This window comes from Clarias gariepinus, chromosome 5, assembly GCF_024256425.1.
Source record: "Clarias gariepinus isolate MV-2021 ecotype Netherlands chromosome 5, CGAR_prim_01v2, whole genome shotgun sequence".
NCBI lineage: Eukaryota > Metazoa > Chordata > Actinopteri > Siluriformes > Clariidae > Clarias > Clarias gariepinus.
Window position 1 is genome coordinate 21,259,513 of NC_071104.1, and position 144,179 is coordinate 21,403,691.

The 144,179-nt window shown below is 37.1% G+C and overlaps 8 protein-coding genes across 18 annotated transcripts; 7 read left to right on the forward strand and 1 right to left on the reverse strand.

The window, feature by feature from the left end:
- Positions 1–5,773: 5,773 nt before the first annotated feature.
- On the reverse strand, positions 5,774–23,035 carry tfdp1a (transcription factor Dp-1, a). Of its 6 annotated transcripts, none has more exons than XM_053497080.1 (12): positions 22,910–23,035; positions 20,749–20,833; positions 20,570–20,636; positions 20,340–20,443; positions 19,248–19,369; positions 18,872–19,037; positions 18,197–18,343; positions 17,015–17,083; positions 16,770–16,921; positions 16,445–16,611; positions 7,178–7,256; positions 5,774–7,032 (listed from the first exon to the last, which is right to left on the reverse strand). In XM_053497080.1, the coding sequence occupies exons 2-12, from the start codon at positions 20,758–20,760 to the stop codon at positions 6,894–6,896; spliced, it is 1,224 nt and encodes a 407-aa protein (XP_053353055.1). In that variant the 5' UTR covers positions 20,761–20,833; positions 22,910–23,035; the 3' UTR covers positions 5,774–6,893. The 6 variants fall into 6 exon arrangements, with proteins under 6 accessions (XP_053353055.1, XP_053353054.1, XP_053353056.1 ...); XM_053497079.1 differs by having other exon boundaries at positions 22,832–23,024; XM_053497081.1 differs by having other exon boundaries at positions 22,828–23,024.
- A 3,696-nt stretch (positions 23,036–26,731) lies between these two features.
- Positions 26,732–30,251, forward strand: dcun1d2a (DCN1, defective in cullin neddylation 1, domain containing 2a). 3 transcript variants are annotated; one of them, XM_053495785.1, is made up of 7 exons: positions 26,732–26,803; positions 27,721–27,937; positions 28,080–28,248; positions 28,536–28,666; positions 28,759–28,841; positions 28,946–29,042; positions 29,340–30,251. In XM_053495785.1, the coding sequence occupies exons 1-7, from the start codon at positions 26,762–26,764 to the stop codon at positions 29,417–29,419; spliced, it is 819 nt and encodes a 272-aa protein (XP_053351760.1). In that variant the 5' UTR covers positions 26,732–26,761; the 3' UTR covers positions 29,420–30,251. The 3 variants fall into 3 exon arrangements, with proteins under 3 accessions (XP_053351760.1, XP_053351759.1, XP_053351761.1); XM_053495786.1 differs by lacking the exon at positions 26,732–26,803 and adding an exon at positions 26,822–26,946; XM_053495784.1 differs by lacking the exon at positions 26,732–26,803 and having other exon boundaries at positions 26,814–27,937.
- A 3,534-nt stretch (positions 30,252–33,785) lies between these two features.
- Positions 33,786–42,321, forward strand: cdc16 (cell division cycle 16 homolog (S. cerevisiae)). Its single transcript, XM_053495789.1, has 18 exons — positions 33,786–33,981; positions 34,384–34,438; positions 34,579–34,676; positions 34,841–34,879; positions 35,448–35,588; positions 36,698–36,857; positions 36,986–37,080; positions 37,203–37,336; positions 38,161–38,240; positions 38,328–38,377; positions 38,468–38,541; positions 39,849–39,974; positions 40,094–40,246; positions 40,346–40,409; positions 40,617–40,678; positions 41,440–41,575; positions 41,678–41,768; positions 41,867–42,321. Exons 1-18 carry the CDS (start codon positions 33,934–33,936, stop codon positions 42,094–42,096), a joined length of 1,836 nt encoding a protein of 611 aa, XP_053351764.1. The 5' UTR covers positions 33,786–33,933; the 3' UTR covers positions 42,097–42,321.
- Positions 42,322–46,592: 4,271 nt separating this feature from the next.
- On the forward strand, positions 46,593–54,339 carry upf3a (UPF3A regulator of nonsense mediated mRNA decay). 3 transcript variants are annotated; one of them, XM_053496760.1, is made up of 11 exons: positions 46,593–46,893; positions 50,282–50,388; positions 50,474–50,580; positions 50,830–50,928; positions 51,023–51,133; positions 51,282–51,337; positions 51,435–51,593; positions 51,715–51,848; positions 51,981–52,272; positions 52,773–52,850; positions 53,257–54,339. In XM_053496760.1, the coding sequence occupies exons 1-11, from the start codon at positions 46,753–46,755 to the stop codon at positions 53,419–53,421; spliced, it is 1,449 nt and encodes a 482-aa protein (XP_053352735.1). In that variant the 5' UTR covers positions 46,593–46,752; the 3' UTR covers positions 53,422–54,339. The 3 variants fall into 3 exon arrangements, with proteins under 3 accessions (XP_053352735.1, XP_053352736.1, XP_053352737.1); XM_053496761.1 differs by having other exon boundaries at positions 51,984–52,272; XM_053496762.1 differs by lacking the exon at positions 52,773–52,850 and having other exon boundaries at positions 46,595–46,893.
- Positions 54,340–57,948: 3,609 nt separating this feature from the next.
- p2ry8 (P2Y receptor family member 8) lies at positions 57,949–61,882 on the forward strand. The gene is made up of 2 exons (XM_053496813.1): positions 57,949–57,993; positions 60,147–61,882. The coding sequence occupies exon 2, from the start codon at positions 60,169–60,171 to the stop codon at positions 61,231–61,233; it is 1,065 nt and encodes a 354-aa protein (XP_053352788.1). The 5' UTR covers positions 57,949–57,993; positions 60,147–60,168; the 3' UTR covers positions 61,234–61,882.
- Positions 61,883–66,869: 4,987 nt separating this feature from the next.
- asmtl (acetylserotonin O-methyltransferase-like) lies at positions 66,870–72,989 on the forward strand. 2 transcript variants are annotated; one of them, XM_053496763.1, is made up of 14 exons: positions 66,870–66,937; positions 67,526–67,633; positions 67,715–67,846; positions 67,964–68,011; positions 68,092–68,156; positions 68,256–68,320; positions 68,398–68,506; positions 68,871–69,180; positions 69,888–70,059; positions 70,191–70,372; positions 70,487–70,619; positions 70,767–70,907; positions 71,052–71,174; positions 72,620–72,989. In XM_053496763.1, the coding sequence occupies exons 2-14, from the start codon at positions 67,541–67,543 to the stop codon at positions 72,832–72,834; spliced, it is 1,788 nt and encodes a 595-aa protein (XP_053352738.1). In that variant the 5' UTR covers positions 66,870–66,937; positions 67,526–67,540; the 3' UTR covers positions 72,835–72,989. The 2 variants fall into 2 exon arrangements, with proteins under 2 accessions (XP_053352738.1, XP_053352739.1); XM_053496764.1 differs by lacking the exon at positions 66,870–66,937 and adding an exon at positions 66,951–67,024.
- Positions 72,990–73,603: 614 nt separating this feature from the next.
- On the forward strand, positions 73,604–78,670 carry slc25a6 (solute carrier family 25 member 6). Its single transcript, XM_053496765.1, has 4 exons — positions 73,604–73,843; positions 76,802–77,288; positions 77,389–77,529; positions 77,683–78,670. Exons 1-4 carry the CDS (start codon positions 73,733–73,735, stop codon positions 77,838–77,840), a joined length of 897 nt encoding a protein of 298 aa, XP_053352740.1. The 5' UTR covers positions 73,604–73,732; the 3' UTR covers positions 77,841–78,670.
- Positions 78,671–86,312: 7,642 nt separating this feature from the next.
- crlf2 (cytokine receptor like factor 2) lies at positions 86,313–88,432 on the forward strand. The gene is made up of 6 exons (XM_053497292.1): positions 86,313–86,424; positions 87,090–87,223; positions 87,356–87,503; positions 87,666–87,774; positions 87,867–87,945; positions 88,032–88,432. Exons 1-6 carry the CDS (start codon positions 86,343–86,345, stop codon positions 88,302–88,304), a joined length of 825 nt encoding a protein of 274 aa, XP_053353267.1. The 5' UTR covers positions 86,313–86,342; the 3' UTR covers positions 88,305–88,432.
- Positions 88,433–144,179: the final 55,747 nt, after the last annotated feature.

A 144,179-nucleotide genomic window follows, 5' to 3' on the forward strand; every position in this document is an offset into this window, starting at 1 on the left:
TACTGGTCTGCAGGCATTCATTACCACACACAGCAAGCTGCGATGCATCTTTCAGACATATTTTTATTTATTTATTTTTTAATCATAGTCAATATTAACCTTTTTAGCAATTTCAGTAGCTCTACTGTGGGGTTAGACAAAGTGGGTTAGCCTTTACTCCCCTTGACAGCAATGAACCTTGAGTGACCCAACCCTGCATCCATTTCACTGGTCGTCCTTTCTTGCTTGGACCACTGGTGGTATTTACTAACCACTGCATTTCTGGAAAAACCCCATAAGATATGCTGTTTTGGATTACATTGCCATCACAACTTGGCCTTAGCCCAAATTGCTTAGATCCTTATGCGTTGTCTGCTTTTCTTGCTTCCAAAACATCAATTATGAGAACTGTTTACTTGCTACTTAACAGGTGCCATTCTAACAAAATAAATTTTACTCAATTAATCTCTGTGGTTTTAATATAATGGATGATCAGTGTACATTTATTACAATATTACATATTATGTAAATAAACAGACTGGTATAGGGCCATGGTTGTTCAGTGGTAGGTTTCTTGCCTGCCATGCGGAAAGCCTGAGTTTGATTCCCAGCCATTACCCAAACCCCAGCCAGTGGATGCTGTGCTGGACCCAAGCCCGGATATAATTGGAGGGTTGCGTCAGCGTAAAACCTGTGCCAAGTTGTGTGCAGATCAGATGGTTCGTTGTGGCGACCACTTGACAGGAGAAACCAAAAAACTGACAACATACAAATAAACAACAGTACCTGTGTCTAAATATCACTTGCAAGTGTTTGCTCTTCAGACTCTCCCTGTCCTTGTTTCATGTAATGCAAGTTTAACCCATGCTCTATAGGTTTCCACGTCAAAAGATAAATCTTGGATCTTTCCTGACAGTATGTCAAAACCTAGTTTCTCCATAGCAGCTGGCAATGCCTGTAGCATGCCATTGTCCCTCGCCTGTGATTATTGTGACACCCAAGGCTCGTGAAGTTATTACAGTGACCATTACTTTAACTGCTTTAACAGTACCCATATTAAACAGTGTCCCACACGGACTTAAATTAGAAATCACCCAATGTGGATTACATTATTATTATTATATTATTACATAATTATTATATATTATTTTGTGGAATTGTGGAAACTTTTTTACACCCAAAATCATCTCTTGATTAACGCATGATTTAGAAACCATTTTAAAGCTCACAGTGCCACCCTCAGGCAACAACTGCCAGGCAAATTCTAGCCTAAATGAAGGTTGAGAATGTTGAGAAGGCCGCAGCACAAGGCTGGGACATATGATAAAACACCTAGCTAAATATCATATCCCTAAACAAAAATTTACTGGCGCATAACCTTTTTTCTCTGTATTCGAAAATGATCAAAACAGATAAATAGAAACTCTACAAGACTTTAATCCTAAAGCGATGAAAACTGTTTCCCTGTATTCTTCCTTTGTGCCTTCTTAAGTTGTAGAATCTCCACTTCGTGATGGTTCTATAGTTTTATCATTCTGTATAATTGTATATATAATTCTTTTTCCTTTTTTTATTATTATTTAAGTGATCGTATTGATTTTTATGTGTATAATTTAAAAATATATATATGATAAAACAACAAACATAAGACACCTTCATGGGAAAGTGTCTGGATGGACATAGCAGGACAAAATGTAGGCCACCAATCCATCTTAGGCATGTCTGATAACAGGCAATGCTTCTTGATCATTATACCCTCTGAACATGCTATAATTTCATATTACTATAAAGACATAGACACCCAACATTTATCATAAAAATGATGCAAATTTCTTTTTTAATATTTTAAGACCACTATGTTTCGTTCTATTCTGACTGGAATAAACAATCATTAAACATGCTTAGAAGGTTACAAAAAATTTGAGCTTTCCAGAAGCCAGGTTGTTGGTCAGTCTGAAGGTGGAACCAGGAATAGCCAGGAGTCTTCAAATACTCCTTTCCACTATTAACAGAATCATAAATAACTTAAAAGATAGTTATTTCATTTTCTTCAACTTTAATATATAAAGATAAAAGAATGGTCAAAACTCACTCTTTTAATATCATCTTTACTTTTTTTCCATTTCTCAGAAAAATTTCTGTATGTTTATCTATAACTGTACGTTATTATATAAGAGACATTATGAGCGAGATTTTGTGTCAGATTACCTCACAGCAGCCATAACTTTTTGGAAGAAATAGGAGGTAAGGGTGGGGTGGGGGTTGGGTGCTCTGGTGAGAATTAAACTTTTTGGCCTACATGTTGCACATTACCCTGAACACACCAACCCCATACCTTGTTGGGGGTATGCTTTTCTTTAGCAGGGACAGGGAAGCTGGTCAGAGTTGATGGGAAGATAGATGGAGCCAAATACAGAGCAAAGAAAACCTTTAAAGAGTTTGCAAAAGACTTAGGACTGCGGTGGAGGTTCACCTTCCAGCAGGACAGCAACCCTAAACATACAACTTGAGCTACAATTGAATGGTTAAGATCACAGCATTTTCATCTGTTACAATCAGTCAAAGTCCAGACCTTAATTCAATTAAGAATCTGTGAAAAGACTTGAAAATTGTTGTCCAGATCCTCTTCTTTCAATATGAGTAAGCTTGAGCCATTTTTCAAAGAAGAATGGGCAAACATTTCACTCTCTAACTGTACAAAGCTAGTAGAGAGATACTCCAAAAGCTTGCAGCCGTCATTGAGGCAAATGGTGGTTCTGCAAAGTCTTGACTCGATATTTTATATGTAAAAACAAAACATACTTGACTTGATATTTTATATGTAAAAACAAAAAAAAAAATAGAAAAACATTTGGCATTTTCTGTAATTTTGTGTTGGTCTAATACATAAAATCCCAATAAAATACATTTACGTTTGTGTGTGTGTAACGTGACAAAAGGGTATAAAACTCAAAAGGTGTAAATGACATCTTGTCACACTCATGCTATTCTCTTCGGATTCATGAGATAGTCAGCTAGAATGGTTTTCAATTTACATGTTTCCATAACTGGGAATTTCAAAGTTATGAAATAACAGATGGAATCATGTAATTAAGTAACATCGAGGACATTTGTGATTTTAAGACATGAAGGCAGCTTATTTGGAAGAGTTCTTGCAAGAACTGTATCAAGTGCAAATCCTTTGCAAAACCCATTGAGCACCATTATGAAAACTGGTTTACATTTACATTTACATTTAGGCATTTGGCAGACGCTCTTATCCAGAGCGACTTACAAAAAGTGCTTTAATGTTTACAACATTGGATACATACTTACACTGGGTTAACTAGGTTAATAACTAAGTACCATTAGTCCAACACAACTGAGGTTTTTTTTTTTTTTTTTTTTTTTTCCCCCGGGGGGAGGGGGGTTAGTCCAAGTACTGGAGAAACAGATGCGTCTTGAGTCGTCGTTTAAAGATAGTCAAAGTCTCTGATGTACGGACATCTAGAGGAAGTTCATTCCACCATCTAGGTGCCAGAACAGAAAAGAGCCTGGATGAATGCCGCCCTCGATCCCTGAGAGATGGTGGGATGAGGCGAGCAGTGCTGGAGGATCGGAGGCAACGTGGTGCAGTGCGTGGTGTAATTAGCGCAGAGAGGTAAGTGGGTGCTGGGCCATTTTTGGCTTTGTAGGCAAGCATCAGTGTTTTGAATTTGATGCGGGCAGCTACAGGAAGCCAGTGCAGGGAGCGGAGGAGTGGGGTGGTGTGGGAGAACTTGGGAAGGTTAAAAACGAGTCGTGCTGCTGCATTCTGGATCAGTTGCAGAGGACGAATCGTGGACAGAGGCAGGCCTGCCAGGAGTGAGTTGCAGTAGTCCAGTCTTGAAATAACAAGGGACTGAACAAGCACCTGAGTAGCCTGTGAAGAAAGAAATGGGCGAATTCTTCTGATATTGTAAAGAAGAAATCGACAAGAGCGAGTAAGGTTAGCGATGTGTGGGGAAAATGACAGATGATTGTCCACGGTTACCCCAAGATTGCGGGCGGTGGTTGAGGGAGTGATTTGGTTGTTGTCCATGGATATCACAAGGTCTTGACCTGGAGATGAGTCACAAGGGATAAACAACAGTTCGGTTTTACTGAGATTGAGCTTCAGCTGATGAGCAGCCATCCAAAATGAGATGTCTGCCAGACATGCTGAGATCCGGGTGGAAACCTGAGTGTCAGAGGGAGGAAAGGAGAGGACAAGTTGGGTGTCGTCTGCATAACAGTGGTATGAGAATCCATGCGATGATATGACCTTACCAAGAGACCGGGTATAGAGGGAGAACAGAAGAGGACCAAGTACTGAGCCCTGCGGGACACCAGTAGAGAGTCTACGTGGGGCAGATGTAGATCCCCTCCATGTTACCTCATATGACCTATCTTTAAGGTAAGAAGCAAACCATTGCCACGCTGTTCCACAAATTCCAAGGCTTGTAAGAATAGATAATAGAATCTTGTGGTTCACGGTGTCAAATGCAGCTGACAGGTCCAGGAGGATGAGGACAGATGAAAGTTTAGCAGATCTAGCAGCATGGAGCTTCTCAGTGACTGACAGAAGGGCAGTCTCTGTGGAATGTGCCACTTTGAATCCACTTTGCCACTTTGGCAACTCATGCCACTTTGGTTCTCATGAAGACCATCCCAGGAAAGCAAGACCAAAATTTACTGCTGCAGGGGAGTTCATTTAGAGTTACCAGCCTCAAAATCACCAATTAGAAGATTAGAGCCGTTATGAAAGCTTTACAAAGAATAAGTAACAGACACTGGGCTTTTATTTTCTAAAGCAAGGGTGTCCACCTCTACACAAAAGTCCAAAATTATATTTTATTTTGTAACTTAACTTCCAGTCTAAATGTTTCATTGTATTGCAAATTTTTATCTTTATTTATTGGTATTTTCTAGTGCAATATTTTAATTGTAGTGAAATCTTTTCATTTAAGGTCACAGTTGTATAAGAAATTCACTGCATACTATGAATACTACATATGGTTGTGTATTTGATAAATTTGAATTATTCTCATCTTGTCACTATACGTTTTTTTTAATGTCTTTAAAAAATTTAATTACACTTGTCTCAATACTCTTGGCCAGACTGTGTGTTTATTTATTTATAATGACCTGGGCCTTCTTAAAAAATGTTCCAAGATCTGCTTTAAATCAACCCTCTGTCTACACCTAGGGAAGTCGATCCCCTTAAAGCTGCTAAAGAAAGAATTAATAATTTATTATACAACAGTTAGTTCTGAGCAAGTAACTAAATTTGATGAGGCTAGTGGTGATAATAGAGGGTAACAACACAGAGATCTTTAACTATATGCATCACTCTGCGTCCCAGGTGTTCTACAGGCATCAATTACATTAACTTTCAGTCATCAGCATGAGTGAAAGTAGAACCCACATTCAAAGCCAATTACGGATGCATTTTAGCAAAGCTGAATCCCAAATCCATCTCTAACCCCTAATAAAGGCCACTACTTGGTGTGTGGGACAAGCACTAGCTCTGGATTTAACTCTGTTTGGGATTTAACCCCAGAACCCAAAAGTTAATGGAGCTGACATAAAAGCGGAATAGGTGGAAATGTCTACAGAAGCTTATGAGAGTTACCACCAGTTACAGTCCAACGGCTCCATGTTTTATTCTTCTTACCTTTTTTACATAGTACAGACTAGAATTTGCATGCCTGCATATGTTGCTAGCTACATTACAAGCATTTCTTTAAATAGGTATCAGGACCAATAGACACATAGAAAAATATATATAAAAGGTTTATTGTAATTAGTAATATTACATTGTCACCAATAAACACCTTGAGTTCAATGTTTTTAAAACATTGATTTAAAGTTTTATTTTTCAAACTTATATTAGATTACAGAAAAGTTATTTTTGTGGAGTCAGTACAATTGTACTTTTTTTTTTCAGGGGAGTCCAAAAAATATATATATATATGCCATACAGGGATACTAATCATACATACTCCGTAGTGTTACTGACCAGGAAAGAAAATGAGAAACTAATCTTTAAGGTTCGATTTCCTATAAATTTCAGTGGATAATAAAGTTTCTCTAAATCCTGATGAGTGTCAGTTGTAAAACACAAAAAGAAACAACAGGGGAGGTTCACCTCCAAAGCTCAAACAACAACAAAAATGGCTGTTCAACAGAGCTCCCTACAACAGCTGCCCACAGAATAACAGGAAGCCACACACACACACACACACACACACACACACACACACAGGGAAGAGACCTACAAAAAAAGCCATGAATTCCTCCAATCTTACAAAAAAAGTGTCCGTACATCCAAAGACTTGCCCCGACGGGGTGAAATGGTGGCTGGCTGTGCTGATTCTTAGCGCCTACAGTCTAAGAGGTGGCAGCCATCCGACTCTTCAGAATAATCCAATAAGCCAGAACAAAAAAAAAAAAAAAAAAAAAAAAAAGTTGTTCAAAAGCAGATAATCTACCCATGTTATACAGCGGTCACACTACACATTCTCCAACAGCAGGTTGGGGTCTGACTGAGAGGCTTTTTTTATTTTTCATTTTTAAGTCATGCTAAATCCAGCAGATACTGGATGGCATAGTGCTACAACTTCAAAGTCCAAAAAAAAAGAATAAAGCCTTTTTTTTGTTCTGAAAACTAGAGCGATCAGGACCAGATATCTGCACTAGCACAATGTTGAGATTTAACAGCCTACAGCCATACAGCAGAAAGGGCTGGATGATATCAAAACACCTCTTTAAAGCCCATGCTTCTCAATGCCCTTCGAGATAAAAAGAGAGAGGGAAAATTGAAGGTGTGCTAGTAACAGACAGGGAGAGGGACCTTGTGTGTGTACATTGAACCCCATGAATATAGCTGTTGAATGAAGTGTGGCCTGAGAACGTTAGTCATCTTCATCATTTTCATCATAGTCATCGTCGTCATCGTCGTCGTCCATGTAAGAAACTGGGGTCTCGACCCGAGAACCACTATAGTGCGAGTCATTAGAGCTGGAGGCCATTGTTGCATCTGCTCCACTTTCACTAAGGACAGAAAGGCAGCAGATAAAAACATTACCACCAAGTTCTAACTGCACAAGTCCGACAATCCATGAACAAAAATACTTGTCAATTCTACTGGCTGGCACTGTGTGTGTATCAATTTGATGAAGCAGAACATCTGACTCACCTGCTGATATGATAGCGACCTCCATTGGTAGATGAAGTCCCCGTCATGTAGACGTTACTTATTGGACCTTGTGCCATTTCTGCATAACAAAAGAAAGTTGTGGCATACTGTGAATAGTTTAACAAAATTTTTTTTTTTTTTTTTACAACCTACACTACTTCATTAAAAAGTTACTTGCACAGCAGGGCCAGATTTAATAACTTTTCCCCCAAATATCAATGTAACCAAATGAAAACAAATGTGAACAAGTCTCCACAACTATTCTGTCCTTTCACATCTGAAAAGTCAGATAATAAAAAAAATTGTCTAACATTTAAGTTCAAAACACATGAAACATGACCTGGTTTTTTTTATATAAAGATCATCAGGAAAATAATCTTTTGTTTTATATCTACAGTTATACAACTTCAACCATTATTTTATTCAAAAGTTCAAAGTAAGTGCCACAATCCACGAGTATATACTGTACGTATCCGGGGCTTTGACAAATGTTTAAAACACTCAGAAACTAGAATGTGTGGAATTCTGTTTACCAAGCAACAGATGACTTTACTTTTAAGCACAGTTGTTCTCTGATAGCTTGTTGTACACATTAGCATGTTTTGTTCCATAGACTCTTTAAATTCCTTAAACAAGGCAATAATCTCTTGACAAATCATTCAAACAATTGTTTCAGTTAAAAAAATTTTTTTTAAACATAATTTCTATTTCTCTTTTAAGCATGGCATGGTCCTCATCAGCAACTTGACAGCGGAAGGTTAGAGCAAATGGCACACAGCCAGACAGTTAGAATGTTGCTGCCACCATGAGGTAAAGTGAAGAGTTACATGTTGAACGCATGGTCAGCAGTACTGAGGAGAGAGTAACAGTCTGCCAAAACCCACACTCAAAACCAGTCACAAAAAGACTTTGATTGCATCAATTACGGCTCTGCAGCCAATCATGGCATCTGTGAGTTTACGCAAGCGGAAGAAGCAGATAGCGGATGCGCCCCCTGTAGGGTGCTTTAGCGAGTAGTTCGAAAAGATGTGGTTGGCTGGCGTCACATGGTTCGGAGTAAACGCGTGGTAATAGTAGCCTTAACGTGTGAGCCGTCTATTGACGGGGAGGAATTGCATACGACTAAAATTGTGGAGAAAATCCGGAAAGAAAAAAAAAAAACTACTTTTACGCTTGTTAATTACACAAATTGTCGGTTGCTAACTGTTAGTCAACAGCTCTGACAGCGGTGGTTAGTTCCAACAGACATAAAAGAAAATGTTGGTGATGCAAAATAACTGGTTAAGTTAATAATAAATGCTGTTGGTGGAATTGTTGTATAAAGCAACTTCACACTCGAGGTTGTGCAGTTGTGATGAATATCAGCATTGCTATGATGCCTTTAGGACTGCATTCTTACACCCAAGACCTCATCACAGCCATGCTAATTTTTAAGCACAACAGCATGACCTTGAGTGTAATATTGCTTAATTAAATAAAGATTTGTAAGAAGCCAAAAAAATATTAAGAAATAGTTAACCATGAAAAAACGTTTGATGTATATAAACCTAGGCAGATCGCTTTTATTATGCAGCAATATTTCCAGCAGTAGCCACTTTTTTGATGCAAAAGTTCTTTGTTTTGTGGCTATAATAAATGTACATGTTAATAAGTAATAAAGTACACTACATGTTATAAACAAGTGCACCTGCTCATTTACACAAATATCCAATCAGCCAGTCATGTGGCAGCAGCATGATGCGTCATGCAGATCTTTCAAGACAAAACTTAAGTTAAAAGTTCATAATAAATTGCTGGAATGAGCAAGAATGTAATCTCCATAACTTTGGCCGTGACATGGCTCTTTGTACCAGATGGGCTTCTTTGAGTATTTCAGAAATGGTTGATCTCCAGGGATTGTAATTACCATCAATCTCTACAGTTTACACAGAGACACAGATGTCAAAGAAGATTATCCAGCATGGATAAAATAACAGGAAAACTACAGCTCAGAAAAACATCTAAGAATGCTTAAACTATCAAACCTTAAGACAGATTGGCTACAATCATGGAACAACATTTACAGTGTCACTACGGTCACACAAGAACATGAATCTGCAGATATAGAGCTACTGTAGTCACGTGAAACAAATGATTTACATGCCTGCTATTTTGTCTGACAATCATGCCTGCCACAGGTAATAGCTTTATATATATTATGCTCCACGCCCTCATCCAGTAGGGGGCAGCAATGCACCTACCAAAAAGTGAGTGTTTGCAGATGAAACTGTCTTTCCTTCAAAAAGGTGATTTATAATTAAAATTTATTCAACTTCTGCAAGTGCACCTACAGTAAAAAAAAAAAAAAAAAAAAGTAAATTGATTCTCAATTGAAAATTGGCACATCAAAAACAACAAACAAAACATCCATCAAATTGCATAATCAAATAAATCACAGCTTTACAAAATACCAGATCACAGTGCTCGTTTAGAAACTCAAGTACAGTAGATCCTTGGATTGCAAGTAACTTGGTCTGTTAACGTTTTGCAAGAGGAGCAAATTTTCTTTTCAATTTAAATGATCACAGTCTTGAGATACAAGTTGTACGCATGCTTTGTCCGCAGAGCGTCACATGATCACAACTGAGTCAATGATTATTCTTTCACGAGTGCTGCGCTCTGTAAGAAAGCAGAGAGTCCGCTAGTACGTGCAAGCGTCATTAGAGAGGTTCCATGACGCGCAAACAAACTAACAATCACCGACTCCATACAGAGAGAGAGAGAGTAAAAATAAAACACATTAACCTGCACTTTAGCTTTAAAAAGAATCGCAACAGGGCAGTGTTTCTATTAGAAAGAGAGAGAGGTTTTGAGGTTTTAAACTCACTTTATTGTTACATAATTAAAAGAGACTTATTCTGCCAGATATATACAAATTTACATATAAACACAATTAAACATATGTACATTTTTTTTAATAAGTAAAAGAAACCTGTGACCCTCCACCCCACCAACACCTTCAATTTAATTTTTCCTTTCATTTTAAGTTCAGTCATGCGGTCTTATAGTTTTTGGTTTGTTTAGCTTTTGTCCATTTTTTCTTCCTCCTGAGTGTCGGTGAGTTTTTGAGATTCTTTTTCTTCTGCTTTTGCCTTTATCAATAACATTCTTTCTAAGTGTTTCTTTTTTAAGTCCGGTATTTGTAGCTGTTTTAGTCCCTTTAGATGTCTGTGGCTGTGACTGGGTTTGAATCTGCTGTGCTGCATCCTGCTTCTTCACTCAGGGTCTGACTGCGGGTTATGCGTTTTCTGGTGTGTTTTGTATTGAACACTTTTCTTTTCCTCCTGGTTTTTATTGCAGTGCGTTTTTTTTTAGGTGTCGGTGGTGGAGTGTTGGTTTGTAGTTGCTGTATTTCCTCTGTACTGGTTTTAGGGGAGGAGTCTGTGTTGGGGCGGGGTCACTATCTGCGGTGGATACTACTGTACTCACAGTGTTTACAGTAGTATCGCTGCTCATATTGTCTGCTCCCGGCGCGGTGTGTCTCTCTGTGGTGGTGGTGGTGTGTTCAGAGCTGACCTGTTCGAGTTACAGCTGCGGTGTGTCGCTGCGGCCCACTGTGGACCTTGCCTCTCCGGTGTTCTCTGGCTGACTGTCCTCGTGCGCTGCCGCTGTATCCCGGGCGTGTCGCTGTGCAAGCTCCCCGGCTGCACGGCTCCGTGTGAAAAGCTCAGCCTCTTGTGTCCCACGTCCCCGCACTTGAAGCACCTTAGCGGCTCCGTGTTGGCGAAGACGGTGTAGCCGCTGTCCCCCTCTTTACATTTAAAGTTCACATCCAGGGTCTGATCTTTGTTGTTTAAGATCATTAGCACCTGCTTGCGGAAGGACAGGACGTGCCGCATGTTGAAGCTCTTACACCCGAAACGGGCCAGCTCCTTCATTATAGCCTCGTCCTTTATGAACGGAGGCACGTTGGATATGACCACCCGCGCCACGGGGGCAGACAGAGGGGTGATTTTAGCAGCGGCTTCTCTCACACATATTCCGCTCCGTGCCAGTGTGCTCGCGAGGTCAACCCTGGGAGGCAGAGTAGATGTTATCACACCCGACCTGCTCCCCCACCACTAGCAAAATGTCCTCTATCGGCACGCCGTCCTCCGGGATGCACCTGACGCCATGCCGGAGAGACAAATTCTCCACACCGGCCTTAGAGGTCATGGTGCCTGTTCACTCTCTCTCCCACTTTAAACTGTATACTTTTTAAGTGTAACACATTCACTCTTAAAAGAAAAGAAAAAAATAAATAAATAAATAAACAGTCTTTCGGAAAAAAATGCTGGGCAGGACGCCAAACAGCCTTCTGCACGCTCGCTCACACCCAGCGTATGCGCAGAGAGAGAGTATATGTGTGAGAAAAAGTTGTCCTACACAGTACCCCTCTACCTCCTCTTGCCTTCACTCACACTCTAATGGAAACACTGCTTCATCGCGATTATTTTTAAAGCTAAAGTGCAGGTTAATTTGTTTTATTTTTACTTTACAGCAGTGATTCCGTTAAGTGTGCATGCACTCGGCTGTCATTAGAGAGGTTCCTTGTTAAAGAAGTTTCCCGATAGAGCAGTGTTCATGTCAGTGAGTGTTTGACAGAGAAAACCGTCCCACACAGTGCCCCCTCCCTCCTCTCAAATAAGAGAAGAGGGAGGGCTACTGTCCAAGACGAGATGAGGAAGGGAGAGAGAGTCATTCCTCCTCCCATCTTACTTTAGCTTTACACACATACATAGTGCATGCGCAAAAAACACTGCTCTGTCACGATTTATTTTTACATTTTGTATAAATTATTTTTATATGTATATTTTTGGGACGTGGAACAAATAATCAGAGAGTTTTTTATTCTATTATTCTATTATTTCTTATAGGGAAATTCAATATACATGAGTGCTTTGATATACAAGCATACTTTCAGGACAAATTATGCTCCAATCCAAGGTTTGACTGTAATTGGATATTCCCATAAACTCATACTATTATACAAGAGTTAATTCCGACCAATAAAATCTGAGTTCAGTCAATCCCAATAAAAAATTAGTAAAATAAATACTGCATTCATTGGGGCGTCAGAAATGATTGGAAAAAAAAATTTCCTTAATTAGAAAAATCTTGAGAACTTCGAAAAGCTTTAATATTACAAATCCAAAACATTGTTGCAGTAATGTTACTGTACATTTTATTTTTGTAAATTAAAAAAAAGCACAAATCAGGAAATGAGAGACCACCGCGACGTTCAGCAAATGTTTTACAGCAGTTGCGTGTAAAGGGGGAAACGCGTCAAATCTATTGAAACATTTGAGGGCACATGGAATAAACTTAAAAGCAGAGGGATGCACCGTGTTTGACGGCTGGCGCTATCTGCATGAATGACCCACAAATGCAATGCAATGTGGATGCAAATCCTGCATTCATGCTCAAAAATGGTGAAACGATTTGTAAAATACTATTGTAACATGGATTCTGTTTATAATGATGGCTTTCCAGGTAGTACTACAACAGTGACCCCATTTACCATTGCAAAGAAGGCTAATTTGACCAAGGAGAATTTTTTTACTTTTTTGTTCAATAAAAATGTATTCTTCTAAGTCATCCATCATCATTTTGTGGCTTTTGTAAAGTATCGGTTCAGGTACTGTTTTGGCACCGGTACTGTTTTAAAAGTATCGATTTGGCACCGGTATCAAAACAAACCCCAACCCTAATGTTAGTAGACAGTATCTTCAAGAAATTCATAAAAACCTGTCAAATCAAAACACGTCAAGGGCAGGGCCAAAAATACGTGTGATCTCTGAGTCCTCAAACATCACCGTATTAAAAACTGTCATGCTTCTGTAGTGGATATTATGATGTGGGCTCAGGGACACTGGTAAACCTTTGTCCAATAACACCATTTGTCACTGCATTTACAGATGCATCTTTGAGCTTAAGAAAGCTATAAATCAACACTGTCTAGAGGTATCAAAGATCTCACTGGACTATCATGTTTGAGATATGATCAGCATCAGGTCCAAAAGATAGCATTAGTCATGGTATGGGTGTGTCCAGAGCCCATGGGCTGGGTAAAATGCATCTCACATTTAATACATGGCATTTCTGCACATTTAATGCAGACAAGTATGTTGTTTTTAGAGCAACATATGCTGCCAACCAAACACTATCTTTTTCAGAGACATCTCTGAATTTTTCAGCAGGACAATGCTAAACCTCATCCTACTCAGATTACACATGCAAGGCTGTTAAAGACCGAGTGCAGGTGCTAGACTGGACTGCCTGCTCCAAATGAGAATGTAAGGTGCATTATGAAGTGCAAAATATGACAACAAAGAGCCTGTACAATTGCACTGCGCTGAAGACCTGCATAACAGAAGAATGGGGGGGAACCCGCTTGTGTCTATAGTGTCCAAATCCTTAAAACAAAAAGATGTTATACAGTGACAATTGTCAACTGTTTGACTTGACAGCTGTCATACCTGCTTATTTAGCTGATTAGCATGGATGACAGTATGATTGTAAAGAATAGGGGAAGGAAAAAAGACCTAATTTAAGATGTGTAGAAACAGCAATTTAACAATAAATAGCAGAACAAACCTAACTGAACCTTAACACTAATGAAAACATCAATATAATGAAAGACCTGCCCCAATTTATCCCCTGCATGTACTCAAAATTTACCATCATGATGCATTGTGCATTACGTTTGCTAAATTTTAGTTTGGTGCTAATTAACAGTGTTGAACTTATTTCAGGTTGTGCTACAGTAGCTGAGATAAAATGGTCACCACAATTGCCAGTGATCAACAGGGGCTCATCTTTTACAAGGATTAGCCTCGTCTCCCTGCTGGATGGGTGATAACCACAAATCTCTCATTTCACCCATACAGAGCCAAACTGATAACACAGCCTTCCAGGTCTGACCACATATGACATCCAAGAGCTCAATAGTGGTTACAGGTTTAACAAACCTGACAGTTAAAGAATGTAAATTAATTTCTTTTATGACCGTTCATACACTTTTTGATCAACAAATCTATCACTTTTTCATGACGCAGATGTCGCTGCTCTCTTGAAAATCTGATCACATCACACCAGTCCTCAGGTCCTTACACTGGCTTCCTGTAACATTTAGGATAGATTTTAAAGTACTTTTACTTGTTTATAAATCACTTAATGGCCTAGGACCTAAATACATTACAGATATGCTCACTGAATATAACCCTAACAGACCACTCAGATCGTTAGGTTCGAGTCAGTTATAAATACCAAGGGTTCACACAAAACAAGGGGAATCCGCCTTTAGCCATTATGCTGCCCGCAGTTGGAACCAGCTTCCAGAAGAGATCAAATGTGCTAAAACATTAGTCACATTTAAATCTAGACTCAAAACTCATCTGTTCAGCTGTGCATTTATTCAATGAGCACTGTGCTACGTCCGAACTGACTGTACTATCTTATGTTTATCTAATTTCTTAAACTGTTTTATATTTATTTGAAATTATGTTTTTATTAGTTTTACTTAGTCTTTTATTTTTATTTTAATAAAATTTTAATTAGTTTAAAGTTTTGTTGCAAACTGCATTTATTTTTATTTTAAATGAAATTTAAAAGTTTGTTAAAATATCTTATTGCTATTATCTTTTATTTCATTTCATTTTTATTTTCTTCTTCTATGTAAAGCACTTTGAATTACCATTGTGTATGAAATGTGCTATACAAATAAACTTGCCTTGCCTTGTTCAGACATATGAAGCATTAAAGTCACATGGTTTACTTGTCATCTCGTCCAATATTGATTAGCATGAAAACCTCTTAAATCAGACTAGATTATCTATTATCTGCAAAATTATTTATTAACATCTTACTTTGAACCACAAAAACTTAAAAATTCTACAGTAAAATACATGGATCTTTATTGTGAACATAGTCACTGTGAAATAACACACAGGGGTCTGACTTCCTAGCAATTTGTAATGTCTTTAATTGCATCAATATAGGTCATTTAATTATACTGACAGATCCAGTGCATTTGAAATCAATTAGTTAAAAATTTATTTAATCTTTATTGTAAGCATACAGGAGGTGACTTAACTGATACAGGTAGCTTTGAGATATTGAATCATTTTTATTGTAGCAGTAAGATACAGTTTGTACATTCAAATTTTAGAGACTTCCTTTATGAAACAATTTGTACTTGATTAATAAATAAGTGTTAGTAAAATTATTCTTATTTAGATTAATGTTTTTAGATTTTCCCATTTTTATGTAAATTACTTTAAAACCCTTTAGTTCTTATACTCAGATACTGTGAATTATTGTATGCTGGTTTTGTTACTGATTTTATTAAGACTATCATTTTATATAAATTCTTTGCTTGTCGCTCCCTGTTGGCTGTGCTTTTACTTTTTAGCATCTAAGCAAAGTTTTTACTAAGTGTACACAGAAAGCAAGAAAGTCCCTAGGTACTGGAGCTGTTCTGACTGCAAAAGAGGACTCAGTAATATACTGTTTTCAACAGTGTGGTCAGGAAGCCAATGAGCCAGTGTAGTTGTTTAAATTATGTGACAAGCAATTAACATATTTCAAATAACAGAGTGCCAAGAAACAAAGTGCTGTATAAATGATTGTATGAAAAGCAACTCACATTTAGGGCATCTACACAACTGAGCAGTTAAGGGTTGAGCGCCTTGTTAAAGAGCTCAGCACCTTCATGGCACTGGGATTTGACCTCACAACCTTTTGACAATGAGCTACCACTCCTCAATTTAAATCTCTATGGTACGCACACATGCATGCACACACCCCCCCAAAGCTGGCCTGGGGAAACCTAAAACAAATGAATTAGGGATGCACCGAAATTTCGGGCGCCGAAAATAAAAGCCGAAATTGTCGCCACGCCTCTCCCATCCTCCCGTCTCGTTCGCGCTGTCATTACGCATCAAACACGGAGTATGTCGGCGGTTTGGAATCACTTGGAAGTTTTGTTATTGTTAAACAGCCTTATTACTGTTATTTATTATCAATAAAAGTTTGATTGCTTAATTAATTTGAAGTTTTTTTAATACAAACAAAAATAAAATATTTTAAACAAGTTTTTTAATGAAGCCATTTTCGGTTTCGGTATCGGTTTTCGGCCAAGTGCATCCAAAAATTTCGGTTTCGTTTTCGGCCCAGAATTTTCATTTCGGTGCATCCCTAAAATTAATATCTCATCAAGCTCAGCACAAAAAGTAATGGGCCACTGACCTGTAACATAAGGCTCCAGTGCTTTAGGCACTAGGCTCCTGGCGACCTTGAGGTCTTCAGCAGAGCATTTGCCAACCTCCAGGCCACATGCCATGCCCATACGTTTTAATACCTCAATGTCATCGTGGATCTCAAACATGCTGTCAAAGTTGAAGAGGTACTCAAACCTGAATGGCAGCGCAGAAATGACATGTAAGAAAAGTAGGAATAAAGAAACACATGAAGATGAACAAATCATTTAAACCAACACTAAGCATGTCTTACTAATGGATTTTTTTATTGCATAAGGATTTAACTGAGGTGGAAATAAAACATTCATGTTTACTTGTCATTGGAGATGCTGCAGTCAATGACGGTTTTCTTGCTGGTGTTAATGATGATAAAGGGAAGGTGAATGACAGAATTTTCTGGGGGTGGTCTGTTTGTTTGCTGTTCTGTTTGACGGTTCCGCTGCACAAGGTTCTTAAAAGCTATTTGCTACACACATTAGGAAAGTACAGTGCATTGGTTTGAAGAATAATCACAATTACAGTATCTAAACAGATGATGGTTCCATACTGTGCTAGTTACCTGTAAAATTAGTTCTTGGAGTTGTGACTGTTTTTGCTTGATTCTTTCCAAACGTCTTTGCCTCTCCACCTGAAAGAGAAAAGGCAACACATAATGTTGGACTCAAATGTGTTTTAACAGATATATTCAGTAGCTCATGTATTTGTTGGTGGACAATCTTTGCTCTAATACATTGCTATAATAATGCAATAACGCAAAACCTCCAGAAAGAAGTCCTCAGGTTCGATATTAAGGATGTTCTGTGTGTCTGCATTTACAGATTAATATTCATCCACGGGCAATCAGACTTGATTATCTGTGTGGAATCACTTATTTTTCTAGTCTTTCTATTGCTTCTTAGTGTGTTCATGCAGTACCCTGATCTGTTCCGTTTAACATGTGTACAGATGAAATAAAAAACTGTCACACTTTATGAGCATTAAATTATTCATCACTTCTGTCTATTTTGCCAGGTTTATATGTGGTTGCTTCTTCTACTTTTCATATTACCGGAAAGGATTTCCATGAGACTGTGGTACATAGCATTGGGAATGTCTGTTTGGCAAAAAGATTGCTAAGATAGGGAGTGCAGACATTTCCCCAGGTATGGAGACCTGCGATGCAACTGACCCTCCAAAAGATGTTCAGTAAAAAATTAAGGTCAGCGCCCTGTGAAGGTCACTCAGGTTCTTCCACTGCAAGCTTGGCAAACTGTATTTTCACCCACCCCGTTTTGTGCTGTAAGATTTTTGTGCTTTAATCATACAAAGACATCCAATGGGAGAAGCTCAGTGGTTAAGGCATTGGACTATGGCTCAGAAGGTCCCACAACCACCAGGTTGTCGCTGTTGGGCCCTTGAGCAAGGCTCTTAACCCTCAACTGCTAAAATGTATAATGAGATAAAATGCAATTCACTATGAATATGGGCGTATGCCAAATGCTAAAATTTAAATGTAAATCTAACACAATCCAATGTCCTTAAAATTTAGTTTAAAGAACTACATATGGGTGTGGTGATCAGGTGTCCACAAACGTTTGGCCATGTAGTGCATTTTGTGAAAGCATAGATAAAAAGCAATTTAAGCAATTATTACACCTTTCACTGGTTATACTTGTAGGGTAAAACTGATCAGTCCATCCTGACTTTAAGCACTGGTCAGCTGCAGACTGAAGACAACAGCCCACAGAACAAAATTACCCACCTCCAGATTCTGGCACTCCTGGGCTGAGTTGGTGGGAAGCCCAATCCACTTGATCTCCTTCTTCTCCTTCGAGATTATGTTCATAGCCATCAACACATTAAGGGCGTCATATACACGTCGCCGAATATTCTTCTGATCATACACTTGCTAAGAAGGAAGAGAATACATGATTAGGAATAAACAAAAATTCCACAAATTATAATTATTATTTTCTCTAATAATTATGTGCCATATTAAAAGTGAGACAATTTATTAATTCAGTGTCTAATCATATACCATCTGACAAAATATCTGTAAGAGAGTTGGAATGGAATCTTTACAGTTTGGGATTAACTAGACTTTAGATGCCAGTACTTACATTGTGGCAGAGACGCACGCTAAAAAGAAACACTTCAGTTTTCTGAACAACAAATAATATTGTAGGAAATGTCAATAAAAAAATTTGGTGTACTGTGAAGGTAGCTGAGGAACCAGAGCAAGTCCCAAGAACACAGGATGTGCAGCAGGAATAAGTCCTGGATCTGACACCATTCATTTGCAATGCAAAAATACAGACACTTGTGTGTACATAGAGGCAATATAAAATAATTAACAGTCTGTTTTTGAAAGGTGAGAGAAAAACAGAAGACTAGTTAAGATAGGCTGGTCTAAATGAAATTACATTTAAAAACTCACCGCATCATTTGGGGAGATATGATTGTCACCAGAGCTGAATTCGGCCACCAGCTCATCTGCAACTTCATTATATGTGGTAACACCCTTTTTCTGTACTTTTTCACAAACCTTCATAGAAAAATGTCTCAGACCTTTCCCATTCTTTTCCCCTTTCTTACTTCTTTTCCTGTGGACACAGTATTAACAATCCTTAACTAACATTTGACATTAAAATGACAGAAAGGTACACCAGCACTGCCATATGCATTACGGTAATCTGCTTATATTACAGTTAACTTTGCATATTTTATGGTATAATTCAAAAGACACAATATAACAAATGAATGTTAATGTTAATTTAACAAATGCAAATAAGACAGCATCAATACCAACTCACCCTGAGGACCATGGGGAAGCATCTGGAGGTTGGCTCTGGGTGATGAACTGAGAGCTGGGTGTGTGAGGACTGTTCATTAAAAGCACGTTGGATCCGCTTGGCCTTTGAGGTGTCCCAATGACCTGGACATCATACAGAACAAGGTCAAATGTTCAAAATGGCTGCCTGACAAAAGGATGCCATCATAAACAGACAGCTTGTTCCTTGAGAAAAAGGTTCTCATATGTACCAATCATATATAGAGTATCGCTACCAGGGTCAGTACAGCTCTGAATCAGAACAATGATGCAGGTTCCGCTTTACCATCAACAAGTATGTGATGTTTATTGACTTAAAATCTTGCAGGTGAACAAAAAGTTTGCAGTCATCACATCTTTTAGGTTTTACATAATGTGTAAACAAAACTTGCAAGGATTCACTTCTGTGTCCAATCCCTATTAGTCGATACTTATTACTTTCATATTGGCATCACTTTGTAAGTGGGAGTGGGATACCAGTGGTGCTGACACCACTGGAATCCCACTTGGAACTGCCAGATTCATCATAATACTGTGCTTCTGGTGTTGAAGATGGCCCGTATGTTAAGTTAAGTTTTTCTGGACGTGTGGATCTAGAAGTTCAGAGTTAAGATGTGATAACTAAAAATACTTTCACTTGATATTAATGAAGATGGCTTTGAACTGCGCTGGTACAAACTATTTTTCTTTGCTGGCTTATGACTGCAATCGTCGGAATAGTTTTAGGATTTAACCTGCCACGATCAGTTTTGTACCCAAGTCTCCATTAGTGAACAGTTGGGAACCTAAACAAAAATGACTCAATGACTTCTGTTATACAACTGCACTTTTCACCTTATGGAACAAAGTTCCCTTTTAATTCTGGTTCTACTCTCTCCCTCATGTTGTCTCAGGGAGTTTTTCCTTGAAACTGTCACCTTTGGCTTGCTCATAGGGACATGATAAAACGTAAAACAAAAAACTATAATAATAATTATACTATAGCTGTAATAATAATATTGCCCCAAAACCAAAAACCTATGATAGATACAGTGTGGGTTTATGTAATGTTGCATTTGATCATTGTCCTACTTACCATCTGAGGAGCAATGTTGACATTTGATGGGCCAAGTGTTTTTGGCAAAAGTTGTTTTCCTACTGCAACTGACTGTGGATGAACAGTCACCAAAGACAAGACTCCTGAAAGAAATGTGCAAAATCCATTTTACCACTCTTTCTTAGCATGAAAGAAAACACTACAAACATCGCACAAACTATGTAGATACATATAAACTTTCTAGCGATAGAGTCTGCCATGTGCCTTACCTTTGGCTGGACTCAGATTCTGGTCAATGAAAACCTTCAACTCCCCATTGGCCTCAATCAGACCAGCCTGTTGGGAGAGGGGGGAAGTAACTGGCTGATGAGATCCATGGTTAGACTGTAGTTTCCAAGCAATGACAGAAGTCTTATACATGCACCCAATATTAAAATGAAACACTTACATCTTTGGCCATGATCCTCGAGGAAGAGGAGCAAAGGCTGGGTCTAACCAGAGAATCAGAGCTGAATGATCACACCAGTGTACACCTGCAAAAGAGACCATGCTTGAAACCAACACAAATATAGCTTGATTAAATTAGCAAAGTCTAGCATTTCTCTAGCATTGTGGTATTATACGGGTTCGGTTGAGTGCATGCACCAGGAAATCTAAACTGGCCTTGTAACTTTTAGCTGGTCTCAAAAGGCAGGGACTGCATTACACTAGGCCGCGGTTTGCTTTCAGGAATTTAGTCACAACTTATACACAAACACGGCTGAGCTCTCTTTATATAAAAAAGACGACCTGTAATATGTGTGACTTGAAGTAAACATTTTTCTCCACCGATTTAACCCAAGTACTGGGGCATGCTCGAGCGATTTTAAACACATCTGCGTGTGCACAGTTAGCGAAACGTTACTTAAACCAATCGATATTACAAAGTTTTTCTTGTTCGTGATTACTTGTTTTTCACACAGGTGAAGTGCCTCGCTGTAACCTTGTTTGTTTGTGGGACTTTTCGAAGTTTGTCAACACATTGATGAGATGTAAGATGCGAGCTAACAGCGGTATTATGCATCCTTGTTCCAACCTGCTCCAGAGGGGGGGAAACCGTCAACAACCACCACCATGGTCAGACAGGCGGTACAATGTGGAGCATGCTAACAGAGTTAGCCGGCCAGCTAGCTAGCTGCTCTGGAAACACGTTGTTTTGCAGCGAATGCTTCATTTAAATGCACAGAAAACGCGCTCGCTGTCGGTCACCCGCTCCAAAGCAGAAGCCGTCAGACCGAAGCCAAGCTCAGGGCACAGCCTGGTGATCAGAAAGTAAACTAGACAAAGTTTGCAAGTGAACTTAACGCCTTAACACTGTTCTGAGCACCCTACCTTCTTGGGTCCTGGGGTTTTGTTGGCATAGCTCACTAGCTAGCTTAGCTTTAAGAATAGAGGAAGAGGAGGTCTGAAAGCCCCTCTCAAAACAGGAAACAATAATCCAATAACTGCTCGGTTAAAAGTTGGCATTTATACCCAAACCTTGCTATAGCAATCAATCGGGTAAAAGTTTTTAGCCTACACCGATTAACAGTTCACCCCTGAGTCTGAGCTCTTTATTTCTCCAGCAGCTAGCCATCAACAAAATGGATGCGAACAAGACAGCAAGACAGCAGCTGCTTATCGCCAGTCAGCATTAATGACCACAGATTAGACTCAAATTGAGGGGAAAAGACACTATTCCGAACCAGTGTATTCTATTCTTTTCGTTTCTATTTACAGAGAAAGTAACGTATTGTTTGTAATGTCTTAAATCTGTTCCTGTTAGCGAGCGTTTCTTACCTCGGAGCTCACAAAACTGCGAATATGTAAACTAAACTGAAGAATAACAATATTTCTTCAACCGAGCAGCAGGTCATATTTACACCGGGTGTCTGTGTTAGGAAAGCAGAGGAGCAAAGAAATGTCTCAGCCCGGTGCTTTTGCTAGGTCAGCCATTTTTACATGCTAAGCCAAGTGGTGTTCCTCGACTGTTCATGTGTCTCAGGCCTGATGATGATCAACCTCTGATTCTCCCAATGTATATTAATTCATACTAATATTTCAGTTAAACATCCGTTTAACTAGCCGGTTGATCTGTAAACAACATAAACCTTGAAGATACCTAGTCAGATATTAACATTTGTATTGTTGATTAGCCAACGTGATAGAAGAATTAGCTGGAAATCCATCAGATCTGGTGATCTAACAAGATCAGGAAGAACAGTGAGTCTCGGTCCTGTTTCAACTTTAACGTTTTAATCTGTAAAATAAATAACATACAACAAAAGGGTGCATGTTACTACCTCGATCTTTTTGTTGCTCGCATGTGCACACACACACACTGTATGGAAGTGAAGACAGCTAGTCGGCGACGCAAACGCCTGAGGTTAGTCTATGTCTGAATCTGGCGACAGCTAACTAGCCAACAGTGAGCTAACTGGAAACTGCAGTTAGCCGTGTAGCTTCAGTGCTAATGCTGATGAGAGGTAACACCCGTGTCCAAGTGAACCTACATGCCGCTTGTGCTTCAGTTCCAGAAGTAAAGATTCATCAAACTGTGCTAATGCTAATCCCAGTGTGAAGCAGCTTACAGTTGAGTGCATTCACGCTTTGTCCTCTGTGATGAACCAGCAGCGCTGAATGAACCAAAGCGTAACTGGTGTACAAACTACTCCCTCTCCGGTCCGAGCGAAAACTGAGCTTGGCGGTGTCCACCGCACACCGCAGCTGATTGGACAACAGCACCCGTGACGCTACGGAATCGTTTCCCCCCCGAGGCCACGCCCACAGCGCGCCATGATTGGTTAATAATGTACATTTCCGCTGATAGGACTCTCTTATTGGGCAACTGTGTCAAGTTCCGCCCATGTGGCCAGCGCTTTTGGGATTATTGTCGTGACAGCACAAAAGCTAAGGTCTAAGAAGTTAAAATTTAACGTTCACTTATAAACCTGAGTTAATTAATTTATTGGGAAAACATGATAGTATATACAGTAGATATCACATGTATACATAATGTTTAGGATATTAGAATATTTAATTAAATAAATTAGAGAAAAGAGAATTACAGTATTGTCATTCTAGCACCAATACTTTTCCAACCAGTTTCCTTTTTGGGGAGATAAAGCTGCTTTAAAGCAATGCTCCAGTGGTTAGCATTTTTTATTATATTTTCCTTTTTTATTCATATTTATTTATTATTGATAAGCTTTTATTTTTATGGTCACAGGCAGTCATATTATAAGCGTTTCACTGCATATCGTACTGTGTACGACTGTGTATGTGACAAAATTTGAAAAAGCACTGTGTCTCGCAGCTCCAGGGTCCAAGTTCGATTCCCACCTCTGGATCTGTGTGCATGGAGTTTGCTGCAGTGGATTGACACTAGGGTGTACCCTGCCTCGTGCCCTACGTGTCCTGGAATAGGCTCCAGGTCCCCTGCAGCCCTACTGTATATACAGGATAGAGAGATACAGACAATAAGTGGGTGGTACAAAATCACTCACTAGTAGGCCAAAAATAAAAAAAAGGTACAGTAAAAATAGAGCCAAAACTATTTATACACACTTTAGGAAAAAAGTATAAATATTTTAATACTTAATTTATTGTTAGTTATATATTGATACATATAATAATATTAATATTATATTAATGTAATATACAATGCCTTGCAAAAGTATTCACCCCCTTCTCTTTTTTTATGTTTTGTTGCCTCACAACCTGGAAATAAAATGAATTGTGTAAAGGTTTGCATGATTTAATTTGCAATCAAAAGGTGGCTCTACAAAGTACTTACCCCCCCCCCCCCCCACCCACAAAAAAAAAAAAAAGGAAGTACTTTGTAGAGCCACCTTTCGCAGCAATTACAGCTGCAAGTCGCTTTGGATAAGTCTCTATTAGCTTGCCACATCTTGCCACTGGGATTTTTGGCCATTCAAGACAAAATTGCTTCAGGTCCTTCATGTTGGATGGTTTCCCACTTGTATCCCTGTATTTAACACCATCCATCTTTCCATTGACTTGGATCAGTTTCCCCGTCCCTGCTGCTGAAAAACCATCCTCACAACACGATGCTGCCACCACCATGTTTTTGGGGTGATGGGATGTGTTGGGTTTGCTCCAGACGTAGCATTTTCCTTGGTGGCTGAAACGTTTAATTTTAGTCTCACCTGACCAAAGCACCTTCCTCCATACATTTAGGGAGTCACTCACATGTCTTTTGGCAAACTCAAAATGTCTCTTCTTATTTTTACCAAGTAATGGCTTTTTTATGGTTACTTTTCCATAAAACTTAACTCTATGTGCAGCTCTTTTAGAGTTACCTATGGTCCTCTATGATTAATGACCTCCTTGCCCAGTCTGAGAGTTTTTCTCCCTCTCTTTGGCAGGTTTGTTGTGATACCATATTTTTTCCATTTAAAGATGATGGATTTTAAGGTGCTCCAGAATATCATCAAACATCTGGATACTTTTTATAACCCAACCCTGACTTGTACTTCTCAACAACTTTTTCTCTGCCTTGCTTGGCACACTCTTTGGTCTACCTAATGTGGTGCCTCTTGCTTAGTGGTGGTGCCTCTGGAGGCTTTTCAAGGTGTATTTATACTGACAGATCATGTAACACATGTGAACTTAATTTCACTAATTACGTGACTTCTAAAGGTAATTGGTTGCACTAGAACTTTTGAGAGGCTTTATAGCAAAAGGGGTGAATACACACCTGCCATTTTTCAGATTTAATTTTTTTTTTCTCATTTTATTTCACCAACTTAGACTATTTTGTGCAGATACATTACATTAATTTACAGGTTATGATGTAACAAAACATGAAAAATGCCAAGGGGGTGAATACTTTTGCAAGGCACTGTACATCATATTTTATTTTTACTGAAGTGTGTATATATTTTTTTTTACTGACTCACTTGACAACAAGATACAAAACAATTTATAGACACTGCACTAGTAGATCCACTTAATACTCCACAATAAATACTATGCAACCGTTTAGCCTCTACATACATTGCAGTATAAAACAAACTTAGAGAACATAAACAACACAAGGACCAAAGAGGAACAGTTATGATTAAAATCTTTTCATCATAAATAGCAGCTTTAAAAACTGACTTTCCTCATATTGTGTTCACAAAACACATCGTGTAATATAATCATTTGCCATATCTGCTACATGATGTATAATGCTTTTTGGGTGGCTTGTAAAAATGGACTAACAGGGCAGTCATGATACATACAGTGTGATACATGCCATCTGTGAAACCAAGATAACAATTTTAAACTAATCACCACTTGGCCATGTATCCTCGCATAAACTTGTACAAAGTTCACTGTCATCATGTTAGTTTTCTGCAGTGTCATGGCACAGCCTAATTTCTATTAAAAAATTTTTTTATCTACACTGAATTGATAATAATTACACATTAATAATTTCTGATATCCAATATCCAAATCAATGTGTGTGTGTGTGTGTGTGTGTATATATATATATATATATATATATATATATATATATATATATAAATTTGTATATTGTAAGAGAAAGAAGGAAGAAATAGAGCAAGAGCAACTAGTTAAGGCATTGGCTACAAAGACACTAAAATCATTAATAGGTAAACAAACATTTTAAGACAAATTTACAGTACATATGAGGAGAGTTTAAGTCCAACTGGGACTTTTGAGTGTGTAAAAAATACCTCTTATCTCTTTACATAATCCCCTGATACACTAATACACTTATCCCAGTGTTGTAGTACTAGTACTTGGATAACATCAGTGTAGATAGTTTTTTCAGTACACCTGAAGATCGAACTGCCTGCTTCATGTCTGAAACACTGGCCTCCCAGGAACTCTGTTAATAGCCCAAACATTGTTGAAATCACTTAAAGCAAGGTCAGGACTATACGCAGGTGGTGTGATGTGGGTAATTGTGTGTACAGTTGATGTCATCTATAAATGTCAAGTGATATTACATCTTATATATTCAATTGATCCAAGCAGATTTTTTCCTTTATTGAACCTGTAGTAAAATCACCCTTGGTCTGAAATCAGCGGTGGTCAACTTACCACATCATGTTGTGACTTCAGTCGTAAGGTAAGGACAGGTAAGAGCTTATCTTCCACTCATTTCTCAACATGGGAGGCATGCATGTTTTTAAACAGAAGAGCAGCCACGCGATAAAACCTAAATATCCTCACATTTTGTAGTACTGCAAACATTGTTATTATTAGTATTGTTCAACAACATATAGTACTTCTTATTTCTTAGATCTAAATGATGATCCAGCAATACTGTATGGCTATTTCAAATTTAAATGCCGAATATGGGTATTCGCTTCGAAAAACTACAATTCCCAGAAAGTCGAAGTTTTAGTGCGCATGCGCGGTGCTCTTCTGGCGCATTCCCCCTTGATGTTCACGCGCAGCCGTATATGGGGACTAACAATTTGGTCAAACAGCGGGTGATAAAAATGGTAGGTGATCTGGAAATGACAAAACGCTGATATTTGCAGGAGCTGTGCGCGGAAACAGAGGGATGTCGGAGGCGTGTAGTAGTAGCGCCACTCAGACGTCAGCCTCCTCCAGACATTAGTGCAGATCTGTTGTGAGCAGGAAGGTCAGTTGTTGATCCTGGAGTCCGCTGGCGCCCTGGACGTACCTTTCCCTTTTTGGCGTGTAGTGTACACTAGCTAACTACACTCGTTTTTCGAGGTTGCTCAGCGACAGACAGACAGGCTGTTGTGTTTCGGTAGGCTTAAACCAATCCTTGCGCGTTTTGTAATGAAGGGGAGGAAAGTGAGCGCTGTGAATGTGTTTCCGCAGGCTAAAACAGAGCAGTTTGATCCAGGACACTGAATACTATAACTGTAAACTGATATACAGCATATAACTCTGTTTTACTTTATTGCTGCATGTCTACACCAAAGGTTGACGTTTTTTTTTTTATCCCTGTCTGTCATGTATTGTAAAAAAAAAAAAAAAAAAAATCACAACTAAAAGCTGTGAAACATCCAGACTAATATCTGATACACGTCTGCAGAATATGGTTTGTTTTTTGCTGCTGGGAGCTGTTGGGGTCTGTCAGCTCATATTACCACCACATGCTCCTTCAGCATGTGGCCTGTCACACTTCACTCCATGCCTCCTGATAGAAAACTAACAAATGTCTACGCTTGCTTAATGTCTGTTTGTTTTGTCTGTTTTGGTAATAACCTCCAAAAATAGTCTTCCTCTTTCTGTCTTTCATACATCTTCTAACTGTCCTGTGTCTTTGACTTTCTTGATGTGGGTGGTTTTGTTTCTTGCCTGTCTCTGTTTGTACACACTGTTGACTGTGCTGCTCCGTGTGTCGACGTGTGTGACTGAGAGCTTCTCCTCTGTGCCTGTTCAGCATAAGCTGAAATCTTCACAGAAGGACAAAGTGCGACAGTTTATGTCCTTCACGCAAGCAGGCGAGAAGACAGCTGTGTACTGTCTTACTCAGAATGACTGGAAACTAGAGGTGGCCACTGACAACTATTTCCAAAACCCGGATCTGTACTTCAAGGAATCCATGAAAACCTCAGTAGACCGAAAGAAGCTGGAGCAGCTCTATAACAGATATAAAGGCAAGTGCACCAGCTCTTCTTGCATATCCTGTGAGTTGGGTCCGGTATGTTAACCTCTCCCAAGTATGTGGCAATTGCTTATCATGGTGTTGCTTAACACAGATTTAATTTAAGCCTAAATGTAAGATATTCTTCCTCTTAGATCCCCAGGATGAGAACAAGATTGGGATTGATGGAATTCAACAGTTTTGTGATGACCTTAACCTTGACCCGGCCAGCATAAGCGTTCTTGTAGTAGCATGGAAGTTCAGAGCAGCAACCCAATGCGAGTTCAGCAAAAAGGAGTTCCTTGATGGCATGACTGAACTTGGGTGTGTTTCAGTGTAATCAAATGGTTTTCTGACCCTTCGAACACCATCACCTGCATAATTATTGTTTTATCCCTTTAGACTGATCTTTCACTCTAAAACAGATTCAATGACTAGTGCTTCAGGGTGATGGTAGTTTGTGTTATAAAAATTATTATTTGAATCTACACAAAATTACTCATTTGTCTTTGTAAAAATGTCATATAAGTAATTTACAGTTATGATTTTTGGAGGTGCTGCTTTTTAAGTTGTGTTTGAGACAAACATGGCTTCTTTCTATTTATCTGTAGATGTGACAGTCCAGAAAAACTCCGTAGTCTGCTTCCTCGATTGGAACAGGAACTGAAAGACAGTGGAAAGTTCAAGGACTTCTACCAGTTTACGTTTAATTTTGCAAAGAATCCTGGGCAGAAAGGTTTAGGTAATTTTAGAAATGAGAATAAATAATGCAACTACTATTTAAACAAATTACTGACATAAGTACATTTATTAATTGCTTGCTTTTTATTTTAGATTTGGAGATGGCAGTCGCTTACTGGAATCTAGTTCTGATAGGCCGTTTCAAGTTTCTTGACCTTTGGAATAAATTTTTATTGGTAAGTTTCCTTAGCTTTTTTTTTTTTTTGCCTAGCAAAGTAAAATGCAAAGTATCATTTCAAGCAATTGACATAAATAACCTGAGTTTTCCCCCTCTAAACAGGAACACCATAAGCGATCAATCCCCCGGGATACCTGGAACTTGCTTCTAGATTTTGGCAACATGATTGCGGATGATATGTCAAACTATGATGAGGAAGGTGAGCATGTTTAACCCACGAGATTTCAGTCCATCTTTAACATGTCTAAAGCAGAACTAGCATTAGCTAGCCCATAAATATCATGCACTCCCAGGCACTGAGCAAGCTAAAACTATATATATTAAAACAACATTATTACAACATTATGTTTCATGTAAAGATGATCAAGGAAATAAAACAAGGATAGTAGGCATCCCAGTCTCGGTTTAGGTTTTTTACCTTAATTTTAAGAAAGCTGAGGGAAATTTTTTGAACATTGTGAACTTGTTACATGGTTAAGTTATCTCTTTATTTTAGGTGCATGGCCGGTCCTAATAGATGACTTTGTGGAATTTGCTCGGCCGATCGTGACTGGATCAAAGCGCAAAAGTGTATAGATGTATTGATGGTGGCATTTTGACGCCATGGGTTTGTGTTGCCTCACTGACTTCAGTTTATTTTTTAAAAGACTTGTATGAAACACATACAAAAAGGAAAACATGGAGAAACACTTGAAACCGGTGAGATTGTTGAAGAGAAAAGGGGATATAAGGGACTCAAACCTTCAAGCAATACAAAGAAGAAGAAAAAAGCAGGTGAAAGTGGGATACTCAAAATTTCTTTCAGAGCTGTCACATGCACAATGTCAGCTGCTGCTGCTGGCAAAGTAATCCTATCCAGAGACCCTGAGGGATTCTGGAGGATCTCTGCAAATCCTGTACCTCATTCCCATTGCAGACAATTACACACTTGCACACCTCCCACATTTACATCCATAAATCATAGAAAACTAGAGGAGTATGAGACAAAATGTGGTTCAAGAGCCCTTTTTCCAAGCATGCGTACCTCCAGTAGGACTCGACAAGATGAATTAATCAGATGCACTTTTAAAACCAGAGCCCCATGGACAGAGCAACATGCAGCTCATGCCACCAGCACACTTGTTGCCGTTGTAAAATACTGTAGTGGTATGTACAGAAATAAATATTATAAATAAACAATATTTTATAAAGTATAAAAGAACCATTTATTAATATGTGGAGAACAAATTGTGTAAATGAATTAATGACATATTCAATGCATCAATCACATAAGGTTTCATTTTTCGACCACATATTACACTCTGCTGTCTTGCAGAATCTGTTGTGACAAGAATGCCATTCAGTGTTTCTCAGTTTTGTTTACCAGATGCCAGAATTATGTTATAAAATAAATTATTGCCTCAATGTATATCTGGATTTCTCTTTTAAGTACTTAAGTTTTTTTTTTATTTACTTTTTAACAAGAAAAAGCCTTAATTTATTCCCCATGTGTAATTTTAAATAGAAAACAAGACAATAATAAGAATTAGCTGTTAGTAATAAATATGTCATTATTTGTTTAAATGTCATGTAGACAATTTACCTGTTTTTAGGTTTCCTAGTATTGAAGATCAAGTATATATTGCTGTTTTTGTGTGACCACCACAGCAGGTAGTGTTACCACCTTATAGCTCCAGGGTCCAGAGCTTGAATTAATTCAATTCAATTTTATTTATATAGCACTTTTAACAATGGTCATTGTCCCAAAGCAGCTTCACAAAAAAAATTGATAGAATTACTGTCTATCGTGTGCTAGTAGGTGGATTGGCTACATCAAATTACACTTGTGTGTGCCCTGAGTTGGACAAATACTGCATCCAGAGTATATTCCTACCTCCATGCGTTCATGGAGCCACCACAATTCTGATCATGTAATTGAAGGAAAAAAGGAATTATTTTGCATTATATTGTCTTTAGAAACATACCAATGTTAAACTAGCGTCAGATTTACTGTGTGAGATACTTCTCTTAAATGAAAGTGTCTGAAATACAGAAAGATAGGGTCATAGAACTTGCACTATATGACCAAAGGTATGCGTCAAACCAATATATTGATTATAAAACCCTCATTTCAGATTTATTCCAACCTTTGTGGTAATAATACTCTCTAACCTTTTAGGAACGATTTACTTTAAAATGAAAGTAATTAAAAATAAATTACTCTTTAATAAATAATGTAAATAAATTAATAAAAATTGCATAAATACTAATCATTTAATAAATAAATTACTTAAAAATGTTAGTGTGTGGCTGGGAGATTTGATTTGAATTCGGCCCCAAGATCATTAGTGAGATCTAGTACTGATATGAGAAAGCCTGGCATGCAGTCAGGGTTCCAGTATATCCAAAGGGTGCCCAATTGGGATGAAATCAGGGCTCTAAAGGACAATTAAGTTCTTTTAAATTAAGTCACATGTGGCAAACCACGTGTTTGTTTCCCACCCATGCACAGGGACATTGTCATGCTGGAACATTTGTGAAATTGTAATGCTACATTATAAAATTACGTACTTCAAATTTGATTGCAACATTTTAAGGAAAGCTCATCTATGGGTGTGACTGTCAGGTTTTCACTTACATTTAGCTATAAACTGTACATTTTTAGAATACAAATATTTCTCTTTGAAACAAATCATAACATAACTTTTACCACTAGATGGCACCAATACAGCTGTCTCAGTAAACATTTAATCCATATTGTGGTTCATAGATACACTAAATAAAGTAAAATTTCATCAACATTGTTTCGGGCTAGGTTATTAGTGTGCTAAAAATGGTTTTAAATACACTCATAACATCACTTAATGAATAAATACACAGAGTAAAAGCATTATAAGCATTTCACTGCATATCATACTGTGTATGACTGTGTATGTGACAAAAAAGAACTGAATTTAAAAATAAAACATCTTTCAGAAGATGCACTTCTTCTTTTGTCCCAATCATTAAATTGAACTGTGGATGTTAAAGCTAAAAAAATAATCCATTCATTATCTTTAAAAATGAAAGAGACTATCAATAAAAAAAATCAATCAAAGGCGAAAAAACATTCCATTGTCCAGTTTTCTCACTGAACAATGGTGTGACCTACCATTGCAACATTTTTCAAAGTTGAAGAAAATGAAAACATAGCCTTTAACTCAGTAATAGAAGGCTGTGGGGTTTTAATATATACAAATGTTATAAGTGTATATGATTAGTTGATTAGTTGTTTAGGAAGGACATTCGACATGACACCTGTGAAAAATAACTTTTTAAATATCTGAGGTGGTGAACACGAGCAAGGGAAAAATCCAAGGTACTAAAAAAACTAATAATAATCCTCCTGTACGAGGATTTATTATTATGAGTGAAAGAACTTTTCAAAACCCCAAGTCTTTACCACCATGTCCGGTCCTTATTGTTACAAATTCCTAAAATGTCTCTGACTTAGCTGTCAAAAAAGGAGGAGGCTATTATAAATATTATTTCAGACATTCGTCCTGGCTGTGATCACATGTTATTAGTTCCATAGAAATCTTACAAAAATTTAATTTAACTTGTTCTTGAAAAATCAGGATAGAAACTAACCAACAAGGAATCTGATAATTTCGCTGTTAGAGAAGCAACTTTGGAGAGTTTTCCATTTTACTGAACTGATCACACTTGTACTATTTTAAATATCGAGAATTTTTTAAGGAAAATGCTCACACATCACTTGTCTGTTGTATATAGGCACGTGAGAGGGAGCACGAGTCAGGGTACACCCAGGGTAACAATCATTCGCGGAGCACACAAACATGCTTATTCACATACTGTACTATGGGCAATTTGGGAACCAATTAAATCTGCATGTTTTTGTACTGGGAGAAAACCAGAGTACCCAGAGGAAACTCACCAAACATGGGGAAAACATGCAAACTCCTTGTACACACTCCTTGACCCAGGGCAGGAATCGAATCCAGACGTGGGACGTGAAAGGTCACAGTGCTAACCACCATGCTGTCCCTGAGGAAAACAGTCAGAAAAAAAAATAATAATGTAATGTTGATTTGGTAAAGTTTTTTTTTTATTAAGAAAAGTTAAACACTTATGTAAGGAGTCTCCAATCTCAGCACTTTCTGGCAGTCTGTGGTAAAACAAAACAGATTAGTTTAAAGATGAGTTTGAGTTTAAGCTCCAGGTCTCGGCCACAAGAGGGGACTCAGAGACTCTATTTCATTCAGATTCAGATTTCATTATGAGCTTGTCCAGTTTATTACATTCTTCATAGTGAGGGATTGAACAATACAATGGTGCATTAAATATAAGGTGGAATCCGTCCATTCATTTGCACTTAGACGGATACTATGTGTTGTTTAATAAATGTGCCTGTTATTAACTGTTATTTTATATTTCTAACTCAGTAATGAGAGTTTTTCTGAATACAATTAAATTATTTAAAAACTAAAACTAACCATAAAGTAGTCATGAAGAAACCCTAGTTCCAGCGATGCTATCAAACTAACTTACATCAGACTAAATATTATCCTTTGTTGCCACAATTAAACTCGGGAAACTTATAAACTTATTCATTCGGCTTCTTGAAGCATATTTGTAATAATCACTGCATTTTAAGAAGAGCTTGTTATATGATGAGGAATAGTGGCATATGGGAATTATTGCACATTTTCTTGATAATTTCCTGAATCACACTTATTTCTATCTGAAATATAACTAAAAGTCCCGATTAACGAATAAATTTTTGTCAGTAAAATTACATGACATTTTATCATTATAACTGTAACACGACAGAGTCTTAATGATTTATGAACTGCCCCAAATAGTTTTTATTTTTAATTTATTTTGCTGCTTTAGTCGTATGTATATTCACAGCTAGGACCTTTTCTTGAAGCGTCGATGTTCCCGGGGAATTTGTCGGTGTTACACCAAGTTTATGCTAACCGCGGGTTTTAGTCTTTATTTGGATAGCTACATTCGGCTAACTTCTGACAGAGTGGTACATTTTCATTCACAACAACGTCAATATATATAATGTCACCTTGTTGTGTTTGAGAATCCTGATAATCGCTATGAATCTAGACAGACTCCGGAAGCGTGTGCGGCACTACATCGATCAGGTAAAAGAAACTTGTACAGCCGGATGTGTCCTCTTTTAGCAGCTAGACAGCTAAGCCGTTAGCCAGTGACTGATCTGTGTAGGCAGCGTGTTTAATAAATGAAAACTTTAGGAGGATGCTGTGAGTGTTTACAACACACAAACAAATGCATTCAGACAAGATTTATCATGGGCTCTTTGAAAACGATAACAAATATTTGAAGATAGATAGCATTTTGTCGCTAACGTTAGTTAGAGTGCAAAGGCGTTGCTCAAACTTGAATTACGAGCTTTTGCAGTAAATCGATAGCAGTTTAATTAAAAAATAAAACAATAACTACATATTGATATTTTAAGATGACTAAACATCCTTTCCCTAATAATCATTCCCCTAATATATATAATATATATATATTTTTTGCAGCAACAATATCAAAGTGCTCTCTTTTGGGCTGACAAAGTGGCATCTTTATCACATGGTGAGTGTCCTGAGTGTCAGCATTGTGTTAGACTACAATAACCAGTCTGCTTTACTAACGTATAGCTAAGACAAATTACAGATGAGTTCAGCTAGTGGGATCTCATTTTCTAATTTTAATTTCATCTTAATTTCTATCAGAGGATCCTCAAGACATATACTGGCTAGCACAGTGCCTTTATCTTACATCCCAGTATCACAGAGCCTCTCATGCCCTAAGGTCTCGCAAGCTTGACAAGGTAAGTGCTTGTACTTATTTGTGGGTTGCTGGCTGCCACCAGCCAGTTGAATCAGTTTGTGAAAATGACAACCCTCTTAGATGGAATGTTGCGTAAACCAGAAACTGTTATTGCCAACGCTTTTCTATGTCCATCAAGTCTGAAATTTGAGTTTTGTTTCTTAGCTATATGGAGCCTGTCAGTATCTTGCTGCAAGGTGCCATGTAAGTATAACAAGAAATTTAGACTGAACATATGCTAAATGGTAAAAAGTTTGTAGTTTCCTTACCTATCTGCCCAAAATTGGAAGAACACAATTATAAGTTATATGCTGTGGCATTACGATTTCCATTCACTGGAAGTAGAAGGGCAATGCCATTGTGCATGATTAAGTCATGATTTCCCAATGTGGCGCAGCAGAACATGAGTGATCAGCAAAAAGCCCTGACCTCATCCCCACTCAACACCTTTGGGATGAATTTGGACAACCGTTGTGCTCCAGGCATCCTATCTTAACATCAGTGGCCTCGGTCATCTTAACATCAGACCTCGGTCATGCTCTTATGGCTGGATGGACAAAAATCCCACAACCCTACAACATCTAGTATAAAGCCATCCCAGAATACTGCAAGTTATTATAACAAAAAGAGGGACTAAATCTAAAATGTGGGTGTGATGGTCAAGTATCTACAAACCTTTAGCCAAATAGAATGAATAGTGTTCAATTTCAGTTATTAGATAATACATACTTTCTGAAACAAGTGTCAAGATTTTGACTCTTTTTCTTTACAGTATGCTGCCAAAGAGTACCAGCAGGCCCTTGACATACTGGACACAGAAGAACCAACAAGTAAAAAGTTACTGGATAAAGGTCTAAAGGAGGAGAGTGGCACAAGAGAAAACGCCAAAGAATGGGAAATGTCACCATCTTCTGTAAGCACCTTTTTTCTTCTTATAAATATTTAAAGCTGCAATGTGTAATATGTAAAGACTAAATCACTGTAGGCTGCTGTTGTAGGAAAATCCTTAGTGTTGGAGTTTTAGGCTTCTTTTGCCACATCAGTAGGTTAAAAATTCCCATTATTATTTATTAAAGAGCATGCATTACTGTACAAAAAAAGTCATAGGCACCATATTATCTTAAGCAAAATTAGTTTTATATGTATGTGCATGTACAGTATATTATGTCTGCATTATCATTTCCAAAACAAATAATTATTTTCTAACATAAATATATCTAAAAAAAAACGTTAGACAAATATTTTTATGCCCGAACACATAAACAAAACAAACCTAATGTAGGTTTCTGGGTTTTGCATGAAAATAGAAAGGAGCATGTTTGACAAACTCTGGCATATTCTCCAGCACACTAAGTAAAGCCTCCAAGTTGTTTTACTTATCAAACTGCACAAATCAGTATCTAGTATTTAGAGTTTTCACACCAAATATGTGCATGTTCATTTTATTTAGTACTCATTAGTGCTTTTTTTTTTTTTTAGAAGGTTCTTTATTGTAGAAATGTTTTTAAAAGCATCTTTGCTTATGGCATTTTGTTTATATGTGCCCAAAACTTTTGCAAAGAACTGTATGTAAAACAGTTGTTAGTAACTTTGTCTTATATTCTTCTGTAATGTTTAAGTTATGTTTGGAAATAGCGAATGGTTTTGCAGACATGTATAACGAACTTTGTACTAAAGATAATATGGAGTCTGAGTTTTGCATAGTACTGTACTTTTGAAACATTTTTAGTTATGGTTGTGAAACTACTATTTTCTTTTTTTTTTTTTTTTAATTTTCAAAGAAAAAAATATTAGCATGTTACCAGTGATCCTCTATCCTGAAAAAAGTAAAAAAAAAAAAAAAAATTGTTTAACAGACAAATAAAAATTCTTTATTAGGTTTGAAAATGAGTGCTTGCTTTTTATTGCTCACAGTGCCCTGTTTCCATTGTAGTGAAATTGGTTACACCGGAGCTAAAATTATTAATATTTGAAGACCTTAGTGCCTCAGTGGTTCTGACTCCCTATGGTTTTCTCTCTTAGATCAGCAGTTCTATCTGCCTCCTACGGGGAAAGATCTATGATGCTATGGACAACAGACCTCTCGCCACATCCAGCTACAAAGAGGCCTTGAAATTAGATGTCTACTGCTTTGAAGCCTTTGACCTTTTAACTTCCCATCACATGCTAACTGCTCAAGAGGGTGAGACAGGCACTTGCTAATCACCAATTATATTCAAGCTGACTGTAGTGTACTGATTTTCTTGAATTTATTTAATAGAAACAGTTCAAAGGTGTGAAATCATTTTTCTTTTTGTACTCTCACTGCAGAAAGGGATTTCTTGGATTCTCTCCCTTTTAGCCAACAGTGTACTGAGGAGGAAGAGGAGCTACTACACTTCCTTTATGAAAATAAGTTAAAGAAGGTAAAGACTTTTTTTTTATATTGATTAATTAGTTTTTTATATTTACTATTTAATGTTATTTCATCACTATAAGCAAAACCATTCCAGTTACTGATTAATATACTTCTCTGCATCACTCTAAGTATAACAAGCCTAGTGAAATAGTGGTACCCGACATAGTGAATGGACTTCAGGACAATTTGGATGTAGTCGTCTCTCTCGCAGAGCGACATTATTACAACTGTGACTTTAAGATGTGCTACACACTCACGTCTATGTAAGTAATCTTTGTTTATAAGCCATTACTCTCTTCTATAAAGGGTTGTTTATGTCATATCATCTTCTATCTTAACTAGTGGAGATTTTTTGGTATTTAAAGTGTTTAGTGAAAGCAAACCAAAAAAAAAAAAAACAGTTTGAACTCCTGTTTTAAAAAGGCAAATTTAATCACTGCTGTGCAACAAATCACTTGTCTAAACAGGTCACCTGTCCTCAAGAAAATTAGACTGGATAGCATATGGAGAAGTTCAGTGCTGGCAATACCTAAAAGGATGTTTCCCCTCGTTTGCATCTAATAAGTATTATGACTCAGGAAATCTGGCAGTGTTATGGACTACATCGTAATATTTAAAAGTTGACATTGACATTTGTGATGCCCCAACACAACATAGCCTGAATTAGATATTTTCTGATCTGATTCACTTACAAATTCTGTGTAGTGAGCATGTTAATTTGACTGGCACAATATAAGAGTTGGGCACAGAGTATGTAAATATCTGCAAAGTAAAAGCAATGATCATGTTCATCTTTCATGAAGTTCATGAAAAATACAACTAAACAAAAAAATGTTTTTGCTTATTTTCCTACCTGCTTCATTAGATCGATTTAAAACCTAGTACAAATCACGCACACAAAACTATAAATATAGTAAAAAGAGATGCTATCTTTATTTTTGCTGACATGGCCTTCCTCCTCAATCAAAACCGCACAAGATCTGATAAGATAAATGTGAAGTTAAAAGTGATTTATGTACCCTGCTTTATTAATCATGAGCACTTAGTGTTAACTGTGTTTTTTATTATTATTTTATTTTTTTGCCAGGGTAATGGTCAAAGACCCATTTCATGCTAATTGTTTACCAGTGCATATTGGAACTCTAGTGGAGCTGAGCAAAGCAAACGGTAGGACGGTAGTAAATCACCTCATTTTACATTTCTGTATAAAAAAATCTTTTATAGTTTAACTTTGATTTTCTTTAATATTTGCAGAATTGTTTTACCTTTCTCATAAACTCGTGGATTTATACCCCAATAACCCAGTGAGTGCACTATGGACATCACTCATGCACACAGTACACTGTTGATTTGTTTTCTATTTCCTAATATTCTGCGTTCCAAATGTTATGTAGGTTTCATGGTTTGCTGTTGGATGTTACTATCTGATGGTTGGGCACAAAAATGAACATGCACGGCGGTACCTTAGGTAAGACCAGTGGTTCTCAAACATTTTCTGTCATCCCCACTTAAGGGGGTGGGCGAATTTTCAAGCCCCACACACTCAACAAAATGATAACGAAAACAGCCAAAAGTTCAAAACAGATTAAATACACGTGCAATTGTTATAAGTGTCTTCCTACTCTGTTGGGTCTCGTGCTGTCTGCTGCCAGCGGTTTAAGACACAAAATACACACGGGTCTCTCTTCTGCCCCCACCATCCCCACCATGAATCCAAGCACAACATAAGCTTCATCATGTTTTCCTTTTGGCTGGATTTTTGGTTGATTAGGCTGATAGTGCTGAATTAGCTCTAAAATGCCCTAGTCCCCCCAAGGGCACGGTTTGCACCCCCCCCCCCCCCCCCACATAATCTCTTTCAAATACTATATTAAAACATAACTTCGTAGGTTTATGGTTTACAAATTACAAATTATAACAAATGAATTTTATTATTAAATAAGCAATATAAAAAAATGTATAGGAAAACAAATATATATAAATTAGGCTATATATTTTTTTCATATACAACATGTGTATTTTTATATTGCTTATTTTATGATAAAAATTGTTTCCTGTAATTTTAACACAAACAATATTTATTTATTGCAATTTGTGAAAAAATAATTTGTTATTTGTACATTGACAAACCCCTACAAAATAAATCTTTTTTTTGGGGATTTGTATTAATCGTCTCGACGGCTGTCACGTGCCTAGAGTTAATTATAATAGTAATAATATATTTAATAATAATAAACCTTTGAATGTATGTCCTAATATAATATTTGATAGAGATTACGTGTGTATGTGTTGGGGGGTGGGTTTGGGCAATCCGTGGCAGGGGGGCATTTTAGCGCATAACACTGGTTTGTGTCCGTGGTAAAGTTAGTTTTATATTCGCATCTCCGAATTCAATAGCTGCGTAAATAAACCCGCAAATAAGATACTCACATATATTGCCTCTCTAGATCGTCTTTAAGCCACATCCGCCTTAAATATATACTATTAAGCACTTTAAGAAGAACTACAGGCTTATCGCAGGCTTATTGAATAGTCTCACATGAGTTCTTAGTAGCTATCTTTGTTTTCAAAATATCTTCACTAGGTTATGAGTTTTCTTATTTGAGTCAGTTAATGAATTGCTTACACCGGATGCATTTACGAAGTGTTTTAATGCAAGTCATAACTGCATCTAAATGCAGGCATTGATGTATATCTAGATAGTGTGATAATGAAAAGAGCTAATAGTAATGAAAGAGCACTTTTAGTCATTTTAATGTTTTATTTGGCTTGTAGTAAGGCCACCACACTGGAGCGCACATATGGGCCAGCATGGATAGCATATGGCCATTCGTTTGCAGTGGAAAGTGAGCATGATCAGGCCATGGCAGCTTACTTCACAGCAGCCCAGCTAATGAAAGGGTAGGTGCACCTGCAATTACAGAGATGTGTTTCAGGTTTTTACAATACAAATACAATTCCCATTTTATGATAATTTGCAAATAAAACATGGATATATATATTGTCTGTTCCTCTACAAGGTGTCACTTACCAATGTTATATATTGGCCTGGAGTACGGCCTCACCAACAACCCGAAGTTAGCAGAGCGCTTTTTTAGCCAGGCTCTCAGCATCGCTCCAGAGGATCCTTTTGTCATTCATGAGGTCGCCGTGGTGGCCTTCCAAAATGGAGAGTAAGTGGGCTTTGTTGAAGCCACATGAAGGTTATTTATTTGCATGTTTATTTCTGTTATAAGGCTGTGATTACTGATGTACCAGTTGTATTTTTTCAGTTGGAAGACAGCAGAAAAGATGTTTCTGGATGCATTGGATAAGATCAAGGCTATTGGCAATGAGGTATATACCCAGCTTTCATATGTTTAAATGGTTTCTTTGTGGCTCAGTGTCAGCGGTTGTGGCTCAGGGGTTAAGACTGCTATCTCGCTTTAGATAAAACTGTCATAGCTATAGCTTTATTTTTTAAATAAATTTCTATGAGCATTGTAATATGGTGTAAAATGTTCAACTCTGTAATTAAGAAAACATTTTTCCCCTTTCCTTTAGGTCACAGTGGATAAATGGGAGCCATTATTAAACAATCTGGGTCATGTGTGTCGAAAGTTAAAGTAAGTTCAGTGCCAGTTTTTTTTTTCTTTTACTCTAAAATGTCAATTAAAATATTTACTGAAAAAAAAAAAAATTTTCCTCTTTGTCCACATAATGCATAATTACTTCATTACTGCGAATTCATCTGTGTTTACAAACCCTTAGAGTGGCACTGCTTTTATTTTGCAAAAGAACTCAATAGGCAGCATTATGTCCAAGCACCACACACTGAGATACTCTTAATAGGAAATTACCTAAAAAGGACAGGCTTCTGAAATTATGGCGTGCTAGTGTTTAATGAAGTGCTTTCTGGAGCATGGGGCACACTAAAAGACTCTTCTGCTGTTTATTCTCTGTGTTTTTCTGGTCCTCCTCCTGTCTCTATGCATAAATAGAATATTGTACTAGATAAATGGTCTTAATTATCATTACTGTGCACAATGAATAATTAATTTCCACTTGCTGTTCATATTTGGAACCCATGCTCTTTACAATTTCTCCAAGTGTTTAATTTGGGTAAGGTTTTCAGAGGCTTTTTTGCAGGTAGACGGTGATCAGTGTTGAGAAAACAGCAAAGGAAAAACTGCAGTTAATTATTGTTCTCTTATTAAATGCATACATTTGCCACAAAGATAAATGACCACTTGTAAAATAATGTGTCTACGCATCATTGCTATTTGTTCTACTCAATGTATAAATACGTATTTTGGTAATGTATAATAATAATAATAATATGAAAAAACAAGTATTATATCGTATTTTATTACCTTTATGTTCCCAGGAAGTATGAGCAAGCTCTGGAATACCATCGGCAGGCTCTAGTCCTTGTCCCCCAGCATGCATCTACTTACTCAGCTATCGGCTACGTGCACAGCCTCATGGGCGACTTTGAAAGTGCCATTGACTATTTTCACACTGTAGGTGATCCATTTGCCCTTTTACTTGCAACTGTTCTTATCATTAAATGCTCAAGTTTAATATTTTTAGTGAGCACAAGTGCCATTATTATTTGTTTGCAGGCACTTGGTCTAAAAAGGGATGACACGTTTTCTGTCACAATGCTTGGCCACTGCATTGAGATGTATATTGGCGACTCCGATGCATATATAGGCAAGTTAATCTCTCTCTGTATGAGACAACACCTGTTGCTTATGTTATGTACTGGTGTGCTCTGAACTTTTTTTTTTTTTTTCCCCCCTCTGGCACAGGAACAGATATCAAAGACAAAGTAAAGATGATCCCCAGCACAACAGCCTTAAAGAAGATACTCAGCACTTCAGCCGAAGAGAGTGAGAATCAGTCTCAGCCTCTGGAGGAGACCAGCGTCATGTCCCTGGAGACGCCGCCAGCCGAAGCCTTCCAGCGATTCCTCTTAGAATGTGACTTGCGCGAGAATGACATTATGCTAGAGACATCCATGTCTGACACAAGCACGTGATGACTAAAGAACCTGAGGGCTGATGGGTTCTAGCAAGAAATAAGTATTTGCAAATGACCGAGCTGCTCTGAGGAAGACCTCACACGAACCGTCAAAATCTATGGTGACTTTGTATTTTGCACCCTTGTGGATTTTTACTACTAATAAATATGCTGAGCTGAATGCAAAAGGGTTTCAAAGGGGTTAAAAACACTTCTGATAATAAACCCTATGTCAATATTTTTATACATTGTCACTGGTGTTTGTTCATCCTTTATTAAGCCATTATGTCATAAAACCTATTAATGTAAAGATTGGCTGTTGCAGATAAAAATTATTTTCTGCTGGAATTCTGCTACACTGTGGCAGGCTTCCTCCCCACTTTCCAAAAACATGCAGGTAGTCAGAATGAATGCAATAAATTGTTTATTACGTGTGTGCGTCAAGGTGCCCCTTTATGCACTGGTGATTTTTTCAGTGCCCAGAGTTACCAGGGTAGGTTACAGATCCAGTGTGATCCTGAACAGGATCAAGGTGTTTAATAAAGATTTTATTAATTAGTTGTTTAACAAAAGCAGAATTTGGTGTTCAGCCTAAATTTGAGTCATCTGATGTCAGATTTGGACTTTTCAACTATTTTAATAAATAATAGACATTATATGGTGTCTCATAAAGAGATTTTGATTTATATATTGGGTAGTTTTTTGACCTCTTTTCCTGCGCCACTCAGTCCTCATTAAAGACTTAGCCTTCAGTAAAGACGCCCCCTCTCTGAAATCCCCCGTCATGATTTTGTGAGCAGCAGCTGCTTTAGTCTGTAGCCTGATGTCCCTGCTGAGAGGTGATCTGTAAGAGTACCAGAGATGGGCTGCACGCCTTCTAAAGCAAACATCACATACACTCATGAGTATGTGTGTGGGGATCTGGACACCTGCTCCACGTTCTTACCGAGCGCTAAAAGCTCGGTGTCCACGCCGGACAGACCCTCTACCCGACTGCACGTGCACACCGTAGCAAACTGCAGGGAAACCTTCCTTACTGGTAAGGATGAGGAAACATAGACACTACTTCTGGGAGGATAATTTTTTCTGTTAAATTGTTTAGAATATCGTAAATTCTTCTCTTTTATGACTATATGAGTTTGCTTGTTAGTTTACAGTGTATTGCACTGTTATCTGGAACATGTTTAACATTAAAACAAGATTGAGTACAAAACTTTGTACCCTGCACCGTATCTGGGTAGAAATAAAAAAGCAGATTTTTCTAAAAAAAAATATCGGAAGGGCTGGAAATAAAATGTGGTTTATTTTGTAATAAGGTCAATGACGTGACGTTTTTTTTCTGTCCGGGTTAATTTTATTTTGCAGAAAAAACTAAAAAATACATAAAAAATTCTCATCTACTTGTTATACCTTCTTTACCTACTAAACCACTCTAACTTCTCCAAATTTTTAAGTTTTTAAGTTTTTCATCATTTTTCTGCTATCCGAAGTGCCAAAACACCATATGGGGCGACCGTCCGGCCTTGACTTTAGTTAGGACAACTGGTTTAAAAACACTTTAAATCAACTTAAATATATCCCTTTTCCTAGTTGGCATAATTTTAAACATGTTTTACATCCATTGACAAAACTATAAAGCATTTGCTCATATATTTTTATCATGATATACAAACAAATGTTGTCCGAATTATGTTGATTCTATCCATTTCATCCGGGGCGACCATCAACAAACCACAATTTTGGGACCTTTATTTTAAAAAAACATCTCAAGGATGGGATACTGCATCAGCCAGACACAAGTGAAGACCCCCTGGAAACAACTGTATAGTTAATCAGTCTCTCTCATATAGTAAGAAAAAGCTGTTTTTTAACAGCTGTGATGTCATAGTCACTTTTGGTCATCATGTGGGGCGATCACCCCAAAACTGTGAATTATTATTTTTTTCCACAAATCTATATTTTGATGATAAATTTGATAGTGCTTTGTCACTAGAAGAAGCTTGTTTGGTTTCTGAGGCTAACCGTTAGCCTGTTATACCTGAGTAAACTTGAAAACATCATATGGGGCGACCACTACTAAATGTTTTAAATGATAGATATATGTCCTATATTTGTAGTTTTCATATTCTATACATCAATTATATACATAGAGTTAATTGTTTAAGTATAATTATTTGTATATTTTATCTTTTATTTTCTAAATTCAGCCATTTTCCATTCCTTTTATAGGGATAAACATTAATTTTAACTGGATAATGAAGGAGACTCTGATATTATAGAATAAACTTGTGAAATAATGGTTTTCATAAAATGAAAGGGCACTAAAGTTTATCTTTCTTCATCAGTTTATCTATTTACTGATATGCGTTCAACTAGTCTTAATGATACATAAAAATGTGAATTCTGAGATATATTACGGTCGCCCCAGATGACTTTTTTAAGGCTATGTTTTATTAACTTAAGTGTAAAAACACTAAAATGACAATTTTTTTACTTTTCTTTATAAAGGCATGTGTATACTACATTCCAAATGTTTAGAAAATGGCCAAACATATCCATATTTTTGGTATTTTAAAATTGGCCTATTAAAAAGTCTTATCCGTCAATGACCCAATAATGTGTCAGTTCAAAAACACACAAAATCACCAAGATTTTGACCACAAAGGTAACAAACGGCTTTAGCTGAATGCAGTGTTGGAGAGCTGGAAGTGTTAAAACACAAATGGTAATGACAAGTTCAAGTAGGCTTTATTGTCATTAAAACCATATACAGTTAGTACACAGTGAAACGAAACAACGTTCCTCCAGGACCAAGGTGCTACATGCAACATAAATTTACAACATAAATTAACAGAGACACTAAACTAGCTAACCAAGAGGCCTAGTTAGCTGGCTAGCAGAGACAGGACAGAGAGACCTACCATAAATTACAACATAAATTAACAAAAACTAACTAGCTAAGTATAACTATTTTTACAGACAACATAAAGTGCATGTGCAAATGTGCAAACAAGAGCAACAATAACAAAGTGACAGTGCGCAACCACGACATAACAGAACATAAAATGTGGTGTTGAGGTAGTGGGTAAAACGTAAACATTCTTTAAAAACAGCAGCAAGAATTTAGGAATTAGTGCAAAAATTAGTACAGTAATGATCATTGTGCAAAAGATAAACAATGAAGCATTTACAGGTTGGTGTGTACGATTTACAGGTTGGTGTGTACGATACAATATATCAGGGTCCCAGAAAGTCTTCATACATACGAGAAATGTTTCCCCTAAAAACTTTTTCAAAACATCCTCTACGTGATTGTCAGTAAGTCATCTCATTCACGATCAACTTAAGCAGTTATATGTATAACGCCACGTGTATATTTGGTTAAGGTGTGTGTATGTATACAGCACCACCCAGAAGTTTGGATTTATTTTCTATATTTTAGGACAATACTGATTTTTTTAAACTATTAAATATCACTCATGGCATTAGGGATTTCAATAACAACAACAACAACAACAACATTCAGTTGTTATTTTAAGACCTGAAGGTCAGCTGTTTTGGAAAAGTTCTATCAAGAACATTATTGTCTAGTGCATTTACAAAACCCATCAAGCACCATGATGAAACTGGCTCTCATGAAGATCACCGCAGGAAAGCGAGACAAAAACTTATCTCTGCTGCAGAGGAGAAATTAATTTAGAATTACCACCAATTAACAGCACCTCACATTAAAGCCGTTATGAAGGCTTTACAGAGCACAAGTATCAGACACGTCTCAATATCAATAGTTCAAAGGAGATTATTGTATATTTTGAATGCCTTTAGCATTGTTTAAAAAAACCCAGGAATGAGCATGGAATTAGAAGACGTGTCTAAATTCTTGAGCGTGTATATAATATTATATCAATATTAAACGTATATCAATAAATTTAATATTACAATGTAAAATTTTACAATGTAAAAAGTAAAAATTTACTTTTCCTGAAGTGTATATACATTTTTGGGCTGACTCTGTACACACACAATTTCACCTATTTTGTTACCTAGAATAAAGGAACTGTGAAAACACCACGGACACATTAAATGTCTTGTTTTGTGAAACACACGTTTCGCCTTCACTTATTCCATGCCACATTTGCATTAATTGCTATTGGTGTTAATTGCTATCAGACTAGCGCAGTAGCATGTTGTTTGTATGTAGCCTGAATTTTTTCCTAAAACAGTCCGGGTTTTTATTCCAGTGCCTACTCGGGACTGTTACAGCCGCCTGGCGACTCAGCAGCCTGAGAGCCCGGACGCGTGGAGCACGATGAGTACCGCCAGTCCTTCCGCACCGAGGGCCAGCCACTCCAGCGACTCCGAAAAGTAGCGAGACATCTGCCGGAAAGCTGTACAAACCGTCGCGCTTTAGGCAACCTAATTACCGACATTGGTAGTGTTGTCGTGGTGACGCTTTGATCTACTGAGCTGCTTAGTTAAAATCCACAGGCTTTTCCTGCTTGGATTAAACTTCTACCTGCATCCGGATATTTAAAGTACCACCTACCAATTACTCTGAAAAATATAAAGAAATATGATCGCGCCAACAGCTTAATTGCCCAAATCTCGCGGTGTTTGGACACTGAATTCTCGCGAGCATCTCCGGACTCCGAAAGTGAAGAGGAGAAATGGAGAGATGAGGGCTGAGAAGGAGCCGACAACGGGAAGCAGAGAGAGAGGCGTCGTCGAGATACAGCTGAGAGACGCTCACAGGGAGCAGGACAGCGCCGCGGCCAATTTAAAGCACAAAGAGGAGAAAAAGGAAATCTTCACCAAGGTAGGTCAGCACACGACGCTCGAGCTGCGGGTGTTAGTAACTCCTCTCCGTCTGTTTCGTGACGAAGGATTCAGCACCACAGACAGCGCACCAGGAGCGACGCAGGACCTGTGTTCCTCAAGCCAAACACACACACACACACACACACACACACACACACACACTATTCGAAGTAAAGATCGTTACCACGATAAATGTAACAGTTTGTCCAGAATTAATAATTGTATGCTACGAATTGTTCAAATTTGAAAAAAATAACTAACCTTTAGGCTATGAGATTGATTGCATAGAGATGTGTCGACTTATGTGAACGACTGTGAAGGTTGTACTGTAAACGCGTCGTGTAACGTACTTTGTACTATTACACATACAGCGCGCAGGAGAATTATGAATGCTGTAAAAAATTTGTGGTAAAGTCACAGCTACACCGCGAGATTTGGGCAATTAAGCTGTTATGACCCTGGTTATTTGCCAGACTTCAAACCCAAAGCTGTTATACAAGAACAACACCAAAGGCCCCAGTGTCTATTAACCCATTAAACACTTCTCATACATTCACCATCCATGTTAGAAACAACACCTGTAAATTTTTGTAGTTATGCAATTAGTCAATCATATGGCAACGCATAAATCATGCAGATACCTTTCAAGAGCTTCAGTTACTGTTCACATCACAACATCAGAATGAAGACAAAATTGGACGTTAACATTTTGATGACGTAAACTGAAGATGTGTAAACTACCAGTCGAAAGTTTGGACACATCCTCTAATTCCATGGTCTTTCCTTTTTTTTTCTTTACCTTTCTACATTGTGAAACAATGCTAAAGCCATCCAAAATATGCAATAATTATAACAGTTGCTATTGAGGTGTGCCTGCTACTTATGCTCTGTATAGCCTTCATAACTGCTCTAACATAAGGTTCTGTTAATTGGTGATTTTTGAGGCTGATAACTTTAAATGAACTTCTCCTCTGCGTCAGAAATAAGTTTTGGTCTTGATTTCCTGGGATGGTCTTCATGAGGGCCAGTTTCATCAGGGCTTGATGGGTTACTGTTCTTGTGGGAACTGTTTCAGAACAGATGAACTTCATGTCTTAAAATAACAACTGACTGGTGTTAATTATTTACTTAATGTCTTAATGGCATATGTGTTATGTAACATTTTTGAAAAAATTCAGGATTGTCCTAGTAAAAAATAAATCCAAACCTTTGTTCAAACTTTTGACTGGTACTGTACTTTAATTTTTTCACTACTTTATGCATTTCTGATCACCACTATTCTCGCAAATCCATACAGATCTCAGTATAAATTCTTTGAACCAGTGACCTCATATTACTCTTGCTTGAAATTTAAGTAAAAGAAAAAAAATACTTGAAGCCAAAATATTATTTTATATAATTTATTGTAATTACATTTTGCATCCAGGCATGTTATACCAGAAACTCCACACTAATAGACAGCAAATATCTCAATAGTTAGAGATAGGCAATAGTTAAAAGAGTGAGAGAGGGAGACAGACAGACAAAGGCGAGAATGATCATTGATTAACCTGTATGATCTCAGTACCAGTACCAGTTTAGTTGTTGAACAATGTATTACATGTTTAAAAAAAAGGCTGCATGGCGTCCGAATGCCCTCAACAATAGTGGCATCCTGAGAGAGAAAAAGAGAGGGAGGGAGAGAGAGAGAGAGAGAGAGAGAAAGATGAACTAGATTAACAGTAACAGTAGCATCTAGAAAATTTAAGCAGATTTGTGTAGATTTTAAACTCAAATCCACATAAAGACTTTTATGTGTAAAGGACTCTTCAGTGGATGGGCTAAATATCAAGAATTTAGTTTCAGTTTTCAGTTTTTTTTTAACAACCTGGAAACCTCTCGCCATCTGTTTGAGAGCATATTATGTTGAAATAACCCTCCTATGGACAGTAAAGATGTCCATCCTTCCCATCTGCAGGAACTTTGACAGTGCTCAGTGTCTTTGAGTAGGAACTCTTTAAATCCTCTGGCTTTGGGCATACATTTCCCCCTGTTGTCTTTTGGTCCTGAATGGATCTGAGCATGGACAGCATATCAAAGTACAGACTGTCTTGGAGATCTCTAAATGGTCCAAATATATTCTTCAAGGCATGATGCTTGGCCCAGCAGTGTGTTTCTTCAGTTTAGGCGATGTGCCAGCATCTCTTGTCTTGGTTTCCGATCTCCCATAAGTTCACTATCTGATATGACTCATTGATGAACAAGTCACAGTAATCCTTTCTCAGTCACTATTTTAGTGGCATCAGACAGCATGAGATTGAGGGACTTCCCAGAACACCATATGTACACGTTATTGGGGGACTGTGATGCCCGCAGTGCAAAGAAGCCTCTCTTGTGTCCAGTTTCAATTGCTTGAGACCTCTATTAGCAACTTGACAAAGAATTGGCCAATGAGCATGACCAGACCACTGCGACAAGCCATTTTTTGACAATGTCAGTCATGTATATTACACGGTATGTCTAGGTGGTTAAAAAGCATTTCATCAATATGGTTATCAGTTTTGAGTCGTTTAAAATTCCTGTATCATGCTTTTTTACAAACTTCCTTTCTCACATGCAAATGTCTTACGTGCAAAACAACTCTAGTGTCATTTGCTTTTCTGAAAGGTAAGCATACAAAAGAAAACAAACTATGACATTCTTTGAAATATGTCAGCCATACTTGCATCATCTCTATGGGTAAGCTCATTCTTCCCCTCAGATCTTACCACAGACTGAGGCTGTGCCCATGAAAGCCTTAGATTAAAGTTCTTGGTTGACAGGAGTTGAAACCAACATGGTCTTATGCTCTTGTGTTCACCTACCTCAAGTATGCTCATGCTGAGATGCTTTTCTGCTCACCACAATTGTAAATGGTGTTTACTGTATGTGAGTAACCCCTTCCTGGGGGATCAAAATGGTTATTTCCCACTAATCACTCCTATCGTCTTATTCTCATACCTGCCCATCTGGTATCATCATCTCAGCCACAATCAAAGTGTGTGTTCTGATGTTTAGTATGAATATTACCTGGAGCTGTTGACTATGATATTTTGCATCATGCTGCTGCCACATACTGTACTTAAGCTCTTTAGATAATGTCGGTCATGAATATGCAGGTGCAAGATGTTCTTAATGAAGTCAATTGTGAGTAAATATTTAGTTATACATCTTAAAAAATAATGTTATTTAAAAACTAGTTAAAAAGGGATTGAGGTAAAAATGTTGAATGTAAATTTATAAGACAGCAATTGTAAGAGTTTATAGAGTGTAACAATGAAACGTTTACTACAAGTTTGGCAAACATAAATTTGTACCCTAGAACAAAAACATATTTTATGTCTAGATGTCATGGCTTCCTTTTCTAGGTTGTGATTCGACGTCTTCCACCGAGCCTATCAAAAGAACAGCTTGAGGAGCATCTCAGTCCACTACCTTCTTATGACTATTTTGAGTTTTTTCCTGCAGATCAAAGGTATTATTATTTTGGGAATTTATGTTGAAAATGATCCATGGAAAATTAAAATATATATTTTTAACAAAATGGTTTTATTCTGCAGCCTATATCCACATCTTTTCTCCAGAGCATACATCAACTTTAAAAACCCAGAGGATATTGTTCTATTCAGAGATCGTTTCGATGGTTATGTTTTTATTGATAATAAAGGTAAGACTTTGCATACATCTGTGCAGAAACATCATAGGAAACAAAAATTAATAAAGATCATTTAAATGTTTGGTAAAGGTTATTTAGTCATCCCTTATTAACTGCTTATCTGAGATCAGGTCACGGTAGAAGCAGGGTCCAGTAGAGATGTCCAAATGTCCCTCTTCCAACAACATTATCTAGCACCTCCTGTTACTAAAATGATCAAATCAGTAACATCTTGTAATAATAATGTACCTTTTTATTTAGGTCAAGAGTATCCAGCAATTGTAGAATTTGCACCATTTCAGAAGGTTTCCAAGAAGAAGCTCAAGAAAAAAGATGCCAAGGCCGGAAGCATTGAAGAAGGTATTTGTGATGGTTAAAAATACTTTCATTGATTTTTTAAAATGTTTTTTATTTATTTGATATGCAGAGATCCATAGGTTTGTTTTTCTGCTAGATCCAGAATACAGAAGATTTCTGGAGAACTACTCATGTGATGAGGAGAAGTCAATGGCCAATCCAGAAACACTGTTGGGAGAAATTGAGGCTAAAACAAGAGAGCTAATAGGTACATATGTATGTCTGTCTTGACACAATGCATAGCTAACCTGACATGGCTTCCCTTGTACATTTTACATGTGCTACAGCGCTAAGGAAAAGTTCAGTGGTCAGCTTTATTGCAAAATGATTTATTTTTGCATTTTACTTGATTTCAGCTAAACGGACAACACCACTTCTGGAATATATTAAGAACAAGAAGTTGGAAAAGCAGGTTGGGAAATAACTGTTCTGAGTTTCTCTGTAATACTTGAATGTTAAGGACACTTTTATACTTTTGTTTTTTTAAATATATTGAATTTTTAATACAGAGAATTCGGGAGGAAAAAAGGGAGGAGAGGAGACGCCGGGAACTAGAAAAGAAACGCCAAAGGGAAGAGGAGAAAAGGAAACGGCGAGAAGAGGAGAGGCGAAAACGCAAAGAAGCAGAGAAGCAGAAGAAGCTGTCTGAAAAGGATATCAAAATTAAGGTCTCACCACTTCCTCTTTCAGTTTCCTTATTTAGATGTTTTTTACCAGCAAGGCCCATTTGCCAGCAGGGCTCATGGAAAATTTTTCATTGTAGCTTTAATAATCCTGATGTTTCTGTAGCTTTTAAAGAAATGTGACAGGGATGATGAGGTGGAATCAGACAGACTAAAAGACAAAGGAGACAGTGGAGAAACTGAGAGGAACAAGTGGGACAAATCCTCAGGTCACACTAAGGCAAAGGAACCTAAAGACAGGTACAAACACTTTTATTCTGTATATTTTTAATAAATGTATAAATGCGGTGCCCCTTTAAGCTTTCAGACATACACACCATCTTAAGACATGAAGTGATCATGTTTGTGCTTTTGTGGCTTTTTTTCTTACAGTAGAGTTCAGCTAGAAAGTGATAAGGAGCAGCGGGATGGCCACAGTCGCCGACAGAGAGATAAAGATCAGAGGTGCAGAGAAGAGGAGCGCAAGCGGCAACGGCATCATTATGAGTTTGACAAATTCATGCGGCGCAAGGAGGAGACCAAATGGGGGAAAGGCTACTGTCATGACCGGGCAAAGAAAGATGGCCATCACCATGGCTACTCCTACTGCCCAGAGATGGGGGATAAGTCAAGCAAGGAGGACCGGGATGAAATGGGGAGCAGAAAGGAACGTATACGTAATAAGGTGGGCAAAACTGATCAAACATAAGTAACTCAACCACAGTCTATGTACTGCAAACAACAAGTTCTAGTGCTTTAAGTGTGTTATTAATATACCCAGAATTTAGATAAAATGTAAGAAACTTCATTAGGTTCATCATACATTAGGTGTATAGGTTCAACTATACATAAAAAAAATATACATAATATCACTAAAGGACAACACAAGCATATTTCATGGCATTGTGAGCATAAACTAATAATACTCATCAGTCTGTTTGCCCACTACTCAGCTATGTAGTACCACTGTAGACCACTAACACAGGTTTCCTTTTCATCACAGTCATTGTCTTGAAGTTTCAATGTGTCAATGAGTTTGCAATACAAATCCTCCTTCCGCCTGGGGTTTGTATTGCAGCCTAGGCTTGTGTTATGAATGCTGATGTGCTGTCGAGGCAGTTAGCTGTTAATTTAGCTGTTGGCAATTTTGGGATGATGATTGACGGAAGGCAACATGTCTCTCAGTCTGTATTAGTGCATCAGGAGAAAAGGACCTCCCAGTCTGAGGGGCCAGACCAGATAGGAGGGGCTCTGCCAGCCAAGGTACAGATAGCCTTTGAGCCTTTCTACCCAAGGGGAGGGGATACCACACTGATATACGCTGGGAGGCCCCACATCTTACCATGCTAGGCCTCGTTGTTGAAAGCAAATGCCACAACATATTAGTTTTTGGAAACTGTCTATAGTCATTTGCAAGTCCCAAACTGTCCATTTCTATTTCAATACATTCAATTCATAAAATATATATCTCAAAACATTGTAGAGCATTTGCTGTCAAAACATTTCGTGTGCTATTCTCAAGTTTAAATACATTGGTAGGACACTAATTAGAGTTAGAGAGTTTTTCTATTCTGGTAAAATGAGGGCTTTGTAAAGGGCTTACTGCAGTCGTAGAGAAAAAAATGCGAGTCCCTTGTTATTGTCTTCTGTGTCTCAATCTTGGGAACAGGACCGACCTGCCATGCAGCTGTACCAGCCAGGAGCCCGTAACCGTAAGCATGTGGGGTCTGGGAACAAAGGCTTTGACTTCAGCCGGCTCTCTCCAGAGCCAATCAGTGAACCCTGCTATGAGCTGACCATAGGAACAGGCTCTGAGAAAAGTGGAGATGAGTGACAGAAAAAGTGTTCTTCAAGGCAAAGGGCATAGTAGTATGGCCAGAAAATAAACCTCTCTGATCATGTTTCCTATGTGTATTTCCATGTGCATAATTCATTGATTATGTTAATGTTAATAGATTCTACTATGTGTTTAAGTTGTTAAAGAATACTGCCTCATTGGATTAACATTTTTCTACATTTTTAAAAAAAGCACTTATGACATGTTGTTTGTTAACCCTTGTTGTTTGTTGTTCTATGATAAAATCCCTCATCATTTACAGAGGACAGATTTATATGCCTTTTGTAGGAATCATATAGATTGCATTACATGAAAGAGTTTATGAATATGGTAGTACAGAAAGTGTACAGATTTTACTGTAAACATAAAGTATAATCATAAACAAATGTTGTGAATTGCATATTTTTAGTATATGATATGTATGTTTCTGTTGTGCAACTGCAGAAAAGGTTCATAAAAGGAACTTAAAAACTGTATGTGTGCATATGCACATTACTTATTTTAGCGTGGATGTAAAAAGCACTTACTTATTTAAGTAATTCAGCATGTACCTCTTTATTTTAGATAATAATACAAAAATGCCTGATCTTTTATATATTAAACTGACATTTAGTATTTTTGTACTCTTGTAGTACTCCTAAATTAAGTCTAACTCCTAATGTAAGCTAAGAAGTACATATTTTCGCTTTGAATATGAGTAATGGAGAATGACTAACTAGAATTTTGCTTAGATTTACGGCAAATGTCATCAAAATATCAATTGTGCTTTTTATACTGTTGTATAATTGATGGCAGTTGTGATTTACATGCCTTGGTGACATGTATTTTTTTTTTGCTCTCATTCGAAAGACCAAGAAAACTAAGCCTTTTCACATGAAAAATTACATTACAATGCATTTTGATGGATTTATTAATATTAATAAAATGCACATTGTAGACAAAAAAACAGTGTGTTTATTTGTTTAAAAAATATTTAAGAATCTCATGTAAGATAAACAAGTGTCAGCTGTCACTTCTTCTCATAAATATTTTAGTTTTGATGAAACAAAGTAATTTAATCTGGTTCATTCTGAGGCTGACTAATTGATACTTGGCAGCTGTATATACTAAAGTGGAGCTTTACAGAGCCAACATGGTAAAATCATGCAACAATTTTTCAATAGCAAAATAACTAAAAAACTATCGATGATGTATATTAAGAACTAATTTCAGTTTGAGTATCAGGACTGGCAAAAAAATTTACACAGTAAAGAAGCATACGCAATGAACAATTTCCAAATTTATTTAGTGTTTTCTATTATGATGTTACAGTATAATAATTTTTTTTTTACTTATCCTTAATTCTAAATATTCTATTTGCGGATTATTTTGCTTTCTACAAATAGAGCAAGCCAATAGAATAAGACTATTTTAAGTGTGGACTTGATCATGCTTAAAACCATTTTTGTAAAAAAGTTTAATAATCTATTTATTTGGTTTATTATTTCATCCTGTACCAGGTCGTTGCGTATATAGGTCGGAGCCTATTCCAGGAAATTTTGGGGCCCACAGGCAATTTAGAAACACTGATTAACCTAACCTGCATGTCTTTGAACTGTAAGGAAACTTGAGTACCTGGCTGAAACCGACCAAACACAGGGAGAACAGGCAAACTCCATCTACACACACCCGAGGCAGGAATCGAACCCCTGACCCTGGTAGTGCGGGGCCACAGTGGTAACCACAATGCAACCATACTACCTATTTGGTTTACTGTGATCTTAAAATAGAAAAAACTAGATAAATGCAACTACTTTTAAGATATTTTCACTTGCTTAGATGCAATACTTTTGCAATATGTATAGCCATGGTGATCTTAGTGAACATTTCTAGTCTAAAAGGGAGTGTGTGATAAAGCTAAAATGAATGACACCAGTTGGATCAGGATACTGATTACATGACTATTTGAAGCTAAAAAAAAATAGGTTGAAGACCTAATTTAAATCTGTAAATTTCTTTACAGAAAAATCTGTAGGAGACAAACTTGTGAAAGTGAAGTCAACTCAGAATTTACTCAGATAACAAATAGATTAATGCAAAAGATAAAGACCATTTAATAATAAAAAAAATGACAATAAAGGTCTTCATCATTAAGAACAGGTTATGATTTAGTAGTCATACCCAACCTTGGCCTTCCCTTGTTGTGTTTCTCACCCTTTGTGATGCACAGTGTGAATCTGTTATAATCAGTAGTGGTGCAAGTTACATCCTGTCTACGAGTAAGTCTAGTCGCGCACTTTTACAAGTTCTGAGTCAATTCTCAACTAATTGCACACAGTGAAACACAGTTATAGCAGGTCATGAATGAAAAACGTTAACTGTTTTACCACACATGCACAGGATGTAAGGATGAAAAATGAGTCTTGGGTAATGCCTTTAGAGTCACCATCATACATAAAATATAAACAGTTTTCTTAATACACAGAATTGATTCATGCTTCTTAGTGATGTCCTTAGTGCCAACAAACCTCCAATGAATGATTAGTAAATCTTCTATCTATTAAATTCTTAGTAGTTTAATAGCACAATGTTGCAGCTATTTCTGTTAAATTTCCATAAGAGGAAACAAATTCAGCGTTGAATCTCATGTAAGATAAACAAGTGTCAGCTGTCACTTCTTCTCATAAATATTTTAGTTTTGATGAAACAAAGTAATTTAATCTGGTTCATTCTGAGGCTGACTAATTGATACTTGGCAGCTGTATATACTAAAGTGGAGCTTTACAGAGCCAACATGGTAAAATCATGCAACAATTTTTCAATAGCAAAATAACTAAAACTATCGATGATGTATATTTTAGAACAAACAATCCCTTACCATATGTCTGCATATACCATTAGGTAGAAAAGGAAGGAAAATGAACGTTTTTAATTTTTAGTGTTCACCTCTCACACACTCCTTCACCCACAAATGTTCAATCTTACAAATATCACGTGTATGGGTACTTTCAGGATTATGCATGTCACATTTTACCTACTATTGAGATGTCTGCTGCTCCACTGCCACTATAGCTATAGTTATAGTTTTTTTTTTAAAAGATATATCTACAATATCTCTACAGTATGTGACATTGCGTAGAATAAGACTTCGGACATGACACATTTCCACCAGACAGATTAAAGGCATTTGATGTTCTGAATGTGCAACAAATATATACATTATGTTTATTGTACATAGTGTTAATAGTGCGTTGAGTATGAAATGACTAATCCGCCTGTCTAGTTAATTTTAATTTAACAACTAAAATATAATTAAAAATTATTCAGAATGTAGCCCAACTTGAACTTCAGACTTACTGATAACATATTTGTGTGGTTTGAAACACAGCAATATGATCAAAACCTATTATGTGTTAAACTAAAAAACATCAAATATTGTGCAAAAGTCTTAGGCACATGCAAATAAGTGCCGTAGAGTAAAGATGTCTTTAAAAAGGTTTTTACATTAATAAATTTAATACTTAACAGCTAGTTTTGATTTTATATCAGGTACAATTTATGCATTTTTTAAAATGAAATTAGCTGCTTAATGTTTGGCTGAACTTCCTGCAGAACCAGCCACAGCCTTCTCAGTTTGTCACACCTGTTTTTTTTTTTATTCATGCATGCAAAACCCAGAATGTTTTTCTCTCAAAAAATTGGTCTTTTACATAATTTGCTGCTTTCTTTTCTGGCCTGCAGATTTTCCTGTAAGGTTATTAATATTATTATTATTATTATTTTGCTAGAATAATAATGTTTGAAATAAGAAATGTCTTTTTGGGCTGTCCTTAATAACAAAGTCATAAAATAAACATGTATAACAAGGTTTGTCCAAAAATTAAGAACACAGAGTGCCTATGACTGGTGATACACTGGTGATACCACACACCGTATTAAAAATAAGAAGCTTTGTAACAAACTAAAACAAGCGATAAGTTAATATGAATTTTGGAATAGAAATACATGAAATAAAACAGAACTTGAGAACAGAAATAGTTATAAGTACTTGTGTTTTTGTGCAGTTTTAAAGCCATCTGTTGATAGTGTAAAGTGTGCATGTTATGGTTAATGTGGCATGTCTTCCTTTGCCACATCCTCACTCACCTTTGTACATTTTGAAAGAAACTTTACTTCAACATCTATTTGATAAAGTGCTGCAAAAAAATTCACTAGGTTTACTTTTCATTGTGACTTCACATCAAAAGGCACAGAGGTTTCACCCAAGAGAAAAACACAAAATAAATAAATAAATAAAATCTTCTTTTTGAAGTTCCAGCCATGCTGCACCATACATTGCACATTTTATAAAGTTTCAGCTTCAAACAAAATGAACTGACTGATTATATTGTACTAGTGAGCTAAACAATGTTAGTATACTTAATCCATGCATAAATTCTAGCCATAACTGTGAATGTGAGAAGTCTGAAATGACGCACTTCCCCTGTCTGCTACAGACAGATCTAAGAACAAGTTGTTTCCTGAATGTAACAGTCATATAGCACACTAACGGCTTGTAATACACGTGGATGTCTACATGTGCTCAGTCGGGTAAGTGGACTGAAAGTTACTTTTAGCCATAACCACAGCCACTTGACAAAACTGATCTTCATACTTGGATTAATGGATTAGTGAAAAAAAAAAACGTTTAAAAAACAGTTCAATGTGGTAATAAGGATTAATTATGAATTAAGTGAAAGCTGGTGTGATTTGATGTAGAAACTGTGCTTGAAAACAGGAATGGTAGTATGTTGTCTAAATCGCTAGCTTTGTTTTGTTTTGTGGTTCCACATACACTACTTGAAAGAAATGTAATCTAGGACATACTGACATCAGGTAAATCAAAAGAGCAAGTCGTTTCAGTCTTACCTCAGAACCACTGTACAACACAAAAAAGCAGATTTAGATTAAAGAAGATTTAGATGAAAGCAGTTTTCTTTTTATAAAATGAGATATCTAGCACAAATATTTAGAAATATACTTACTAAACTTTGTTGATTTGTTTTAAAACACATGAAATGAAGTTTTCTTTGTAAACATTAAATGACATATTTTTACTTGCTTACTTGCAAAAACAAATAATCTTTGGAGTATAATGCTACTTTAATGGAACAGAATATATTCAGTATGGCCCAAAAGTCTGAGAAGACTAGGGGAACTACTTTTGTTCAACAATCTTTTCAAAATCAGCAAAAATGTTTTCATTACAACCAGCACGGTGGTGCAGTGGTTAGCACTGTGGCCTCGCAGCTCCAGGGTTGAGGGTTCGAGTCCTGCCTCAGGTCTCTGTGCCTGGAGTTTGTATGTTCTTCTCCGTGGGTTTTCTCTAGGTACTCCAGTTTCCTTACATTGCAAAGTAAGCTAATTGAGGTTTCCAAATTGCCTGTAGAGTGTATGAGTTTTTATTACAAAAGTATCAGTAATATAATAAAAGAAAATTGGGATAATGTATTTACAAAATTTTAATGCTTGTAGTATTTGCTATGTTCTCGTTTTTGCTTTAAAAATACTGTGCACTCCAGCTGGCATGGACATAAAAAGTCTGTGCCAAACCTTATGATCCATGTTAGATAATATCCATCAGTGTGTCATGCGAACACATGCTTTATTATAAGAGATAAAACTTATGAATAATCTGACCTTTTGTAAAAAAAAAAAAAAAAAAAGAGTTAACATGATCGAGGTCACAAATTTGTTTAAATATAAACAGTGACCTAGAAATTGTAAAACAGCTTGAATATTGAATAGACAAAATGTCTGAGGATTTTAGACCCCAAGGTACAGGATGTTATCTCATTGTATGCGCTGTATTTAGCCTCATCCTGCTAAAAAGGATCACCTGTGTTTAGAAATAACTACCACAAAAACCAGTGCATGTATTTGTCAGAAGCATCAAATATAAAGTAGTTTACAGGAGTATATAATTGGTTAATTTATTAAAAATACTTGTGAAGTAGTGTCTAAAAACAATCAGCAAGGCAATGTCAGACACAGAAGTCTACAGCTGATAAATAAATTAATGCACACTTAATTTATATAATTTACATATGGTCATGTACTGCTAAATGACAGATGGATTTATACAAATCTATAAGATCATAAATCACAGTAAGATGCTATATTTTGAGAGACATGACAACCAGCGAATATGAAATCACCGTTTTCTGGGGGAAAAAAATCAGTGCAAAAATCAGTGCAGCACAAGCAGATGCAAGAACATTTTTTCATCCTATAAAAGCGGAGAACAGTGGTATTATAATCAGATGTTAATGCACATGCTTACAAAAAATTAAGCTTCAAGATAAACTGAGATTTCCCAAATGCATGATCGAGTTTCATTGTGAGATTAAGCTTAACCTCATATCGTGAGAATTTCAACCAACAGTTATGCACATCCTGTATTTATTCGTGTCTGCACTCTTACATCAAGATGCGTTTGCTGGATGTGTGAACTTAATGTGTGAAAGAAACTGTGAAAACAACACTGATTTATTTTAATGATAAAAAAGCATACACGATTAAGACAATAAATCAAATACTAAAATTAGAAGTGATTTGCATATCATTTAGTTAGCTGGTAAACTGATTTAATATTGGCATTGCTTAGTATGCATAAACATACTGTATACGTTAATGCGGATGTTGTTCACAAGTAGGTTGTAGTAGGTGAGATGTCACATCACTCTTTCTGTCTTTCTGTGCAGGGGAGAAAAATAACCTGAAAAAATGTCTCAGCATGCCAACGCCAGTGTTCTAGACAATACAACCTTGACTATACTTAAAACGAAATGGATGAATGACCTTATGACTGCCGTCTATGCCATTGTGACCGTGGTAAACCTCTGTGGAAATGGCATTTCCATGTGGCTGTTGTTGTTCCGCACCCATCCTAAAACCCCTTCCATCATCTTTATGATCAATCTAACCATCACTGACTTGGTACTGGGCTTAGCACTGCCTTTCCAGATCATTTACCAATTGCAAGGCAATAACTGGACCCTGGGGTCCACCATGTGCAATGTACTAACAGTCACCTTCTTCGTTAACATGTATTGTTCCATTTTGACAATGACAGCTATAAGTGTCGACCGCTACATGGGTATTGTGAGGCCTATGCACTACAGACAGGCAAATGCAAAGATAAGGAATGCCATTTTTGCATGCATCATTATGTGGGCCATAGTTCTGGCAGTTCTTAGCCCATTGGAGAAGACGGATTTAACTTTTGCTGTGAAACAGCTCAACATCACCACCTGCTTTGACGTGCTAAAGAAGGAGATGCTACCATCACTCGCACACTGGGCAGCCTTCCTGTTCGCCATGTTTGTTGTTCTGTTCCTCTGTCCCTTCATCATAACGGTGTACTGCTACATCAGGATCATCCTTGCTCTCATCAAAAATTCCAAAAGCATCCAGAAAGGGCGTGCAGTGCGCTTAGCTTTTATTGTCTTGTTTGTGTTTATTTTCTTTTTTGCGCCCAACAACATATTACTCCTGGCCCACACAATCTCAAAGCTTTACTATGGCCAATCTCTCTACATGTACTATAAGCTGTCCCTGTCATTTAGCTGCATCAACAGCTGCTTGGATCCATTTATCTACTATTTAGCCTCGAAGGATTTCCGTCGAAGGATGAGACACATGTTGAAGCTGCGAAACCTCAGCACCATGGATACAGAAATGAGTGAAGGCCGCAGAGAAAGCATTCTATCGGCTCGTACTGGCTCTATTGGTAAAGCAGATGCTAAATATACAGAAGGACGCATTAGCCAGGCTGATTCAAGCTTATAGTTGAAATATGTCATGTATGTATTTGTAACCATTTTTACTTCTCATGTTCAGTTTTCACTTTCTTTAAGTATGAAGAGGAACCAGAATGCTCATGTGATATTTCTCTTGAAATCCCACATTTGTACAGTATCCTCCCTTCCTGATTGTAGATTATTGTTTTTTAATCATGCTTTTACATCTGTTATTTAAACAGTGTGTTTTATGTGTTTTTGTAGCATTTGCATATTGTTTGACTCATTTCCTGCAGTTTCTTTGTCTGTACAAGGTGACCGTAACTGAAATAAGTATACTGCAACTAATTAGCTGTTTTGTCCCTACATTTTAAGTAATTTGTTCTGCACAATGCCATAAATATTATTTGATTGATATGCACTTTTGAGGTTCTCTGGGATTTATATTGTAGCTTTTACTGAAGCATAGTAGCCAAATATTTTGCTAGCTTTAGTTAATTTTCATTCAAAGCTCATTATTTTATGTTAAATGTATTAAATGTGTTTTTGGATAACATCCAAATGATGATTACTCTTTACTTCATGTGATGCAGTACCATGTAAACTGCAGTCTTCACAATGAAAGTTGCTCATTTAAATAAAGCCTTTTCTTTTCAAAAATGTTTCATAAAAGCCTACACATTTTAAAAGGTTTGCCTCTGAACTGTCATTATTCAAGGGGGGGGTGGGGGGGGTCTCATTACCCTGTTTTGCCTTAGGATACTGCAGCTTGTTTGTAATTCCCCCATATAGCTGGGGTATGTCATATGATCACAATTGTCAGTTCTGGATATTTATTATATAAATATCTTCTAAGCCTTGTCATGTTTTTTTACATCTTTTTTTTCACCTTTGATTAAGCTGTAAAAAGGCGTATGTTATGCAATGCATCCTGTGCAAGCCGCAAGGTGGGGCCACACCCATGAGCACTAGCATGAAACAGGAGCATGAAAAACACATCCTGGTAGGTTGGGCAACCAAATAATAGGCTTGTTGCCAGGGACTAACACAAATTGGTAGACATATGAAATTATTGCAAATATATACTGAGTATTTAAAAAAGCATGATCAGTCTTGTAAGCAGTGAAGTTTCTAATCTTAATAAAAAGTGGCAAATGATATGTGGTGGTGGTGGTGATGGTGCAGAAAATTATATTCTATTATATTCTATATAAGGAATTTGCACAATGGTTTTGGTGGCATGCTACCCTGCTACTTGCTTATGCAATTCTTTAGTTTGAAGCTGGTTTAAGTGTATTTGAAATCACTATGAAGAAGCTATTTAGGCTGTTACCTTTGTTTCCTAATTTTTTTGTCTTGTGACATTTTAACAGTTATAGCTTTCACCATTTAAACAGTTTGATTAAGTTAAAATTTTAAACTTTAATCAGAATGTCAAAAATGGTCTCAATAAAAGACTTTCAGGCTGTGCCTAAAAGTTTCCATACATATGGAAAAACATTCTGGGCTATCACCCATGGCTCCTTTATCTCACCAAATTATTTATGGCTTAAGAGAGATGTCGTTACAACGCCCACATTTCAAGGATAAGTCGCTGCTCTTTGGTAGTGTGGATACGTGACAATATAACAGTCTAAAAATATTTTCATTTGGGTGATTTCAGGTAAAGTGGGAAACGTTCAAACAGAACAAAATACCTGTTCTCATGTTCTTAGTCTGCTTACAGCAGCATTTTGAATAATGTTATTTAAAGCCAATTCGAGTACTCTATATTGTAAATTTTAAAAACTGTCTTATCTTTCATTCAAAATGTCACACTTTAAAGTATATCAGACCTTAGCATCTATTAAACAATAGTTAGTTTCGATCAAGCAATCTGATTGGACAAGAGTCATTCTACAAGTAGTGACAGTGGTTCATACCAACACTGGGATGTTTAACTTATTGTATCACTCCACATCTCAGGTGTTATACAATAGTTAATTACACTAACTGTCATTGCAGCATAGGTAAAACCACAACCTCATCACAGCCAACAACCATCACAACAACACTCTCTCTCGTGTGATATTGCTTGTTTTTGTAAAGTTAAGTTTGTGTAAAGTAAATAAAAAATGTCTTAAATTATATTTCCTTACATGCAAGCATAGTGGTGCAGTGGTTAACACTATGGCCCAGCACCCCCGTGTTAGAGGATTCCAGCCCTGCTTTTGGTTCCGTGTCTGTGGAGTTCGCATATTCTCCCTTTGCTTGGTGGGTTTTCTTTGGGGTACTCTGGTTTCCACCCACAGCCCAAAGAGATATATTATGCTAACTGACATTTCCCAATTGTCTGTATTGTGCCCTGTATTCTTGTGATTAAATATAAAAAACAAATATATATTTAAAAAAAATAATAATGAAAATCAATTTAACAGTTTTATTTTGGTAATAAACTCCCCTGTGCTGTTGGTAACTGTGCTGTTGGTCTTTTACTGTTTTTTTCACCAAGTACTTTACAGTGCGTGTTAAGTGGTAAATGTGTACTGAAATTGCACTTTTACCATCATGTCTAAAAGGAAGTCAGACTGAGTTGGCTTCCCTTTCTTTAAACAAAAAAAATCGAAAGATAAACCAATCAGAATATAGTATCTTCAATAAATGAACTAAACTAGGTGTAGAACACAAAACAGCTCTAAAAATAATGTAACTAAAAAACATTACATTAATTAAAAACTTAAATTAAATTATAACAATAAAAAGAGCTTCATAGACACAGAAAAAAAGAAGGGATTCAGACTTTCAGTAAGGAACATGATGCCCACACAGAGTGGCTAACATACTGCTACCCTTAAACTGTTGTTTTAATGGCTGTGACTCTCTTATTTCTCATTGTGCCTTGCTCGCCTGGCTCCGGTGCATATGTTAATTTACTGTTGTGTTTATTTTATTGCGACTAAATTTTTTTTTGTCAACAGGGGTTTATAGTTGATGTGTTTACTTTGTGTAGGCTGATGATTATTCCGAAAATTTTTTTTAAATGTTTCCTGATTAAGTTTTTAATGAATGCTTATTTTATTTATAATATTTATTATTTTATTATTTATATTTAAACTTCCTGCACATTAAGCATATTGTTATACATTTGGGGAAGAATCGTGTGTATAGGTGTGCTTGCATGTGTCGGTGAATGCAAACACATGCACACACACATTTTTCCATTTTTGTTCAGATTGTAATAAAAAAGGCATTAATTACAAAACTCAATCAGGAAGTGTTTAGTTTTAAATACTCTTTATCCACATGCAAAGATGTGTAGCAGAAAGTTTCAGATAACAGACATCTGCATAATGCTGTTTTGTGTAAAATCAGAGGCCTTTGGACGTTCTTCTAATTAAATTTAATAGGCTGTTAAAGTGGCAAAGTATGATGCACAACATACACAGTGATACATTACTAAAAAGGGCATAGAGGTCATCTCAGATGGCTTCCTCAAAAATGTTCCCCATGCCACGCTACAGATTGTTAGAGGTTTCAGCCTAATTGAAATTTGTCACGACACTGAATTTACATTATGCGTTTGCTGAACAAGTTTATTTCAAAATAGACTACACCAACTCCAGACACTCCCATGCCAGTAAATGCAGAATAATTAAAAACTATTGTTTCATGACATGAGGTGTGTCTGCAGTAAGTGGATGTTGATTTTTACATGGCAAATGCTCTGGAAGCTTAAATGTCCCACTTTCTTTGAACTCTAGAATGCTATAAACCCTATAAATAATAGGAAACCTAACACCAGATTCAGATAACTGTAGTAAGTTAGTCATAGCAGCCTAGGACATTAATTTTTATCTGTGTAAGTTCAAATAATTTAAAAGTTACCAGAACTTTGGGGAACTTTTTTGAGAACCAGTAATTGTTAGCTAGGTTCAATTTTATTACTTAATCAAATACAGTTATAGCCTTGACTGTATGCGACAGCATGCACGACTACAACAACAGCTGTAACCAGAGGCATTTTCTCTCGGAGGCCAAGGTAAGCCAGGTTTCCCCCTTTTTTCATAAAAAAAAAAAACAGTTTACCAGTTTTGTTCGAAAGAAATTCCCCAGTGCTTTTGCTAACAGACATCTCTTCCCTGTTTTTCACTGAGTATTTTACAGTAAGTGAAACAGCGCCCCTAAATGTCTAAATGTTATGTGGTAAATGTGTGGTGAAATGCACTTAGACGTAGACTAAGAACGCTTTCACATAGGTACGACTGATTTGTACAATACCCAGGTCCGATGTGAAGCCAGCTTAAGTTCAAGGTCAATCAGATAAGGCTGTGAGAAAAATGATGTCCACACTGTACACTGTGTGGCTGGTTAGTAGTGCAACAACTAGCCACATGGTGTGATGTTTTGATGGCCATGACTCATTATATTACTTATTGTACCTTAGCTGTGTGTGTTAGTTCATTATAGTGGTCGTTTTATTGTGGTTGTTTATACACCAAAAACAAGTGTGGAAAATATTTGTGCAGTTTATACAACAGGGTTTATGCATAAGCACAACCCTGGGGGGCTCCAGTACTGAGAGTGAGGGAGGATGAGACACGTCTGCCCATCTTCACTGCCTATGGTCTGCCAGACAGGAAATTAGAGATCCACTGACACAGAGACGAGCTGAGTCCCAGGTGCTCCAGCTTGGTGGTGAGTGTGGAGGGAATTATGGGAATTATGACACTGATAGCTTGGTCTATGGACATTTTATATCTATGTATTATACTGTATTATACTGTCAGGGTGATGCATAAGTGTATTTTTTTATAGGATTCTGTGACACCTGAACCACCCTCTGGTTTGACATCTAACAAGTGCAATGGTAGCACAGAGGGCTAAGCCACTGAATTACTGATCAGAAGGTTGGCAGTTTGAGCCCCAGCTTCACCAGGTTGCCATTGTTGGGCCCTTGAGCAAGGCCCTTTACCCTATCTGCTCTAGGGGTGCTGTGTCATGTCTGACCCCAGTCATGCTGGGATATGCTAAGAAAGGATTTCACTGTAATGTATATGTGACAATTAAAGGCTTAACTTAACCATATAAATGTTTGAAATTTTGGTAAATTTTAATGCATTGTTCCCTTCTTCAGCTTTGTTTGAACTTTGTCGAAGACATGCTTTTTCAGTCTCCGTTGGTATATTAACCTTACTTTTAAAACAGCATCTGCTGTACAATGACATGCATCCAGTTTTATTTTTATTTAGTTTTTTTTTTATGAACTTCATTCTTTGCAGAAAGGTTACTACAACACAGTCCAGGTGATGGCTGACCAACAAGCCAGATTTCAGTCTGTGTCCTAATTGCAGACCTGGCAGCATAATCTTCTGACATTTTATTCACTGGTTCATCGACTTGACAAATGACAAAGCAGAAAGAATTTACTGGCAAGTAGCAAATAGCCATGCAGGTTTTTATTACCTGGTAACATAAATGTAAATCGTGGTTTAATAACTAAGTATGTTACGGTAGCATCCTTTAAATATTTTGCAACTATTCTAAAATTATACTGATTTTTTTCTTCATGTAAAGAAACAACTTAAGCAGGTGCCCCCACTAACATGTAAACCCCCTATTTTTCTGACTTACCCTACGGTTTTTGTCTCCCCCTAGTGGTGGATCACCGCGTTAGCGTTATCCTGCTAATGCGCATGCCCAGTCACGCTCCACCCTCGTCGTTCCGGTTGAACTTGGTGGTTGACGTGAAAACGTATAGAGCTGAACTGTTGCAGGTAAATACCGAAAACACAAAAGACTGTTTCTTGCTTTCGATACTGTGTAAAAGAGTAACGCGAGCGGTTACCCACTTGTATCTATTTGTAAGTTAAATAGATCCATTAGGTATTAGACTGCGCGTGGTAAAGCACGCAAGTAGTCAGTAACGTGGGGAAAACTAGATGTAACGCTGATATTAAATGAGATGTTTTATATTTGTTTGCATCAGCATAGATTACCTCAGTTAGCACTACGATCTTCTCTCAGATTATAGCCTTGGTGAGTAAGGGACATGAACCTGCTCACCTGGACATCGATCGCAAATGCTTGCATGTAAAAGAGTGAACTGTGGACTTAAACAGCAGTTTTAATCCCTAATAATTTCATCTGTTACTTTTTTATGACAGACTACTAATAGCAAATACTGCCTTTATTCCACCTGATTTTTCAAACTTGATGAATTTAGATCTCTTTGAATTTAGATATAACAAATGATATGAGAACAGAGTTGTAGATCTAGTATTGTGGTGTTTTCTTTATTCAGGATGACGGAAACTGTATGAATATAAAATGCTTTATCTCTCAATGATGGATTCTCATCTTAGACATCTTAAGACAAAATGGTGTTGAGACCAGTCATATCCAAGCTGCACGGCAAACTAGTTGTTCTGGCCAGTGGATCTCCAAGGCGACAAGAGATTTTGACCAACATAGTAAGTTTAAAATGGTTTCATGTTAAAAAAACAAAAACATAATAATCATCATGAACTAGTGTTCATTCTAATTGTATGCAGGGTTTACAGTTTGAAGTGGTGCCCTCTTGGTTTAAAGAGACTTTGGACAAGGCCTTGTTTAAAATGCCCCATGAATACGCAGTGGAGACGGCAAAGCAAAAGGCCATGGAAGTAGCTCGGAGAATGCCACATGTGAGTCTGTTGTTTTCTGTTTCTTAAATTAACACCCCAATTATTGTGTATCAGTTTAGAGTTGTCAGTTGTTTAGCTGTTTATATTTGTGTCTACCCTTACATGTCCTGGGCATAGAAACACCTGAAAAAACCAGATGTAGTAATTGGGGCAGACACTGTTGTGGTAAGAGTGCTGTCTGTTAAATGAAATTGTATTAATGACTGTATAAACATCCTAGTAATTGTCTTTGTTCTTGTTTCCAGACAGTGGATGGTTTAATTCTGGAAAAGCCTATGGATAAGCAAGATGCCTACTGCATGCTGTCTAGGTGCTTTTTTCAACCTAGATATCTAAATGTATTTTACCATTGTATTACGTGCTCTATAGAATAAATGCCTGTACTTTATATTCCACATATGCATTGCAGATTGAGTGGAAAAGAGCACAGTGTATTTACAGGAGTGGTCATAGTCCTCTGTCATGAAAGAGAGGGTAAGTTACCTGAAATTTAAATGTTTACCTGCATGGTATTTGACAAGGTTTCAGCTTGTAGATTGTTTGTGTATCAGGAGGGGACATAGAACACAAAGTGGTGGACTTTTATGAGGAGACGAAGGTGAAGTTTGCAGAGCTGTCTGAGGAAATGCTTTGGGAATACATCAACAGTGGAGAGCCCATGTGAGTTACACTTTCAGCTGCTGTACTTGCTATTAATCAGTACAGTGTACAACACTTAAGTTTCACTCTATGTCCTTTAGTACATTTCAATACTTACGTTTGCTTTAACTTCTTAAATAGTAGAAAAATGTGCAATATTTTTTTAAATAATTTGGTTACAGGATTTTGTACTGTAGGTAAGTGTTTTAATGGGTGTGGATGTCATGTAATTACCTAATTTACTGGATCAGATTTAATCTTTACCTGCTAATGGTATAATGTTTAAATACAATCATATGAATAGTAAAGAATGTGTTTTCTGTCCAAAACCTTTTTTTAGGTGTTAAAAAAACTGTTCTGCATTCCTGTCCTTTGTCTTTTATAGGGACAAGGCAGGCGGTTATGGGATACAGGCATTGGGTGGCATGCTAGTGGAATATGTGCAAGGAGATTTTCTTAATGTGGTGGGCTTCCCAGTAAATCACTTCTGCAAACAGCTGGGAAAGATTTACAACAGTTCACCTGAGAGCCCTGCTCGTAAGATACTGCACAGTAAGAATGTAGCGTGTGCTGACCCGGGCACCGCTCCCAACTTTGGCAACTTTAACTCAGTGGGACATGAGTGTACCAAGAGCAACACTGAGGGCTTCCCCCACAGCATAGTAGAACTACTTGATGGATTTAAAGCTTCAAAGGTGCAGTGTAATGATTGTTTATTATTAATCGTGTAGCCCAAAGGTGTAAATGAAATGTATTTGATGTTGATGTTTCAAATGTGATATAATGTTTCTGTAGTGACTAATTGCGCTGTATATATATATATATTTCTTTAATCCATATCTATTTTTAAATGAGAAACTGCATAAGAAAAAACAGCTAGTTTCTAGTTTATCGGACAACACTATCCAAAATGTTTTAAAACATTGCACTATAGACAGATTTAGGGGTGGAATTTAATCTGAAAAAAGGACTTGTCTATAAATCTGTTGAGCTCACAATATTGTTTTCTTTCATAAGAGTAAAAATGTTTAAATATATTAAATAAAATTATATTTTGAATTTAGCAAGTCTACCTTATATATTGACCTGGACATTTTAGCAGGTTGCCATCCACCTTTCCATTCTTTCTCAAGTTGGGTCTTGGCAAAACCTAGCAGTGTTCCTCCATTATCAAGCATTTGATCTATGACATTTATATTCTTCTCTGAAGATGCTGCCCTTCTAATGTCTTTTAGCTGTTTTTCCACATCTTCTTTTTGCAGATACTCATATATAACCATGCTGATGACTTTTGAGTGTCTAGATGAAGTGAATGTTTTTTTTTTGTTTTTTTTTGGTCTCAAAATGGTTATGGTTTTGCAGACAATAACTGGATTCAAATTTCTCATTTTATTTCTGTCAGACTTTGTTTACAGCAACAAAACTGGGTGTGTTTGATGTTCTGAAAGACTCTGGTCTTACAGTGGATGAAATAGCTAATCGAATCCATGCCTCGTTGCTTGGCACTGAAAGGTTACTGGATGCTGCTGTATCTCTAGGGCTACTACATAAGCTCAAATGTGAAGAGAAGTGTGGTGAGTTTTTTTTTTCTGGCATATGCATAAGCTTGCAGCTAGTCATTATAAATTAATCACATGCAAAGCCAAGTAAAGGTGCTGTAATTTTTGTCTTGAGCTGAATATATTCTGTACATTGTCTTTCACAGTTTATAGGAACACAGAGCAGGCCAGGCAGTTCCTGGTATCAGACAGCCCCCTGTCTCTTCATGCTTACATCCTGCACTACAATGATGTGATCTGGCCGCAATTCACACAACTAGAGAGTGCTGTTAGAGAAGGCACAACTCAGCATGAGAGGGCTCCCGGGAAGAATTCTGAAAATTTTCAAGTAAATTATGCTATTGATTGTTAATAATTTATTATTATAAAACAGTAAAGATTTCAGAACAAAGCAAAAAAAGCAAACAAAATATAATTTTTTTTGTTGTTGCTGTTGTTAAAGGGTGTCTATTCAAAAAAAGGTGAACTGATGATGCACTTTATGAATGCCATGCATAGCATTGCTAATGTGACGGGAAGAGATGTGGCCACAGCATTCAATCTGTCTCACTTCAGAACAGCCTGCGATGTTGGAGGTAGATGTGTTGCATATTTATTTTATTTACTTTTGGAATATAAAGATTTTTAAAAATGTGCAGGACATTCTTGCTGTTAAAATGTTAAAGTTGCTATAAGGATGTGGTTCAGGTTGTCATTGTATTGCTGGTATTTTTTTTTTACAGGCTGTACTGGTGCCATGGCATACGAGTTCACCAAAGCTCATCCTGAACTGTCTGTAATTGTTTTTGACTTGCCAGCAGTTATTGAAATGAGAAGTCATTTCCAATCAAAAGAAAAGGATAGCAGAGTGTCTTTTGTTGCGGGTCAGTACTAATGTTTGCATTCTTCCAAGTATGTTACTTCAATAAGATTTAGTGTGTAATTTTTTTTTTATAAAACATTGAGTAGGCCTATATTAAGATAAATATTAAAAATAGTAATGCAGCTTACTTTTTTTGTCGGAATAGGCGATTTTCTTAAAGATGACCTACCTAAAGCAGACCTCTATATCCTTGCACGAATTCTCCATGATTTGTCTGATGAGAAATTACATAAGCTGTTGAATAAATTGGGCAAAACATGCATGCCAGGTAAGAACATTCTGTCTGCACACCTGACCATTATTATCCACTTATGTAAAATTAGCATTAATTCACATTCATTGCACCAAGTATTAACATATAGTTGGTTTAGTAGGTGAATTAACTTTTTTGGCATCAATCTACACACAATAACCTTTATAAACAAAGCAAAAATGTGGGATGAGGGTCGAATGATTCATAGATCACTGCGCGACATTTCTCTAACACTGGTCAGGTACTGAACTAAAATTGAGATCCAAAACTTGGATCTTGGAACGTTGGCCAAAAAAAAGTCCCCTAGGAAGCCTGGAGAACTATTTCTCAAACAATACAAGACATTTTGTCACTAGGGATGCTCAAGTCTTTTGCACAGTACTGTATATGAGCAAGTAAAAAACCACATTTTTGAAGCTTTAAATGTTTCCAGAAACATGGATCAGTTCATCTATCCATCAAGGATCTTTGTTAGCGTGATATCATAGAGTGATTAAATGATAGTAGTATCTATTTGGAACTATTAGTAATTTGATCCAAACAGGGACAAGGTCTTTTAAGGTCAGATGTTTTAAAAAAAGATCTTCAGCTTTAAGTCTATTTAAATGATATTCTTAAAAATTAGATTAGATTTGCTTACAACATTGAAACAGGGTTCCATTTTCTGTAGAATTATGGCAGTATGAAGGAGTATGGAACCATCAGTACTTTTCTTAAAGCTAGCTGTCTGGACAAACTCATTAACCAAGCTAGAAGGGTGGTGGTGAGTAAGGTGACCAAGAACCCAAAGACCACTCTATTAGACCTTCAGAACTCCACCACAAATAAAGGACTTTAAAGATAAATAAATTAAACTCATTGGGTTGAACTTAGTTACAACCAAAGTTACGTGCATGATTATATACTGAAGCATACAGCCAAGATAAAGAAGGCGTGGTGTTGGCACAAGTCTTTGAATGTTGCCCAGCCAATGGCGCAGGTTTTGCCCTCATAGAACTTCTGTGGAGATACCTTGAGATGGCAGTTCTCAGACACTGCCCAGTTGCTACAGAAGGTGCTTTATAAAAGGAACTAGATCCTGAGTAAGGGATAGATTTTTTTCATTTTTAATATATTTGCAATAATTTCTAAAAACTCGTTTTTCACTTTGTCATTTGGATTATTGTGTGTAGATTGACAGCAACAAAGTAAATTTAATTAATTAAAATCCTAAATACTTTCAGAAACATTTTTATATGCAACAGGTGCCATTCAAAGTAGGCAATCGATTAGGTTTTTTTTCTGACTGCCCTTAAATCAACATTTGAAATCCTTCACACTCAGATCATTGGTTCCAACTGTGTGAGATTTATTTACATCAGCTGATAACCCCTTAGGAAAGGTTTGCAGCATTCCAAAGTTACAGTAGTACTGGTCATTCATTAAAGAGAAGGTACCGTTTGTGTGTTACTGTGGTGCAGGCTGTGGGTTGCTGCTCTCTGAGATTCTACTGGATGAGGAGAGGACCAGGCCTAGTCGGGCACTGCTGCAGGCACTCAGCATGACTGAAGGCAGGCAGAGGAGTGCCATCGAGTACTGTAACCTAATGAAGAAGCATGGCTTCAGTCTCCTACATACCCGATACACAGACAACCTACTGGACGTCATGCTTTTTGTAAAAGATGGTCAAACTTAGCTAGTTTGCTCCTCTGGGTTGCTTGAGAAGCTTAAAATGTAAAAAAAAAAAAAAAAAAAATTATTCTATATAGTGACATTTAACTGTCTAGCAATTGTATTAATTGTTAGTGAAATGTTTCAAATCTGTTTTATGTACATCTGTAAATAATTATTAGTCATTTCTAAAAGATATAAGATGTATTTCATCACAATCAATAATTTAATAAAAATGGCTTGTTCAAAAGTGTCTTTTCAGTCTAGAATTTACAGTCTGACCATCCTTTAAGACCTGACCATAACAGTCCATCCTGAATGAAGCAGTGTGCTGGCATGGCTACAGTCAGGTTCTCAACATGCTCAATCATCTGTGTAACCTACTGAAAATCCAGCTTAGTCTGACAGGCTACCAGAGCACAGGTTAAAACTGTCAAGCTGGGGGAAGGGGAGAATCTAAACTTAAATTCTGAATTACCACTAATAATGCAAAGACAAACAGATCTCACATATACCTGGTTAAATTCAGTTAATAATAATAAAGATGGAAAGTTAGTTTGTTTGACCATCACAGCCTGTGTTTTGGCAGTTGGAAGCTGGTCAGTTTCGAGTGGATGTTACAGAAAGAAAAATGAATTATCTTTTAGTTAGCAAATGGGGTGAAGTGGCATATTTGTAGTTTTTACAGGGTTGGGGTCATATTTATTTATCTTGACTATCAAACGAAAGAATGTAAATGCAAGCACAGCTGCCAATGTGGATTCCAAGTCTCGGCCTTCGTCCGCCAAGTTCTCGCGATAAGTGATGCTGCACCTGCGCGGACGGACCGAGTCTGCGCACAACGACCTCTGCAGCTGAGCAGCTCATCACCTTTCGCTGGCTTGTCAAAGCGTGCGTCTTAACTGATTTTAATAGAAGGCGCCATGGCTGACGCAGCTATATCATTTGCAAAAGATTTTCTAGCCGGCGGGGTTGCGGCTGCCATTTCTAAAACAGCCGTCGCGCCAATTGAGAGAGTGAAACTGCTTCTGCAGGTGAGAAGAACATTTTGTTCCCACATCTTATGGACAGAGCACTTTATAGGGTCTCGTTAGAGCTGTGGATATTCAAGAAATAACAGTTATTTAGTAATGCATGTTGATTGCAGCTTTAAACAGCTGCAGTAGTACATGAATTGGACTTGAGTAGTCCCTGCATCCCGGAGTTACTTTATCCTTGGGAGGCCATGTTGGAGTCCTCTGCACCGCGGTGAAGTTGGTTTGGAGGCGACGTTGGATATTCGAACTCCTACCTCCAGATACCAATTTGTAGCGGAGATTCGCTAACAAAGTCCGGCGAAAGCACCTCGTCTACTGCGCGAGTCAGGGACTGTCTGCAGATCACTGTCCGACTGAAATATAGATAATATTATAAACGTTCATATTAAAAAAATAAAATTAATGTTGTTCATTGTGATTTATAATGCCTTTGCATATCACTTTGCATATTTATTAATCTTTTTTTATTAGAAAATCCTATGATTTTATTTCAATAACTTCCAGGTCATGTTTCCTATTGGCTCAAAATCTGTTCTAAAATGTGTAGTCACCTGTCCTGCAGAGGGCACAATCTTTTTTATTAAATATTATCACTTTGCATATTTATTAATAATTAATACAGTGGAACCTTGGATTTTGAGTATAATTCGTTCCGGAAGTGGGCTCGTATTCCAAAAACACTCGTAAACCAAATTGAATTTTCCCATAAGAAATAATGGAAACTCATATTATTCATTCCACAGCCCAAAAAATTAATACATTAAAATAATTAACACAAACATTAAGTAAAAATTGAACAAATTAACCTGCACTTTACCTTTAAAAAAAGTTTAAATAAATCCTGACAGGTTTTTGTGTATGTTGTGTTTGAATCTAAAGTAAGCTCCCCTCTCCCCCTTCTTGTCTTACAGTTACCCTTCCTCCACTCTACACACAAGTGCGCACACAATGATGAGTGACACACTAACTGAATCACTGCTGTAAAGTAAAAATAAAACATTAACTTGCACTTTACCTTTGAAAAGAATCATGACAAAACAGTGTTTCTGTGTAGAGCAGAGAGAAAGAGTGTGTGTGTGTCTGTGAAGGCAAAAGTAGAAGCGGTCTGTGTGTGTGTTTGTGTGTGTGGGTGGGACAATGTCCAATGATGCGCGCACACAAAAAAAGCAGGCTGAGCCTTGAGCAGAGAGAGAAAATGGATCTTTAACCTCTAATGAGACTTGCTTTTCCTTTAGACGCGTGCTGTACACACACGCATACAGACACAAAATAAAATGTTTTATATTCACACGTGGTCACAGTGTTATCGTAAACAGTACAAGCATGCACGGCTGTTTATTATACAAATAGGAGACACGCACTAAGACCCAGCAAGGGGAGAGGATTACCCACAATTCCTGGAGCACAAGAGAGAGAAAAAACGTTGACTCAGTTGTGATCACGTGATGCTCGGCATTAAAACAAGAAGCGCATGCATGATACATGATACTTGGTACTCGTAAACCAAGACGTGCTCGTTTTCCAAGTCAAAATTAATTAAAAATCTTTGCTCGTCTTGCAGGACGCTCGCAAACCATGTTACTCACAATCCGAGGTTTCGGATTTAAGGTTATTCTATCAATAAATATTGAAATATGTTAATAAACAAAAGTAGGAATACGTTTAGCAATTTTTCAGGGTATATTATATTTATGTATTTATTTATATATTTACTTATTTATTCATACATTAATTTAATTATTTATTTATTATTATGTCATGTTTAGTCCTCCATACAGTAGTAGGTAACTGTCTTAATTTTTAATAGTGTTACAATTTCTATCATCATCATGCATTGGCACACGTTACATTCCTGCTTCCTCCCTTTTCATCTTTGAAGCTACAAAATATGGATAATTTCATCAGAAGTCCTCCTGCTCCTACTCACTCTGTTCATTCTAAGCGTCCCTGTAACACACCTGCTCTTTTTGCTCTTCCGCTTTCTGGCATTGGCTAAGGTTAGCCATCTCTTCTCCTCCAGGTTTTATCTGTTGCTGCATGGTGTTGGGTACTGTCAATATTAAAGCTACTGTAGCCCCTGCAGCAAATGTATGGTATTTTAGCACATTTGGTAGCATTAACCTTTAGATTTTATGCCTCTCTGCAGTGACTTGTGCTTAGATGCGCTCATCCATCAGGCCTAAAATAAATTATGACAACTCCAAGGTATGTTTACTGCGTGTTAGCCTACTAGGAAAATGTCCGTTATGCCGGATTACGAGTCCAACTTTGGTTGGGAACAGCAGTGATCCGTCATTGGTCTTAAGGAACATTGATCATAGATTGGTTGGTGGGAACAACAGTGATCGATGACTGGTCATTGTTTCACACATGTGCAACCAAATCAGGCATCACACACATGTTATGTTGACTAAAACTACTCTCTTAACTTGCATAAACATCAGTTTTAATTTGAGCTGGAGAATTATATTAAGAATTGTTTTTCAATAAAATGTCCCCGGATCTAGCTCAATAAGTTTTGACACAAAATAACGAAATAAATAGTTAATAAATGATACGTGGACAGTCAAAAATTGACTGTTTGAATAATAAATGAAACTACATAAGTTCACTTTGCATTATTGTGAAGTTGACTGTTTCGCATATCATCAGGAATCAATAAACAAATTGTGGCCCTTTGGTTCAAAAACCGTGCACAATCTCTCTCTCTTTCTCTCTCTCTCTGTAAACTGGTACTGTCAGATTAATATTGCTTTTTAGAACTGAATAGAAAAAAAATACTTTTTTATATTTCTACAATTGTCTATCATCACTACTTGAAGCCATACATTTATGAGCTAAACATATACAAGTATGTAAGTATGTATGTGGGCTTGTGCTGTGTAATTTAATAATAAACTGCAAAATGGTTGGCAAAATTCTTCAGATTGTCAACTTAATTGTTTCACCATGCAGGTGCAACATGCCAGCAAACAAATCAGTGCTGACAAACAGTACAAAGGGATTATCGACTGTGTTGTGAGGATTCCCAAAGAGCAAGGCTTTGCCTCCTTCTGGCGTGGTAATTTAGCCAATGTCATCCGATACTTCCCCACTCAAGCCCTCAACTTTGCCTTTAAGGACAAATATAAGCAGATCTTCTTGGGTGGTGTTGACAAGCACACTCAATTCTGGCGCTATTTTGCTGGAAACCTGGCATCTGGTGGTGCAGCAGGAGCCACATCCCTTTGTTTCGTCTATCCCCTTGACTTCGCCCGTACCCGTTTGGCAGCTGATGTGGGAAAAGCCTCCTCCTCTAGAGAATTCAATGGCCTAGGTGATTGCCTAACCAAGATCTTCAAGTCTGATGGATTGCGAGGCCTGTATCAGGGCTTTAATGTGTCTGTGCAGGGCATCATCATCTACAGGGCAGCTTACTTTGGGATCTATGACACAGCTAAAGGTAAAGTGTCCCCACTGTTAGCATGATGGAAGTAATGTAACTTTGAATGCATGCTTACATACTCATTCACATGTTTGTTCTTGTGTGTGCCCGTCGACAGGCATGCTTCCTGATCCCAAGAACACCCACATTGTGGTTAGCTGGATGATTGCACAGAGTGTCACAGCAGTGGCTGGTGTGATTTCTTACCCGTTTGACACTGTGAGGCGTCGCATGATGATGCAATCTGGACGCAAAGGAGGTACAACTCTCAAACAAAACTTTTTACACACACATGCAGTAAAAAAAAATTAAGAACAACAGTCTATAACACTGTAACTTGAGTAAGATCTTTTCACTGCTTCCCAGAATGAGAGCGTTTATATGAGTAAGCCTTTGTGTTTTGTTCTGACAGCTGACATTATGTACACCGGGACACTTGACTGCTGGAGGAAGATCGCACGCGACGAAGGCTCTAATGCATTCTATAAAGGAGCTTGGTCTAATGTTCTCCGAGGCATGGGAGGTGCTTTTGTGCTTGTGCTATATGATGAATTTAAAAAATTTGTTTGATCATATCAGGCAAGTAGTAAGAATACAAAAATCTATCATATAACCGATCTAATTGCTAAAGCTATTCATGCTTTCCTCAAACATTGTTCTCTCTGCAGCGTGTAGCTAGGTATCTATGTAAAAGGCCAGGATATATCCTTTATATAATTTTATCTGTGTAGCATTTATTTAAACACTATGCAAAATAGTGTCTATAAACATCTAAAACAGTCGAGAATTGTTTTCTTGTGTATGAACACTTGTCACATAGTGTGCAGCAACGATTTATCTTCATTAGATTAAATAATGAGATAGCAACGTACTACTTAAAGTCTCTAATAACAAGAACAGAAAGACTGATAACGGATCAACCACAGCAAGTTAAAATTTTAGCCGTGAAAATTCTATTCTTCTCCCCCCAAAGTTGAATAAGCATGGACTTGGCTGATTCAGAGATGTATTCAAAATGATGTTTAAACATTCCTCCTTGTGAACTGGGGAATATTCATCGCAGTGAAAGGCTCCAACAGTGTTACCACACAGCCAGAGGAATGGTCTTCGCCCGGGCGATATGACAAAGTTTTTTCGTGGAACACCGCTTAAAGTATTTTCCTTCTGAAGCAATGAGGAAGGTTGTATTTTCATGGTAATTTTCTTGTCAGTGTGTCAAGTTATGTAAGTCTTATTTCGATTAATTAGACCCCATTATCAGAATGTGAACAATAAGGTGAAAAGGACAGTTTGTGTTTCCATGGAACAATGAAATGAGACATCGCTGAGACATTTCCAGAGAATTTATTCTTGACCAGACAGCAGGAATGCTTGTAAACACAATAAAAGTGAATACCTCAGATGCTTTGATGTGTTTTTTTTTTTTACTATTATTCCAAAGTGTCCTTTTTACTTTAGTACAAATATTTAGTAATATATATATATATATATATATATATATATATATATATATATATATATATATATATATATAATGTTACTTTTTAAACAAGAATTTGTATTTTCTATTTTCTAATCACATACTTGCATTCTGGTGATATCATTATGTGAACACCGTACACTGTGAAATTGATGACATTGCATTTTTTTCTAAAAAATAACATTGTGATTTATATCATACTGTCAATTGATCCCCTATTCTCAGCATTATAAATTAATTTAAATAAGAACCTTTGGCTAATAAATAAAACAGAACCATAATGGTCCCCTTGAACCAAAGCTTTTCAAAGGGTCTGTAATCAGACTGGTCAGAAATCACAGCTGGCCACACTCAGTCTGTAATGTTTCCCAATTGTTTATCAACAGAGATTTTGCAAGTCTATGTAATGAAAACCACACTAGTCATGCAACGTATGTAGAGATCAAAGGCCAAGGTCAATTACTGAAATGACTGCAAAACTGAGCAATCTTCTGTAACACGAGCTGCCTTGTCTGACTCCCATCATACTGTACATGTCAGATAAATATTAAGTCATTTTCTTCCAGCGCGGGTCTAACAATGACTTGGGATTGCCAAGCTGCAAGTAATTATAGTACTAGTGTTAAGAGCTTTGATATTAAAATGACTGGTTTAAAACCATTAACTGTTCTCAGATAGCAGCAAATTTTAGAACTGCTTCCATATGTTGCTGGTATGGAAAACTCTGCATGTCATGTGTCATAACCCTATCTGCCTTTACTACTTCAGTCAGCATTTTTTGCATCAGCAACTTGTGAAAACAGATTGCTTCAGCATTATATCTCATAGTTATTATCCACCACTATATATAAATCTAGATTTGCTTAAGATTTTTTTGTCCATTTGTTTACATTTATGCTAGACCCGTAGCAAATAAAAAAAGGATACAGGGGACGGTCTTGCAGTAACACATAATTTCCGCATGATGGCACTGTTGAAAAGGAAATGAACACATCAACGCACCATATTATAGAAACGTAGCCTACTGATAAACATCATAAAAGTTCACAAGCAAGTACAGTATTCAGACCTAAACATTTATAAAGCCGTAAATTCACAATGAGCCTTTCTGGTTTGCATTTGAGTGAAGTGTCCCCATCAATTTCTTAGACACAAGTGTCTCAAACATTAACAGCAGCAACTTATTGATAAATTAACCTTTAGTACCTTTAGTGCTACAAAGGTAGCCATAAACACATGCGCACCTGTGGCGGTGATGGACAAAAAAAAAAAAAAAAAAAACATAGTCGCTGGATTAAATGGATCATTCAAACAAATCCCAGATTAAAACCTGGTCAACATAAATTTATAAAATTTACATAAAATATCATTTCAAATTGTGACAAAATAATAATAAAAAAAAACACACTTTGGCCAAGAATAAGAATTCAAATCTATCATGGATACACACTAGACAGTTGAACACTAAAAAAAGACCAGTTAATTTTTTTCTAATTTTCAACTGTCCAGTTTGGGCGAGTCTGTTCCAATGATAGCCTCAGATGCTTGCTCTTTGCTGACAGGAGTGGAACCCAATGTGCTCTTCTGCCATTGTAGCCTCTCCACCTTAAGGTTTGATGCACGCTGAGATGCTTTTTTTCTCACCATCTTTGTGAAGAGTTTTTTTTTAGTTACTGTAGACTTCCTGGCAGCTTCCTGGCAACTTCCTGGCAATGGAAACCGGCATTTTCACCCACAGAACAGTCTTACATTTAAATCTATATTATTATTTTGTGTAAATTCCAAATAATATTTTGTAAAAATATTATCATCAGTTTCTGAAATGTTTAGGCCAGCTTATCTGGCACCAACAACCATTTCATGGTCAAAGTTACATAAATCCATTTTTTTCTGCATTCTGATGTTTGATATAAAGATTATCCAAGCTCTTAATCTGTATTTGCATGAATTTTTTTTTTGCATTGCTATGCAATGCACTGCCATGAGATTGGCTGATTAGGTAACTATGCATGTACAAGTGTAAATATGTTTTTAATAAAGTGGATAATGAGTTTATTTTTATTAAATGATTATTTTGATATATATATATATATATATATATATATATATATATATATATATATTTTTTTTTTTTCCCCTTTTTTTAAACAGTACGACAGTACAGTAATCTGGAAACATCTTGACAGTTGCTGAATTGCTTCTCTGTAAGCAGGCCTACTTGGAAGTGAATTTCTTATCAACTAACTATCAGTCACTCCTCAACAGACAAGTAAAAAAAAGTTGCATACCCCTTAAGTGTCAGTTCCGCTATTCTTTTCGTTCCTCTCTTTACCTCACTGGTCAGTTAAAAGCCTAGTGAAGAATTTTATGTGCAATCTACCCCAAAGAAACAAAACCAGGCCACATGCTTTTTATCACAACAGAACCAGCTAGACCTGCATGATGTACCTAAGTGATCAAAATCTTTGATAAAGATGGCCTCAAAAATTCCATGTGAGTGAGAGGAAATAGTGGCTGGTGTGGTTTTGTTTGACAAACATGTTTTTGTTAAATAAAAAAATATATATACAATCTTCACACACATGCAAACTTTATACAGATTGTAGCGATTACCTCAATGAGCAATTAGTCAACTGTGAACTGGTCAAAAATCAGTTTGTGTCACTCTCATCATAATACAATACTACAAATTGTAAATGTAAAAAATTTTAAATTCTAACCAACTATTAGTTTACGCTTCATGACATAAAGTAATTTTAATCTTTGATAACGTGTGTTGATCTTTTAACAAGGTCCCATTTTATAAGAGATTTGAAGCTCCGTAACAGTACATAACATAACAGAAATTTAAATTACATTACTCTGTTAAGCTTGACTTCGGAGTAAATGTAAAATTACAAATTTTACTTATTTTTTATAAATAATCAATAATCATTCATTGTCTGCTTGTTTGAGGTTTATGACTTTATTAAACTATTTGTTTAACTCTTTCAGTGATGGCTGGTACAATTGAGCTAGCAGGACTAAGCCCTCCCTGTTGTTCAAAGATAAAAGAATATCTAATACAAGTTTATAACATTTAATATAAATTAATATAATTATTTATTGTATTGGCTACCATATCAGCCTGCTTGCTGTTACAAATGCACAGTGATATGAAAGTGATAGGCATCACGATAAAGCAGTTTTGCTTCAAATTATTCTTATTACACCATTGATCAGACTTTGTATTACAATGCATTGCTCATCCTTAATAATGTTATTGTTAAGCAATTAATAAATATTAAATTTAAGCCCTAATCTAACAACCTACCATCACAGCAAGTTCATTTCAAATTCAGTGCATGGCAAATGTCACAGAACTCCTCACATCAAATGCAATGCACTGACCATCTCCTCCTGATGGTAGACTTTACCTTCTTCTTCATGCCAATTTTCACTCCTCTCTCTGTCTCTCTTTGCCAAATATATCAATAAATTGCCCAACATCAGAAGGCACTGAAGAGCAACTAAAAAATTATATGCATCTCCTGCTGCTCCCATGGCAGCCATGTTGACTTTTCTGCAGAATTTCTTTGATCCTGCGATGCTTTGATTCACTTTTCACTCGCCCTTTTAGCTAAACATATCATTGGAATTTTACTCTTTGTCCTGACAGGCCTTGTCTTTCACCGACACAAACACCCCTTCCCAGAGGAGGATCGTATAGCATAGCTGGGTTGGAATTGAGCATTTCTTTAAGGGTTCTCCTGGTTCTTTGAGCTTGCCTTTCTTTATCACTTTCTCTCTTCCCCTTTTTCGGAGTGGACAAGGTATTTCAGCTATAAAAAAATAACTGCATTTTAAGGTTATAACATGTTGATTGGACAAAATGAAAGCCAAATTTTTGCACACTATTTGAAAATAGCTCTAGGATAAATGTTTATGATGGTAGTAATTCTTATTGTATTATTATTTTATAATGCCTGTAAAGTCATTGATTATCTGTAATTGGTATGTTAGGGAACTATTCATTGTTTATTTTAAGACTTAAGACACAAACCTGTTCATTAAGCTTTAGTTACTTTTAAGTTATAGATTTAGGATTTCACAATCAGTCATTCAGTACACTGTAAACGAATTTAGTTTACGCATAGTTATAGATCAGTCGCTTAATTAGCAAATGATTAGGTTGAAAAATGCTGTGGCTTAGGAACTTAGACTGTGGGCTATTGATTGGAAGGGTAAATTCTGAATCTCAGCACCACCAACCTTCTACTATAGGGCTCTTGAGCCTCTTCCTCGTCAACCACTCTATATTAATCACACAGAATAAAAACATCTATCAAGTGAATAAATAAATCTTCAAAAATGAACATAAAAGTAAATTTTATGAGAACACCTACTTATTGGCTTGTGATTAATGTTAATGATGAGCAGTTAGAAAAGTAGTAATGAGAATAAACTAACCTACAACACTTAACAATGACTCTGTTAAATAAGACTGTTTCAATGAAATTTAAGCTGAGTTATATACATTTTGGAATGTAAAAAAGAATGCGTTACATATGATTGACATCGCACAGTATTAGACCAATTTTAACTATTTCAGTGTCCACTGACTGATAGTGACTGATCGGTAAAATATTTGCCCTGGATGGTTCAAAAACATAATTAAGTTTCTATGGATCTTCAAACAGTGGGGAACTTAACACTTTTTAGCAGTAAATTTGTTTACAAAAGCTTGTGTACACGATTGTCATTTCTTTGTGAACACGGTTTTATTTCCCACTAATTATGATCTCTTGTTAACACATTTGGTGTAATGCATGTTATTACATTTTTTTGAGTATAACTATAAATTAGTTGTACAATAGTAAATGAATAGTAGCATTCAGTGAATTTATTTAGCATTGACTTAATTTAAATAAAATTTTATATTGCCATCTTTTGATTTTTTTTTGGACAATTTTCATAGGCTGACACATTTCATAACCCGTCTTCCTACTAACCACACAGTTAATGACTGGTTTTGGTGAATGACATCGTGATCTAGTGTCATAGCCAATTAATTCCATGTATTGTAATGACTCACACGGCCACAAAACACCCCAGCTATATTTCTCAGTATTATATACAGAAAAAAATCACTAAAGTAACTTTTATGTGTGAAGCCATGTAACCACACAACACAGGAAACACATTTAACAATGTAGCAGTTAACTGAACCTTTCTACTTCTTAAACCCATGTGCTAGTTTGCAATATCAGTGATCAGCAAAAATGTTAATGAAAGTTTCAGAAATTGAAAACCTCAGACCTTGCAGTAGAACATGGAGAGAGGTGCACAATAATGGCTTCCAGCTCTAGATCTGGAACTGCTTAGTTGTAGTTGACGAGCCTCGATTAACAGGATGTACCATCGCACAGACATGCTACACCACTAAAGAAAAATCAGCCTTTCTATTTTTAGGGGAGAGGAGAATGTTTCCAATGTTCTTAGTAACTTTCTTCTAGTGAATCAAAAAACCACAGAGACAGGATTCTTTCTCTTTTTTCCCCTATTACCATTTTAGATGCTAAAACTGATAAGGAGTTTTGTAACTTTTATACTCTGAGTTTCTGATATTAGCACTTTCAGAATTAACACTCATAACAGAAATAATAATAAAAAACATTACTCATTCTCAGTGTCTGTATCTCTGCTGATGATCTCACTTCTCAGATGTGAATTTCTGTGTAACATTTTTCCAGTATTCATATGTGAAACCTGGATGGTTTTCCTTGGATGTCCACATCACCCTCTTGTGGTGAACAGCTACTATATTTTACCCTAATATCCTGAAAACACAAATAAAACCGACAGCAGATTGTGGTGTAAAAAAGCAAATAAAACACTAATTATTGTTCTTGGAAATTAAGACTGAAGCAATCAAGATGAGCAATCAGAGATACAGTGTAGGCAAAGGTCAACTTAATACATTAGTGCGAGGGTAATTCCCCATATAATCAATGTAGCAACTACAAATAACCATTTTATTTTAGCAGTTATTTATGTGTGATGTACCTACCTACCTGTCTACCTTCCTAACTAACTAACTAACTAACTAACAAATTTTATATATATATATATATATATATATATATATATATATATATATTTTTTTTTTTTTATTCATATATGTCAATGAACAAAAAATCAACCAAAAATGTACAGTATACACACTTCAGGAAAAGAAAAACTTGATGTATATGTGATATTATTATTAATATAATATAATATAATATAATATAATATAATATAATATAATATAATATAATATAATATAATATAATATAATATAATACACACACACACACATCAATCAACTATAACATGACAGGATCATGGCCACCCAAGGCTCACCCATGCTAGTGGGGAACAAAGACCAGAAAGGCACCAGCATATCCAGTGAGCCTCACAGACTGCCGCGGCACTGGGTCCAACAGAAGAAGAGCGCAAGACTGCCAAACTTGCCTCCAAACTAGACCTCACTATGATCGAGCACCCTGGGTCCCGCCATGGAATACCATCCTGAGGTGTGCCAGACACAACCGCACATCCCAGAGGCTCTGCCGATTTACGAATACTGGCGCACCAGTAAAACCCAAAACATAGGTGGTCTAAATATTAATGGTTTTAATGTGATGGCGGTATTGTAGCCAAAGGTACTTGTTATTGTCCTATCTTATTAGTATGCATGAGATTCATAACCTTGAGAAGTACAGTACAAACATTTACAATCATTCTACATTTTACACTGTTTATTAATTGGTCAGTAGCAGTAGGAAATTTTTATTATCTTGTTGGCATTGGAAATACTGCTATAAATGACTGTACAGTATATTTGGATCACTAGCATGTAATCTTTAAGTAGGTAGATATAAGTATGCACTTTTTTCATTTTTTATGAATTTACTATGAATCTCTTACCTATACAGCAATATTTTTATTTTTATATTTTATATTTTATTTATAGATATTTTATTTTTCAAAGATACCCCCATTCATGTTATGCAAATGTGTTCTAAAATGGACAGAATGACTGTTAATTTTCTAAGAATGTAAATTCCACATTTTAAGGAAATCCCCCCCATCTAAACCTCAAGTGTCTGTGATGACCACAGTTCTGCAGAACATGATTCTTTTTCTTGGGATTGTTGCTTTTTGTTACCTTTCTTACATTGTGGCAGTTTTAAACATTACATTTTTATGTTTTTTATATAAATATTTCTTTTTTAAAGTCAGACCGATTTCAAAATTGATTTGATGTTACATGAATCCCTGACATTGACTACAGAAAAAAAAAAATTAAAAATTAGAATTCCATCCCTTCATAGAGGATATAAGGAGACTTAAATAAGGGATTTACTGTCAAAACTATCATGGAAATGCATAGACTGCTTTTTTTCGCTGACAGATCTTCTGTTGCTGTGTACTATGAATCAGTAAAAACCTTATAGCACATTGTGTGAAAAAGGAAGTGAGCGTGATTACGTGGTAAAAGACTACATATTCTCAGTGCGCTTCTTACTTCATGACAGAGTGAGCAAACCCATTGATGAGGACCAGTGATGAAGTGCTGCATTTGCTGTGTACTGTTAATCTTGTCTGTTGTACTCTGTGCCCGATCCATGATCAAATGTTCTTCTGTGGGTAAGTGGCTTTAGTGTTTTTTATGATTATAATTTTTACCAATAAGAAAAGAGTAAGATATGTGGCCACTATAATAAGGAATGTAAAGTGAAAATGGTTACTATTGGTGTAAATTAATTTATTCTTCTTTTGCTTCTTCTACTTATTATTATTATGATTATTATTATAAGTATCCATGATGATATCAATAGTGCTATTCTAATAAACAACAACCATAATAAAAATAAGAATAAAGTTGATGTAATAATATTAATAATAATAATAATACAATCAAAATACTTCCTTTTTTCTAATATTTCACTCAGTATGAATAAACTCTTTTTTTCAAACAAACTAATTACTGTTTTTCTACCCAAAGCAATACATTCTCATTGGCATTTTTACAATAGCATAATCTCAGATTTACATGGGGTTTGGATAGGGCATACCCACATAGAAAGGCGCACATTACCACAGGGGCATGATTCTAGATGAGAGCCTCATAAAGGTAAGTGCGTCATGGCACGTATGCTGAAACTTACTGAGGAGCCACATCAAAGTCACTGCAATTTTAGGTGACACCCACGGTAGCTTGTAAATCCTGTGCAGGAAAAAAAACTCACTACAATATGATGGAATATGATAAATCGTAAAATGTATTTTTTTTACTTTTTCAATCTATTTAGACATTTTTAATATGAAGGTTAATCATACACCACATAGAATACGGTTGTCCTGGGAGCGGCCAGATGAGCAAAAAAGCAAGCTGTGTTACAAAACCCATGTGCAGTACCGGAGCGACTGTGAAACTTCCTGGAAGGTATTTACACATCTGAGCACGTTGGAAAAAAATCCCACAATTTAAATAACTAAGAATTTGAGTCTAGTTGATTTAATTTTTATTCAGTCTGAACATACCTTCTTGGTCTGTGTTTATTCATATTCTTTACAGAATTATACTGACATTTCAGGGTTCTCCTTTGAGCTGCCTGCTCCTGATATGAAAAAGAATTATGCTTTCCGACTAAGGGTGAAGCTAGAATGTACCAAAAATACCTGGGGAGAATGGAGTCCGATAAAATACTGGAAGAATGATACAGGTAAACATGTCTCTGTATTTTGGCAGCTTGGCCTTCTGGTTCTGTGTTCACTTATGGTTCAGGAGAAGCAAATTGCTGTTATACAGATTATATTATATGCTATATTCTTATCTGATATATATGTTTTGGACACCCCCACATTTTTTTTTTTTTTTTAAATAGAAGCACCTTGCATAACAAAGACTTCATCACTTACTGTAAAGGATTATCTGTTGATAACGATACTGCCACTGGCGGGTTTCATGCTTGTCTATGCACTAACACATGATCGGTAAGTCTCACTGACTTTTTCAAAATAGTTTTGTAGAACTTCGTAGAGTAGCTCAAAAGAACAAGGCTATTTCTTAATCTCTCTCCATAAAGGGTAAGAAGACTTGTCCTTCCTATTATTCCAGATCCAAAGCATACCCAAGAGAGAATTTTAAACATTGAACAGATTCAGGTAAGGTTAAGCATTGTTAGCTGGGCTTAACAATATAACATACCATGAAATAATTGTTTAAATTGCGTTTCTCTTTATCTTGAAAGTGGTGGAGCAACTTTGCACAAACATGTGAAGATTGCATGATATCAGAAATAAAGATCTTTGACAGGGAGGAGGAGAAGCTTGAAATCACCCTCTTCAAGAGTGACTCTGATGAACAACCCCCTCACACTCATCCTACTCACACAGTTCCTGGAAAGCATGATTTTGACCTTGCCACAAATAATCATATGTATTGCCTTCACTCTTTTAATACATCTGAGGACCAAATTATATCACACTGTTCAGCTACCAAACAAGGCTACATCACTCTTTAAACACTGACTTTGCTTAATTAAGCATGGATTAGAAAAAAAAGAACATGAAGAAAAAAAGAACGAGTGTTCTACCCCATGCTACGGTGTGACTGTTTTAAATTTTTCTACCTATTAAATACTTTATATATTTTGTCCAAATACTTTCATTCTTTACCATTGCATGTACAGAAAGCTCAAGCAGTTCTTGTGCACCCGTGTGCAACATTACTGCTGGACAAAAGAGGGCACTCTTACTTTTCTGTCGAGGTTTGAGACGGTAGAGGTGTATCAAAGGCAGTGAGGAACACACTCCTCATCACCACAGCTCACCCTAAAAGGAGGATATAGGTTAATTTGAACGCTGATTTAAAAGATTAATGTAGCTGCCTGCATAATAGATGTGTACTTTTAGTGTGATGGCATCAAAAAGCCAGGGCAGGAAGGATCTGCTTCTGCAGTGTGCTTCTTACTGCCATGATTGATGAGGAAGGAGAACAGGAAAATAAACACAAGCAAGACAGGATATTCAAACACTCATTAAGAGACACATATAACGTTAATGAATCTGGTTTAAGTCCTCAGCGATTGACCCGTGTTTACATCGCAGGGTGCCGGTTTAATGGTTCTCTTCATGCACACAGAGCAGAAACAATACCGGTTTTGGTTTGTTGTTTTGATTAAATGATTTATATATAAATATACCAACAAATCTATCTTTTGTTTAGGGGTGTTAAATACAGACTATTAGAATTTTCTGAAAATTCTGCATGGTGACTGAACCCTTTATGAACTGTGCATCCCGGCACTTTTGAACACATTAATAAGGAGCTTTCATTTAAAACACAAACCTTCATTTTTTTTACACTAGTATTTGTCAGTGTTAATGTGACCACTTTTACTGTAAGCTTTGTTAGGTAGAACAAGGACCAAAAGTATCATATCACTGACTACAATGAGCAGCCTTGTGAAGACATCTGCACATGAGAAGAGATCTTTCTAAAGCAGCAAAGAGATCAGATCTTTCTGATCCAGAGCAACAGAATGATAAAGCGGCCTTATGTCATGTTAATTTATATATTAATACTTAACAGTATATTGATATTTTTTGCAACACCTTCTGGTGAAAACTGAAAAAGGCAATGCAGAAATACTCTATGTGAACACGTAGCGTGAAAGATGTTGAGTGCAGAATTCCATAAAAAGCCAGAGCGTGTTTTAGCAGCATTCTACAGCATTCATGCTTCGTTCATCTCCATACAGAGGCTGTGCTTCTTAATCTTGTAACCCAGTTTATTTAACCACAGTGTTAACTGTAATGTCTAATCTGTTTTAATATGCCTAAATATTGTTTCTTTTGACAAACTTGAGACTAACTCTAATTGAGCTTTTAAACTCCTCAAAACTATAAAGCTTCTTCAGAAAAAAAAAACGATTTTTTAAAATCAGTGTTTCATCTTTTTCTTCGAACCAACTGCTCCATGGTGTAAACTTTCTTTGATGCACAAACCTACAGCCTCAGGGTGGATGTGATTGAGCCGAGAGGCTGTGAAGTGGTCCACTGTAAGCACCTGAGCACTAACCGAGGGGGGCATGCAAACTGTGACCACGAAATTCTTGTGAAAACAAAGAAATTATCTTGCAGTTAGGGAATTGCACAGTGAACAAAACAGCTGCGCACAAATGAGGGCGAAAAGAAAAAAGGGTTACTTAGGATAGCCATGAATAATCAGAACTGTTGTCTGGCTCTTACTTTCTGTCTTGGCAGTATTATGTTTCAGCCTTTTTCAGCACCCCCACACTGAATAAAAGAAATATTTAGACCTAATTTCAATATTCAGGACATGTGAAAAATGAAAACTTCCATCAGGTAACCATGTTTGTTTTGAATAGGTTCCTTTAAAAATTGTTTCCACTGCTGGCTGAAATATTTATGCACAATGCAACTTTTTTGGAGTTCAGCAAATAATGTTGTTTAATTGCTAATTGAAGTATATTAAATATGACTTAGAGTCATGTTTCCTCAGTTACACAATTATATTACTATTTTTATAATTATATATACATAAAAGTGTAAATTTGTTCCTGGGAAATACAGAATAATCTCAGTCCCTGGTGTGTTTTTGTCTAAACGTGTGTGCGTGTGTGTGAGTGTGTATGTGTGTGCGCGCGCACGTGTGTGTGCACACGTGTGTGTGTGTGTTTGTATGTGTGTAAGAAAGTGTCTAGTATCACGAACCGAGCAAAATCCAGCAGTTTATATGAACACAAACACACACATACACACACACACAAAAGCACACGCACACACACACATTCACACACACACACGCACACACACACACACGCACAGTAGATCAAACTCTTTGGAATGGCATGTTTTATTTATTGTAATGTTTTAGTAGGGGGAAGATTCATTATCATAAAGGCCCGGAGACATTCCACACAAAGAGCAAGCCGACTCATACTCTTTACCAGCCGCCTAAAGAACATGCAGGTGGAGCAGTGACTTGAGCTGCGCCATGATCGAAGACTAACTGCGGCGACATGACAGAAGTTGACAATGTCAAAGAGCCGTTGTATCTAGCAGATAAACTGTCCCTGAAGCAGACACTTACAGGAGATGTAAAACAGCACAATCTCTTTTCCATCAGCATTGTTTTTAGTTCCATCAACTTGTTTTTAATATGCTAGGTCGAGTCTGTCAGAGGCCCCAGGCAGCAAATGGTGGATGACAAACGCTACTGTTGGCAAACCCACTGGAGGCTGACCAGATTGTACCCATGCTAGACTTCTTTACAGCATTATAGTTCAAAGAAATGAGGAAATCCATTCTTTTGACATCAAGCCTGCTCTTGGGTGTGGGCGTGAAGGTGTGTAAGTGTGCAAGTGCTCTGAAAAAAAAAAAAATGATGGGGGTGTAAGATTGCTGCTTAAATGCAATCTCTACAGAGGCCTTTTTTTCTATTCAATTATTTAAATAAAAAGAGGCACTTCTATCAAAATCTTTCCTTCATTTTTCTGAAACACACTGCTTGGGACAAATATATAATATTTATACGGTCTTTTCACTAAACAGAGGAAATAGCGAAATGTAGAAACCAGAATCACAGCTCTTTCCATTTTCCCTGCATAGCCCCACTGAAAAGTCTCCAGTCCACATTGTACAGAATCACTCACAAAAGCTTTCTTGATAAATTTATTCCTGGCTGTTGTATTAAAATATTTTTCTCCATACTCGTCTCTCGTCTCCCATCTCTAGAGGAGGCAGCAGCAACAGCCTCCTTTATCCTGCTACTATTTAATTTTTTTTTAAGCCCTAATAAAACACCCATCCTACAGGCATGTCTAAACTCTTCGCACTTTGGCACTTGATTGCATAAAAAGGTGTCACTGCCAAGCACTGTGGTAATGCCTTTAATTATGTTGAAGTCAAATAAATAAATTATTTGCTTTTCACCAGGTGAGGGTGACAGGTTTGCCAACAACTTGACAAATGGAAGAATCACTTGCAAATGAAACGTGTGAACATAAAGTACAGCGGCAGAAAGAGAGCAGACAGGGTGAGAGCTTGACAGCTGGAGTTTTATCCCCTCCTGTGTTAATAGTCTCACCTCTCGGTGCAGAATAATGCTCTGTTTGAGGAGTATGGGGTTCAAGTTGCTTCATGGCTGATTATGCTGTGGCTGATCCAGTATTCATTTGCCGTTATTGCTTATGACCCCACCTGCTTCATGGGACTGTCACAATTATGTTTGCTACTCCATTTTAAGCAGCCCTCAGACATGAGAACTCTCAGACATGGTCATGGAAGCAGACTCCAGACAGAAAAATTCTACAGAACCAAAACTTTTAAAGGAGTGCACACACTATCATTCATTTATAGTTTGTCTGCAGCAGTGGTCATCAATTCCAGTCCTGAAGGATTGGAGCAAGCACATCTTGATGATTTCCAAGCTTTATATAACCTGATTTACCTTACCAGTCCTTGTGTTAGAGCAACCAAGTTGGACTGGAATTGTTGACCTCTGGTCTAGCTTTAAACCAAAAGACATGGAGATCACTGATTTGGCTTCGGCATTGGAAACAAAAGAGTGTTCATGTAAGAGAGATTGTTGAAGTGATTATTAGTTTTTGCCACTAGCATATATGAGATGCAGTTCTCTCTGTGGAGGAGAGCAAGCTGCAGGGCAGTAGTGAGAGAACTAGCTGAGGGTGGATATTATATCCAGTGATATCCAAAGGTCAGTCTCGTTCGTGCACAGGCATGAAGTTAATGTAAATTTGTCCCATTTCTCATGTTATATTATGATATTTTATAGAAATATTTGTGAAGCAATATAAGTAACGGATTTGTCAGAAATAGAGTTATATCAGATTACTTTTCAAATTGTGTTCTTTTGAGCAGCACTCATTCATTTATGTACATTTATTCAAAAATCATGCCAACATGAACACCCAAATATACTGGCCTTGTGCAAAAAATATCCATCTGCTTCATACAAGGTCTAGAAGCAGCACAGTCTTTTACTTGATTATGTTTTCGAAAATTACAAACTAAACCTGCTCATAAATGAGGTTTTAACCACATTAACTATTAATGTTGGAAACTATTTCTAAAGTGTGTTCATTAAAGGTAACACCTTAAAAAGAAGAGAGAGACAAGGAAAAAAAGGTTATGAATATTTCCAAAAGAGCAAACCCTGAGATTTCTTTCTTGACATCTCAAACATGTGACAGGCATCACATCAGCCCTGACTTGCAGTCGTCCCAAAGATGCACTCACACACACAGACAGACACACATGCACCATTGTCTGAGGCGGATGATGCCTCTCTCTCCTGGTTGTGCTGGAACACTCCTGCTCACTCTGGAAGTGATGTTTGTGCGGCTGACACGTATGATCCTTTAATCTCAGGTTTAGCTTGTTGAGCATCAAATTGAAATATCCTGAACAGATGTAAAAACACATGTGAGCCTTGGCGCACAAGCTGCACCAAGCTTTGTTTCATCTGCTGATGATTGGGAGCCTTAAGGAGATCTTTTTAAAATTTCATCACTATTCAAAAGGATAATTAATACGTACCCCCAGGCTTTGATTATGCTCCACACAGTGTGTTCGGCTGGTGTGGAGATAATGAGATGCTCATCAGGCGCTGCCGGTGCTCCCCAACAAACACGCTCATGGTTTGCATAAAAATACTTAAGATTCTGATGAGGTAGCGTTGTGAGCTGCGCACAGTCCCATTCTAATTTGGATCACAATGAAGCCGACTCAGTCTGCTGATGTGCTACATGTGCTGGGGTGCTGCCTTTACATGGAGACACCTGTCAGACTGCAAGAACGCATTCCTCTTCTTGGTAGCATGTGTCGTCACTACTTTTCGCCCTTTCCTTCCTTGGGGACGATGGAGGGTGCTGAGACGATGAGGCCAGGGTGGACACGATGGAAGTTTCAGACTGACAGGTGTCAGGGTAGATTCTAATGAGCATTGTCAGTTGGAATGATTTGGAGCAGCCATTCTCTGTTCCAGTTCTTTTCTCAGGAAAAAAAAACAACTCACCCCTGACCCTGGTGTTCCCTAAACAGCTGAGTTAAAGGGCAATTATCGGGCCATTCTGTGTGACAGCTGCTGCACTCTGACTTGGTCCAGACGCTATAAAGTGGGATGTCCTAGGTTTGTAGACGATCTGAGGGGAATCATAGTGCTACATGGTCTTCTCTCTGGGGAATGATATAGAGCACGTGCAGGAGGTAATGGCTTCATCTTACTTACATCGTTTCTGTACATAGATAAGAAACATGAGTCTACTAGATTAAAGGATGGCTGACTCTTTCCCTGAGTCACACCCACAGATGCCCATGTCATTCCCTAATGACACCGTAGGGAACAAATGAATAAGGAAAGAAGAGATTCACTTGTATTTAAAATGCCTTACATAGATATGGGAGCATAATAACATTTTGTGGCCTTGCTGTTATAATATCTCTCATTCTATTTTAACCCAAATTATTATTAATATATTATGTAACATGTATAATATATGTATATACTAATATATACAACATATATACTATAACTGCACTTACAGTATATACTGCAATTATATACAAATTTTTGAGACATGTCTACTTTGTTTTAAACAAGACACAATATCTTTAAAAAAAGTGAGAAAGCTGCTTTCTCCTTGTACAAAGAAGGCATTCAGCATTAAATAAAAGGTAAAATATGCTGCATAAGAGAACAAGGTTAGAATGATGTACAATGCTTTTTTGTGAAAATCTCTTCATGGTTAAAAAAAAAAAAAAAAAAAACTCTCAGCATGGTGCCCAAACATACAATAAGTACCTCTGTTTGGGTAAAAGATGGGCTAATTAATTCCTGTGGGTTAAAGAATGCACATAATAGTCAATCACCAGAGACTCCAGTGAAACCCTACTACATACACACATGCATATATTGCCCCCTGCTGTGAGCTCTTTCTGTTCATGCTGCAGATGCAAGATAAAGGGGCTGGGCATGTGCTCAGGTAATCATGCAGTGCTCAGCCCTACGTGAGGCTGGAACAACCATTGTCTACTTGACAGTTCCCAGGCCATGTGATGTAAATATAAAAATACAAAAAATGACTTTCATTGGTTGTCTATTTCTGAGAAAGGCCTGAGTGGAGACCATGAACTGTAGTCCATGCTTAAAACATGTACATATTCATGTTAAAAAGAGCTTGGAGAAGCTAAACACTAATGAAGTCAGTGACTGTGCAACAGAAGGTAGGTCCCAGCGAGACTTGCTCAGTAGCCTCTAATGATGCATACTTACTGATGTATTTATGTCAGAAATATTTAAATATTAACCATTTTACACCATTGGCTCTTTTCTTCTTATTGTGTACTTGTTCAGCCTATACGTTTCTAAGCAAGTTCATGCTGCAGCTACAGTACCTATCTAACACCAACCAAAGTGGAATTGGCTCAGAAGACTGTAGTCAAGCATTAGAGCTGACATTCACAGAATGTACAAAAGACTGATTGATGTTCAAGCTCATATTTGCTAGGGGCCCCCATGGCACTGTAATGCTTTCCCTTGTTATTCTGCTGTGCTGAGCATAGAAGAAAGCCACAGCATTATCTGTATGGCTGCAGCTCTCCCAAGATGCTTCTCTATTATGCCTCTTGCAAGAGGCATCTGCGGCAGTAATCATTTTGAACTTCACAAGGGCTTTTACACGAAAATAATTCGATCCTAGCCATCTGCCCCTGTGTGATGGATACATGTGTAGAGACATGCATTTCTGACAACACCATGCCCTTTCTTCTCCAGGCAGATAATAGTGTGTCAGTGTCAGTGACTGGAAGTGCTACATGCTCGTCCTTGGCTAAAGTGACATTTCAGAGGGTCTGGGGACCTGTGAGCAGTGGCAGCTTGCATTCAAGGGCCCTTCAATTCAGTTCAGTGCTTAAGATTAGTTGATATTAGCTTTGTGTAGAAAAAATAAGCATAGCAAAATTCAAATGGGTTCAAATGGGCCTCTATTACACAAACCATTTAAACAGGCCCCTAGTAGTTTCCGGAAGCTGAAGCAATCTAGCAGTCATTTGCTAGCATTAGACTTGAAGGCACAATTGTAAAACTTGGGTGATGTACATACTGCATTATATACTGATTCAGCAATTTTACTCTTTGTGTCATACAGTGCAAGCCCATGTTTCACATATTTTTTTTTTTAAACATTGTGAAACTGAATTTTCAGAGAAGTTTACTCAGTCTGAAAGATTCCAAGAAAAGCCTCCTGGTTTAGGCTAAATTGACAGTTTCACTGGTTCAAGTTTAGGTCTCTAAAACCCTCTCGCTGCACTCCTCTCAGCCTGAGTGACAAAGACTGTGCAGAGCCTCTGAGCTGTGGGCCAGATCGGCCCTAATCCTTCTACCCTCCTCTCTCAAGTCAATGAGTGTCAATCAGGCCTTGGCTAGCGCTCACATTGGCAACAAGTTCCGCATCCTTAGAAAACAATTATGATTGGGCTGTTGTGAAAATTGATTCCCGGGTTGACGAGCCTGACGCGCACATTCTTCTCGAGCTGGTGGGGTCCTGCCATGGGAAGCAATTACCGCTGAATGCCAGCTGACAGCCTCATTCCAGAGTGAGTCAGGCCTGGCTTGATCCTCAGGCACTCTCTAGGCAAATTGTATCCTCACACTCATCTCAAACCTCTTACCAACTGTTGGCTTCTATCAGGAAAATAGATTGTTTCCTTTGTTCCCACAGCATGTTGGAGTACAAGATGGACATGTCGTTTCAACAGTAAGGAGCTTCTTTAATTTTAATGTCTGGAATATAAGCTGCAGCTGAGGGCTGCTGTAGTGGGTCAGAGTTAAAGCTCTGGAGTTCCAGTCATTGGACTTAGAGAAGACTGGTAGATAAAAGCTCCATGAATTTGACAAGCAACCTGTTTCTGAAGATCGAAGCACAAAATCCAGCTCCAAAATCTTCAGAAACAATACCAAGCCTTTGGTTTAGGGTGAATGACTGTAGATGATAAACCTCAAATAGAGTAGTTCTCAATTGTACATGAATAGAAAATCGCCAGATGTTTCAGCAAGGTGTAATGTGCTTCTCTAATTAAAAATAGGAATTGACAGCAGAAATATTTTTAGTCAATATTTACCTGATTTAAAACAAGTAAACATAAACTGCCTGTTGGCCCAGTTATAATTAAATGTTTAAATGATTAAAAAGTAGTTTCTGCTGTGTCCAAAAATAGATGTGAAATGCTTCCTCAAAGGTTCTAAGCATTTTAAATAGGTAGTATTTTGAACTTTTTTTGAAAAGAAAACCCAAAGGAGTCCTGAGAGGGACAAAGTGAAAGAAACTTTAGGGTCCTAAATTAAGCAGTTTAGAGAGGGTTTTTTAAATTTATTTATTTATTTAAATATTCAGTTTCTAAAGTAGATCTTCATAAAATATTAAAGTGCACAAATAATACTGTGGAGCATATATGATTATAAATGTTTGCAGATATTTATGTGCACTTAGTTATGCTTTATTTAATGCATTGTAAATGTTCATTAAAGCAACATCTTCAAGCCTAATTAAGTTATAGGAGGAAAGAAACTAATCAAATTGTAATTAATACGGGGAAAAAGCCTGAATTCCATAAAAGAGAGGATCCCAACCAGACCCTAACTCTTAGCTGTCAGTTTCCTTATTAATTTAATAAACACATCAAGGCACAGTTCGGTGAACCCTTTAATCACTCTAATTCATGCATAGATACGCTCTGTGGCTCCCCTTAGATTTTTTTTAAGAAGCCTATTCTGAACGCTGGAGAACACATAAATTAAAATATATACCGTCATTAACTAATTATCATGCAAATAAACCAGTACCAAATCACTGTTCATTTCTGCCAGAGCTTCAGCTCAATTCCCCAGCGTGTTTAAAGCTGTCCGTGGTGCAATTAGAGACGGAGAGAAAGAGAGCAAAGCAGCTCAGCACAAAGAGGCAGAAACGGCTGTCACTTATTCACTGTCAAATTAATTCAGTTTTTTCCCCCTCTTGCCATCTCAGCACCCTCGTGCGCCATGTCACCTGTCTCTCTTTCCACAGTGCTGATAATAGGTCAGAGAAAAAAGCGAACATGAAAAACAGCAACAGCGAAGAAACGACATAATGTTGTTTCATCATTACCTGACCTGTTGCTCTGCAATATGCCACTGCAAATCCTAAAAATTCACACAAGATCCTACAGCGAACTCAAACTCAACAGACAATCCTGTGTTTGTAATGGACTTGGCAGGGGAAGCATTGTGTAGCTAAGTGGCAAAAAAAAAATAATTGAAATGATTAGCCAAATGTGGACTTGAATGCAAATTATAAATTCTAATTGACCATGTAATTTTCATATGGCAAAGATAAAATTCAATGAAAAAATGTTTTATTTAAAGGAAGAAATTATATTTATATTACATTAAACTAATACATTACATTACATTTATATGACAACCTGCAAAGTACAATGCCATAATTGTGTAATGTTTTGCCCTTCGGATTTCTGGAAGCAGACATACATTAATTATTATGCAAAGCTTAAAAGCTATCTTTCCAGTTCTTGAATTTGATACTGTAATGTTAAAGTTATAAATTCACACAATTTAGACAATATCAATGCCTGCAACTTACATGCTACATAGGCTGTCTAAATCATTAGCTTCTAAATTATACTATTACACCCCAAGAAAGTTGTGTAAAATGTCACTTATGTAATGTTTCATGGGTAAGGTTGCCAGCTCTCATTTACAAAAACTTGATACAGCTAACTGATTGACAAAGAAAAAGACTGACTGTTCTTTAAAGACTTCATTTTGTAATAACTGGGGGTTTATGCAGGCCCTGCAGTCATTTATGTATTATTAAAAAAAAAAAATACTTAGTTTAGTAGCTATGGCCATGATGCATATCTTGTTATACAGAAGTAAATTTTTGTACAGAGAATTTATCCTCCTTAGCTGAATCTTTCTTTTGTGTTTGGCATCAATGCATTTTATTTGCAGCATTCACATCCAATGCAGTTTTTCTCTAATGCTACAGTACACCACAATTTTTGCTAAGTCTTTTCTGCATGTAGATGAATGCTTGTCTTTCTAAGTTGGCTTAAGGCAATTGATATATATATTTATATATATATATATATATTTATCTTTTTCAATTCTAGTCATTAAAAAACAAAATAAAATGTTTGCATTCTTTTTGACCTGCGTATTACTACCATGACTTCATATGACTCACCTCCAATTTCCATTTTATATTATTCAAATTTTATGTTATTAAATAAGGCCATGTGTTAAAATTGACATTGTGAGAAACTATCCAAAAGGACAAATTAATTAATTAAGTTGATAAATGAACAACTAAAGAGAATGATTATTATGAAAATATTTTATGAGTAACACACAGTGCCACTGCATTGGGCCAATATTGTGGTTATTGTAATGACAACCAGTGAGCTGGATTGCTTTGTATGGTGTGTAGTATGCAATTTACTGTAGATGTATAAAATAAAGCTGTTTATAATCAACTGTATAAAATAAAGAGACATTGCAAGTCATAAGAAATTGAATGTATTTATTTATCTATTTTATTTGGTTTTATTTTATCTTATTTTAAAGGGACAGGTAGCGTCCATATTGAAGGGACAAATTTCTTTTTGTCACATATAACATCTGGACTACCATGTTAACAGACATGGACAAATATTTCACAGATGAAAACAGTTTTTTCAAAATATATTCTCCCTCTTGTTTTATTTATTATTGTGGTGCGAAGCACTGACTAGCACATTGGTCCAAGATCTTTCGTAGGTTTCCACTAAGGTTGAGATCAGGTGACTGTAAGACTGTATATGAAATTTAAATTATAGACAAATATAGAGATACCACATAACAAAATACACAAAACGTTTAGGATTTGTGACAAATTTTTAGGACATATTTGGATTTGTCTACTATATCCTTAGATATTAGCCAAATATTTTTGTGACCTCATACCTTTAATGCAGCAGAAGAGTGCAGCAGAAACAAAAGATGGACACCAAACTTGGCCTCATTAGCAGCCATTTTAATATAATGGTGCATTGGGATTTACCTTTTTAAAGGACCACCGATCTCTACCAACTGCCTGACAGTTAGGCATTTTTCTTACACATATGTGACAGGGACATAGCATTATCCCTCCTGTCAAAACAGTTTACCTTGGCAGTTACAGTAGGTAGAAGTAAATAATACGACCTTCTCCACTAGGTGGATGACTGACGTGAGGTTTGTATGGTGACAGTGATGGGTTGTACTAAAATGGGAATATCTGCTTCATAATCCAATGATGTTGTTAATAGCCAAGGTAAACCAATAGATGGACTGTTTCTTTTGGCTACTTTCTCTTGACAGCTCTTTAGCACTACGACCATACAGTAGGTTGGAGATGAAATACAAAGTATATTATGGTAGCCATTTGGGTGAATAGTCCTGCATATAGTCATTCTCATATTACAGTTTTTATACTAATATAAAGATATTGATATAAGAAAACAAGGTCAGTTCAAGGTAGTACACATGAAATTATTATTGACAATTAAGAGAGCTGATCATGACCACTGGCAGTTTTGCCTTGTACATACATTAATAGCTTATGCAACTGAAAGCTAATGTAACACAACATAATAAAATAAGCTACTAACCAAGTTACAGGTCTCTCTCTCTCTCTCTCTTAGGTCCTTAAAGCTATAAAGTTGAAAAAAATGTCCATGAACTTACAGGCTCAGATAAGGACCTAATTGCAAAAGTTTAATCACATTTCGATTCATGCTTTAGAAATTTGAAGCACATGGTACTATTCTCTGAAATGAAATCTAATTCAAAGAAATGCTGTAATCTAATGCTGCGCTTTTGTTTATCACAGTAAATAAGCTAAAGACAAACCAAGTAAACAAAATATGCCTTATTATCACCACTCATATTATCATAATGACCTTATTTGCCTACAGATTGTCCCTATTAGCCTGGTTTATCACATTGGGCCCAGTGCATAATGAATGGCCAGGGTCCTATATCACACAGGGGATTCTGACATGCCTTTTATTACTTTTACACTAAACGGAACAAATGATGTGGTTGTAGTTGGGTGATTACTTACTGTATCCTTGATGTGGCAGTGAAAAGTGCACCATCTTTTAATATTTGATTATTGTTTTTCAATCCAATTTTTTCCAATTTATCATTTTGTCTTTTAATTTACAAGGCTTGTGACACATTTTGTGATCTAAGTTTTCTTTTCATAAGTGGCCCCAATAATACAATAAATTCTTTTGATGTCTAATAGTTTTGGACAAAAAAAGGAAAGAAAAAAAAAAACCTTTTGCTCCAGTTTTATCTGTATCCAAGACATTATGCTAAAATTTGGATTTTCAGATGTCATGTTAGTGATAGAGTTTATGCCTAAAATGGTTATCGGTGTAGAGTTTACTTTTCGTGAGGGCCCTGTTAATGTGGTTACAATAAATGTAATTATTACTTAAATATTGTCATTTATACCTATATGCCTTCATATGAGCATTAAATCATGTTTAGCTTTACAGAAAGCAAAGTATATTGTTCTTGGTAAACAAGTAAACAGACAAGCAGCAGCGCTGCATGGTTATATAGAATTAACAATGCAGATATAATTTTTGTTTGTTTGTTTTACAAACTGCAGTGTACAGTATTATATTTCACTGTTACTGTATTCAGTTTTGTAACACAATAGGCTTATTAACATGGTTCAGAAACATTGCTATGAATTTTAAGCTGAAAAAAAAGCATCTGCCTATAGTCAAGCAACAAACCAAAGAATGGTCAGAAAATGTCTGCTAGCTGATTGTCTGGATTCTTTTGCTAGTTTCTTTGACAACTATAGGAAAAAAAATCAAAAGGGAATATTCATTATGATTCATTATCTTCTTCACCAAATTGCATCAAGCTTATAAAATATTTCTTTCACTTGTTCGAAGCCTTGTTAGAGCTTAAATTCAATTACTGTTCACTGTAACACACTGTCAAGTCCCTTTATCAAATCATTAGTCAGGTTTATTTCTGGGCAGAGTGCAGCTGCTTGACCAGCTTAATCATTACGAAACAGCTAAAGGTCTGCTAATGAAGCAGGAATATGATGGGCCAATAGTTGGCTCAGGCCTGAGATTTCCGAAACTTTCACAAGATCAAAGTAGTGCAATTTTCCATTTTGAAAATTGTCAGCTTTAAATTAAACCCACTGGAGACCTTACTTAAAACCTGAGGCTGTATGAGAACCTCAGTCGGGGAATGTGTGGGGGAAAGAATAGCCTCTAACCCTAGTGCAGTTAAATCGTTAAAAAAACTACTATAAATGCTAAAAATATTAGAAAATAAATAATTATTGAAGAACCACAGAGAACATATTTAAGACACTGATAAGAATGAGTTACTTATTCCCTCTTCTGTGCAGATGGTTTGCAATATTCCAATAGCAGCAACACAAATCCTAAGTGCTATACAACTGCAGAATTGCATAAATATATATTTTAAAGATTTGTTAACAAATTGAATTAAACTGTCAGTCATTAAAAAGTCATGTGAATGGCTGTAATCTTTTTCTTTTCTTTTTTTTAGTTTTAAAATGAAAATGCAGCTGGATTTGGAAAACCACTTGTTGGTGAATCTAATCAGAAAAAAGGCTTCAGTTTAATAGGGAGCATAAAAATTGGACTTGGAGCAATGGTAAAAAGTAATGCGGTCTGATGAGTCCAGACTGAGTTGATTTCAGAGAGATGGGTGCATCAGGGTAAGAAAATGAAGTGTATGAAATGATGCAACCGTCATGCATAGCGGTCACTGTACAAGCCTCTGGAGGCAGTGTTATGATCAGGGGTTGCTTCACGTATAGGCTCAACAATATTATGTGAATGTACTGAATGACCAAGTTGTCACATTAATGAAGTTTTCTTGGTGGCATGGGCCAGTTTGAAATTTAGTCTGATGCTGCTAAAAATAATGCTTTAACTTTCTGACATTTTGACATTTTTTGTAATATAAACGTAACCATTGTGTAATGCTTGTGGACCTTAAATAAAGGTTTATTTGGTCTGTATTTTGCACTGTATTTCTTGCAAGGAAATAACTTTAATCCCTGCTGCTGAATTATAACCAATTGAATATGTTGGAAATTGTCTTAATTCCCATTCCTGTATTTGTACTGTAGACTGTTTTGTATATAAATATACATCTATATAAAAAAAGGTCTATACATTGGTCAGAACTCACTCTTTTAAAATCTTTATGTTTCATACACTACAGGACCAGAAATTGGTTGAAATAATTTTTTGTCTGTATGTCTGAATGTCTGTCCAGCCATATTTTGCCACAGCATCACGCAAAAAAAGCATTGAGAGAATTCAGTTTGGGGTAAGGTCATGTAAAATATCTGAACTGAGAGCCCAATGCTATGCGCTGAAATTTCAAAATAGTGATTTGTTACAGGTATGTGCCAGATTTAATAATCTACGCTACTAATAAGATACTTGATCAATGTAAACAAACACCTGCACCAATAGATATAAATTAGAAAAACTAAACTGAATATTTATACTGAGATTACTTAATTATTAACACTGAAATAATAGAGCGCTGAAGTGGTAAGTGAATTTTAATGCGTTCTTTTTGCAAACAAAACCTCTATCTGACCTTTTTTTTAATTTCTCATTTGTAAATTAGAAGACAAAGTGTATTTGGCTGATGATGAAAGAACTACAATAAAACCTAGGTTTGCGAGTAATTCGGTTTGTGAGTTTTCCGCAAGATAAGTTAAATTTTGTCTTGGAAAATGTACAAGTCTTGGTTTACGAGTACCGAGTATCATGCATGCACTTCTTGTTTTGATACCGGGCGTCTCGTGATCACAACTAAGCCAACGTTTTTTCTCGCTCTTGTGCACCTTAACCATGTGTGTGTGCATAAAACATATTTTATTTTGTGTCTGTATGCCTGTGTATACAGCGTGCGTGTAAAGCAAAAGCAAGTCTCGATGGAGAGGTTAAAGATCCATTTTCTCTCCCTGCTCAAGCCTCAGCCTGCTCTTTCTGTCTGTGTGCGTGCATCATTGGACATCGTGCCACCTACACACACACACACACACACACACACAGACCCCTCCTACTTTGGGAAGGAGTGGGAAATTGCTTATGCTCAGTTACAGGTGCTCACAGTTGTTAACTAAAAAAAGGTAATAAAGGTAATAATAATAATAATAATAATCTTAAAAAAAGTAACACAGTAATCCAGTATATGTATATATATGTATAATATTGTATTATTATATGCAATCTTGTATTACATATTTTATTGGGAAGTAGTATTGCAGTTATCATATTATTAATATGGTAAAGTGTTAATGTCCTGTTGTGTAACAGTTAGTGAAAAGTCCACATACATGTGTGTATGAGTTACAGAGAAGAGTTGTTTTTTTGAGAACTTTTATGGCCGTTGGGAGAAAGGATCTTCTGCGGCGCTCTGTGGAACACTTGATAGTGATCAGTCTCTGGCTGAAACTGCTCCTCAGTTCAGCGAAGACACTGTATAGCGGATGAGAAGGATTGTTTAAAATGGATTGTACTTTGGATAGAATCCTCCTCTTCGCTACTACATTCACAGAGTCAAGCTCCATGCCTAGCACAGATCCGGCCTTTTTAGTTGACTTTTCCAGTTTGTTCTTTTTAGACACCTTAATGTTATCACCCCAACAGACCACAACAGTTTCATAGAACATCCGCAGAATGGTGTTACAGACAGTAAAAGACCTGAGCCTGAGTCCAGATGGACTCCCAGATATTTGTATTCAGAGACCATGCCCACTATCTCCCACTTTACAGATATAGGAGTCACAGGGGTCTTGCTTCTCCTTAAGTCTACAACCATCTCCTTTGTTTTCCTGATGTTTAGGTGTAGGTAATTACGCTCACACCAGGAAACAAAGTCATCCACTACAGATTGGTACTCCGAGATGTCCCCCTTCTTTATACACCCAACAACCACAGAGTCGTCAGAGAACTTCTGCAGGAGGTATATCAGATGTATAAAGGGTGAAAAGAAACGGAGACAGTACAGTCCCCTGGGGAGCTTCAGTGCTACAGATCAAAGTCTCAGACACACAGTTCTGTAGTCGGACATACCGGGGACGGCAGGTCAGATAGTCCAAGATCCACGAAACCAAGTGGGTGTCAATGTTTATGTTCATTAGTTTCTCCCCTAGTACTGCCGGTTGGATGGTGTTGAAGGCACTGGAGAAGTCAAAGAACATCATCCTTACGGTGGTCCTAAGCTTGTCAAGGTGAGAGTAGGTACGATGTAGCAGGTGTATTATGGCGTCATCGACTCCCATGAACAGCTGATAGGCAAACTGAAGAGTGTCCAGAGAGAACTTCACCAGGGGACGAAGTGTATCCAGGATCAGTCTCTCAAACACCTTCATAATGTGCGATGTCAAAGCAACAGGCCTAAAGTTGTTCTGGGCACAAGGACATGGTGTTTTGGGTACCGGCACAATGCATGATGTTTTCCACAGTGCAGGGACTTTCTGCAGAGACAGACTCAGGCTAAAGAGGTACTGGAGGACACCACATAGTTGGGGAGCACAAGATTTCAGGACTCTTGGATTGATCTTATCCGGACCTACAGCTTTTGTAGGGCTGATCTTCCTGAGGCCATGTTTTACCTGATCCACTGATACATGTATATTGATTGCTGGGAGTGCAGGAGTAGTGACTGTGACTGATCTCTGTGTAGGGGAGGACATAGGAGCAGGAAAGTGTGGATTGGGGCTGAAGCCGGGAGAAGTGTGAGACATAGGGACATCAAATCTATTAAACAAAGTGTTGAAGTCGTTTGCACGTTCCACATTTCCCCTTAATAGCCTGGCCGCTTGTCTTATAGCCAGTGATGCTCCTCATGCCCCTCCACACCTTTCTCGTGTTGTTCTGTTTCAGCCTTTGTTCCAGTATGACTCTTTCCCCTCTTTGATTTTACCAGTTAGCATTTTTTGAGCCTTTTTCACTGCTTCTGTATCACCAGACCTAAAAGCACTTTTTTTGCATTTAAACACGCTTTAATGTCCTTGGTGACCCAGGGTTTGTTGTTGGGGAAACAGTGAATATCTCTCATCGGTACACATGTGTCAACACAGAAGTTAATGTACTCCGTGATGCAGTCCGTCATTCCATCAATGTCCTCGCCTCACTATGGCAGGCTGTCTCTGAACAGGGGGTTTGTATGTTGGCATGAGGTGGACCAGGTTGTGATCCGACCTCCCCAGGGGGGGAAGTGCTGCAGCACTGTAAGCACCTTTAACATTAGCATACAGCAGGTCTAGTGTCCTCTCCCCCCTAGTGTGGCAATACATATATTGAGTGAAAGTGGGAATAGTCTTGGTCAGCGATGTGTGGTTGAAATCACCGGAGATCAGGAGAAAGGCATCAGGGTGTCGAGTCTGGAGTTTGGCAGTTACAGAATGAATGACGTCACAGGCAGCAGTGGCATTCACAGACGGAGAAATGTACACAGCCGTTATTATCAAATAGGAGAATTCTCTTGGTAAATAATATGGGAGAAGTCCGACAGCCAACAATTCAATATCTGGACTACAAACGCGCTCCTTAACAGTCACATGACCGGGGTTACACCACACGTTGTTGATGTAAACAGCCAGCCCCCCTCCTTTCTTCTTACCACTCTCTCTCCTCTCTACCACTCGCCGTCGAGTGTAATATTAGAGTCAGGCACATCACTGTGTAACCAAGTCTCAGTAAAACAATCAGACTGCACTCGTGGAAGATGTTTTCAGTCCTTAACAAAGCTGTCAACTCGTCCATCTTATTGTCCAGAGATCTCGCATTGCCCATGATGAGAGACGGGACATACGGCTTGTACTTTCTCATCCTTTCCTTATGCGCCGCGCGTTTCTCTTCCTCTTTTGCTCCTCTGTGCCGCTTCCTTCCACCTCTGCATCCTCTTGTCGTCCTCCTCTGTATCTCATCCGGAATGTTTAGAGTCCTATACAGAATCAGGTCTCTGATGCCGGCCAGTTTCAGTGCGATCAGCTGTTCCCTGGTTTAAACAAAGGAGCCAGCTCCTCGCTGTTGCGCGCTGATCACCTGGAGCGCCGAAAACGTAATTAATATTGCATAACTTAGAACAAGAACACTTTTAAAACGCATGGTTTGAAAGGGCGACCTTACTTCTTAAATACAAAATAAAGTTATAAGTAAATAATAGAAGGAAAGCATAATAAAAAGTAAAAACACACGAAAATTCCGAGAGCAACCGCACCAAGCTGCTGCACGCTCGTGCATGCGCAGTATTCGGAAGTATTCAGAAACACTGCTCTGTCACGCTTCTTTTCAAAGGTAAAGTTCAGGTTATTTTGTTTTATTTTTACTTTACAACAGTGATTCTGTTGTCACTCAATCAAGTATCATTAGAGAGATTTCTTGTTTATTTTTCCTATAAAACAGTGTTTCCGTTGTGTGCGCGCGTATGTGAAAAGAGTGGAGAGAGGGGGAGAGAGGAGGGGCCCTCTTACTTTAGCTTCACACACACACACATACACAGCGCCTGCGGCACAAACAGAAACACTTATCTGTCTGGATTCATTTTTACTTTTAAAATAAATCTTAAATATACTGTAAAGTGCAGGTTAGTTTAACTTCATATTTTGTGTTAAAAAATTTTTTTTTTGGGGGGGGGGGGGGGGGGCGTGGCTGTGGAACAAATTATTTGAGTTCCCATTATTACTTATGGGAAAGTTCAATTTAGTTTACGAATGTTTTGGAACACAGCCCACTTCCAAAACGAATTATACTTGTTATCCAAGGTTTCACTGTACTTTATTTGTTTGTATTAATGAGTTATGCACAGAGTTCTGCACTTTGGGCATAAAGGGATTGGATGACCCTGAGAAGTGACCCCCTCACCCCATACTCCCGCAGTACCTCCCACAGAAAATCCCAAGGGACCCGATCATATGCTTTCTTCAAATCTACAAAACACATGTAGACTGGATGGGCATAGTCCCAAGCCCCCTCCAGGATTCCTGCAAGAGTAAAAAGCTGGTCCGCTGTTCCACGACCAGGACGGAATCCACATTGTTCCTCCTCAATCTGCGGTTCAACAAGGGCTGAAACCTCCAGCACCTTAGACAATACTTTTCCAGGGAGGCTGAGTAGTGTAATGCCCCTATAGTTGGCACACACCCTCTGGTCCCCCTTTTTAAAAAGGGAAACTACCACCCCAGTCTGCCACTCCTTAGGCACTGTCCCAGACTATGCAATGTTGAAGAAGCGTGTCAACCAAGACAGTCCCTCAACACCCAAAGCCTTAAGCATTTCCGGATGGATCTTGTCAATTCCTGGAGCCACTGTGGAGTTGTTTGACTACCTCAGTGACCTCGTCCAGGGAGATCAACGCCAATGCCCCCCGTTATCCTCCAGCTCTGCAACAGTGGGTGAATAAGTTGGGTTCAGGAGTTCCGCAAAGTGCTCTTTCTACCGCCCGATTACCTCCTCAGTTGATGTCTCATCCTTGCTCCCTGTTTCCCCCTCCTGAGGTGCCGGATGGTTTTCCAGAAGGTTTTCCACCTTGGTGCGGCCCGAAAGTCGTTTTCCATGGATTCTACCAACGCCTCTCACACCCACTGCTTTGCCTCTGCTACCGCTGCGGCTGCTGTCCTTCAAACCCGCCGTTACCTTGCAACTGCTTCTAAAGTCCTACGGGATAACATATCCCTGAAGAACTGGTTTTCAGTCGGACAGCTTCCCTAACCATAGGTGTCCACCATGCTGTTCGAGGGTTATCGCCTTTTGAAGCACCCAGAACCTTAAGACCACAGCTCACAGCTGCAGCTTTAGCAATAGAAGCTTTAAACATTGACCACTCTGATTCAATGTCCCCAGCTCCTACAGGGATTCTGAAAAAGCTCAGCTGGAGGTGGGAGTTGTAGGCCTCTTGGACAGGGGACTCCCCTAGATGTTCCCAATTCACCCGCACTACACATTTGGGCTTACCAGGTCTGTCCAGTGGCCTCCCCTGCCACCTGACCCAACTCACTACAAGATGGTGATCAGTTGACAGCTCTGCCCCTCTCTTTACCCGAATGTCCAACACATATGGCCTCAGGTCAGATGATACGATCACGAAATCCATCAATGACCTTCAGTCTAAGGTGCTCTGGTACCAAGTACACTTATGAGCATCCCTGTGTTCGAACATGGTATTTGTTATGGACAATTCATGACTAGCACAGAAATCCAATAACTAAATACCGCTCGGGTTTAGACCAGAGAGGCCATTCCTCCCAATCACGCCCCTACAAGTATCTCGGTTATTGCCCACATATGCGTTAAAGTTCCCCAGTAAGACTATGGAATCCCCTCCTGGAGCCTGATGCAGTACTCTATTAAGAGTCTCCAAGAAGGAAGAATACACTGAACTGCTGTTTAAAGCATACGCACAGACCACAGTAAGAGTCCCCCCCCCCCCCCAGCCGAGTACTCGTGAGTATCCCTTCACCCGCCTGATGCCTCACACCCTGGGCAACTCCGGAGAAGAACAAAGTCCAACCCCTATCCAGGAGTATGGATCCAGAGCCGAGGCTATGCGTCGAGGTAAGCCCCACCAGATCTAACTGATAACGCTCCACCTCCTGCACAAGCTCCGGCTCCTTTCCCCACAAAGAAGTGACGTTCCACGTCTCCAGAGCAAGCTTCTGCTGCCTGGGTCTGGTCCGTCGAGGCCCTCGGCCTTCACTGCTACCCAAATAACAGCACACCCAACCCCATCGGTTACTCTCGCAGGTGTTGGGTCCACGAAATGGGGGAGGACAGGGGTCCATGTTGCTCTTTCAGGCTGTGCCCGGCCGGGCCCCGTGGCAGACCCGGCCACCAGGCGTTCGCTGACTGGCTCTCTGTCCAAGCCTGGCTCCAGACATGGGCCCCGGGCTTTCTTCGGGCAGGGTCACTTTACTCCCTCTTCTTTTTTTTTATGTTTTTTTTTAAATCATACTTTGTCTGGCCCCTCGCTCGAGACCACTTTGCTTTGGGAGACCCTACCAGGAGCACATGTCTCCAGACAACACTGCTCCTAGATTCATGAGGGCACACAAACTTCTCCACCGCGATAAGGTGATGGTGATTGTTATTCTTTTAAATTTTTCTAAAATAGTTTATCCTTTTAACTATTTCTTAAAACTATTTTCCTACCAATGACGGGTACTTACTTATTGCACTAATCATCTATATTCAAATATATACTGTGTTTTAGCATAGACTTGTTTGTTGCCATAGAAACAGTTTACCTCTGATACATTAAAATTTTTAGTATCTTAAGATTTTACACAGCATAATGTCAAGATGGTAAATTATATCTGCAGGATATATACTTTGCACAGACACACATACAGTAAACATACACACACACAAAAATAAAAAGTTCCCTTTTATTTCATTTTTTTTAAATTATATTTATTAATTTATTTTTGTTTATTTTAATTTCATTCACTTACATTTATTTTTTGGCAGGTGGTGGATGTCATCTAACACATTGTCCATAACCTATTGCACTACAGTGACCTCTGATGGTTTTTGTCCTGCATTGATTCACAGCTCCGTTAAAGGAAAAACTTTTTGCCTTCAAAACTGTAGAATATTATCAGTGTTCATGTTAATGTTCTATATTTGTTATATAGATTATACAGTAGTTATTAACACAGGTTAATTACATTTAAAAATATCTTAGGTATTGTAACACTCGATAGAAATTGTCTGTTTCATTCTAAAAGAAATCAAAGTCCTTTAATGAAGCCCTTTCATGTCAGTGCAGTGTAAGATAATAACTGATATATCAGTAGGTGGTGTTGGGTGTAACGTGTTACAAAGTAACCCGTTAGAGTACTCAGATAAGTTTTTTGATGTAACGAGTAATCTAGCGCGTTAGGTCTGCCAAGTGTAAGTATTCAGTTACTTAGTTTTTTTTTTTAATGCAATCCGTTATTTAGACAATTTATGTAACTAAGTAATTAAATGGCAGACCTAATGCCTTAGATCTCGTTACATCAAAAAAGTAATCCGAATACTCTAATACTCTATTTTGTAACGCGTTACACCCAACATTGTTCGTGACCTAGACAGCAGTCATTCCAAATTCATTAGTGTGTGTGTGTGTGTGTGTGTGTGTGTGTGTGTGTGTGTGTGTGTGTGTGTGTGTAAAAGTCATCCTACAAGCCCTGCCCCCGATAACCCACTCCCCTCTGTTATTCCTGTTGTTATACCCCTATCTCACCTATGCGGTTTGACTATGCGAGTAGGTGAGATAGGGGTATTGGTAGTTAACAGATTATGGGCCAAACTTGGCTGAGTGATGATAGAATAATTATAAAGGTCTTGACTAAAACAACATGCATGAGGAAAAATAGTTTTAATTTTAAAAAAGTAACGCAGTAATGTAACTGATTACTTTTTGAAGACAGTAATTTTGTAATGTAATTACCAGAAGTAAAAAAAAGTAGGTAAGTAAGTAACGTCCCCCAACACTGTCAGTGGGTTAACATGCATAACTACCACAAGAAAAGCATTAAGTCAAGCAAACTTCAAATAGAGTAATAGAGAAATTAAATTTGACATACAGTGGGTACGGAAAGTATTCAGGCCCCCTTAAATTCTTTCACTCTTTGTTATATTGCAGCCATTTGCTAAAATCATCAAAAAGTTTTTTTTCCTCATTAATGTACACACAGCACCCCATTATGACAGAAAAACACAAAATTGTTGACATTTTTGCCTATTTACTAAAAAAGAAAAACTGAAATATCACATAAGTATTTAGACATTTTGCAGTAACACCCATATGTTTAACTCAGGTGCTGTCCATTTCTTCTGATCATTCTTAAGATGGTTCTACACCTTCATTTGAGTCCAGCTGTGTTTGACTGACTGGACTTGATAAGGAAAGCCACACACCTGTCTATATAAGCTGTTACAGCTCAGAATGCATGTCAGAGCAAATAAGAATCATGAGGTCAAAGGAACTGCCTGAAGAGCTCAGAGAATGGTGGCAAGGCACAGATATGGCCAAGGTTACAAAAAAAATTCTGCTGCACTTAAGGTTCCTAAGAGCACAATAGTCTCCATAATCCTTAAATGAAAGATGTTTCAGGACGACCAGAACCCTTCCTAGAGCTGGCCGTCCGGCCAGAGCTATTAATGGACAAGAGCCTTGGAGAGAGAGGTAAAAAAGAACCCAAAGATCCCAGTGGCTGAGCTCCAGAGATGCAGTTGGAAAATGGGGGCAAGTTGTAGAAAGTCAACCATTACGGCAGCCCTCCACCAGTCAGTGACTTTATGGCAGAGTGGCCCGAAAGAAGCCTCTCCTCAGTGCAAGACACATAAAAAAACACCTGAAGGACTGGAAGATGGTAAGAAATAAGATTCTCTGATCTGATGAGACCAAGATAGAACTTTTTGGCTTTAATTCTAAGAGGTATGTGTGGAGAAAACCTCATCACCTGTCCAATACAGTCTCAGCAGTAAAGCATGGTGGTGGCAGCATCATGCTGTGGGGGTGTTTTTCAGCTGCAGGGACAGGACGACTGGTTCCAATTTAGGGAAAGATGAATGCGGCCAAGTACAGGGATATCTGAACGAAAACCTTCTCCAGAGTGCACGGACCTCAGATCGGGCCAAAGGTTTACCTTCCAACAAAACAATGACCCTAATCACACAGCTAAAATAATGAAGGAGTGGCTTCACAACAACTCTGTGACTGTTCTTGAGTGGCCCAGCCAGAGCCCTGACTTAAACCCAGTTGAGCATCTCTAAAGAGACCTAAAAATGGTAACGCCTGCCAACGTTTTCCATGCAACCTGACAGAACTGGAGAGGATCTGCAAGGAGGAATGGCAGAGAATCCCCAATTCCAGGTAGGAAAAACTTGTTGCATCTTTCCCAAAAAGATGGCTGTATTATATCAAAAGGATGCTTCTACTAAATACTGAGCAAATGGTCTGAATACTTAGGTCCATGTGATATTTCAGTTTTTCTTTTTTAACAAGTCTGCAAAAATGTTAGCAATTCTCTGTTTTTCTATCAATATGGGGTGCGTACATTGTGTGTACACTGATAAGGGGAAAAAATGAACTTGAATCGCTTTAGCAAATAGCTGCAGTATAAATTTAAGGGGGTCTGAATGCTTTCTGTACTTACTGTATCTTATAGTTAATTGGTTAAAAAAAATAAATAAAATAAAATGGAACTGAGGTGCATCTTTAGAACACACATCTTCTAGTTTCAACCCCAGAGTTGCTGTCTGAGTAGTTTTTTTAAGTACATGTAGTTTATGTGATTGTTCTCTCCTTATGTTCTCGGACAGAAAATACAGTAGATTGATTTTGAGTTTTTTCACCTTGTGTGTGTGTCATTGTGTTTCATCAGCCTGCCTACCCCAGACCAACAATCAAATGACACTGGTTCAAATCATGTGTTTCATAACATGGTTTACTAAACATCCTGTGAGAGAGCACATTTTGTTGTCTTCAGATATACTTTAACAAAATATTATTTAGTATAATATCTGATTAGTCACAGCTGGTGTCAAGTCCTGGGTTAAGATAAACGCAGTTTTATTAGGCTGTTTATTTAACAGGTACTTTAAATGATCTACCTTGAATGGACAGCCTTGACACGGCTGAAGATTACATGGAGATTTGACATGCTATTGAGGAACTGATCAGTCAGGCTGACATAAACATGCTAACTATAGCCTTTTAAGCTTGTGTGTGTCATTTTGTTTCATCAGCACATGCCTACCCTAGAACCACAATCAGTCAACACCAGTTCAAATAATGCATTTCATTATATCTCCAGCAGCTGTGGTTCTGGAATTAATAAGGCCATGCTAAGTGTGCTAAGCTTCTTTATAGCACTGCTTTGCCTTTTCTCTTTTTCCATTCTCTTTTACATTTTCTCACTTCAGGCAACATATGCATTTTCTTCAATGTGTAAATGCATTTTACTCACAATTGGTCCCTAGGCGCCACAATGGAAAGATACTCAGACACAAAACAGTTGGTTCTGCTAATATGGTAAGTCACAGCTGCTGCACAGGGGACTTGAGTGTCTTTAAGGGAAGTATTTGAAGTTGCAAGTATGATATTTCAAGAAGCTAACTGAACTAAAAAATGTGGAATGTGTTCGTTAAAGCCTGCATTAATTATAAATATTCATATACTTATGAATTGCAAAGTCTTCATCCACTTTATTATAAACACCTGCCCATCTGCTTATTCATGCAGTTATCTAATCAGCCAGGTATGCCGCAACCACAACTCATGCAGAAGATACAGGTATAGAAGTTCAGTTAATGTCAATGTCAAACATCAGAATAAAGAAAAACTCTTCACAGAGTCATATAAAAAACTAAAAGACATGTAGTGTGCAGAAGGTCTCCAGACTTAAACACCTTGTTAATGAGAGAGACAGAACTCACAGAAATGATATAATAACTCAAATAACCGCTCTTTACAACTATGGTGAGCAGAAAAGCATCTATAAGCCAAAAACAAGAATCTGAGGCCATTATAGTCACAGACTCACTGAAATGGGACACTTCTACTGTCCATAAAGTAAATATTATGACTGAATGGTGACAACAGCTAACTTTACTTCTTTGCCATTAAACATATTTCTTGCCTGCTAAGTCAAATAATATAAGACACAATATATTTGAATACAACAGCCGCCTCACAGCTCCAGTGTGCCATGTTCGAGCCTGGCATCAAGTGCCCATGTATGGGGAATGTTCTTTCTGTCCTTCAATAAATTGCCCCTAAGATAAAAAGGTTGCTGAGACTGAGTGAGCTGTTTTATTTTAAGATATCTTTTTAAAATAAAGGTATTTGAAAACAGACTTAATTAGTTCATTAAACTTACCTTATTGGATTTAAGATAGGCAACGGTAACTAAGAACAAGCAATAAGTACTTAAATCTTCATAGGTTAGCTGTATTTAGAGCAATGAGTTTTCAAGTTTAAACCTTTGTATGGCACTCAGTTTTCTTAATTAGGTTGTATTAAAAAAGGGATCATTGGTGATTGAAAGAGAATACTTTTGACCACTGTATTGCCTGAAACTGACTTTTTATTTAAATGCTTAGTATTTTATAGAGTGGGGAGCTTTTGTGTCAGTGTGCAGTTCACATGTCAGCAAGATTGACAAGAGGAAGGACCGTGAGTCACTCATGACAGCATCACATCAGTGACCTGCACCATAGCTCTTTAAGTGTGAACTTCACCAGCTGGCTGCCTGCAGCACAGAAGAGATGTGTCATTCTAACATCCTTTGCCAAGGTACTGATGGAGCCTTTTAGGAGTGAAACTGTGGCCCAGTGAAAACACAAAGCTTGTGGCTGATGTCATTTTACAGCTGTTTGTTCAATTATGGCTTGCAATGGCTCAATTCATTTGTCTCAGTTTTTAACCTTCTCCTATAGCGACTGCATGGGTTTTCATGTTGGTGCCAGATGCCAACTGACCTTGCATGAGTGCCGTTTCAAAAAAATTGGCTTCACTCATCACATTGTTAGGTCATAGTGGTGATCTCTCCCCTTGTTGCTATTCGTCTATCAGTTGCCCTCTGACTCATGGCCAATTTTCCCTCTCTGGTATCTCAGTATTAAACAGAAAGCTTTCACAGCTGCCTATGTTTTTGCCTTTGTCATCTTAAGAGAACCCCGTGTTTAACATTCATCTTTCATCAGTAAATACTAGGGATCTTGTATGTGCACTTGTGGTTTCAGTCTTCAATCAACCAACTTTTGTGTCACTGCACATTTTCTTAATTATTGGAATGTTTGGGAGCCAGTGGCTCCTCTATTCCAAATCATATTCCTAGATTATCTTACCTAAATGTTGTTATGGATTCAAAAATAGACAACCATTTTTAGACCAGCAGGTATTGTCACTTGAAACCTTAAGTAAAATGGCCACAAAATTGCTTCTCGAAATCAGTATAGTTAAATATGTGCCATAGCATGGCCAATTTATGAAATAAATTTTGCTACATGAAGCACTGAGTGACAAAGTTTTATTTCCCTTCAGAAAGACATGCACCACATGTCCACAGTTTAACAAGAAGTTCACACAGAGGTATTGAGTCTTGACAGAGCATGCCAGCAAATCGTTACCCTTAACAGGTGTTATGTATTCAAACAGATATTACACTTACTATTGAGTGTGAACCCAAAGACTGAAAACTGTCTACTACTATGTTCAACACATGGTTCATTATAAATATATTAATGCCCTAGACATGAATTGTAACAAAGACCTAAATATGACATCATATTCTCTTTGGATATACTCTACATTTGATCATGGGGCAGCTGTGATACTCTTTTGAGACTCTAAATGTCTGCTCTGTATTACTGTCAGTATTATTATTTTTTTTAATCTTTTTTGGGGCTTTGGCCTTATTTATTTATTTATTTATTTGTGCATTAATGCATTTATTTGACCAGAGATACCAAGTTGATTTTATTTTTTTACAACAAATGCTTTAGTTGAAGATAACAGGACATTATTATATGATAATCTCTGCACAATTGTCTGTGTTACTGTTTTTGACAAGAATGTAAAGCTTTTAAGACTTTTTCATAAAAAGAAATAGTTTCAGTTCTAGAAAGCCCTACTCACCTTGACAAGAAGTTTAATTTGATAGATACACTATATGGTACACTATATGTTTAAATTTCAGAAACTAAATAAAAAGGTTGTATTTGTGCCAAATATATGTTTTGAGATGGAGAAACACTTTTTCCCCAGAACGCAGAATACTTTAAACCTTAATGCAGATAAGCTACAAAAGCAGAAGGCTACATTAGGTCCAACTCTTCACTCTAGCTACAGTGGGTACAGGCCTACCAAAAGTGCTCTGCTGAAGATTGAAAAAAATGTTGTCTGATCTTTTCCAAATTAGAACTGTCAAAAATCTCAGGAGGTCAGCAGTTTCTGAAATACTCAAACCATTCATATATATAATAACACAATTATAATAGAACATAAATTGTTTCAAATCTGTTTGCACTCACATCACAAGACAAAACCATGTTTGTTCTCATGCATAATTTGATAAAGTTGCCTGACAAAGGGTTAATGGGCCAAAACAACTCAATTAAAAAAGTCAATATTTTTGGTTCTCATTATCAGAGTTGTGGACATGCTGCTAAGAACAGTGAACTCTCTAAAGTGTACCATCTGGCTTGAGTACAGACAAAAGTTTTCTTTCATATTAGATGTTTGTTTTTCTGAGAGAGTGATGCCATTAATATCAGCCTTCAGAATGACAGATTATCATCACTAGTTAATCAGTGTTATTAGGAGATAAATATCTGTAATTTAATCTGTACTGTAATTTCTTTTACATACGATTTGCAAATGTACGTGATTAGGCAATTTAGCTTAGATCTCACCAGATCACAATTCCGTAGAGTTCAGAGTGTCTGGTTTCTGAAGATTACAGCAGTTAAGGCTCTTTTTGTGCCTTTATGTGAACGAGTCATTTCTTGTTGGCGAAATTTTAAAGCACTTTATATCAGACAGACTCACTTTAGGAAAGCCCACTAGTCTACCTTCCTCATTTGGAGGCAACCACTGCATACAAGAGAAATAAATGCTGTACATTAAAATTCAGTAGAAAAACTATGTGCAGTTGATAAAATAAAGCCTGGTTCTGATCAGGCATATTTAAACATCTATCAAGGATCCCTTTGTTGCTCTGCAAGCTCTCACCCCTAGGCAAGTCCTGGTTTCAAGATTCTAAAGTTATACTCCTTTATTTACAAAGTAATTTGTCGGTTAGTGTTAATTTCCTAAATGCAACATAAAAGGAGCACATTGCAAAGAGGAGGGGAGAGAAAATTTAGAGAAGAAAATCATAAAAACAGCCGAGAATCAGGCAAATTGCTTCCATGTGTGCCCTGCTGCTGAGCCCAGCAGTGCATAGTTGTTCCTGACCCTTCGAGCAGCAACCAGTTCTGTTTGAAAGGCACTGTTCTTTAATGAAGGCCTAATTTTTATTGCCACTCCATTGACTTCAAAGCAGTTTAGGTTGCCAAACATAATTCCACTGGAGGTATTTTCAGGTGCACTGCAAATAGTTCTTAAATAATTTCCCCATTAGGTGAGTTCTCCTCGAGTGCTGCACTTTTAGGAGTGAATGTTTTGACTGTTTGCTCTCCAGGCCTCTTTTTGGCCCTCTTCTTGGAGCTTAAAGGAGTCAAATGCCACTTAGTGCCTCTGTGACTTTTCAGCTGCCCGACAAGGAAGCTGTAGAGTCTCCCATGTCACTCATACTCCGCAAGGCTACAGTGAAAAGCCAACATTAGAGGATTAGAGAATTAAAATAAATCCAACCCAAGAAGCCTAATGGTCACTGCCTTATTGCACATGACCAGACTGCCACTATGAATGGGTTCTCAAAGGAGTAGCAGAATGAAATCCAACACTGAGTTTGGTCTGCTTCTGGCAGGCGTGTCTGAGTAGGTCTCCATTTCCCCAAGTTAAATGATGTACCCTTGCTTTTGTTACAATATCTTGTCCTACAAGTGTAGGATTAGCTGCATTAAGCTTAATTATATGGGATAAATTAGTGCTGGAAGCTGCTGAGTTAGAGCTTTATTTGCACTAATGACAGACATGATATTTGACTTATTTTCCAGTGTCATAAACATTTACTTTATTTATTTTTCAGCATCATAAACATTTACAAGACATTTTTAAAGTATTACATTTTTATCACACATAGCAAGGATATTATAATGGTATATTTCAACTTTCTCAAGATTATTATAGATTTTGAAAGGTTCCCACGTCCAAGCAATCAAGGCCTAATTTAACACAAGCTAATAATAAAAAGAATAACGGCATCAAAGTGCATGTGTTTCACATTCACTACACTCCAAATTAATTATGCGTATCTTTTGCTTCCGTGACTTGACTTAGCAATTCAGAATTTTGCATTAGTCAAACGCTTTATAGACAACTTTATTTAAAAAATTTACCCTTTTGATACGTAATAATATAGAGGAAGTGAAAGGAACATGAGCCAGATTTTTCTGGTGTGCCACAAGTACCTATTACTGGGTGTTTTTTTCTTTCCTTTGACCATTTTATGTAAACTATTGTTGCTGTTTAATTACATTTTGTTTTAGTGCTCAATTTGTTGTAACCAAACAGTTTTGGCTAAAGGTTCACTTGCTTCATTATACATAACATTTATTGTGAATATAGGCAGAAAATCATGAATTGAAGTAGTGATGCCTGATAACTGATAACTGCTTATAAATTTGCTAGCTCTTGGTCTTTTTGGAATATACAGTAGGCTCCTAGTTGTCTCAAACTCTCAGATTGGGATGGCCATAACTCATGTAGCCTAGCCCCACACCCAGAGGTAGTGTACCAACAAAGGTTTGTGTTTATGGATTAAGAAACTTGTAGTAATAATGTTTTTGTTTAGATAATAACAACACTTTTATATCTGTTATGTGTAAAGAGTGCATTAAGCAAAGATCTGATGTGACATGAGGGAGGCATCCAAAGTTGCCTTAACTCTTATAAATTGGTTGGGTCATGAGAAGTTAGAAGACCTCCACCAGACTCAGGTCTCTTCCACTGAAATGTGGATCTCTCTCATCAGCCCCAATAAACATTAACATTTCATTCCTGCTAAATAGAAATAGAACCTTTCTCAAATCTGCAGACTGTGTGGTGCCAGTAAGGGATGAAACTGGATTCTAACCGAGTCCTCAGTATATTGCACTCGACAGAACGGCACTGAGGCAGTACTGTTTTAAAGAAAGATTTTGTTTGTACACGTCAGGCTCATGTTTAAGATCAGATCAATAACTTGAGACTGATGTTCTTCATGATTCATGACTACAGCTTCGCTAATTTCTCTGCACAAACAAATCTTAATTAATGAGTTTAAAAAGAAAGAGAACCATAGGTATCTGTTAAACACACACACACACACTCACACACACAGGTCAGGTTAATGAGTTCTCTCTGTACACAGTGTGTTCTTTATGGACTTAGTGTTGGGTCTGTGTGCCTCCTTTAGGTGTCGTCAGTGCAGCTCCTTGCTGCGTTGTCCTGGAAGGCTACTTCGCCTCCCTAGAGACTGCTGAAGCCCTTGGCGCCATTTCTTTAGCAGAGTCACAGGAAATGAGAGCTTGACCCCTACTTCAAGAGGAATTAGGGCCATCTGAGCATTTTGGGCAGTGGGAAAGCATTTATCTTTCTCGCAGCCAATGGAATTGTTTTGTCAGACATTTGAAGTATATGTATATGCAGTTTGTTTTAAGCTCTGATCTTAATCCGTACCAGAGAAACTTGGAATGTTCCCAGATGTTCTAAATGCTAAATTCTATAGCAAACGCCTTATATTCTGTGGCTTAATATAAATCTTAAACACTCAACAAAGACAAGGAAATGACAAAAGATTAAAAGATTGTCGCTATGTTCTTGTTGCTATTATGCAGAATATAAGCATAGTGTTGTTATATATATTTCTAGGCCTATTTTGTTATCAGGAATCATTTTTCGAATGATATTTTGGTTAAAAAAAAATTATAAGGACATAACTTTAAAGGGGTTCTTATATGCCAGAACAGTTTCTCTGCCTGCCTTTAGGTAACCTAAAAAGATTATTCATGTGACAGCTGCATGTAACACTTCTTTACAGATTTTCTAATTTAGTCATAAATAATCACACACAAAGACAGGCAATTAGATTACTCTCCAATGTCCTGGCATTATATAAAGGGGGGAAAAAAACTTTTGGGATTTTCTTTAACTAACCAGGCTATAGTGTAATTGCTTTCTAGTAACTTTGATTCTAGTTAAAAGCTGGAAGCCCACTTCTTATTATTGGGCCTTTTTTGAGTATAAATACAAATGAGCTAATTTTAGATGGAAATCAGGGACACTGAAATCTGTGTAACCCTTTATGCTATTAAATTATTAGACCTTTAGTATTATTATTATAGCATCACTTCTAAGAATTCTTAGAAGTATTTGATTCATTTTGTGCAGCTGTGATTTCTCAGTTAATGACATTTGGATTGACAATAAAGTAATATATTATTGATAAGTCTCCCTATTTTTTTTCTAGGGTGTTTTTTCATATATTTATTTTAATCATATATTAAAATTTGTGTTTGTTGTTTCTGGTCATGATCAGCATTATTTAAGTGAAAGGCATGCCTACTCAAACCATTGTCTTTGTTCACCAACCAAGATGACTGTGTAAAGAGCTTTTCCCCTAGTGAGAGAAATTGCATCGACCTGTTCTATCTATTGCTTCCATATGCAAGCAGTTATCTTTCTTGCAAATGGAAATGAGTCCCAAAATTGCAACAAATGGGTCCATGCCACTGAATGCAGATGTTCCCCCTTTTCGCACAGAGTACACATGCCTGATCAAATTAGCTTTAAGCCCTCTGTTGACAGAACAGACGTCCCTTTTAAAGCTTCCACTTGTCCCAATTTGTTTGGACTTGAGCCTAGGTGCATCTCATGGTGGAGTAAATAAGTTTTGATCATATTAAACACCTGGTGAGCAGCCTTTCCTCAGGTTTTTTGTTGGGGTTCTCTACATCTAGCGGCCCACCAAGTTCACCCCTTCCTGACTGTAGCCGGGTGAAAGCACAGGGTTTGAAGTAAACCACCTGTTGGTAAAACAGGAGAGGGATGAAAGTAGTGGAAAGAGGCCATGGGGATCCCAACAGGTGCTTCCTCCACTCAAAAGTGGGAATGCAAAGCTATAATATATGGAAATGGGCACAGGAACCCTCTTATGTTAGCTGTTCTCAGCACAAAGTATAATGAGGATGCCTTATAAAACAGCCCTGAAGATAATTTGCTAAATTGGGTAAATGTTGCTCAAAGCCCTGTGTGTTTTAATGGCCTCCATTCAAACCAAGTCACTTGCTAATGGAGGAGACAAAATGGTCCTTAGATTGTAGATTTTACCTCACAGGGATTCTTTAATAAAGTTACTCGATTTACTTTATAGTACTTTGAAGCAGTAAATCAAATCAGGCCACCATATAGCAAGGACTTGTGGACCCAAGTGTAATCCTTGTTAAGTTATTATTTCAATTATAGTCAGCATCCAAATAAGATGCCAGATTACTTAATTTAACCCCTTTACTACTAAAACCATCAGTCATCCTCATGACCTGCTACACAGGAAGTATCTGCTCTTTTTCTAGTTCAACAGAGCTGCAACACAGAGCTCCAGCCTAATGTGCCCTCAATCCAGATCTAACAGCATGTAAGCCTATCATTTATAAATCTGTCACCCTAATACACCGACACACAAAGGTTATATACATGTACCAACCCATGCAGAATTGGAACATACAGGTGCTAACCTATTTCACTTTGGGTTTTCCTGCCCGTGGTAATGAAGAGCAGGCGAGGACTGCAGCTTTAATCAGGCCTGGAGTGGAAAGCATGAAGATTTGCAGCGTGCTGAAAGGCATGCCATCCACATGGGGTTGATTAGGGGGTTAGAGTAAAATCAGTTAGCAACAATTGTTTTCCCATTCCCCTTGCTCAAGTGAAATAACTTACACACCTAGTGAAAGATGACTGACCCTAAACCCATGAGCACTGTGCTAGGAGAAAGCCTCTGCCCTAAACTGAGACAGAAACTGTTTTATAAAGCACTCTTCATGTGACTGCCATGTTGGTTTTTGAGCGCTCTTTGATGCAGATTCTAAAATAATGTCAATATAAATGACATTCTATAAATGTGTTGCTTGTCTAAAGTGTATGTTTCCATATTTGGCTACGGTTTTAGATTTGTTGTAATGAATTTATGCATTACTCTGAATACTTGTGCATTACTACACCTTGCCAGGTTTATCTTAGTGACGTTGTTTAAAAAATGATTTTTTAAAATATTACTGTATGTTTGTAATGTAATAGCATTAAATTGTCATGGACTTAATGACTGGTGAACTGTTGGAATTTAGTTAATCTGGTATTAAACGTCAGCATAAATTTACATTTGATGAATAGAGGAAACACAATCAATATGAGTTGTAATACATCATGTTAGTTTTTAAGTCAGTGGTTGATCATCTTTGGTAAACATATGGGGTGTATGTGGCAAAGTAAAACACAGTGCCTAAATTTTATTTGACGTATTTATATCTTGTATCTTTATAGCCTGTCTGATTATATGGCTCTGCTAAACGTGTTGCTAAAGTGTCAACATTGCTGCAGTTACTCTTGTTTGCTCATTTGTGAAAGCCATGAAATATATGCATGGACTGCTGGAAAAAAAACTGGAAATATAAACAGTAATTTATAAATTCCACATGGTTTGAAGAGGATCCAGAAAAGAAAAGAGAAGAAACTACTGTCATTCTTTATATTCACTTGTAAAATTATGTGTTTCCTCAATTCCCCCTGTCTCTGCAAGGTCACTGCTTTTTTCCCCCCCAACTCCCACAGTTGCATACCAAATAGTCTTTGGCCATTCCTGTTTACTTCCAAAGGCATAACACAACCCACACCTCACCATGCTTTTGCATGTTTTTGCATTCACCAGAGGAGCTTTTAAAACACTGTTGAACTTGTAATTGGATGTTTGCAATTTTGCAAAACTTGCCGCACACCTTAGCGATGAACTTTTTAAGGTGAACGAGGAGGGGAAAAGTGCATAATTCCATGGTAATAAAGCCCACGAAGAGATATTAAATTTAATCTAGTCAGCCGTAGCACAGAGTGAACTTTGGAAGGTCATCGGCAAGTAAATGGAAGGCATCATTTCGCATAAAACTCCCCACCTGATTTGTGACAACACCCCTTAGCATGTCTCACTGCTGACAAGTGGGCATCAGCTCCGATTACTGCTGCCCACGTCACGGGTGTCAAGCAGCTTTTCAAACCAACAGGCTTGCCGGGCCAAATGAAAGCCGGTGACAGACACATTTACTGTCATAGGACAGACTGGTGCTCTGTGGGACCCAGACCCATTAGAACTAAGAAAACGGTGCAAGAAGAAGTGAGGTGGAAGAAAAATACACTGTATTATTGTATCATTTGTGTATTCTCACAAGACAGCCAGGGACAATTATGCTCCCTATTTTCTGTGCCCCTACAGGCCTGGGCTTGGGCTGTTAAACGAAAGACGTCCTGCACCTGTAAAATTGCCACAGTTGTCTGAATTGCAATGGGGTGGTGCAGGAGTGTGAAAATACTCTTGCCTTTAACCCCTGACCTTGGCACAGTTTCAGAGTGTTTAAAATGGTTGCAGTGGAAGAGACAGCTCTATTTAATATAACAAAATGAAATAAGGGCGGGGGAAATTGTTGTCATGTGGATGTCTCCTGACTGAGCTTTGACTGAAAGTAGTCTGGGCGGTGGACAAATAAACAAGTTTTCTATGTCTTTTGTATAGAACAATCACAGAAACTGTTTATCATTAGATTACATTAAAAACAGCTCATACTCCATTGACTTTCTAGTCATCAGTCTCTAAACCTTGATGTTATTCCCAGATGAGCTGCACAGTTATAGATAATCTGAGCATGCCTTTGCGCTACCAGTAGGTGCAGCTGTAGTTCAACACAGGATCAGGGAGGAGAATGGGCCGAGTCACCCACATATGAGCTCACTAAATCCCTGCAAAGACAGACTCTACAGCATTTAGTCTGATTATAAATTGCTTCCCTCATAAGCCTGAACACACACTCATTTGGGCATGATCAAAACCACTACATGTGGCACACACAATGCCAACGGTGCATGATTAGCCAATCATGGATAAATAGGTTGCAATAAATAATGGCACAGCTTTATTTAGGAGGAGTGTTCACGGTCTAGAATGTGGATGTGGACTCTGTTTGGATGTTTTGGACTTGTTTTGTGTCTGTATCCAAGGTGAAGTTAACATGTGTCTAAGTAATGCTTGTTGTGTCTTCTCAGAATCCATTAGAGACCAAAGGCCTCTAGTTTTAGGGTTTGCAAGGGTACAAACCTAATCGATTATATGAGTCAGTTTATCTTTTATACCACACAGTTTATTCTACCGTCTTGTTTGGTTCTTTAGCACAATAAAATTACTAACCAATAGTGATTTGAATGATAGTTATTTTTTGAACAGTAGTTTATTTAATACACTTTGAGTTAAAATGGTGGTTTGTAGTGTTTTAGGTCTGCGCACCATTAAACCCAAGTACTTTTAAGAACACTGTAACACACTGCTTTAAGGGGAAATCTCTTATGAAAAACCATATGTGTGTGATTATATTACTCACTTGATTGTGCAGTAGTAGATGGCTCACTGTGCTGTGTGTCAGGTGTAATGTGTGCGAGTTGCACTCTTGCTCAGTGGGTCAGAGAGAGGAAGTTGTGCAGAGGCCCACCAGGCATCTGCAGCTGCACTTCCTGTGAGTTGTGTCTGCTGAGGCCCAGTCCTGTGCTTCTGCGAATACAGCCAGCTGCCTGGAGCTAGCAGGAGTGGGCCTAACTTCACACATGATTAATACCCCCATCACTTTCTAAACGCCTGCCTGCCTGCCTGCCCAGACCAGGCCAGTGTTTGCCTTTCAGAAATTTCACTCCACTTATGAGGGTGAAGCTTTCTCACTAGCACAAAAAAAGAAACATTCTTTAATTTGATAATTAGACAGCTTTTTTGGTGGGGGAGGGAAAATGATTGGCCTCATTAGCTTTCATTAAGTTGGCTTAACGTGGGCAAGTTTTTGATCTTCTTGATTGTATTATTTTCATTATTTTGTCAAGAGTCTAAGCTCTTTCTGTCCATACATTAGGTAAAACTATAAACATCAGCTTTGTCCACTGTCATTAATTGTCCTTTTTCATTTAAATGAAAGTCAATTCTTGTGCGCATATTCTAATTCTTTTTTACATTTCAATTGTAATTGTAATATTTGCCTTTAGTTGTCAATCCTCTAATAAATAATGGTTTTGGGTACAAAGATACTACATCAAAATAAGTTAATTTAAAAGTTAAAGAATATACTTTTGTATATTATGTGTCTTGTATTAGCTATACATATTGTTCTATAACTTTCAAAAAGTTTTCACAAGTTTTAAAATGATTGGTATTAGGCACAGCTTCACTGTGGAATTAAACAAAGCTAAATACTGATGAGTTTTGCTAAATAAGACTATAGAAAATCCTGCATTGTCATAATGCTGGTAATTTAGTTTTCTAGAAGGAAATTACTTTTACATAAAACATTATTGCTTGTAAATTAAAACTATTCCTTTTTTTTGTACTGAGAACCCCTATAAATTGTTTTCTTTTAATGTCTTTCTTACATCATTCCACTATTGTGCCATATAACTCCGGGCTTTCTAACAGTTTACCTGCTCATTAGATGGCTTTAACAGACCAAGTTAATGTTTTGCAAGTTTTATTTTCCAATTCCTTACTATTTTCAAGGTTCAAATTACTTTCCATTGTAATAATGTAGAAACATGGTCAAAATATTGAATAGATTATATCCAAATATAATAATATAATTTATTATTTGAGTCTTTATACTATCTACAAACAAAAAAAAAGAGAAAGAGATAATCTGTCCTGTGCTCATGTGCTCATGTAATTTCTGAAAAAGAATAAGAGAAACTGAGAAAAATAACATGCAGACTTAAGCAGCACTAGATATTGATCCACTGCTAAGCACATTGTTGTGTTAGGTCTTTATTATTATTATTATTATTTATTTATATATTATTATTATTATTATTATTATTATTATTATTATTATTATTATTATATTATTTAGGCCACTATTAGTAGCCTATAGCCACTTCATGTTGCTCTGGTGTGACTCTGAGCCTCTAAGGAGAGACTTAGGCTGCCACAGCGAGGAGAGACAACACAAATTTGTACACAGGGCCACCTGCTGATGGAGGCCTGTCCTTTGTGTGGCTGTCTGTATAGGGTGAACGGATTCAAATTTTTATATCCCTGAGGAGCATAGCCTTCAGGGGGACAAGCTGTCCTCAGTTTGACTGTAAAATTCAGCACTGGGGCAAGGGGCAGGGACAATGACACTATGTTGTTGTGGAGTATACCTTGGAACGTGGGCCATATAATAAAATAATCCTATTTTAATTCCTAAAATAAGGTCATAAGATCATTCATATAATTAATTCTTAGTTTAGTTTAGTTTATTAAATATAGCCTATTTGATTATAGCTTATAACTTCAGAATGATCAGTTCAGAAATCTTGATTTAGTCTTTAATCAGTTTTGATGCGTAACATAAGGAACAACACACAATAAAGCTTGTTGGTATTGGAAAATAAAATAAGCTAAAATGGTTTTGGTGTGATATGTGGATTGGATGGCCATTTCAAACACTAATATATATATATATATATATATATATATATATATATATATATATATATATATGTGTGTGTGTGTGTGTGTGTGTGTGTGCGTGTGTGTGTGTGTGTGGAAATATATGCTGTGGAGCAAGGATGCCTCCAGTAATAATATTAATAATAATAATAATAATAATAATAATAATAATAATAATAATTATTATTATTATTATTATTATTATTATTATTATTATTATAATAACAGTAAACAGTAAGGACCCTTTAGTGTCAGGTAGAATTCCTCTGAGGACTTTGACTGTTGTATCTGTTTCTTTTTCTCATGCAAACCCAGCTTCTTTTTTATGTCTAAAATATGGTCACGTATATAATATGCTGCTTTTTTTCTGGTAACGTTTAAAAATCAGAAATGTGTTTGTACTGACTCATTGATAAATCATTAAAAAAAATCTAATCTATAACAATTTTTTTATTAAAACCACAGGGTGCTGTATATGTCTGTGAGATACTTTATAAGAGCCAAAAAAGTCACTCCTACTAATACTTTTGTGTTTTTTCATGCTCTTTAGCATTGATAAGAAAAAAAAAAGGACAATACCTCTTCTGCAAGTGTTAAATAAGAACACATATCAAATGGATTTGTTTTGGTTTGTTTTGTTTTGTCTTTTACTTTTTTTAATTAGAAATGCAAGCCTTAAATTATCAAGAGCATCTGTTTTAACCATAACTGCTGAAACTATTGTCAGAACCATGCTCGTAAACACAATAAATCAACAAACATTGACAACATTATGAAAACATAATTATAAAAGGGTTATAAAACACAATGTAGTAAATTATGTTTTTCACACTCCTGTACTAGTGGTTGTAAAGCCTTGATAACCTTAGTTATTGAGATAAGTCTTCGATGGCATTGCTAAAGATAAAAGATAAACTATATACTGTAAAAACAAAAGACACTGTGGTGATTCTCCAATGGCCATAATGGGGTATTTGGGCAAGATAGGATGCTTGTGCTTGATCCTTTATTCCCATTTAGAGTTAAGATCAGGAATTTGGGAATTGTTATTCTGTAATAGCTGTTGTTCTAAAGTGGATCCTGACTGTAATCCCCATGGTTACCAAATAGATAAGACTATGTAGTTTCAGATGTTTCTGGTTTTTAACTTTTACTGGTGTCACTAACAGCATGCTAGGCCACTTACAAGGTTTCTTGCTAATTGAAACACTTTGATCAACTCCCTTATTTCAGAAGATTTGTATTTCTTTATTTTGTCTCCGATTTGAGATATTCAGCTGTAGGATGTGTACTGTATGAGGGTTAATCTACTGTAAGTAGCTATACTTTATATCCATGTATTTGGAATGAATGTTTGGTTTAGATTTTGCTACAGTATTAGCTTAACCAAATGTTTCTGCAATAAAGACAGATTATGTCATGTTTATTATGATGATCATAATCATTAATGATGTTTGAACATTTCAGAGTTAATTAACTACTTTGTTGTGTGGAATAGCTAAAACAGCCTTATGTCTGAAAGTGAGTGTTAAAGGACTTATTTGTCATGTTATATTTTTTGTGACACCTAATTTTTTATTTTTTTTTAATTAAAAAAGAAAAATATACCATAAAAAATTGTGAAATAAATTTTGCAGTGCTTTTGCTAATTTTTTTGTTGATATGTACTCCTCTGACATGCACTGATACAGCAGCTAAATAGGGAGCTGTAGGTTGTTAAATAGAAATAAGCGAGAAACAGAACTGTCATGTGTCCGTCATTGATTTCACCCTGTCAACTGGAAGAGCGTCATGAAACATTCCTTGGCAGATAACTGACAGCAGACTGTGACCTTCACCTGACTGTGCTGTGCCATCAAATAAAAGCACATTTTAGGGGCTCTCCAGTGCCCTCTGTATCATGTCAATAGTCTTGATCTATGACTGTACTGACACCTGTCTTGCCACATCCATTTGTGTCTGGGTTGCCAAGCTCCTCTCATGTACTTTCAACTTCGTTAGACGTGTGAAGTCTGGGATCACCTGCTTCTCCATCAGAAATGTGATGGATTGATGGAGCTGTCAGGAATGTTGTGTAAGAGTTCATACAACTTGTTGTCTGGTTAAAATAACCTGCTACAACTCCTCAGTAACTGCTGTGAGATTTGTAGGAAGCGTTAATGCATATACAGTATACTGTATTTAATGTTTATTATACTCACCTTTAATAATATAAATGCTTAAATTATGCCTCAGTAAAAGTGGACTAGTAAAAATACATAGGAGTGTCATTACCCAAAAATGATGATTATTATTATAATTTTATTATAATTTATTTATTTTTTCTTTTCTTTCTTTTTTTCCTGGGAGGCATTCACACAAAGGAGCATGACCCTACTATATTTTTCTCCATCTCTTTAAAACTTAAAATGTGGAATACAAAAAAAGCAGCTGGTTGAGCAGCTTTTATCATGAACCTAATGCTTTACTCTCTAGACTGTTAGCTTTGTGTTGGCTGCCATGTAGGCAAGACTAGTGTTTTTGTGATCTGTGATTTTAGTGGTGTCTATCATTTTAGTGGTGTATTAAATAAAGAAAACATCCAGCAATTTTTAAGGGAAAGAATGTTTAAACTTCCACTTCCACACACTGTACTGATGAGCATTTGGTCAAGACAGCCATAGAAAATATTTAGTATCTGTCAGTATGTTTTAGAATAATCTCGCACAGAGAAAGCCCTGAGCTGTCATAACACATTTTAATGTTTCACAAAAAAAACAACCCTTTCTCCAATCATAATTTACAGAAGAAAGCAGTTTTTGTCTTCAAATGTCCACAAAAATAGATGAGTTGATGTCTTCTAGATCTTGAGGAGCTTAATGTACAATGCAGGGAAATTTATTTAACTGGTGTGCTAGGTGTGACTTATGGCAGCAAAAGGAAATTGTGACTTGAAATGAGGACATCTAATTTGTATTTGTTTTTTTCATATTGCTTATTTCTTGGCTCACTGTAAAGGGTGTTTCTGATCTAAGCAATTGTTTTGTTGCCCTTGATCTATTTTCACCCCTTATTTATTCGTCTTCATTGTTAGACATGGCTTTCAGCTCCAGCGCCTGCTGTTACCCAAATGCTGAGGGCAATCTCACTGACCAGCCAGGTCACTGCCAGAACGTGCAGGCTAAATGAGAATTTTAGCGAACCAACACAATCAGGCCGCAATTAGATTCCTCTTTCATGATCTTAAAAGGAAATGCAAAGGAGATTAGATAACGCTTGGGCCATAAGGCTCATTTATCCTGCTTGGCGCTAAGTGTCTAGAGATGGCTAAATGCTTTAATTCCCTACTTGTGGAGAGCTCCTCAGGCCAACTTCAGCTATTGCCGAAGTACACTAACAGTGTTAGCGCATAACAAGGTATAAATAAGGCGCTGAGCTTATCTCCTGAAAGTTTGCCTCTGTGAGTGAATTCCTGCACACCAGTGCTCTATGTGTGTGTTCAAATCTGTTTTTATGTGCCACTCTGTTGTTAAGGGGGCATGGCAGTTTTTGAACCCGCCAAGAAAGTGCAGTTGCTGTGCCTGCGCTTTTGATTTGGAGATCGGCTCTGGCATGGTGCAGCTACCCAGTTGACTTATCTAACTACCTCTAATAGACATACTGGAATTAGAACAGGCAGAAAGCGTCTTAAGTGGGAACCTTTGCAAGGCAGCTGCTTGCTAGTTCACAAGAATACCAATAAATGGCAGCTACATAACTTCTCTTAATCAGATTGGAGCAATCAGCTTGAAAATTTTCCCATATGGCGTGGTGAGAGAGAGAGAACTGGGGGTTACTGCAAGGACACAGGCCACTCCAAGGTTAGCATGTCTGGCTACAATTAACAACTTGCAGGAGAAACTGGTAGGATGCTTCAGGGAACTTTTGCGTCCCAGTCAGTGGTAATTACTACGTGCAGAAATTACATGCTGTGAAAACAAAGCCTGTAAATCTATTCTGATTGTTTACTTCTATAATTTCCCTGTAGGCATGCTAGAAAAAAGCAAAGTAATGAACAAAAGTTTCTGGAATTGTATTGATTCGATACATTTTTCAGGGTTACTCTGTTACCCTCTTCTGTATTTCTAATAATTAAGTCATTACTTTTTACCTCTAATGTTTATCTTATTAAATACAGGTTTGAACAGGCACATTTTTTTTTAAATCAATTGTAACTCCAATGATCTTTATCTTATCTCAGAAAACTGTCTTAAACTATTTAAATTGTTTGTCCTTGACTCATCAGCATTCACTCACTTGTGTGAGAATTTTCAACAACATTTTATAATGCAGTAATCATGCTAGTACATGTTTCTTTAAGTACATTGTTGATAGAAATGTGACCAATGGCAATTTTGGGGTTCAAATGGTTTCCTGCTTTAGTGTAAATTTCTGGTCTAAGAAATATTACAAGTAAGAATAACAAAATTTGGGGAATACATTATCATAATTAAATTAAATTGTTTTAAATTAAATACCTGAACATGAATGTATGGAGTTAATATTGGATTATATTCGATTAAGTAGGTTAATCAATACAATCCGCCTACAGTGGATTTTGGTCTATTGTATCTCCTCAACTAAAGGACTTTATTTTAATTAGCTAAATTAAATGGCAGACTCTCCAGTAAGAACTCTAACTCTGACAGTCTCTGGTCTTGTGTTTAGTTTGATTTTCGTAGAAGGGAACTTTGACAAGAATGTCTGTTGCTGCCAAAAAATAACCCCTAACAAAAAAAAAAAAAAAAAAACAAGCATAAAAGAAAAAGCAAGAAAATTGTTCTTTGAATATAGCCCAAGACAAACACTCACCTCCTAGGTCATTTTAGCCCAAAGTCTACAGCCAGATTTCAATAGACCAATTCTTCAAACCATGTGTATTTGTCTATGAAATCTCCTTGAACACGGCTGTATCAAAGAAGAGAGAAATTACAGTAGGTTTTACATAAAACAAACAAAAATGTCTCCAATAGCCAAGTCATCATTTGCTTACAATACACTGTTTGTTAGTTGTTTTAGGATTAGTAAACTGTTAATGAATGGAGTTCATTACACCAGAGGTTACTCAGGTTTTCAATTTTATCACAGCATGAATGTCATTGCTAATCATAATGCAGATATCACAATAAATTCCTTTCACCATGTGAGAATTGTGCTTAAACATGACACACTATAGACATTTACATGTATGCGAAAGCACATGGCAGACATATGGGTATTTAGACAGATTGTGTGGAGCTATAGAGCCAATATTTCTTCTTTGACAAATTAAATCCTGTGGATAGTAAAGATGATAATTGAATTACAATATTAGTTATAATGGTAATAACCATAATGGCTGTTTTAGATCCAAACCATTATGCAGGCAAACAGCTCCCATCAGCTTTAATCCATGTTTCTTTCTTCAAGCTCATAGTGAAAAATCCAGATGTGGCCATTGCTATCACCCCTGGATTGTTCCTGCCTCCAAATTTATATCCAACACATGCTCACAGCTGCATTGCTTCAGAACTTTCCCTCCTCGGGCAGAAGCAGGCCAGTTTCAGAATTGATGAACTCTGTTGGAACCTTTGTGTGACTGAAAACATGTACAAAAGCTCTGCTGCTTGGATTAGAGCGAATTCAGTCTATTTTACTATCACGCATTACAGACATGCTGTGGAATTACAACTCCCCAACTCCATCATTAATACATGAGACTATTTCCCAGCACGTTTCATGAAAGGCAAATCAGCTCAAGGTCTACTGAAGTGCAGAGTAAACCACAACGGAGAAATTTCTCCTGTGGATGTCATGAGGAAAGTGCCATTTAAATAGCAATACACGTAACAGTCCTAAATCAATACAACTCATCAATATAAGTCAGATTTGTTTTAATTTATGTGATATGCTTATAGATGGACCTCTGGGAGTCCCAAAAGCTTGGCGATCTGAACTGTGCCACTGACACATACACCAGTGTTGTTTTTATTCTTTTTCTTATTGTATGCACAAAGCTCATACAAATAAAAACAAGAAATCAATGTAACCTACAATTTTACAGCACTGATTTAAGTGGCAGAGGCAGGCCAAATCCAATAGTGCCACCAGAGCTGACAAGCTTGACATGTGTCTTACCATGTTGGCCGTCAATTATGCATGGCCCAGTGTTTCCATGGCTCTTAATTGAATCACAGCATCTCAGAGTTGTTATTTTTAATTTGTTGCATTTGATTTGTGACACAGGCACCAGGGTGTCATGAATTATGCAGACAGAGACTTTAATTGTGGGTAGTAGTAAAACAAAACTAATTGCAAATGATTAAAAATGCGTTCCCTGCACAAGTTTGTTGCACAGGCCATACAGTATATTACATTTGTTGTTAGTAATGGGCATTAACTACATATAAAACCTGCTTAATGATAATTTAGCAAGTGGCCTGATGTTAGCAGACTTTTGGTTGATAATGGCAATGCTGTAAAAGTGCACAGCTTTCACATTGATTTCATGTGTTTGTTTTTTTTTAAGGGGAATTGTGATCAGTATAAAAAGCAGCTCTTCTCATTGAGGCACCATGCCTGTTAAGGTTTATTGATCTTTTAAAATAGATTTTGATCAGTGCAGATTATTTGACTGTGTTATGGAGAAAATGGTTTTGGGGGGTAGCCGATACATTCATTTTCATTATTAAAGTACATTACCTGTGAAGATATTTCTCCCTCTAATGTAATATACAAAATATAAAAAGAAATATTAAAGGCACTTTTTTCTTCCAGAAAATGGATCTGAGTGTGGTTCTGAAATGCATAAGTCATTTTATAGCTTCAGATATAAATCACTGATATCCAGTATTGCTTTTTGGTTTCATTTGGTAAAGTTACCTATTCCAACATTAAAATATGAGCGCAATAGAAACATTGACAAAAGTTAATTGCAGTAATTGAAATGTTGAAATCTGTTCATACCGTATGTAGAAAAGTATAATTGATTATAATAATGTATTTATAAGCTGATGGCAATTATAAAATAAATGCTTTGCAGTAATCCTTCCGAGTCTGAATAGTTCTGTTAAGCCTGTATAGGTAGAACATAGCACCTGACAAGGTATGGTATGAATGCTCATGTCTTTTAAACCTGCATTGCTTTGGAGATGTCTGGAGCTCATTTCCACTGCTGCAAAAGAAAAAAGGCTTGCTTTCATGAATGTTAAATGAATTCAATAGGACATTTTAACTTTCTTTTCTTTCCTGCTTTTTTGTCAAGTAAAAACTATTAAAGCAACCCCACAGGCACTTAAAATATAAATTCACAGACTATATGTTGGGGGCAGATGTAATCCAAATGAAAAAAAAAAAACCTGAAATCCTTCTCTTTTAGTTGGTGTACATGGGTGATTGTGATTGAGGCGGCAGCTGTTATGGAGTTCTCGGTCAAACTGGTATTACTGATACTTTACTGAATTCTGATTTTTTTTTAAATATCCATCTTGTTAATATTGTTTTCTTTTTTTCCTGTATCTTATTAATACTGTTTGAATATTAACAAGATTATGTTAATTTTATCAGAATAAATGAATTGCTGTAGATTCACTGTAGAATCTCTTTAGTAAATTGGTCTGAATTGCCTCTACTCACTGTTCCAGGTTTGATAAAACAAATAAACTGGCGGCACTGATAGCATCCATTACTGTGGCATGGATTAATCCACAACGAAAATGACACACTAACCATATGATAGAAATGTTATGGAGCATTTACAACATATTCTGCCTTGTTTTAGCATTATCATCCATGTATATGCTGAGAAGATGAGGCAGGGATAATAGATCTCACAGTGCTTCTAAAGTCTACCTGTCAGGTAATGTTGTTTTGCCCAGCACTAAAAAGCTTTCCCCATTGTGTATGCATGTTAAGCTTAGCATGACGTGCCCTGCCAATTTAAGGAGTCCATCTTAGCATAAAAGTCTCCTCCAATAATGCCTTTCAGCCTGGCACTGTCCATATGATAAAGTAGCTTGCTAAATTTCAAGAGCATTCTCTGGAATGGTTGCAGATTCTTGTCTACTGAAATGACAATTAGAGTCACTTTCCACACAAGTTAGGTCAGATGTCCTCTGTCAGCCCCTGGGAGAAGGATATGTCCTCAGACAGAGACTAATCTGGATCCTGTTCCGATTGCATTGCACCCTCATGATCTACTCATTGACCACTCCAAATGTGAGATGGGAGATAGACATTTCAATGTTGTAGTGGTGGTGGTGGGTGTGTGTGGGGGGGGGGGTCTTTGGGCTATACATTGCTTTCCATTTTCTGGAATGGACCTGTCACTATGCTAGACATCTCTCTCTCTCTCTCTCTCTCTCTCTCTTTCTCTCTCTCCCTCTCTCTCTCTCTCTCTCATCAGCCACTTAAATATTCTCTCTCTGTTCACTTTCAGTATCGGCTCACCACTAAAAGTTCCATAATAAGCAACACTAGTTATATAAACATAAGCACCAAGATGGGTCCACTGAAAATTGCTTTGCTTAGCATGTCTTATTAAGTGTGGCTGGTGTATATGTCGACACAACAAGTTGGGGGCATTTCTGTCTCAGTGATAAATCTATAGTACCCAATTAAAGAGCAGTGGATTATCTTGAATGCACCAAATGTCAAATAAATTCTGCTTGTATGTAACAGTTTCATTGTAGTATGGTGTCCATTTTTACTATTGCATCAGATTTTGTGAAAAACAAACTGAACCAGTGGCAGGACTAAACTCCTGACATGCAGTTCTTCCTCATAGTTTGTACACCCCTCACTCAGGTACCACCATCACTCCGTTTAATTTTCCCGAAAACAAAATACTGATGTGGTTTTGTGGTATGTCATTTGGTAAAGGATTTACTAAAAGATTGAATGATTGATTGATGTGGTGTGAAATAAGAGATAAAAAGTAAACAGTTGTAATTTTTTTTGTCATTTTTGGAGAAGTATTGCCCCAGTGCAGGCTTGTCGTGCACTATCACAGCATTTCAGTAATTGCTGTCAGTCAGAGGCATAAAGGCAGCAGTTTGTGGCTGCTCAGTTGTAGTGTTTTTGTGGCTCATCTTGGATATGGTTTTTCCATGCCTCCTGAGACTCTCCTCGTCCCTTTTTTGCCTTGTTTACCTCTCATTGTCAACAGTAAACATGTTCAGGGAAGAATTAAATGCCAAAGAGGCCTATCAGATACAGCATAGCAGCCACTATAATTGAAAAGATTATCTGCTGAATGCCAGCAATAATATGGGTTTGAGCTGAACATGCAAAAGAAATAACATTTGCAAAAAGGGAGCAGGAACCCGATGCATTATTTTGCCCCCATGAAAAACAAAATGAAAAAAAAAAAAAAAAACAATAAGAAAAAGAAGAACTTTGGCAGTTTTACCTTTTTTTCTGTGGCACCTGCTTGGCACATTTGTTAGAAATGTGACACCATCATTTATGTATATTTATTTCCAGGAGTTTGTAGCTGTAAGTCATCGTTGCACAATCCACATAGCTTTAAGGGACTTCTAAAATGAGCTTGTATACAGCCATTCACATTTTGTATGCAAAGACCAGCAAGTATAAAATAATTGCATATGTGTGCTCTGCATGTCTGTCTGCATCTGTCTGCATGCATGCGTATGTGAGAGCATGTTGTGGGTGGGAGGCGCTGAGGTTAAAAGCTCCTGAACAGGTCGGGGCACGTCTCTAACACATGGCTTACCTTCTGCCTAAAAAGTGTTTAATCTCCATCTTAGTGATAAGTATTGGGATTTATTCAAAATGTGATAGCCAGTGGGCCTAAATCCCTTTCCATGGTACAAAGCTGCAGGAAATTGCTCGCATTAGGGAGATATTGGTGTGAAAAGCTCTAGTGGCTTTACATTGAGATATTATTGATCTCAAGCACATCTTATTTTTTCCTAAAAGTTCCTTTTATTTAGCAGAAAAAGTTTTAGAGGAACAATGGAATAATTAATCTTTTTTAATAATCTTTATATTCTATAAAGACTAGGATGAAAAAAATGAAACAATATAATGGTGCTGTCCAAAATGGAGAAAAATTGAGAACAAGTAACTGAACTATTTTTATAGCGCTTAGTGTTATATTAAGTTTCAGGGCTTAAAATTATACTAAGTGTAAACATAATGGTAGTGTTACACTTGCTAGAGCATTTTTAACTTGATAGGTATGCATATAAAACAGAACATTGAACAGACTGCCTAATAAAGGCATATGATAATGAATATATTAAGTGATGTGAAATAAATTTTAAAATCTAATCAAGTCCACAGTCTTTCAACTGGAAAATGCAGATTACTATTTATCTTGAATCAGAAGAGACTACACTATTTTTTTTAATAAATCTTTCCAAAGCATTGTGTTTCCACAAGCTATTAATATTCTTATGTATTGCGTATCTTAAGAAAACAGTGGCAGTAAGCATTGATTAAGTTAAGAGTAAGATTTCCTCAAATCCTGAAGGTCTGGTGTGTGAGAGTACTTTATATTTTTGTTAAGTTACAAGACTGATGGCCAGAGAGCTGTCACAGTGAGGTATGCTGAATCTGCCCTATACATGTACAGTACATTGAAATGCTTCAATGACGCAGTTAATATGGTTCATATACAGATGTATACACATTATATTTAAGTCGACTTTCCTTGCTGATTTAGTCTGGGTTAAAGAAGTCACTACAGCTGTAATGTATAATTTTCTTATTTCTTAATTTCTTATTTTCTTTCTTAATTTTCTCAGTAAAACTCTATTAAGACCAATTATATATATATATAATATATATATTGCCATATCAGCCATAACAGACAAAACTCAGCCATAATCAGCTAAATAATAGCATAATCAGCATGTTGATCCACAGATCTGAAGCATTAAGAACGTCTGCCAAATGCCTGAATAAATGTAAATGTAAAAATCAACACAGGAGCCCCAGCCCGCAACCCAAAGTATCTGTTGCCAACATCATGGTGCCAGACAGCACAGCACACTCCTAGAGACCTGCAAAGTGACGCCTCAGGGGGCCAGAACTGTCCTGGTGACACAAGGGAAATCCAAAACCTAGTATGATTGGTATATACTGGCCTCTCTCACAGAGCGAAAAAACACAAAAAGCAACATGTGTTCCGCATCTGTTGTCACAGCTTAACAAAACAAATTTTCTTCTGGTTTGGCAGGGGTATAATTAATAAATAAAATAAAAAAAACTCTGGTTTCCCATATTAAATTAAAATGACATACCAACACATATTGACTGCCACAGGCAAATTAAAAAGTTTTATTGAGAGGAAACAAAAACAAAAAAGTATATATTATTGCTTAATAAGCACATTAAAATGAGTTTTCAGCTGAAAGTTTTTAAAAGCTGTAGGCACACAAGTTGTTTGACTTGGCATACACCCATTTTATTTCAGGGTATAGTTTCCTCATTTTATGCAGCCCATAATCTTAGATGACATTTCTCTGTTTACAGGCCAAGGCCTGTGGAGAAGACAGGGAAGACAGGTCATGTGATCACATTGGTTTTCTTACATTTGGCAATATTTTAATTGCTAAGTGCTGACCCATACTTACATTAATGAGTAGCTGGAGAAATTTTGACCTTGTGGTGTGCACGAATCAATACGAAGTTAATAAAGCCAAGTTCATTGCTGCCTAACGCAAAATAAACCTGATTTGTTTACTTACCTAGGCCCTGGATATGTCAGGCCCATTATGAAATGATTTATAGACCACCGCCCAATGAAATTGTTTAAAGCAGATTAGGTGCAGGGAACGATCAGCACTAATATGACAAGCTGATGCCACATGACAGGTAACCAAGCAAACAAGTTCCTGAAATTCAGATTGAATTAGAATCCTAATAATCCTACAGGGAGTTGGAGATTAAATCAGAGGGAGGGAGAGAGGGTGTGAACTCCACGCCCCAAAAAAGCTTGCTTTGAAATGGGCGACAGGTGTGTGTGTGTGTGTGTGTGTGTGTGTGTGTGTGTGTGTGTATACACATGTGTTTGTGTAAGAGCACTATACCATATGTATACTTAAAATTATGTTTCTTAATCATAGTTTCCTTTAAAAGACAGAAAAGACATTATTGTTCTATGGTCTTGAGGTAATAGTCATATTACTCATACTTTTGTTTTGTTCCATGGACCTTAGGGAAAATATTTTAAATTTGTATAACATACTTACAGGGAAGTGTCTAAATGCAAAGACTGGACATTTTAATGTAGAAAAGCATTAGTATTACACTGGGCAATGCTGTACCAAAGGCATTTATTGACCCATTTCTCATAAAGGCAGTGGCCCATATCAAAATGATAAAGGACTTCAGTGATAAAGTCAATATTCTCTTAGAAAAAAAAAGCAGGTTTTTTTTTTTTTTTGCTTTGTGAAGATTATAATTGCACTATAAAAAGAAAATGGTTAAATTTTTATCTTCAGTAATATCCTTTATGATTGTTTACAAATTCTCTTATTCACTGATTTGTTTTTTCCCCCTCTGTTTTATAGAGCTTTCCTCTTTATTTGAAAATAATGAATATAAATGAGGGTTTGCACTATTCCCGGACACATTAAGAAAATTGTATACAAATTAGAATATGAATGTCTAAGCAAGGTGCATTATGTGGACATTTGAATATGCATGATAAATATTACATTACGGCAGCAACTGCAAGCAAATCTGTTTCACATTTTTAATATGTTTTTTCCCTACAAAAAACGTGATTAAAACTTCCTGTGCTCTCATTTTTATCCAAGTTTGACCCAAATGATACAATCAACCACTTTCTCTGTCTTAGTAATTAGGTTATTTACACACACCTAATTGTGTAAATATGTAATTATGGTTAATCAGAAGTCCTATTTTTGTAATGTATGCAGTATTTGTAGAATTTCATATATTAGTATCCTGATTTGTGGCATGAGTACACTTGACTGTCAAAATGAGTCAGAAAAAAAGTTAGACATTGAAATTAACCACAATTTCATTCAATTAAACTGAATAAAAACTTGGTTTACCTCCAGTGGGCACCCGGTTGGTGGATAAATTGAAAAGCTTGATCTGTAAAAGAAAAAAAATCATATACAACAAAACTGATGCCACATGATTGTAGCTGCACTGGCATGAATGATGTGCAGTTAAGACTTTCACAAAAAGAAGTAAATGGAAAATTAATAAGATTGTATATTTACCACCTCAGAACATACGGCAACAATTTTAAGCATCATGTTGTACGTTTATGAGCCTTTTGAACTAAAGTCACACATCTGCATGAAATGAAAATTGCAAAGTCTATTAAAGTCCATCAAAGCCAGTGGGCATAAACTGTGTATAAGCTTCATAAAGAGCATTGGAAGAGAAATACTTACAAACTACATATGTACATGAAACATTTCTGAGGGGGGGGCGAATCAGAAATCCAGGTGCCTGGGACAAGTACATTATTATCTGGACTATTACTTTTCTTTTTAATACTTTTGTTACTTGCCATAGATGTTTAACCAAGTGAAGAAGTGAACTCTACTAATCGCTGAAACACTGATTTACTGAGGGGGAAAACACTTTTTCCTACATTGGTAACTGTATTAATGCACTTAACCAGTAAACTGCCTTAACATCAATGATTACATTACATAAGCGACCACTTTTTAGCAAATGAGTACTGGGTTGTTCATTAGCGCTTTGAGTGTATAAATGTAATAAACATATATTTTCTCCACAATATAGATAATGTATATATATAATTTTCACGTAAAGTCACGTAACTGCTATACAGTTTTCTAAATTAATCTAGTAAGTCAGCAGAAGTGTGCTATTTGATTGTTTGCATCAAATTACTGTACAGAAAGTTTACAATTGTGATGTGGTAGTAAATATTTTCAGAAGTAACACCTTCTCTTCATTCTGTAAAATAATGTTTGGCATACGGTTTAATATGGTAGTAAGATTGGGTTCTAATGAGGGGCCTCCAGCTCCAGACCTGCACCTCTAATGAGAGTTTGTAGCATGAAAAATCACAGGACAAGGTAATCCAGGCACACCAACTAATCCCCCCACTCAGTCACTTACTCACTCACTCACTTACCAGCTAAGGTTTTCCAGCTTTGATGTCCTCTGCTTTTCATGTCTTCATGACTGCAGGAACAGAGATACAGTCAGAAAAAGGTGGGGCAGATGGGATTGTGGGTTCGTCTTTATAACATGTTTTAATCATGCTAATTAATGGATAATGGGCTCAGTAATGAGCAGTATGGGGCATGTCAGATTTATATGATTATCTGAGCATGGAAGCCCCATGACAAAAGGCATGCGACACATACAGAGGCCAATACCACATTTTAGATTTTAGAGCTTCTTATATATCCAGCCCAGAGTACGGTTTTAGAGCAGTGAGCGTCAGAGGGATGCAAAATGGGCCCAGTACTCACATGCACTGAATGAGTTACAGTTCCACGGCTGCAGGATATAAGCCCGTTATCAATTATCAATTAGAATGATGTATTAAGCAGGTGGTATTTTTTTTTCCATTATTTTAAAAGATCCAGCCAGAACATGTGGAGCACATTGAACCTCCTCTTAGTTGTTCCACTTCTGCAAAATCTTTCTCTTATTCTGCATTTCTCCTCCACCGTAAGGGATTACATATTGCAGCAGTGGAAAGAAACCCTGTGGTGATGATCATAGCATACACTTGGAAGGAAAGAAACAATCCTCTCTGCAGGCTTAAGATATCATTCTCATAAAAGGTTCAAAATGTCATTATGAGTAGACCTGTATTTGACTCAGGGCAGATGAAATGAAAAGTAGTTGAAAGTATTTAGAAGCAAGTGGCTAAATTTTATGGACTTATAGTAATACAAACAGTAGTAACATATTCCAGTGGTAATAATGCATCTACCGTTTTACATTTTTTTACATCCATTACAGCCATGAGCTGAAAATCAATTGCTATTATGTCTATTTGCTATGTACAAGGTCTTTATAATTTCAGGAACGCTGTTTTATACAACACATACTCTCATGTAGTATATTTTATATGCGCTTCGAATGCGTTGCGTTCACAAATTTAACCATTTGTGGGTCACCTCCACTGAGATCCTGAGGGTGCCAGATATGATTTCTGGAAATGTTAAAAAAATATATATACTTATAAAATATATATTCTCATATATATCTTTGTTCAAAAACAGCTATAAATTGCAGTTGTTAATTGGAGGAATATTTTAGCTGTCAGACTTTGTAGGTCTGTCTGCATTTTAAAGACATTTATTTATTTTAAAAAAAAGTGTGATGAAACGATGTGCTGATGCTGGTGATGACATGGCATGGTCCCATACCAGCTATGTTGCCTGTCAGCAGTAAATGACCATAGGACACCACAGAGATATTAATTGGCAGGCAACCCATGAATTTAGCTGCCTGCCACAACACCATACCTGGCAGTCCACAAACTTGTCTGACTTTCAGTCATGTCCTCTCCGTCTTGCTTCATTACTTATTGATTTACAAATCAATAACATCTTTCAGAGAACCAGTTGCTTGAACTAGATAAAAAGAAAGAGAAAGACTGACGCTGTAGAGGTTAAAAATGAGCAAAGATCTTTTAGTTACTGTTTAACTGATGCCAGGAAACAAGATTTCACCGGAAAGAGATGACACTGAGACTGATATTGCGTTTCGTCCCATACTTGACAACTAATTGAATTTTGCCACCCACTGTTATTTCTATTAAATCATATCTATACCATAAGAAAGCTACATTTTTTGAATGTGAGTTAATGATCTGTTCAGAAGAAGCTATTCTTTTCGAAACCCACAGGGATCTGTTGAGATTCTCATTAGGCTGGTTCTCATTGTCACCACTAAGAGAAAAAATGTTGAATTTGCCAGTGATAGTGAGGAGAAGAACAAAAAGCCCCCATCCAGGTTCCAATCAGCAGCTCATGAAGGAGCCAGCCCAGGTCTTAATCAGTCAGTCCTTAATAGAGCTGCTCTTTAAAAGTATTATTAACCTCATCTGTCTAGATTAAGAACTAATAGCCCCCTTTCTGTGTATTGTCTTTGTAGCAGCTGGTAATGTACATATATATTAATCCACTCTCGTCGGCAAGATTGTGTTGCATGCTGAACAACGGTGCCCTTCACAAGCGAGGCAGACACAGGTTAGGAAGCCACTATTTAAATGTCAGACTTGACAGATTAAAATTATGAAATTTAAAATCGGCAAGTAGCTCTTTGTCATTGTCAAATTAAGAGCCTGGTGTGATGAGGAGCTGGAGATGGGACACTTTAATGGATTGAAAGGGAATGTGCTTTAGCAGTCTTGCTTATTGAGAAAAAAAGATTTTGCAGCTCCAAAGGTATTGAGCTGCATGTTCAATTCCTTGCTTAGCTAGGCTGTGACACAGGTGCAATTTGTATGCTGCTAAGCTTTTCCAGACCCCACGATTTAGCACTTTTATTAATCCACACAAAATACTGAGCAAAGGCCGATAAGAAATCTAATCCAGAAAACAACCATTTTAATAGAGAATAATTGGGATGTTGTATTTTACAGATACTTCAGCCTTATTTAGCTATAGTCCAGGTCATTTATTACATTGCTGTTACAGATAGAATTATGTAATTTAGGAATGTTTATTATATTCATTGTTGGTAAATGACCCTAAAACAGATGGTGAAACATTTGCCTTTTTTTTATAGCTTTTTTACAGTCATTAAATAAACATATAAAAAGTTTATGGTTTCACAGTCACTACCATAAAATTGTGATTGAATTTCTGAAACCAGACTGAATCTCAAGTCATATTATTCTGAAGAACATGGTAGAGAATTACAGAGGGCAGTCGAAGGGAA

Coding starts and splice junctions, on each gene's coding strand:
- crlf2 (XM_053497292.1), top strand. CDS start 86,343: ATGAAGTGCTGCATTTGCTGTGTACTGTTAATCTTGTCTGTTGTACTC. Junction 87,224..87,355: donor ACTGTGAAACTTCCTGGAAG/GTATTTACACAT, acceptor TATTCTTTACAG/AATTATACTGACATTTCAGG. Junction 87,775..87,866: donor TATGCACTAACACATGATCG/GTAAGTCTCACT, acceptor CTCTCCATAAAG/GGTAAGAAGACTTGTCCTTC.
- asmtl (XM_053496763.1), top strand. CDS start 67,541: ATGGTGTTGAGACCAGTCATATCCAAGCTGCACGGCAAACTAGTTGTT. Junction 68,321..68,397: donor CCTCTGTCATGAAAGAGAGG/GTAAGTTACCTG, acceptor TTTGTGTATCAG/GAGGGGACATAGAACACAAA. Junction 70,373..70,486: donor AGAATTCTGAAAATTTTCAA/GTAAATTATGCT, acceptor CTGTTGTTAAAG/GGTGTCTATTCAAAAAAAGG.
- upf3a (XM_053496760.1), top strand. CDS start 46,753: ATGAGGGCTGAGAAGGAGCCGACAACGGGAAGCAGAGAGAGAGGCGTC. Junction 50,581..50,829: donor TGTTTTTATTGATAATAAAG/GTAAGACTTTGC, acceptor CTTTTTATTTAG/GTCAAGAGTATCCAGCAATT. Junction 52,273..52,772: donor AGGAACGTATACGTAATAAG/GTGGGCAAAACT, acceptor CATGTCTCTCAG/TCTGTATTAGTGCATCAGGA.
- slc25a6 (XM_053496765.1), top strand. CDS start 73,733: ATGGCTGACGCAGCTATATCATTTGCAAAAGATTTTCTAGCCGGCGGG. Junction 73,844..76,801: donor GAGTGAAACTGCTTCTGCAG/GTGAGAAGAACA, acceptor TTCACCATGCAG/GTGCAACATGCCAGCAAACA. Junction 77,530..77,682: donor GCAATCTGGACGCAAAGGAG/GTACAACTCTCA, acceptor TTGTTCTGACAG/CTGACATTATGTACACCGGG.
- p2ry8 (XM_053496813.1), top strand. CDS start 60,169: ATGTCTCAGCATGCCAACGCCAGTGTTCTAGACAATACAACCTTGACT.
- tfdp1a (XM_053497080.1), bottom strand. Junction 19,370..20,339: donor TCAACATTGCTCCTCAGATG/GTAAGTAGGACA, acceptor TATGATGTCCAG/GTCATTGGGACACCTCAAAG. Junction 19,038..19,247: donor GCTTCCCCATGGTCCTCAGG/GTGAGTTGGTAT, acceptor CTGTGTCCACAG/GAAAAGAAGTAAGAAAGGGG.
- cdc16 (XM_053495789.1), top strand. CDS start 33,934: ATGAATCTAGACAGACTCCGGAAGCGTGTGCGGCACTACATCGATCAG. Junction 37,081..37,202: donor ATGAAAATAAGTTAAAGAAG/GTAAAGACTTTT, acceptor CATCACTCTAAG/TATAACAAGCCTAGTGAAAT. Junction 41,576..41,677: donor CCATTGACTATTTTCACACT/GTAGGTGATCCA, acceptor ATTTGTTTGCAG/GCACTTGGTCTAAAAAGGGA.
- dcun1d2a (XM_053495784.1), top strand. CDS start 27,613: ATGTGGGTGGTTTTGTTTCTTGCCTGTCTCTGTTTGTACACACTGTTG. Junction 28,249..28,535: donor GATGGCATGACTGAACTTGG/GTGTGTTTCAGT, acceptor ATTTATCTGTAG/ATGTGACAGTCCAGAAAAAC. Junction 28,842..28,945: donor TTTGGAATAAATTTTTATTG/GTAAGTTTCCTT, acceptor CCCTCTAAACAG/GAACACCATAAGCGATCAAT.